Here is a 144179-nt window from a genome sequence, read left to right as displayed (position 1 = left end):
TATCACCAGGAAGCTTAAGAAATAGATTTAATACATACAATATATATTATATAGATTACAATTTGCATTAGAGTAACATCGTTTCTTTGTTATATATAATTTGGCTTGTCTTTGCCCATCATTGTGAGCTCGTTTGAGCAGGGCCCTCCCTACTTAAGTCGAATTGTTATGTTCTATATACTGCTTATTATCTCCTGCTTACCCATTATACAATAATAAAATTATTATTATATTTATATTATATAATTATATTATTTATATAATATATTATATTATTTAATTATATATATTATAAATTATAATTATTTATTTGTATTATTAATAGCAGCAATAGTAGTATTATTATAAAATAATAATAATTAGCAGAATGGAACATTGCATGCATTTTTAACTTCTCAAGCAATTACTATTTATACAAACCGATGCAAACAATTCCATGCTTCCTATGTGCTTTATATATAATCGTTCCAAGAATTAAGTTATTATAAGAAACGTATAGGCGAGTCCTTGGTCATTGTACCTGGAGGCTCAGAAGAAGCCAAAACGTATATATCTAGGGATGTCGGTTCCATTATGCATTGGAAATTAAGATCATATTTCAGCTGTAGATTATGCTAAAAAATTAATCTATATTAGTACAATATGTAAAGTATTATTAGACATAATTAAGATGATTGATTCCCTTTGAGATGCTTTTAGGCCACAACGTAAAAGCAGAATAAGTTATCCCTAATACTTCACTTTTTTTTTTTTATATACATTCACATGAAAAACCAACTTTTCTTGAATTACACCTCTCAGCTACATATACATTGCTACTCTATGTATAATGCTGGAGCTTCGTGTATTATAAAACATTGTGCAGGGGCAAAATGGCAAAAGACGGTGCACCCCCAATGTCTGCACCCCCAGTCTGTTCTCATTGCAAGAATTGGGTCACCAACTTCTACATATGGCCACAGAGGGGTTAATCATATGATACAATCAGGTTTATAGGCAGCATTTTCTACAATACATTACATGTTATATATAGGCATCGCCCGCAGATTCTGTAGCGATACATTACTGGGTCTTCTCCAATCCGGTGTTCAGAATCATCTGATACAGTTAAGATAATAATACGGTCTTTACAATCATGAAATTATACCATACATTGCATTTTCAACATACTGCGATATATATACGGCATTAAGATAAAGTGCATGATATATTATATATATATATATTATATATATATATACACACATGCACGCCACTTGTTTAGTGGTTTACAGCCAATAATAAATATTTAATAACTACATATAAATGTGTTTGTTATATCATGTATCAAGTTCATGAGTGAGATAGGTGCCACTAACACATTCATATGTCCCAGATACATTAGGACTTTTTTTTGTCCAGTTAGCATTTGTTCTGGTAATCAAAATAAGTATAATAAGAATTAAGACGCAAAGGCGCCCCTGCGCAAAAATACCTAACGACCTATAAAATAAAAAATTTTTGCCATATATTAGAACATAAATAAATAAAAACTTAAATATATAAATAAAAAGTAGCATTGGCTGTTTTATATAGTAAAGATCCGGAGGTTTAGCAGAATTACGTATATTTGCTCCATAATGTAAGTGCAAATAAGCACTAATTTCACACGTTTAATAGCAGCCTTTTAGACACAGCTTGCGCAAGAGGGTGCCCAGGATTTTGTGTTATGTCACTGTAAAGATCCTTTTTTTTCTCATGGGACGTAACTTTGGGGACCATGAAGTTACTAAGTCAACCCTGAAACCTTGAACATCTTTTAATTTCACAAAAGAAATAAAAAAAAATGTTTAGTTTTTCGCTCCTTAGTTACATTTTTGTAATGCGTTTACCTTGTGGGGTTGCACGGAGACTTATTACATGGTTTAGTGGACCTCGGAGGGGTTTATTGACCAAACTATGAGTTTGGGTCTGGCTTTTCTTCATGCATAGTGAAGTTGGCAAACTGAAATGTTTAATTCCCCCTCAACTCAACTACAAACTCACAGTTTCATGAATAATCTTTGATTATTTGAATCTGGGGTTTTTTGTTTGTTTTTTTGGAGGATATTAACATGTATTGGTGTACATAAGGAGCGTGTTATATGTCTCGGTAAGAAGCGAATTGCTCATTTATAAAATAATGGAATATAGCGAGTTAACACCGTAGAACACGATGACACGGGTATTAAATCATGCCATTTTTCTCTCCCTGCATAGAGTTTTGTGAAGGGGATTTTCCGATCAGGTGCTCTTTCTCATAAATCAGGCTGTCCAGCAGATCCTCCTGTCTGAAATTGTGGTAGACTTTCAAGAACGCAAGAACCGATATACCCAACCAGGTCAGCCAGGACGCCCATAATCCAAACTACAACAGAGATAAACAGAACAAAGTAGGGTCCATTACGCCACCGATTCCGGAACATGGCTAAGCAACCTCCGGTACATCAGCTATAGCAGCCGATGATCACATCAACTGCTAAAACCGAACACATTTCACATTAATGCACATATACAATAACAATATACATATATATAACCGGCATTTTACCCCAAACACCTGGCTCTCAACCAGGTGCGCGATATTAGATTGAACTTTTACCCCAGTGGGTAAGTGCATCTGTCGGATACTAATACGTAACAATTAGATAAACCTTTGATGTAGCTAAATATTAACTTATAGTTTTCCATACCTCCCAAATGGAGAGCCCCTTTTTGTGACCCAAATCCCACTGCCCCTCTTTCCTCCCCTGATGCCCCTCTTTCCTCCCCTGATGCCCCTTTTTGCTAAGAGCTCAGAATGTTAAGGACAATTAATAAAATACATTTTATGCTCTGCTGTTAATGTAAATGCGCCTGACGTTCCTTCCCCCATGCCTCTGAAATGATATCGACGCACATTCTAGAAATATTCACCGGCTTTGATGAAATTAGAAGACTTGCAGACCTTTCTCGCGCATGCAGGTGTTCTCTGGTGTGCAATTCTTACCGTGCATATCACAGAGGAGGGTTTTATCGCCTATCACCCATTATAACTAAACGCCAATGACTGCTATGCAGAAGAAATTAAAGTCATCTCCAAAGAGAAGTGTTGCAGAGTAGAATTCTCAGAGGACAACTTACAAAATCTATGAATGAAGCACGTGGAAAAAAATCAATGGCGTGTCCTTTACACCTTACATTTGCATTTAAATTGGGAATATGTGATGTAACTGATGAATTTCACAAGGTCAGTACCCCTGTCCATCACTTGTGAAGGACAGAATTTAACATGTTCCAGAATAATGCAGATATGACATTCCTCTAGCTTCCTTAGTGATAAACCAACAAAATAATCACCAATTATTAAAAAAAAATCACTTGAATTCACAGTAATTAGGAATCCGGTTGACTTACTTCTGCAACGGCAAACTGGTCATAAAATGACGAGCTCTCCACGTTGAGTTCAAGATCTCTCTCCTGTAGCTCTTCGCAGCTGGAGGCAAAAACAACTATTAGGGGGCATTATTTGGAATGAATCAATAAACAAATAAAAAAGTCAATCAACAAATACATCAACGAACTGATATTTTTAGAAAGCGGCCTAAATAATACTTGCTTCGGGGTAACTCAATTATTTTTGTAATGCATTCAAACCATAAGGTATTCCGTGACCTGTGACCCGATACCAAGTAACACAACTATAATCTATAAATGGTGATTTTTTTTATATTTTTTTTAGTATTATCGGTCATGTAGAAGTCTGCAGTAGGCAATTCACGGTGCTGCCATACTTTGGTAATGTTTTAAATGGCAGTGAATCTTGAAGGACCCATCGATGACCTGGTTTTGGTTCTAGACCCTCGTCATGGAACCGTGTGGTCTTAATGTATTAGTTTTTGGGACACGAAAAATGATCTTGTGTATTCTCCAAGCCAAGGCTGCTTTGGAAATAACTTCACGGAGGAACGCGTTGATCTTGTAGATGTTCTACTAACCTGTTGTGCATGGTTCCTTTCTCTGTGATTGTGTCGCACCACATGTTAAACCCGACGCTCACTATCGTACTGGCAACAAAGATGACGAAAACCACAAAGGCGCTGATCAGCAGATTCACAAAGGCATAAAAGAAGGAGCTGCAGGAAAAAGAGAAGATAATATAACCCATGTGAGTCTAAACAGCATCAGCACACACTCCGCAGAGCACACGACCGGCATCTACCCGGGATAAGTGGTCTCCAAAGACACCTCCGGTAATTAATAACACCGAGGAGATACGAGAAGACCCGAGATCATCCTTTTTCAGTCTCATTATCCCTGTCAGTTAAAGCCTGTTATTATTTTGTTTCTAATGAGATTCTGAACTATAAATTATAAACGGTCTACTAACGACGCCCCACACCACACGCCCGTTACCAGTCAGTCGGGTAGATGTAATGCAATCAAACTCGCTGGCTCTTTTTATTTGTTGTGATGATGAAGCAGAGGTTTGTATTATAGTAGAGGGCAATCAAAACTTTTGAGATCTAACAGAACTTTTTTTTTATGCAAACTGGCTGAAGCCATCGAGCCTTCCCCATTGGTCAATTGGAATTCGGCCATCACAGAGACGGGGAAAGCGTTGTACGGATCCTGTACATTTCGGCAGAGAAGCTCCAACATTAGTCGTGGTTATCAGTGATCAACATCCTGTGGTACAAATACCCATCACAATACTTCTCTAATGCTGTCAGGATCTACTCAGTGCCTGAATACAATGTGTGATACTCGCTCCTCATATCCTGCTGCAGGGGATACTATGTGTGATACTCGCTCCTCATATCCTGCACCAGGGGATACTATGTGTGATACTCGCTCCTCATATCCTGCTGCAGAGGATACTATGTGTGATACTCGCTCCTCATATCCTGCTGCAGGGGATACTATGTGTGATACTCGCTCCTCATATCCTGCACCAGGGGATACTATGTGTGATACTCGCTCCTCATATCCTGCACCAGGGGATACTATGTGTGATACTCGCTCCTCATATCCTGCTGCAGAGGATACTATGTGTGATACTCGCTCCTCATATCCTGCTGCAGGGGATACTATGTGTGATACTCGCTCCTCATATCCTGCTGCAGGGGATACTATGTGTGATACTCGCTCCTCATATCCTGCTGCAGGGGATACTATGTGTGATACTCACTACGCATATCCTGCTGCAGAGCATACTATGTGTGATACTCACTACGCATATCCTGCTGCAGAGCATACTATGTGTGATACTCGCTCCTCACATACTGCTGCAGAGTATGCTGTGTGCGATACTCGCTCCTCATATACCGCTGCAGAGCATACTATGTGTGATACGCGCTCCTCATATCCTGCTGCAGAGCATACAATGTGCGATACTCACTCCTCATATCCTGCTGCAGGGGATACTATGTGTCATACTCGCTCCTCATATCCTGCTGCAGGGGATACTATGTGTGATACTCGCTCCTCATATCCTGCTGCAGGGGCTACTATGTGTGATACTCGCTACTCATATCCTGCTGCAGAGCATACTATGTGTGATACTCACTCCTCATATCCTGCTGCAGGGGATACTATGTGTGATACTCGCTCCTCATATCCTGCTGCAGAGCATTCAATGCGTGATACTCACTCCTCATATCCTGCTGCAGGGGATACTATGTGTGATACTCGCTCCTCATATCCTGCTGCAGGGGATACTATGTGTGATACTCGCTCCTCATACGCTGCTGCAGGGGATACTATGTGTGATACTCGCTCCTCATATACTGCTGCAGGGGATACTATGTGTGATACTCGCTCCTCATATCCTGCTGCAGGGGATACTATGTGTGATACTCGCTCCTCATATCCTGCTGCAGAGCATACTATGTGTGATACTCGCTCCTCATATACTGCTGCAGGGGATACTATGTGTGATACTCGCTCCTCATATCCTGCTGCAGAGCATACTATGTGAGATACTCGCTCCTCATATACTGCTGCAGGGGATACTATGTGCGATACTCGCTCCTCATATCCTGCTGCAGGGGATACTATGTGTGATACTCGCTCCTCATATCCTGCTGCAGGGGATACTATGTGTGATACTCGCTCCTCATATCCTGCTGCAGGGGATACTGTGTGATACTCGCTCCTCATATCCTGCTGCAGGGGATACTATGTGTGATACTCTCTCCTCATATCCTGCTGCAGGGGATACTATGTGTGATACTCGCTCCTCATATCCTGCTGCAGGGGATACTATGTGCGATACTCACTCCTCATGGCCCTTGCACAGGAAGTACACCGTCCTCCAGGCTTGCAGGGCCGCGACCAGCAGGGAGAGCAGGCCGGTGAAGAGGCTGAAGCTGCAGGCGGACCCGGGCCCCCACTCCTCCACCGTGAAGTGCTCCCTCTCCGCGGTGCCGTTCACACTCAGCCAAACGCCCTCCGTGAACAGCAGGCATTTCCCGAGGAAGTCCGAGCTGTTCTCCGAAAGCGGCACAACGGCGACAAAGCTGAAGAGGAAGGCGAGGAAATAGAGCACGCACTGGGCGAAGAGGAAGCGGCTCAGCGCCATCTTCTAACGGGAGAAGTGGAGGAGAGACGGAGGCTGCGCACTGGAGGGGTCTCCCGGAGGGGGCTTTTAGTAAATAGGGTGGATGAAGCGCCAGCGATATATCAACCCCGACACCTGGCCCCCGTACACCCCGCGGGGCTCTGGGGCATCGGACAGCACCGGATCCCTATCGGCTCCGTGACAGGATGCCGTTCAGCACCACGGACAGCGCCGAATCTACCCCTTCCAATGCAATCTTACAGGAAAGGCTATCCTTTCATTATTAAAAGCATTATTAACTTAATAAAAAAACCCTAATAATCTCATAAAACGCTAATAATCTATCTGAAATACTTTTTAAGTGTTTAACCCTATATGCACCTTTCTTTCTTAACGATTGTTTCTGGAATGCAGTTTACTAGAAAACAATGGCTGTTTACATTAAAAAGTATTATTTGTTATTGTTAGTAATATTATAACGGTATTATATATTGTTGTATGTATTATTAGTATTTTATTATTTATTATTATTTATTGTTTGTAATATTATAACGGTATTATTTATTGTTGTATGTATTATTATATATTATTATTTGTAGCAGTAGTAGTAATATTATTAGCATTATTATTATTATTGTTAGTAATATTATAACGGTATTGTTTTATGTATTATTTATTTATTATTATTATTTGTAGCAGTAGTAGTAATATTATTAGCATTATTATTGCAGGTATTTGCACATTTAAAATGTCACTGCACTTTACTGAGACTTCTCTCTATTGAAATAATTCCGGTGAGTGATATATAAGGGGGATTGTGTTCTTATCCGACGCCATATTCTGTTTCTATGGATAAAAAGTATTTCTGAAACAAAGTGTCAGTAATTTATCCCCCCACACACACACACACATCTGCCCCATCCACCCTGCCAGGGCATCAGGCAGATCTGGCTCCATAAGGGCTTTTCTGCACCCCGGACAGCTCGGCGCTGAACAGCAGGGTCATGGCTAGTAACGCAATCCTGGAGGAACACACTGTATTTTGGTTCATCATCAGGTCAAATTCTGGGCAAATAGTGGTGCAAAATGGGCTTTATCACTATAGCAACCACTGTTATCAGCAGGTGTATTCAATAGACCTCTTTTAGAATATTTATTTATAGGGGCCTTAAATATTTATAGTTATTGGCTGCATTATTACATATATGTGCATGCAGGCTTTGTCTGGTCGTAAAAGGTATTATATTCCGTGTATACTAAGTACTATATATTGCAACAGCCATCCCCTTCAGTCTGGGCGCTTGACTTATTTTGGTCATCCAGAATCTGGTTTTTATTGGCTGGGAGAGAGAGGGTACGCTAAAGCTCTTTTTCTTATTGGCTGGGAGAAAGGGTGCGCGAAAGCGCATTTTCTTATTGGCTGGGAGGAAGGGTGCGATAAAGTTATTTTTCTTATTGGCTTGGAGGAAGGGTGCCCGGCTCACTGTTTTGACAACTATGTATATATACCTCAAGATTGATTGTAACTTTATTAAAAGGGTAGTAGATAAACAGAACAACCTCTCAGGAGAAGTGGTAGATATTCGTGATTCCGAAAAACATTACTTCTCGGTTCTTTTGGAAATGCTGTTTTTATCCTTAAATGTTAATGTTATATTGTGGAATAGAATAGCATTGCTCGCTAACCAGAACCGAAAAGGTTTATCACAGGGGAATTTTTTAATTGATTTATGTTGATCTGCTTGGTCCCGAAAGAGGAGCCGATCATAAAATAATAAGCCAATTATGTATACAAAAAGTTAATGACTGATAGCCCCGGTGCTCTCCCGCTTTCTGGCGCGCTGTAATCACTTATACAGTTTGACAGCATTAGTATTCTCAAGCTGATATTTTCTAGAATAAAATTATTCAGCTGTGTTCAGCTAATTGTTAACAAATTTCATTCCACCGGAAATTGTTAATGAAGTATTAATAAAAATAAAACTCTATTTCCATACCATGCTCAGTTCCAAAAATCATTGTATTTGCATGGATTTATTTTGTGAAATTGTCCTAGTGACATGTTTATACGAAGCCTGATGAAGTATAACCTTACATAACTCAATGGAATGAGAGGGTGGTAGAGGGTGGAACGGCATTGCAGCAGAAGTGGTAGAGGTCAATACAGCGAGGGGATTTAAACATGGGTGGGGTAGGCATGTGGCTCCTGAATCTAAGACAAGACCAACGACTGATAAATGTTTGGCTGGCTGGTTTGTGTTATCTCACAAGCTCTCTATTTAGATAAATATCATGAAAAATGTGTATTTGCTTTTTAATCATCTCCTAAATTAAATCTCATCTCGACGTAATTCCATAGAGCCTGTCCAAGCTTCCTATTAAAGGGAAACTCAACATGGTACAGCACCGCCTTGGCACCGAGCAAGTAAAACAGACCTAAGTTATTAATGTAACATTCAGAGGCGTGCCTAGAGTATTTGTGGGTCTTATTTTTAGCACCCCACTTTAAAATGTAGAAACAACCACATTCTTACTCATGCTCTCACTCTCAGACAGTCTCACACTCACACACTTACCCTCACACTCTCTCACTCACTCACTGCCTCTATAAATGTCTCCCTACTTCCTCTGCCAACCACTTCCATGCCCCCGTCTGCTTTTCTGCAGCTCTGCTTCTTCTCTTGTCTTCTTTTTTCTGTCTTCTTTCTTCTTTCTTCATCCAATTCTCTCCTCCGACTGGAGGAACACGGGAGAAGCTGCCCACGTGGTGCTTGCCGTGGCCCCTTTGCTAAATACCATAGTTATCTATATGAAGACCGGTCTCTTATGAGTGTTTAGTGCTTATGGATCACATGAGATAAGGGTAGGACTAAAAAACATTAAAAGTTATTTTCCCAATTAATCCTTATGGACCCAGAAAAGAATTTCAAACAAAAGACTTCTCCCAGTCTCCCCTTTGTTTGAAGCCAAGAGAGAGGAAGCCTCACTGCAAATAATGGGTTAAATCGAACCATTTCCCAAAGGGACGATTAAAACATTCTTAGCTACCCTTTGGTGTTGGAATGGTTAACCAGACATCAGACTATAAAATATTCACCAAGGAATTCTATATGAATTTTATTAGCTTTTTTTTTATGACAGTTCTCCGTTTTTATTTACACTAAGCAGTATAATTGTCAATGAGGATTGATGGAAAAAGTCTGAAATAGTGATTTACAGAGATTCCCCGGACCCTATTATCAAACCGAATTAACAAAAAGGATTTTAACTCCCGAAATCTTAGAATATAGACAATGGAGATTAATAAAACACAACTTATTAGAATTAAGCAGAGTTACATTTATTTCCACCAAACACACCGGAAACAGTTCTCACCGCTAATATTTTTTATTTTTTTTGTTGTGAATTAATAATCAATAAATCTTTAGATAGAAAAAGTAATAAAAATGGTTAAAATTACCAATAACAGAATTACACCTTTGCTAAAAAAAAAAAAAAAAAAAAAAAAAAAATTAATTAGCAAATTAATAATATTTTATTAGTGTAGGGTTATAAAATAAGCCATTTTATAATAAAATGCAATATTATATTGTGAATATTTGAAATAATAAAATAGAAATGCTGAAAAATTATCGCTAACAACAAAATTCTTTCTAAGGGGAAATAAAATATATGCATTATATTCTATGTGTTTATATAAAGCAAAGGCTGGACTCTGTAGACTAAACAACATTGTGTATCTCTCCTGTTTAAAATACAGCTAGTGGCGATACGGGTTATACAGCGAAATGTATACATCGGCAGAGAAAATAAATTAAATTCTGGAATATTTAGGTACAAAAATGGCTCGCTTAGTTTAAAAAATTTGTATAAACCTGTAAAAAAAATAATCTGATAATTTTAATTACAACCGTTTAACCTTTACAGTCCGAAACCGCTCATAAATAATCAGCAAAAATATGTTTTTGATAAAGCAATTAGAATGGAAATTACCATTGTATTTTTTCAACAAGCAAGGATGGTACGAGGTCTCAGGCTTGAGACCATCATAACCTTCAACCACCACCCCATCTAATTCAACTCTGGACACGGCAAAAAATGAGATTTCAAAACATATCAAAAATAATTTTTATCTCGGTTAATAATCTGGGCCAACATATATCTTTTTTTTTTTTTTTTTTTTTTAATCGGTTTCTTCCATTGTAATGTATGCGACGACTGGAACACAACGTGCCATTGGAACACAGGAGTGATGGGAGTGATAAAGGGCCATTGGAACCCAGGAGTGATGGGAGTGATAAAGGGACATTGGAACACGGGAGTGATGGGAGTGATAAAGGGACATTGGAACACAGGAGTGATGGGAGTGATAAAGGACCATTGGAACACGGGAGTGATGGGAGTGATGAAGGGACATTGGAACACGGGAGTGATGGGAGTGATAAAGGGCCTTTGCAACACAGGAGTGATGGGAGTGATAAAAGGGCCTCTGTACGCCTATGAAGAGATTCCATAAAAAAATCAGCCGTTTCCAGTTATAATAGTCATTTACAACATTAACCCCATTTGTTCTGGATTTCTGACTCATTTCATGCTTTTTTAATGGGCAAAATTTGCTTTTGTCAAAAACAAGGAGATGTCTAGGTGCCCCCAAACTTTTGAACAGTAGTGCACGTCCTTATTAATGTATTAATGACTTGAATATAAGCGCCTTATCAGTCCTACTTGCGCATGTTTTATCTTTGCCGTGGATGATAAATGCAATGCCATCATTCTTTCTTTGGTAGAATCAATTTGTACCAATTGAGAAGCCGCCTCAATCAAACGTCTATAATAGCTGCCATTAATATACATTCCCCGGTGAGCCTCGGCTGTCATACTTAACATGTTTCTTGCGTGGTGTTGTATATAATTCAAGGACATCCACACCGAAACATTCATGTTCAGAACTTTTAGACTTATTTTTAGGTAAATCTTTTTTCCTTTCTTTTTTTTACATTCATTGCCATCTGAGGGTTCAAGAACTTGGTACATTGACAACCATGCAGCCTGTACACAGTGAATAATGCATTATAGTGTACAGCACTACGGAACTTGATGGCGCTATATAAAACAATACATAATAATAATAATATAGGAACAGATAGTACAATTAAAGTTCTTTTTGATCACTAATATAGATCTGTGTGATCAGCATATCTGGGAACATCTGGGCTCCAGCTACCCGGAGCCTTCCCTTGCGGGACGCGGCCAGGACTGCACACTGACGTAGGCGGGCGGTCTCGTGACGCCGGTGTGAGGTCCCGCTGACGATGGTGGGCGGTCCCGCTGACGTTAATGGGAGTTCCCGCTTTAAAGGGAAAAAAAGGGGCGGGGAGCGGGGCGTGTCAAGACCCCGCTCCGCGACCCAGAGGATTCGGGTATGGTGATTGGTGGTGTATTCTGGCCTGGGGCAACTAGGCTTAAGGCTACAAGTCCAGGGGATGGCAGTAAAAATACTGCATCTTGAACAAACCCTCCTTAACAGTCCCAGTTTTTAGGATGTCCTCCTAAACGCCCACCCTACTGGGTTTTGAAGACCTGAACCATGTATAAACATGGTTTATACTTCAATTCTGTTTACTCGGTTGAAATACCGCGAGTATAAACACAGCTTCCTGCGTTATAAGCCACGTTCCTTTCAAAAAATATACAGAAGCCAAATATTTGGACTGGACGGGGAGGATGTGTATACTTTTCATTATGACTGGATCCTAAAAGCGATAGAAGTCCTAATATATAATGAGGATTAGGATGGGTGGAAACATCGCAGAGAAGAAAAAAAAAACGTTTCCGCAATCATTGTGCTATTTTGTGACATGACCACAACATATCCTGTGACATCACAACATGTAAGACAGGTCGCAATATCAGCCGACGGAGTCTTTGCCGTCCCCACATTTGTGGTCATCTTTGCTCTTGCATACATTTCCATAGAATCGAGAAAAAAAAAACTAAAAAAAATCCACCGTATCACTAAAATGGCCTATTATCTGTTTTTGTACACAGTATGTATACAGTATCCTATTTCATTTTGTCATTTTCCACCAAGAATATGTAGCTAATATGTCTTCCTAATCATCCAATTATGACTATGGAGGGTGTTGGGAGATTTGCACCCAATTAATTTATATTTCTGTCATTGACATATTGACACTTAGAATCTATAATTGATATATCGTTAATGTGAGTGCTCTCTTATACTTATTATTAATTATTTATAGAGCACCAGTAGCTTCTATAGCGCTATTACAAAAGGGGGGGGCAGTGAAACTTAAAAATGACATTTAAAAATAAAAAATATAAAAAAAATTGACAATAACGGTAACAAATGTTAAGGCATATTAATGCAGAAGGAGAAGGTGGCCCTGTTCTTGTGAGCTTGCAATCTATTTGACATATAAATAAGGTTCCGGCCAGGAACGAGTGTCCTTGGGTTACCTAGAACACTGGAGATATTTCTTTATTATTTTTTTTTCAATTTTTGCAGCAAATATTTTATAAAGCTGGTTCTGGGGCATGAAATGTAATCCGTTTCTTTGTTACATACAGAATGTTGAAAACCCAGCTTACCGTGTCTTTTTTTTTTTGTTTGCCAAGAGAAATGGATATTTGACAAGGACTTAATACTTTTATTCGACACGTGGAAAGTTTCATAAATATTTCTGACATTATTTAAAACGGGTGGCATTTAAAACGCGCGATATATTATCCAGACATTTCTGTGCCAACACGTGCAAAAGAAACCGTAAACCGACTTTAAGGAAATCAATCATAACAAAAAAAGAAAAAAACAAAAAACAGAATGTGTAATCAGATTTACGATTACGGAATTAAGTAGTGTAATGTAATTGTCTGTTTCATACAGTCGCCTATTTGCATAATATTCTAGGCATTTGATTATTTTCATATTAAAATAAAGTTATTCGCGTTGCTGAGTTGCAAATTGCAATTTCGTCTCCTGGCGGCTAATTCTGAATTATTTTTCTTAGCGCTGAAAAAACAGGTATTGACTGAAATAGTGGCATATAAATTTAAGGGAGAAAAAAAAAAAAAAAGATATTTAGCACACAGCACAAAAATAATATTTTTTTTTTATCACATACAGAAACACCAGTACAGCCTGGCGGAAAACGGGGCACTTCACGTCTAATACAGGTTGAATTGCTCAACCGTTGTCGGTCCTCAAACAGTGTGAATTGGATTATTTCTTCTGGAAATAAAGGATTTTTTAAAATTTCGCATACATTTTATGTGTTGAATAGGCTTCCTGGACTGATCCCCGTCAAAGAATGCATAATGAAGCACATTATAAGTACTTTTATTTTTTTTTACATTTTGGCAAATTCATATTAAAGAACTTACCCTAAGGAGAAGCACTAATGATTGGCTGCTTGAAGTCAACCAAACTAGTGCTATCTGTCTGAGTATACTACATGGGTGCCGGCAGCAGGATTTGTGTTAATCTAAATTTGACTCTCATTCACACTCTCACACTCATTCATGCATTCTCACACTCCCACACTCCCACACTTTCATTCACGTTGTCTCACATCTTTATTCACACGCGCTTATGCTCTCTCTCAATGTCTCCTTACCTATCCGCCGATCACTTCCATGTCCCTGTCTTCTTGCCCCGAGCTTGGTTTCTTCTCTTGCCTCTTCTTGTTCTTCTGACTTCATTCTTCGTCCGCTCTTCCACAAACCAGGCATCCCGAGGCACTTCTCCAAAAGGTAGAAGCCGCTAGGCACACCCTCTTCTCCCCGATTGGAGGAACAGGGGAGAGCTGTCCCCGTCGCTCCGCCCTTTTTGGGCAAAGTACTCCGAGAGGCCAGAATAACGAAGACGGATTTGCGGAGAAAAAGAAGCATATAAATCCAATGCATACAATATAATCTATGGCCTCGCATGGGTAGGTGGCAATACTCTTCATGAAGGACATTTGATTAAATGCCCCATGCGCAACAATGACTTTAACAAGCCATGTCAGAGAAACTGGTGTCTACCCTGTGGTCTGGCTCCATACAAAATAAATGAAACTCAAATACTGCTGGAAGATATCCGCCATGTTTTACCTTATTTTCAGAATAAATTCCCGTTTTGGCATTTCTGTCAATGATATAAAATATTTAGCCCAGGAATCAATACATTTTCATATAAATGAAATATTCAGAACGTGAACGCCTTCTTAGCTAAAACAGCACTTTAAAGAAACGCTAAACTATGACACCTGCTCTTCCGGAAAATAAAACCCCCAAACAAATTCTCTGTAGTATTGGCTGCGGCACCTGCCGGGGTAAACTTTGTATTCGGAGGGCACGGCTTCGAGACCACATCTGCTTTCATGGCTAACAATATAAATTATTCGTACAATCCGGAAAGCTTTCTGGATGTCAGCAAGGCCACATTAATGGGATTTTACACAGCCGCCTAATTCCTAATACACCTGATGCAATGCTTTTTCCCCAGCTGAGACGATGAAACACATGTAGCACACCTTTCATTATTAATTAGTGACGCTGTTTCAAACACGACGCCTTCAAAGCATTGTTGGAAATTAATCGGAACGTACCTGCTCTACCATATTACACCGAAAAGGGCGCGTTATGAGAAATATCGTTTTGTTAATTCAACATAAGGCATCGATCTCGATTTTAGTGTTGGGTTTTCGCGACTTATCGGTGAAGGGTCTTTTAGTTTTATCTCTATTTATAAACCGATATAGAATCTCTCCGGTTACCTCCAGCTTCTGTTCTGAGATATAAGCCAACAAGAAAATTCAAGATTAAAGTCAAGTAGCAACAGCTCATCAAACAAGAACCGGGCTCATTAAGGCCAGCGTCTATCGGATTGCTATGATCACGTAATGTGTGACCGGGCATATCCAGCCTTAGTCTCCACCGGCGACAAATTCTGGTCTTGGATGACTAGGCCGGACCTTAGGGAGGCGGCAGTTCCCATCACAAAACTGGAGATGACCCTCTTGGGCGACTAGGCCTCCTGGGGTGCCACCACCCAATGGTCCAGTAACAGGGAGAGGTCTGATGTCCTTAACCAGCCCATGCACAGGCGTCCATAGACTTTTGTCAAAGGTTCTGATCATCTTTAAGACAATGAGTGCCATGATATGAGGTCATATCCCTGAGACAATGCAGAGTGGGTGGCTGAGGGCGCTGTCCTGGGTTAGGCCCAGGGCAGCGCCAGTGGTAAATGTGTCTGTGGGCCACAGCGGTATTGCAGCCAGTAGGCCGCTGCACATAAACTTGTAACTCCAGCTGGGCTGAATTATTATTTATATTAATTAGTATTATATTATTATTTATATAAATTATTATATTTAATTACAAAAAGCAGCTAGAATATTAAATAATTAAATCCTTTTTTTGCATCCATTTTTCCATTGGATGTTATTGTCAGAATTAACTGTCCTTTTAATGAATGACACTGTTATTTCTTCATCTTTGTCTCCGCTGATGTGTGCACCATTTATTTTAATTATGGCATATGCTTCTGTTTAACCAACCTAAAAAAAAAAATACTTCTATTTTATCAATTTCACTAAATGAAAATTATAATGCTTTAAAATTACTTTTTTTTTTTTTTTTTTTTTTAAGACTGCAATTAGTCACGACATTAGTAAATTGCAAGAAAAAGTGATAAGATAACAAAAAAATACGTTCTCTGCTGACATCATCTAAACTTCAGTATAAAAAAAAGCTATCGTTCTTTCTCTTCCTTTGCTCGTTTTAATAGCGCACAGTGGCCAGTGACTAAATTATAACATTTTATGACTAAAATTATAATTATACCGGAGCACATTTAAAATGCCCAGCAGGGCAAAATAAAAGCTATGTTGAAAAATATAAAATTTTTATGCGGAGCCGTTACATGTGAACGGCAGCCCCGTCTTTCATTAACGTAGATGGTTCTGAAGATTACATTTTCCAATTGACCTTTATTTTTAAACCCCGTAATAAAATATTTGTAAATGTTAACAATACAGTAATTCATTGGTGCCTTTTATGGCTCATTCCCCCAAGCACGGGCTCCGCGCATTGTTGTATTTCAGAATGACAAATCAATACGTTTGTTTGTAATTATATTTAAAAGACTCAGCGGTAAATACACAGAGAGTCCAACGCCAGCTGAATCCACAGCATGCGGTCAACAATAGTCCCGCAAATCAGGGTCTTTCCACCCCAACTGATCTGCAAGAGCTGAATATTTTATAAGTCCCCCTGACTTCAAAAAAGAAAAGAAATATATAAATACAAACAAATGCTTGGACCTCTGTTATACCAAAGTGCTGGAGAACCATAGAAATGACCTTCGATGAAAGCACAGAAGAGGGCAATACACACAACGATATCCAGCCCTGACTCCATGATTGAAGCTCAACCAAAAGAAAAGTATCAGATATTCATATTCCATTAGAAAGGGACCAGACATTTTCCCCAAAACGTGACCTCCATCTCTATAGGTCGATGTTTCTGTGATCTCCTGATTGAATTGGTATTTCCATTGAGGATTAAAAGGGATTCCCTACCGAGATCTAATCAGGATTTTCTTCTTTTATTATTTTAGTTGTGGTGGGCAGGAAGAATGAGCTTTCAGAAGAAAGTTGTAGAGATTAATCACGTTTGGAAATGTTCATCCTTCAGTACGAGCATAACATGAGGCTATCCTAAACATACGACAAGATCAAGGACCAAATAAGGTGAAAGATCTTAAAGTAGGTTGGACAATAGGCCATCAAGTGTGGTTTAACTGAGCAAGTTTGGTCCGGAGCCCACCCATACTCAAGACCCATGTGTACAGCGGATGGATAAGACAGCTCCAGATGAAGCCTTGAGTTGTCATATTTCTCTACAGTTTATTGGTGGCCTTCCATAAACATTACTACTGCGGTTGGTGGCAACACAACAATGGTCCTCTTAAAAGCTCATCCTGAATACCAAATGTTAGATGGATTACTAATTTCTGCATAAATATTGGTGGAATTACATAAAAAGGCCCAAAAGGTTTTATAGTCCGACATCCACGAAGGGAAGCCCAACTTGTCCAACCTAGAGAACCTTGATTGATTATTCTTCACCGCAGCTTCTATTATAACTTAATGCCTAACACTGAGACCCCGGTGACAAAGCCGGAATCTTTTCACGCAAACGACCTAAAATTCAACAGACAGACGGAATAAGACGTTTAGTGCATTTCAATTATAAGCAGTAAGCTCTGGGTTTTTTTTATATGTTGATGATATTTGTGCGTCTTTTAAGAAATGTCTCAGCCAGGTGATTCCCATTTACCCAACATAACAGAACGAAAGAACGATCATAATTTTTACTTAGCTGCGCGACTGATAGAAGACCTAGACTAGGCAATTTTTCAAATATATATATTTTTTTGTAAGAAAATTAATGACGGAATGTGGCTTTTCATTCAATAAGAGGTCAGAAAGAGCCAGAATAACACAAGGCGATTTCACAGCACGAGGGCAATTTCATCACCGCCATACTAATCAGCGCAGAAAACGAAAAGGTATTTTCAATGCCATAAAAAGACCAGCAGGACCTCTTTTATGATTGAAACAGTTTTCACGCTGGCTGGATAAGAGCATTAGGCACGTGAAAAGGTTTTTCCACATAAAATATTGTTTGGAAAAGCTTTATGGCGCACGTTAATTTGATGCACTGGCTCTGTGGTTCTTAAACAGAAATTGGTCAACACTACAATTAATATAGCAAATGCCTGGAAGAGGCAAAGGCTTTTAGAATTTTTTTTTTTTTTTTTTAAGATTATAGGATGTATTTTCCAGGTTATTTAACCAGGTCAGTCCATTTTGACCCGTTACTAGACATTGCATGGGCTTCTAGTTTCCTCCCCGTATGTTCCATGCACGGTAATATCTGATCCAAGGCAAGGAGCGTGTAGGAATCGCTAACTGGGTTAAAGGGAAAGACACAGATGTCCTTAAGCTACTAAAACTGCCAGGTAGTTTCATAAAAGTCACCAGTATGGCCATAAAAAGAACCAGTTTATCCACAAACGTTGTCATCTTAGCATGACCTGCAACAGAGTATTGAATGTTACCAAACCCAACGCCATTGCTTCTTCGTAATAGAATAGAAGCAAAGTCTCCATCGATTTCTTCCCAAGACAATCAGAGAGTTGGCCAACATCTGATCAGATAACGATTCAACGTGCTGCCATCCTTGCTTCCGGGCATGGGGTTATGATGTCATATCTCGGCACTCTTTAAAAATTAACATGGGGCTCCAACTCAACACAGTCCTCCATGGTATTAATGGGCCAGTGGGGGAGATCAGTGATCCCTCTTAAGCAGCATATTGAGCTGCGGCACTATGGGGAACATGAACGCCCGACCCTTCAACCTAGTCTATGCTAGAATATGCTACCTTAGACCACACAATATTCCATAAATAAATACATATATGCACCTATAACTATATAGAGATATATTGTGACAGTGTAAACCCCAGGGAGATGCTTAGTGTGGCATCCAGATCGTAAATATGGGTCCCTGGGGTGGAGCAATTGGAGAGCAGGGTGGGCCAATGCTCCATTTCCCCATTTTGTGGAAATTCCATGCCGGGTTTTCCAGGAGGCAAGAAGTCCACAGGATCCGGTCCAGGATTCCTATGGGGCCGGCATCAGGCACAGGTGCTGGGCATTAAAAACCCCTGGAGCCTGATACTCAGAGAGACTGTTGGGGGAAGAGGAAGTTCCCTGTGCTCCCAGGGCAAGGAGAGGCCCTGAACAAGATCATCCCTGTGCCAAGTGAGGCAATACCTGCCTGGACATTTTGTGTGTTGTCTGGGGGAGGTTTTCCAGAGCCTGGCGTAGCTGGGTCTGGCTGGGAGGTTGAGGTAGTGGGTGATTAGGCTGGTCAGTTTAGACCAGCATAGTTAAGTTAGAGAGGGCTCCAATCGGGAGCTAGGTTTTATTTTTAAGATTTGGTTTTGGGGTTTAAGCGGTTAAAATAAAGTGCTGTTTTGTTCAAAGCTGCCGTTGCTGCCTGACTGATTGCCACAGAGGACTGTGCTTAGGACCCCTAAAAGTGACATGTATGGCCCTCATGCCATAGGGTTTGTCACAATATATAATTTTTTTATTATTATTATTTATTTTAAATACAGTATTTTTCACCAGTACTTCAGGATACGACGTATTTTGCACAAGCAAGATTTTAGTGTCAGAAAGATCCTGATTTTTTTTTTTTTAACCTGCGTCTCCAATTAATTTTAATTTTGCCCAAGTCAATAATATTATGAAGTTTTCCATGCCGCTTCCTTCAGCCATATACCCAGCCATGAATATTAAGTAATTGGTTTAACGTGAATGATGATGTTTGCAAAATAGAAGCTCATGGTGATTCATTAGCTCATCTGAGACAAGAACCGGGATAATTGAATGCCTACCGATGTAGCGCTGCTATTATTTGTTATTTAAAACTCCTAATAACTAACTTACAGTTAATATTTATAAAGCAGGAGTCCAGAGCCATAGCCGTTCTAGAAGCAATGAATATTAAAGTATTAGATCACACGAAACAATCACGTTTGAAGGTTTTAATATGCGGGTTTAGGTAACCGTGTTTACTTACTTGTATTCTGACCCCCAACCCTGTCTTTGTGTCTTTATATATAATCTGCTTTAAAGATTTATGGCCTTTTTTTACAGTCATGCTCAAAATGTAATTAAATTCTCGATTACAATACACAACGCAGGTTATACCTAACTTTGAATTTTTAATTTCACCATATGATGAAAATTACAGTATTGGCCTGAATTAAAACTTTACATATATATATTCATCATAAAACTAAAAAACGAGCCCTGTAATCTGAACATTCACACTTTTTATATAAGTAAGAAGTTTATTTTATTTCTTATTATTTATTTAGAATTGTATGTCATTTTAGACTCTTCACATCCTGAGTCTTCTGTGACGTTGGCGGGGGGGCGGGGGTTTTACTGGTTGTTCGTTGTTTTGGATGGAGTGTAGGGTTTTAAGAGATATTTTCCTGCGTTTCCGAATCAAGCTAGAATATAAATATATAAAACGTAGAATAGGAGTTATGTTCCGATTCAGTTCTATAGTCAGGAAGGTAAAAGTTATACCTGCCTAATCTACTTGTTCTGTAATACAAAGTATCAACTAAACGTGTGTGTGTGTGTGCGTGAGAAGTGTACTTTTAGAGGTTTAACCCCTTAAGGACAATGGGCGGTCCCAAAACCCATTGAAAACAATGCATTTTGAGCCTGTACATGTACGGGCTTTGTCATTAAGGGGTTAATTAATTGCTTCACTGATCCTTTTGAAGAAGGAAAAAATGCCCGCCACTGCCCCTATAATACTCACAATATGTAAAAAAATCCATATTGTTAGACTGCAATGGGTCAAGCACCAATGGATTACTGAAATATTCACACTCTCAATTAACCCTTCTGGGACCAGAGTAACACAGGGTAATTTTTTTTTCTTTTTCTTAACCTCCCTAGTTAAAGCTGCCATCTGCTGTCTAAAAATCCGCATTTCTTTATCCTGTATTTTAAAGTGAGTACTTTAACTTAATTCAGTTGTACTGCGTGTCTTTTCCACCCTACTTCACAAATGACTTCATATTAAGAGTTTAACCGACTGTACTTTCCACGCGCAGTTAAAATATATACAGAAGGAAGTCTGTAATAATGAGAATTAGTCATGTTATTTGTAATTTTAAAGTGCTTGGTATTTTTACAGAAAAAAGTCAATATGCTGCAAATCAGTTTAAATGTAATAATGAAGATGAAGTGGCTGGTGGGTCTCTGTCTCCCTCTAGTGGTAAATAGGTCAATTACACCTTTTAACAGATACATGAGCACCGCACTATAATAGCGCCACTGCCAGTTTATCTCCCCCTTATGCTTTTAAACATCAGAACCTTGCGTCTAGTATTTTCCAGACGATCTTTGCGTTGAAAGATATTTAGATTATACAACTCTCACCCAACATTTATTCACATATAACAATGCATATATAAGGCTTCTTGAATGTTTCTTTATATCATCGTTGATCTTCATCTACAGGCAGGGGGGAAAAAAGCAGACTATGAAACACTGGATTTATTCTAAGGCAAAATTTTAATATTTTTTTATTATAAGCGAGACTATAATTTTGCTGGTTACCATAGTAACCAACACCTGCGTGTACATGAATAAAAAGGTAAAGAATCGCAATTTACTGTATAACGCAAGCACCATTTCATTCAAATTATTATAATAAACAGGACTGACAAATGTATTCCAATGTGCATGATAAAATAATTCAGCGGCATTTGATCAGTAGTTTGGAAAGGAAATGCAAAAAAAAACATTAACCGTTTCCCTTCTGCAGTAAATTCAAAGATACCCAAATGACAGCAGAAAAGTGGATTCAGATTCTAGTTGAAGAGTCATTGTCGAGGACATGAATCCAGTGGCTGAAGGGAGCCATGGTCTTCATTTGATAACACCATGGATTGAACCTCAGGGCTAAAAAGGATGTTGGGACTGATAGTCATTAGCGTGACATGTTTCTGGTTATAAAATAGTTACACAGAGAGTCTGAACAGCTAGGTCAGTTCAGGCAGCAAGTGGAAGCGTTGGCTGGGTTAGTCGATACAGGCCAATGCAACCAGGACGCGAGGCTCCTATCACGGACGCGTAGCGTTATCAGTTTAAAAGCCAAGGGCTTAGGCCGGGGGTCTTAAAGCTGCAAGCTTTAAAAGAAATCTATATCAGAGCAACCAGAAAAAAAGAAAACATAACACCTCGTGACAAAAGATACAAAGTAATAAATGAAAAACTCAAACAAGGCGCTATGCAGGGACATCTTCAGTCGGTTCATTTGATCAATCTTTGAAATCATAAACTCATAAGAAACAGTGATGCGTATTTGAGAACATTTGGTACGCAGATTGAAGGATTGCTTTTTTTCTGATGCGAGTCTTCACCGTGTCATGGGATGTTTTGCCGCCAGTTGTGCGTAAAATGAATAACATAGGGGCGCCAGAACACCTCCCAGAACAATAACATTGTGAAAGAGTATAACATTCCACCGGCACACCTGAGAACTTGCTAAATGAGCGCACCCAGGGGCTCTTGAACTATTAACCCTTTAATAACCCATCATGAAGGTTTTATTTAGCGACTCGCCAAATGTGTTAACCAAACGGCTCTAATATCAGCACTGGCGTAACTACAGGGGTTGCAGCAGTCGCGACTGTGACCGAACCCGTGCCTCTAGGGGATCTGGTGCGACCCCCGCCACCCCTTCTTCTTGTCTCCTCGTACCAGTTCAAAATGGTTTAGAAAGGACCCTTCCCAAACTATTTTGTTGGGGAGACAGACGCATATAGGGGCCAGAGGGAAAGCTGCAGGAGCGGTGAGATATGTACTTGTGTGTGTGTGAGCATGGATGTGTACTTGTCTGTGTGTGTGAATATGGATGTGTAATTTTGTGTGCGTTTGTATTAGCATGAATGTGTAATTGTGTATGTGTGTGAGAGAGCATGGATGTGTAATTGTGTATGTGTGTGAGAGAGCATGGATGTGTAATTGTGTGTTTGTACGAGCATGGATGTGTAATGTATGTGTATGAGCATGGATGTGTGATTGTGTAAGTAAGGTGAGATGGAGTGTGTGTTAGTGAGTATGAGTAAGTGTGTGTAATTTGTGTAAGTGTGTTTACATACGTTGTTTGTTGGAGAGGGGGGGCAAGGGGCAAAGAAGCCACAGACCAGTTGTGTAAGTTGGGGAGCCTGGGGCTGTGGTCAAGATGTAGACACGGTGCTACACGCACATAGCCGCAGGTAAAGCCCCAAATTGTCTTAAAAGAAGTAGACCTGGGCGAGGAGTAGGCATTGTCAGGATTAGACATGCTGATCCGGAAGCCCAGTAATCAGCTATGATGTCTGGAGCTACCGGGTGAAATCTAGAGTACTGTGTTTCGCTGTAATAGGATTGCAACACCCACCATACTTGTGTCTGGTTTGATTTAGTAACATTCTACTTCTCCAACAGTGCCTGTGCTTTACTTAAGCAAAATAAAGTCATTGCCAATTATATATTGAATATACCCCAAAAACAGCACCGTTTCGGATTTTGTCCATTTTTCATTTGTTACACTTTGCCACTTCGTGTTAAAGCCTCAAGTAAGGGTTGTTGATTTTGACCATAAGATAAGTCTTCTCAGTGTGATTAACACTCCAATCAGTCCCGATAAGAATAACGTGAGTAAGTGGACAATCATATCTTAACCTCTTCATTACCATAACTCAAGCAGATTTATTACATCTTCTAAATACATTATTCTCTTGGCCATTAATAAAAACCCCAGTTAAGCCATTTATTCACCTGATCTCTGTTTCGCTGTCTGAAGCAAATAGCTAATTTCTATTGTGATTTGCAGTATTGATTAGACACGTCGATGAGTATTCCCAGGCTGCTATAACGTTATTTAAAAGGAGCTCTAAAACATTTTACTGATTTCAGTAATGATTTAAATAAGAGACTTTTCGGTACTAAAGGGACGGATTCTCCCTTTACGCTCCATACTTAATGCATATGGCACTTTATGTTGTGTAGGTATCTCACACTAGTAAATTCAGCAGGTTCCTAAAGTAGAATTTCAACGTGCAGACTTCCAGTCAACATATCGGGACGCATTCCCTGTAACATTGGTTATTCCCTGTTACGCCAAACAATGATGGATTGCCAGGTGAGGCTCAAGGTCCATCATAAAATACAATATAAATTATATCGTAAATACTGTGATAATAAGCAAACGTTGTTCTGGAACTCATTCTTTGCTCTTTATTTCTACAGGTGTAATACTCACAACTACCTACAGATGGCGCTCAAATACAACCTAGTGGAACTAGGTCCACCTCCATACACACACACATTATATATATATATATACACACACACACATATATATATATATACACACACACACATATATATATATATACACACACACACATATATATATATATACACACATTATATATATATATATATATATATATATATATATATATATATATATATATATATATATTATATATATATATATATATATATATATTATATATTCGAGGGGTCTGACAAATTTGAATTTATAGACTAAGACAAACTGATACGTTAGGTAAAGAGGGCCAAGATTGCATACTCAAAAATAAGTAATTTGCTTATATAGGTTGTTTTTTTTTTTTTTTTTAATAGAAACATGGAAAATAACACATAAAGCATTGTATGCAGAAACACGGTTTCAGAAGCTTAAGATTTTCAGAATTGTGTAAATGGGGGATTTGCAGAGCCTTTTTTCCGTCGTCGTTCATTAATTCCTTTGGTGACGCGTTTCTTGGCTCCTGGCATTTTAAGGGTTAACTATGTATCTGCGCCAGTAATAAGCTGGTGCTTTAGGTGAGTTATACACGTCTTAAAACGAGTCAATCTTTTAAAAACGTATATAATTATACTGAAAAGTGACTCACGGGTAACCAGTTGACACTGGAGACATTTTTGCAAAGTTGAGTCACGTGGTAGCGGATCCCTTCCACGGAATCCTACAAGCAATGAAGAAAAACCAAACACGGGTTGTTTTTTGTCATAATTTTCACTAGTATTAGTTCTTCCCCGGTCACGCGTTTCAAAAATTCCAGCGGAGACGCAGAGCAGAACACGGACAAAACTGCGCATCAGCAAGAATAAAAAAGTCAGATGACAGCCTCAGGAAACCTCAACGAGAAGAGAACTTCATGATACAATCATTGGCAAAACACATCGCGCATCGCCGTTTAACCCCTTAATGACAAAGCCCGTACATGTACGGGCTCAAAATGCATTGTTTTCAGTGGGTTTAGGGACCGCCCATTTTCCTTAAGGGGTTAATAACATGGATTGTTTACAAACACAGAAGTTGATTATTTACCGCGAAATCTTGGTGTTCGTTACCGGAATACGGATCTTCGCTATGAATAATTTAAGATCCGTTTTTCTCGTGAAGCGGTGACCTCATTTCCTTGGGAAGGTGTAAATTTATATGGGAATTCTTCACTCTAATAAAAAAAATTGGCCAAAACGTGCGCAAGGGGCTGCGATTCATCTGTTTGCTAAAATCTGTAAACGAACGCGTCGCCGCATTCATTGGCTGTTACAATCCCCGGCATGCATGTACGAAAAAGAATCCTGAGCTCTATGATTACAACCCTGAAAATCGACTGGACCTGAACGTTTAGGCACGTTGAATCTCACCTGTATGCAGGTACGACTGCCCGAAGCGGAAGGTCACAAAAGCAACCGATTCAGGTCAAAATTAACCAGAGTTAATAACCACCTGCATGGTTGCCTGGCATGGCGACAAAGCCACATGGGCCACTAACACAGCTTCCCCCCCAAAAAAAAATTAAAAAAAAAAAAAAAGCTTAATACTTTTACTTAACAATCTAGACCAGACCCGAACTGCCCAAACAGACTGAGAATCTCCTACATTTCTGAGATGCTTGGCTTAAAAAAGGAGGTTAGAATTCAATGACAGAGAAGAACCATCTGTCACATCTAGTCTGGCCGTTTTCCTGCTGTAAAGACTCAGATCTTAATCGATCGTTCCTCTACCACTTCTAATGGGAGGCTGCTCCATTTATCTACCACCCTCTCAGTAAAATAAAATGTCCTTTCATCACATCTAAACCACTGTAGACCCTTCATTCTACTCCATGTCAAGAGAGGTTCCTGTTACAGTCTACTATCTGGTGGAGGTCCATTATGGACTAGCCTATTCTTGCTTACATGCCAGACTGTAGTTGACCCTTTCAAATACGCAACGTGCAAGCAAATACAGGCAGAGCGCAAGCAGAGAGTGATTATGAATCCAGTCTAATCTTTCTTCCTCATCCAGATACCCTTTCTACCATAATTTAAATGGCGCGAGTTGGAGTTATTTCTGGAGTTTGCTACAAATTGCTAACATTTCAGAAATGACTGAAATGCAGATTATCAACGTGAACCAAGGTCATTCATCTGGAATTTCAAGCACACTTCGAAGCGCACATATTTTACATTAAGGCATCATACAATCAACAAAAGTTCCTTCCATGACCCCCTCTCTTTTCTAGGACCATCACTCCATAACATCGACAAAGATGTCCCTCTTTCTGGTTATTTAAGATGTTTCTGATGTACAATTTTCAGCTTCCAGCAATCTATTAACCCCTTAATGACAAAGCCTGTACATGAACGGGCTCAAAATGCATTGTTTTCAATGGGTTTAGGGACCGCCCATTGTCCTTAAGGGGGTTAAAGCATAAAAACGTTCTTGGAGCCAAATAAAGATATAAAGTAGAAGTTTATAAAGATTTTTTTTTTTGTTTGTCTTCAATAAACTGAGAAAATAAGAATTTTGCAAGATGTATTACTCATTTTGTAAGATGTATTTTACAGGATCTACCGAGAAATTAAACGGTTAACACAGTGTAAACACAATGTTCCATAGAGACCCTACAGCATAGGACTATACGGCAGAATTATTATATTAGAATGAGATGAGCAAGACAGCAATTATGTTTTTAGTTCTGCGTTTTGTTATAGAAATGTTAAATTCAGCATTCATGATATTCTCTTCTAGCACCGTACACAGTAACAACCCCCTAGCGCTGGAAATATTATATTATGCACAATACGGTTTTTTATATTTTTTTAATAATACTTGTTATAAAAATAATAAAATGTTACAGATAAACTGCGGATTTCACTTTTTGCGATGATTCATAGGAAAGATTTGGGCTGTTTGAGTCCGTTCTTGGATTTTTTCCACATAAAATTACAGAAGTGCTTTTGTAAACCTTTGCGGGTCAACAAAACCTGTGTGACGAAAGGGCGTTTCCCAGGGCGCCGAACATAATAACAGAACGGTAACGCATCTATAAAAAGGAGCTCTAAACCCATAAAACAAGTACGGGAGGAAACAGAGAACACGCGGCTTCTTTTTTATCCGGTCCACAGGAATTAGTCTGCCCCAGAGGACTCCGAACGGGTACCAAACATCACTCCGCTTAATCATCAGCCAAGAAAACCCCATGCCTCGAAGTTGCGTTTGGGAAAGTCTCCCAAATAAATAATTTCCTTTTCGAAAATATTTGCTTTGGTGTAATCTAGATATTTTTCTTTTTTCCTGGTGAGGTAAAAATCAGTTATATCGGGACGTGACGCCACGCAAGGCACAGAGAATGAGGTCTTCTGTATCTAGAAGACAGCTTGGGATTGTCCCTCACAGTATTCTCTCTTGCAGCACCCACCGAGTGCCTTGGTCTCCATTTCAAACCCTCCCACAGGACACTTGGTTTGGGTGGGCTTCTAATACTGTGAACACCATTGCATTGTACCAAAAATCAAGGGCAAGTAGGGCTCTCTCCCTAGGCCGCACACTTAGGAGAACCCCATATTGCCATTGATCTCGAGGTCTGAGTGATGCGGAGTGATGTAAAATGATGTCATGCTCCTATTGCTCCTTCTTTTCTGAGACCTGCAGAGACCACAAGCTTTGGAGAGACAGCGAGAGCATCGTTTTCCCCTTCCTAAGGGCAAAGGGTGGGCTCTCAAATCCTCAGAACAGCCCAGGCAAAATGTAACGGTTGCAGGAAAGGCAAGGAGGTCCACTAATGGTACTAAAAGTACAACTAATGATACTGATTAGTGGTTATACAACATAAAAAAGGAAAGAGCAAAACTATCCTCGTGGCCTAAAGAGACACAAAGACACACTAATGAAAGCACCACGTACTTATTAAGCCAGATATAACTTCAGGCAGAGATTATAAAACTAGAAATTCTTTGTGACCTCAGGAAGTATCATGACAAACAACATCTCGGATTCATTCATGTGCACAAATTGCAACAGTTAGTCACAATGTAACAGTCACGGTAACTTCTCCTTATTAAAAAACATAAGTCATGCCACCCGATATGAGGAAATCGCTCAGGGTTACGTTTCCAGGTTGAACCCCGAGTGTCCATGCAAGGTGTGATCCGTGGAAGAGGCACGGATCCCCATCAACCTGCGCCAGGTCGTTCCCACAAGAAACCAGGTTGGAAAGTTAGTGCTGGTACTGGGGCAACAAGATGGGCATGGGGAGAACATGAGGATCTCCAAAAATCACCCAGAATACACCGTGCAGACATATTGGTTTAATAAGACAAGATGAGGAAAGGAATGTAATCAGGTACACTTGATATCAACTAAATCGCAAATGTAAAGGTCCGCATTAGCTCAGTACACATTAAGCTCTCCAGGAGCTTGTAGGGTTAGATTCCCTGCTAGGTACGTGCGAAACACTCAAAGCATTTACTGGGGGCACAGGAGGCAGAAGATTGGACTAAGCCTTAGGGCCACTCACTCTCAAACCCATCTTTAGCAACATCTGGCTACACCATACGATTTCCTTTTGGGCATCTGTTTGTCTTTGGGGCCGAGGACACCTAGAGTACAAATCCAGCACTGGACCTCCATAAAACCATGGAACGTCAGGAGATCCAAAACATCCAAACCAAAGTGGGGAAACTGGAATAATGTGTTGTCGGAGTAGAACGTGGACAGAGCCATCAGCCAGCCGTCTCCACCCTCTGTGTAAGTAGAACATCAAGCGATTCTAGATACGTAAATGTAGTTCATCCTGAGCGCATTTACAGAAACGCTTCCCGAGGCCATGTTACATAGAAACATAGAAAGTGACGGCAAATAAGAACCAGTAGGCCCATCCAGTCTGCCCAACCTCTGAGTACTTTCCTTTAGTACCTGCCCTTATCCTATATCTAGCTTACCTTATGCCTATCCCATGCTTGCTTAAATGACGTTACTGTATTAACATCTACCACTTCTGCCGGAAGGCTATTCCATGCGTCCACTACCCTTTCCGTAAAGTAATATTTTCTGATGTTACCAATAAACCTTTGCCCCTCTAGTTTATGGTTGTGTCCTCTTGTTGTGGTAGTATTTCTTCTCCTTTTAAATAAACTCTCTTCATTTACCTTGTTGATTCCCTTTAAGTATTTAAATGTTTCTATCATTAACCAGTCATATTCATTAGCACAGCACCTGCCCGACTTAACGTAAAGACCCAAGCTACAAGATTAGATGAGGACCAGTTTGTCTACCCAGGCTACATGCAGCCTGATTTGGCCGTTTATTGCCGGGGGCACCGCAGAGTCCATTTCATATTCCATACGCAAAATACGCATGGAGAGAAAGTGTTGCCAACTAACAGCCCGGGGGGTATAAACATAAGCCCTTCCTGAACCAAAGACGCCATATCACGACAATCTCACTGCCTCTCAGACAACGAACGGAAACAATTAGACACAAAAGAATCAAAAGACTTTCTAGCCTCAACAAGTTCTTCAAAATATGCATTAAGATTTAAAAAAAAAAAAAAAAAAAATGCATTTTAAGTTTGAACTCAAATAGCTGGACGGACATCTCCTTTATAATGCACACAGGCGGGCAGGAACACACCAAGGCTTAACACGCAATGTTCCGCCAGACAAGGAGGTGGTGATTTTATATTAAACGCTTAGATTATTAAGGTCCAGGGATGTACAGACTAATACCTCCATGTCTCTGTATTAATACCTCTAGGGATATAATGGCCACTCACCTGCTGATAGCACCGGTCCGCTCAAGGCATTTTCATTTATTATCGGTGTAAAGGGGGTTTGTGAAATGTGGGTTAGGCTGGTATTAGTAAGAAGCAAAAACAAACAAACAAAAAAAAAAAGAAGTGTAGGGATCACCGTAGTTTACATTGTATTCTCTATACTCACTTTTTTACTCAAATATAGGTCTGACTATAAGACTAAGATCCAGATCCCCCGTAGCGCTACAGGGGACCTGGATCCTTCTCTCTGGCAACCTCCGCTGCTGCCAGCGCTTCTGCTGGGGCTTCTATGACGGAGCACCAGCATCACATGACCTTCCCGAAGCCCCAGAAGAAGTGCCGGGCAGAAGCCTTGGTTCTCTACACGCATTGCGCAGATGGCCACCAGCTGCCCCCACTAGACACCAGGGAGTCTGAAGTATGGGAACAAGTCTGGGGATGCATTGGTAAGTCGGGGGCAGAGTGGCATATAGAGGGTATAAGGCATTTCTAGGGGGCAGAGTGGCATATCTGGGGGGCAGATGTGCATAACTAAGGGGCAATTCGGCAAATAAAAGGAAATAAAAACAAAAAATGCATTCATAGTTTTTATTAAACATAAAAAACAGTTTACATGTGAATTAATAATTTACCAGTAAAACTTTTTTTCCTATAGGGTAGTCTTATATTCAGTCCTTTTCTTTTTTTCTAAAAATTAACAATCAAATTTTGGGGGGTCCTTTTATAAAACAGGGTCATCTTATGTCTCTAGATAGTAAGCTCCTTTGAGCAGGGCCCTCCTCACCTGTTGTCTTCTCTGTAAGTCAATTTGTTATGTTACATACTACTTCTTAGGTCCTGTCTACCCACTGTAGAGCGCTACAGAATTTGATGGCGCTACATAAAACAAATAATAGTCGAGCAAATACAGTAATTATATTTTGAATTCCTGATATAAAATCAGAATGGAATGAAACGAAATAAAATAATACCAGGGCTAATGATCGGTGCCTTTATCTTCTTAAGGTCATAAGCAAAACAAGAATAAAAAATTTTTTTTTTTTTTTTTTTTTTTTTTTAACACTGAGGCTCCATACTATTTCAACACAATTGGAATTCATTCTTTACATTGTAACTTTCCATCAGCATTGTGTACCAGGACACGGAACCAGCCTGACAAGATATTATCAGAAGCTGTAAAAAATTTTACTGTCAAACCCTCTTTTATAATATTACAATAGCCGGGGCTATCGGGTAAAGGGAGTCGGTGAGCTTTATTTAATCGTACACAATAGCGCATGTGGTTATCTACAGAAGTGCAAACACACACACACCATCATTGTGGACTCGTTGTCATATATATATATATATATATATATATATATATAATGTGTGTACACGTGTCCCAAGCGAACACACAGTTCTAGGAGAAAAAGGCTTTATTTTCAGTGAATTACCTTAATCAGCATTCTGGCCCTCGTCTAGGACGTTTGTCATCGTGAGGACCCTGTGGCTGGGCTTTGATTATATATCTTGGACATTTAATTGTGATTGTCGTTAGTGTTGTTATATTTTTATCTTGTTGTTAACTACTTTTGTTGTAGTATAGTGGGATATGAATTGTGGTCTATGAACCATGTTGGTCCTCAGGACCATTTGAGATGATCCTCAACAATCTAGGAGGAACATGATACAAACTAGAAGCAAGAAGGCACCAAGGAGGTGTTCCGTTTAGGTCAAACAATTGCATTGTCAAGCCTGTTAAAGAAATAAGCCTTGGATTTATTCTCTCCTCTGACTTTTTCATTTTCTATAGCAACAGCCCAGCAAAAATTACGAAAGAGACACAAAGGGTATCCTGTGCAGGTGTACAAAGAACACATCCTGCATCGAATGTGGGCACCAGCCTTCAGCTTCCTCATCACCTACCAGCCAGCCAGGAAAAGCCGGGGAAAGGTGAGGGAAAAAAGTATGTGACGGAACGTCCAATGTGCACCTGAAACCCTCACTTTGCTGGAGTGTACCCTGCACAAATCATGGAGCATGCCCAGGTTTGGAGCTCAAGCAGCACCTTGGGCTTCATACCCCCTCCGTCTTACGGCCAGAGGACTAAGCTTTCCCTCTCTCACAGGTACTCGCTGGATCGTAGCCAGAAAGGCACATCCTGGATCAATAGTTATGCTTTCTAACCTGTGCGCTGCGGACCGATCACAAATCAGTTCACCGAGAGGTCTCCGAATAAACAACAATGTCATCTCTCCAACCCCCACCAAGCTGTTCGGGAATTCAGTTTACTTTGGATCAAACACCCTCACCTTCCCACTCAAGCTTATCTTGCCCTCCCTAATGGAAAGAGAGAGTGAGAGTAAGAGTGTGGAGGGGGAGCCTTGCCTGGGTTGGTGTGGAGTGGGGCGGATCTCTCTCTCCCCAGGGCTGCTGACATAGCACAGTGATTCATTCACACACCCACACCACATTCCTCAAACTCTGCAGATACTTTGTATTGTGTCACATCACTTGTTGAGCTAAAAGGAAACATTAGCTGGAAGGGACGCTTCTTAAGGAGGACATTAAGGACCTTCAGCTTGGAGACAAGAGGAATGGCTGATCTGGAGACCTCTGGGAATAAATACTGAGTGATTTACAGAATTAAATCCAGTGGAACAGAAGGTAAGGAACGCCGCATGATTATCCCGATGGCCTGGAAAATAATTCTGCACAATCTTATAGCAAACTGTTTGTGAACACAGAGGTGTCAGAAACAAATAAGGGTGTTAACCCCCTGAGCTCCAGATGTTTACTCAATGCATTTTGTTCTGGCACCGATACTCTACTTGACTTTGCCAGGATTCTGTCTCTTATTAAACAAAAAAATAGGATTTTAGGATCTTAGCGGTTTGGCAGGATCAGAAATTGTAAAGGCGTGTATGGTGGAGGATTATGTGTTGGCTTTTCTATTTTCCTTTGATATCGTTACAAGGTTTATAAAAGTACAATAGAAGAGTAGTAGATACATGGAGTTGTTCACTAGCACAGATGGAGAGAAGAATGTTAAATTATGTAATTCACAGCTGCTGACAGCTTCTTTTTTTATTAACTGTGTTATACTGGATTGCTGTAATGTAGCATGGACGGGCCAGGTGGCCTAATGGCTTATTTACTAACTGTAAGGAATGTGGCTCAGGCAGAGGATAATATGGTGAGCGAGATGGAGTGTTGTGTGATAACTCTGGGAACTCATTCTCCAAGAAGCAAAAATTTTTCCAGTTCCGAACAAACCGGCCTGAATTGGCCTGCTAGAAAGGCCGAGGTCACTTTGCTTATCCTCAGTATGTTGGCAGCTTGGCAGATATCTGCACATAGAAGATAAAGGAAATTTCTAATGGCTGCGTCCGGAAAACTCCCAATTCTGCAGCAGGGCATGGTCAGAATAAACATCGCCCTTTGGCATTACCAATTGGCCACCAAGCATTTGCCCGGTGTGTCCTATGGCCAGTCCAGACTTCTTGTTCTCCGAGGGTCAGCCCCCTCGCTATGGTCATCTCATGCCCACTCGGCCTGACTTTCCACATTTACAAATTTAAGCAGTAGGTACTCCATGGTCTGAAGAACAAATAGTTTAAAAGAAAATTATTGAAATGCAGGTTCTAGGGCTACGGTAGGCAGAGTCTAACCCCAATTACCAGCATGGCAGGAAACAGATATATGTTAGTCCTTGTCAAAAGAAAGGTATTGCCCAATATTTAAACGGAATAATCTATTTTTAATAGAAAATAAATTACTTTGTTCATGAGAGTGGACTCTGACCTTACTGACGCCTTCCCTAAAATAATGATAATTCATGAACTGCATTTTTGGAAGCAATGCTTTGTTTATAAGGGGGGTGATGTATTATTATTATTATTAATAATAATAAACAAATTTAAAAAGCTTGGTTTTCACTGCTTTTGCCGTGGTAATAATAATGGAGTCTGAACTGTATACCAAACATTTAATATAATTTATGCTGAATCTGCCACAAATCTCACATTCTATGAAGTGGCTTTTTAAAAGAAAGAACCCCAAAATAGACAGTTTAAATAAATTAATTATACAAGAAAATGTGACTAGTAGATGCTTTTTAATTTCACATTTTTACATCATTTTATTCCAAAGTGGGGGTAAATATATTTTATTAAATTGGGTCTATTCCTTAAAAATATAGACTATTCCCTGGGTGCATATTATTGGGTATTTCCAGAAAACGTTAAGCCTTTCTAAAAACGTTCCCGCTAGAGGAGTCCAGTGAGAGGCACAGAATCTTGGAACCAGGCGTACGTAACGATTCCAAGAGCCAAACTGTTTAATTTGGGAAAGATGAGAAAGTTTTTCCGAGGCGCATCATTCCGTTTCCAGATGTCCAAAACACACATATTACTGGAAAAAGCAAACTCGCTACTTCAACTCTAACTCGAGATCCATGACGGCTGAGGGCCTGAAGCCATAACTCCAACCCCGGCCCTCCTTTAGCTGAAAACACGCATGGACGCCAGGTTGGCCACAAAACAACAATTCCACCAAGCCACCAGCCGTGGACCTCATTCCTGCAGTCAGATGTTTAGGACGATTGCCCCCTGAGCTTTCATCCCGAGGAGCCTTCAGCCATTGCTGGAACTTGGCCCGAACCATAATGTCCCATTAAGGAGCACCGGCCAGGAACATCCCTGTAAGGAATGATGACCTTCTTACAAGGTTTGTTGTTTGGGGAATGTGTGACGCAATATAAGGATTAACAAAGATTGCGCCTATTTTCCATAATCCCACTTCTTATAGCACTAAATTAACAAAGAATGGTTTGAAGCTTGAATACGTGGTAACTTATTTTTCTTTGAATTTTCATAGTTATTCCTCCCCACCCATTCCTTTTCCTCGGCTTTTGTTAACTGTACTTCTTTGCCTGCTAGGACTTTGCTGTGGCTCAGACAGATACAGAGACAGGCTTCCTGCAGAATTAGTCATCATCATAACTGAATAATATCCTCCCTGAGTCATCCGAGAGATTATTTCATGTTACAATCGAATATCTATTTTAAATATACACGGAGGGAAGCACCACTAAACCCCGCTGCCTGGTGGTCCACCAGAAGGTCCATGCAGCTGATGATGTCATAATCTGGAATTCGCTTTAAATCCCAGAGTAAAGCTGAGCTAAGGGGGGGGTCCGTCCTTCACGTGATCACAAAAGCAACAAGTGCGTGGCGTGGGGATGCTAATCCATGAGATTGTGGTCATAATCTACACTTTCCATAGTTTCTGGTCTTCCTGCACATGCCCCTGCTCTTTTTTTTTTTTTTTTTTTGCAAGAGCCTGTAGATATCACTTCCCCACACGCCACAATGTATATATATATTTTACAAGAATGTACAAAAAGGGTACTTCTGGAAGCAGTCCTTAAACCTTGGAAGTGTCATCTATCCATATCGCCCCCTTCTGGTGAGTGGTGGGTACTGCAACATGTAGGAATTTGGGGCAAGAATTTACCCCAGGCCGGTTCTCCACCAGGATCTGCCACCGCATAAACCTACAAGTTCCCCCATGAGGCATTTTTTCCATACAATGGCTGATACCAAGCACAAAAAGAATGCATCCAGGTTCTGGGGCAATTGGGGCATTTGCCTCTTGTACCGAGTTCTTAACCTGCCCCTGCCTGCTACAATATGCACACTTCTCGAGCTACGAAGACGTATCTTCTGCCTCTGTGGACCCGGACTGCTGTAATACATGCAATAAGAATTATTCCGATCCAAAGTGTTTAAAGGGGCAGAATTTTAACCTGTTGTCATGGCAATGATGGCAGGTGGAACCATCATGTTAATGTAACAGCTGCTTTATAGCGTGTACAGCTTGTACCGCGTTTCTGGGTGCGAATTTTGACAACTTGGCAACTCAAATCTGTGCAACTAAATTCCAGAAGGAAAATACTTGACTGGCTTGTAACATTACTTTTTAGAATTCTTTTTTTTTTTTTATGAAAAAGTCTGAATTTGATCAAATTATACAAAACTAACAGAAAAGGGACGCGTTCTATTTAGTCGCTGCCTCGTCACCTGCAGAAAATAGTAAAACACAAAACCCACTAAATTAATCAAATCGAAATATAGAACAAACTTTTATCGGGAATTCACAATTCACTATTGCATTTTCTGTCTTTTTGGTTAATTTTTTTTCTTTTCATTTGGCAACATTTTTATGAAAAAAAAAAAAAAACATCCAACCAGGAAGAGGAAGCCAGGTGCCTGCTGATAATTTTGTTTCAAGCAGATCAGGCTTGTTATTTTTTGTCCAGGGGACAGGGCCTCAAACGACCCACTCCGGTGTTTCATGACCCAACCAACAAAGAATTCATATTAAAATACTTAAAAATTACTTCAAACGTCCTTTTCCCGCAACTCGTAAAAGTAAATACAATTCATCAGTTTTAGGAGAAGCTGCAGCTCTACCCTCTCAGTGGATTTTTTTTTATTGTGCATCTATTGGCCACTTGGAGCAGCCAATCAGCGGCAGCGGCATTCACCAAAAGAAGGTTCCGGTGACTAATACAGGGTGCATTTATCACCGCCGGCAGAACGTTTTGGCAGAAGCCGAAGAAATGTAATTAAGTAGAACAGCAGATGTAAGAGATAATTTAATGTACTTTTCAATCCTGAGTTTGTTCTTCCCGTTGCTAATCACGGCAAGTACTCGTATCTTATACGAAACAGATAAGATACGTCTGCCTACCGAACCGGCCGGACTCGCTGCTCGGCGTCACCGGAATTATCGCTCGTAACATTGTGATCAAAACACAAAAGAATGGACTTTGAAAGAACTGGGTAGACATAAAGGGCAAATCAGCTGGTGGCGAAATGAGGTTATATATAAAAGCCAGTGTAATTTATGGTAACATATATATATAATTTATTATTTGTTTTATATAGAGCCATCATATTCTGTAGCATTGTACAATGGGTGTACACACACACACACTAATTATATATATATATATATATATATATATATAATGTGTACCCATTGTACAGTGCTACGGAATATGGTGGCTCTATATAAAACAAATAAATATATATATATATATATATATATATATATATATAATATGTAGACAGCACAAGCCAAACATGTGGTTAGAAAATGAAGTGTTTGCACATATCCTGGCACGAAGGGCTAGGTGCAGACGTCCAGGTGTTCATTACAGATGAGTAACTGATAATTATTATTTATTTCATTCCGAGTTAACATATTTCTCAAGAGTTTGGCACTCGAAGGATCTAGTCGGTAAATAAAGTCTTTGGCAAACATCCTACAACATACACCTTTAACGCGATCGTATCATACACCCTGCTGACACACCCAAAGCACATAAAAGGTTCTCCGGCTGGAGAACCAAATGGTACATCGTGGAAAAACGCGACGTTACGCATCTACGGAGCCGGCGGTACCCATTCTAAAGCGAGTCCAGGAGCCGGAATTAAAAGTTGATCTGACTATGGGGGGAGTATTTAACCCCTTAAGGACAATGGGCGGTCCCAAAACCCATTGAAAACAATGCATTATGAGCCCGTACATGTACGGGCTTTGTCATTAAGGGGTTAAGAACATGCAAGGTGAAAAACTTGATCAGGTAGTGCGAAGGGTTAAATCTGCCATTCCCGGAGGAGAAGCATTGTTGGTTCTTGCATTAACTGCATCTAGTTCCTTAACCTGAAGGAGCTTCTGCTTAAAACATCACCGTGTCGAACTGGAGGACAATGTCATAGGTAGTCGTCGGTCCTTGAGGACCCAGTCATAGACCTCACCAAAGACCATCAATCCCTAGCTGGTCCCCCCAGGAGATCCCCTTATTATTTACCACAAGACAATATGATAAAGACATGGAGGATTTCTCTAGAAGACTAGAGCGTGATAAGAAATACATATAATATTTATAGAGCCGTTACAAACCATGGTCTTCATGAAAATTGGTTCTTTAAGAGAAGAAAGAGGAGAAGACCATCATAAACCTGAATGTGATATTTTGGCTTTTCCTATTTTTGTAACATTAGTCCTAAACTGTTAAAATGATAAAAAATAAGTATGTTTAACCCCTTGCCAGCCAGGAGGCTAAACAGCACATTGCTATAGAAGGTTGAAAGCTGTACGTAGGAATGTGAATCCCACATAAACATACATGGAGCGCCGTATAGTTGCTGAAGACTTATAAAAACGTACATTATGCAGGGCAGCATTGTTTTCCATCATCATCATCATCATCAAGTCATCACACACGGCGACCATGTTTAAAGTCACGCTTGAAAGTTTAAAAGATTGTCCATATCGTTTCATTGAACGTTCCATCTGGTTCTATTAGTTGCTATGGTAATAAGAACACGTCAAACCTCGAACCCCTCCCCCTTATAAGAAACCTACATGAAAGATCTTATTTTAACTAAGAAAAGGTTAAAATAGGAAACATGGCATTTAAAGTCATGCAGCCCCTTTAAACGTAAATGCGCTGCTGTCCCTTTAACCATGTAGCCCATTCTTTGATAGAGGTGACATTAAAAAAAAGTCAAATATTAGCCAAATAAAGCAAAATCGCTATAAAGTCTATGGTGTGTGATACAAATCTTACCAAAATTAGCAAGCACGACATTAATTAGAACACAGATTTTCATCTAATGGTGTTTGCCGGCTTCCTACAATAAAAGGTATCTTAATAATTTCATTGCGTCGGTCACATGGACACCTGGCTTTGCCCAAATGGGTACAAATTAGGAGAACAATCTGGATTGTTTCAGTTACCTGGACAGCCAGCACTGTCATCTGTAACAAATGTAATTATTGAACTACATGACGTCATAAGGTAAGTTTCCGAGGCTTTAAGAGGTTTCTGAGGAGCCAAGCCATAGCTGTTTCTTTGACGTTGCCCAAGGGGTCAATTCCGAGCAATTCCTGATTTCTGGTGTAAACAAAAGTCTTAAAGACTTCCGTATGAGAAACAAAGATGACTTGTGCACTTAGAGAACTCAAAGTGATTATAAAACAATGGAGCCGGTATTATTAACCAGTTGACTTTACTACCTTCAGGCTATCAGGAGGGTCTCCACTTACTTGGTCTTTACTTTCCCTTTTTGCTCTTGCTGCCTTTGGAATCCAGATTCGTCGTTCTTCAGCGCTGAATATTGATCCCATAAGCACATGATGGTTTAATTGTCACAGGTGGATTGTCCAGAGAGTCTTGAGACCTTGATAGATCCTCCTGGGCTCTTGTGATAAAAAAAAGAGGTCCTTCACTTATGGGCATGTAATACTTGGGTCCCATCCTGATGAACGAAGTTCTGTAGCATGTATTAAAAAGTAAATCCTCTAATGGTCCCAGCAGGGAGGTTTTTTTCTTGGATGTAAGTTGATCCACCAGAAATACTGATTGGGGTTTATTCACTAAGAGGAGAGTTGCCAGCCGATTCTTCATTGTGAAAGGCCAACATTGCCAGGTTTCTACAGCAAGTAAAGCGTTATAATCCATCGTTTCGTTAGTGAGGAGACGTTAAAGAAATCTCACAGATTTCAACGTTGATTCTGACCACAGATGAGAACCATTTGGCCTGTCTAGTCCGCCCAATTTGTTTCTGATGTAAAGACTTAGACCATAATCAGCCCTTAGTCTTTACCCATGCATTATACAGGGCCAGCCACGCTCTTCCTGCAGGAGAACCTCACTGGGGTTAGACCTTCATAACATGTAGTGAAGTCAAGCAGTTGAAACACACCTGTCTCTTTAGTGAATAGACCTCATTAATCCTATCTGTACTCAAAGGAGGAGCCAAAATTCTGTTTCTTGGACCCACTGGGGCGTTTTTCTTATTTATTATTTCAGATATGTTTAGCATGCTTTGAGTCCGCATAGGAGCAAGGAGAGTGCATCTGGTGGCTACCGAGGAAATGTACAAATATTTTTATTAACCCCTTAATGACAAAGTACGTACATGTACGGGCTCAAAATGCATTTTTTCCCAATGGGTTTAGGGACCGCCCATTGCCCTTAAGGGGTTAATATATATTTTAACCCAGCCCAATTAGGGATAGCAGTTTGGTCATTTAAAACAGAACACATGCTCGTTACATGTCAGAAGCAAGCCTTTGCGCATGAGTATTATTAACCCCTTAAGAACAATGGGCGGTCCCTAAACCCATTGAAAACAATGCACTTTGTCATTAAGGGGTTAAAACAATAAAAAATGGTTGATGTTGAATATTATGGGCTAGTTTCCATTAAATGTATAGAATTACCTAATAATTAAGGCAGCCAATCATCACCTTTTTAACTGGGGAAGCTCATGAAAAAAAAACTATATATATTACGGGATTATATTATATTGTATGGTATTGTTCTCTGCATGATGTATTTTTAATAAGGGGAGACGTCTCATCTAATAAAATTGTTAGCGTGATTTAAAGCTAAATGGAGTATTCCAGTAATCCTTCTGCGCTTTATCAAACAACATATCTGTGAAATGATATTAATAATAATAGAATACATTTGTTAATAAATATTTAATTATTATTTAATAATAATAATAAAATAAATAATTTGTAACATGCCAGATGGGTTGGCTCCTATGTTATTCTTTTTTTGTTTTTTTTACACCTCTTTAGGTATAGTTATTGCAAAATTCTTGCAAACAAGGGTTAAACGGAGCGCGTTCTGTAAGAAAAAGAGAGCCAAGAAAAATCAGTCAAAAGACTCATTTGTCCTAAATAATTTAAAGTCTTGGAGTGCCGCCGAGCAGAAGCAGGAAATGCCAAGCCTAAATGTGGAATGCCATATTACAAGGGCTTTCAGTTCTAACACTTTAGTCTTAAATCATTCTTATTATTTAACCCTGTATATTCTCCTGCCGTAACTTCATATTGTGATATATATGAAATTATCATTAATCAAGCAGTTTGGACATTTTCGTTAAAAACCTGTGCGTATATTTTATTTATTTTTTTAATGTTTCCAAGTAAGCCGATATATATGAGACAATGACCACCTCCAGTGAACTGCTGCAATTTGTTTGGCCCTGTACAATGCATAGTTAAACCAGCAAGGTTTCTTCACAGTGCACTGTGTAGGGCCTGTTGAGACCTTCTTGTAGGAGAAACTGGCCAGGGTTGACCCTTCATAGTGCATTGTGAGATGAAACTGCAGCTGCCCTGCAACCTCTCGCGCTTTAGCCCTAAAAAGGTACCGATCTGCATGCAGGAGAAGTAAGCAAACAGGCGTTGGGGGATGCAAGAAGAAATATAAAAGTGGAGAAGATGAGAAGAAAAGAAAGTTAGGTGGGGTGAGGGGGGGGGCAAAAAGTAGAGGTTGGTGTGGTGGGGATATTTCTTCATAGACTCTGGGGGTGGAAGCATCACTTTGGCATTTGAAGGTTAAATGAAGCTTTGCCCTTTGGGAGTAGAAAGTCTAATGCGTCAAGTATCTGTTAGCAGATGTAGAGATCAAGAGACGTTACCCCAGATGGCAACACTTTCTTCTTGTGCTTCATAAGCCCCTATATGAATGTGAAGCTCTCCGCTGACATTAGGATCTAGACTTTGGCCCCCAGAAACCCCAAATCTCCCCTTCTGTGGTATCTGAGGTGTATCAGAGTAGGATGGAAGCAGCCACGATGGACCTTCCAATAAATGAATATGGGGTCCCCAGGAGCTCAGGTCCACTATGTACAGAACTTCAGCACTATAGGCAGCCGCGTAAAGAACCAGCTGGTGAGGAAATGAAATGCACTCGTTATCAAGATGCGTCTTTTGTCCTGCTTTATATAGTCCCCGTATCTCGCGACACACGCTCATTGTAGGATGCTAATCAGGATATCCTTCCTGCCGGGGACGAGAAGACGAAAAACTACGGCAGATGACTAAGCAAAAAACAAAGTTTCTTTGAATATTCTAAAGTTTTCACTCAATTCAGGATTTTTTTTTTTAACCAATTACAAAACTAGAATCTTGAAGCAGATCATTAAAGGGACACTCCGTCCATCATATGCACTTTCATGGACATGATAGCTGAGCGGTCCTCAAACTCACGTGGTGTCCCGTTTACAAATGCATTTGCCAATTCCTCCCCCCTTTTCACTGGAAGCACTTTTCTGACACTGATTGGCTGCTTCACGTAGCCAATCAGTGGCCAGAAATGTAAAGGGGGAGCTGCAGCTTCTCTCTAAAGCAAGCTTTCTTTCTTTCTAATCAAATGTATCAGGAATCAAAAGTTACAGTGAAGAAGGGCTTTATTTTGAAAAAAAAAATATATATATACTGAGATTAGGCAAAGAAAATGTTCAACAAGCTGTATAGTTAAAGGGACAGACACCAAAATTCACCCAAGTATTGCAGATTTAAGGTCATTGGAATAAATCAGCACAGTGTCCCTTTAAGTGTATTGTTCTGGATCACAGTAGGCTTCGTTGTTGGGTTTGACCTTCCTTATTTCTGTCTGCTCCACGAGAAATGACAAAGATAAACAGAGGAATTGTTTGTGGATAGTCCTCCTACTGTTCGGTTGTTTGTGTTCTCGACTGGGATCACAAAAGATGTAAACAGGGGTAAAAGTACAATCTGTGCACAGAGGTTTTGGGGTATTATTCTGGGTTTCTTTCACTCGTATGCGTAAATAATCATTCACTCACTTTTGTTAAACCCCATAGAGATATTAAAAATCATTGCTTTTTGTGTTTTTTTTTTGTTTGTTTGTTTTAGGAAACTGTGCCAAAATGTCTACGAGTAAGGAAGGAGCCCAGAAGAAATGGGCAACTTTGAAGGAGAAACTTAGCCCTCAAAGCCCAGACCAGATAGAGGGTAACCTGGAGAACGCAGACCCTGAGCTGTGCATTCGGCTCTTGCAAATCCCATCCGTTGTAAATTATTCTGCCCTTAAGAAGCGTCTGGAGAGCAGCGATGACAACTGGATGGTGCAGTTCTTGGAGCTCAATGGACTTGACCTTCTACTGGAAGCTTTGGATAGACTTTCCGGAAGGGGGGTTTCGAGGATCGCCGATGCCCTCCTGCAGCTCACCTGCATAAGCTGCGTGCGCACGTTAATGAACTCCACCAAGGGTATCGAATATATTGTTGAAAACGAAGGCTATGTCCGGAAACTTTCTCGAGGTAAGAAATCCATTGGGATCCAAGAGGTGGTCCGTTTTAATACTGTGTTTTCCTGCCCCACGTAGTCGCCCATTAACAAGTAAAAGGGGAGCCAACCTCTCACTGGCACATCTGATATTTCTCTTTGGTACATCCATTGCCTCCCCATTATGTTGAAAAGCCACAAGAATCAAAGAAGCCTCTTTTTCTGCTTTATTATTTTTTGTCGGGCCTAAAACCTCGGCATCCACCTACCAGTACGACCATACCTTCTTCCCTATTACCTTTGTTGTCATGTATGTTATGCATTCGTGGTACTCAATCGTGGGCACAAAGACAGCTAGCAAAGCTATTAAATAGCCTCAGGGTGATGGCGTGAGTGGAGAATGGGTGGGTATTGGGGTGAAATCTATTAAAATTGATGGCTTGGATGGAGAGGGCAAGGATAACGTTAAACCATTTCGATTTCGTCATCCATGGTGCCCACTTTAGGCCCAAATCTGCTGTGAAATCCTGTATCCTTGTTCGTGTTCCAGTGCCACACAGCTTTATTCTTATTTCTTCTCGACATGTGCTGACCTTATTTTTTAACCTTCTTTTTATAGCACTGGACACGTCCAACATTATGGTCAAGAAGCAGGTATTTGAACTGCTTTCCGCGCTCTGCATCTACTCTCCAGAAGGACACGCTTTGGCCTTGGATGCTCTTGAGCACTATAAGGTAAAGAGTTTTATTCCCAATTCCTTTTGGACGTTTGGTTTTTGGTGGTGTGATGGAGTGGTAGGCTATGAGCTGCCTCGTTGGCTCAGAGGAATAACTGGTGGGAGATTGGCATTGGTAATGCATATGGAGGAGTTAAATAAAACATTAGGGGGAAATTGGAGATCCATTGGGTAGAATCTGTGTGACCGGTTGGGGTATGATGACTATCAACGACCAACGAGATGCCAAGAGGTTCTCAAGGTGATGGGCTTGGCAGGTAGGTCTTCTCCTCGGCACCACCTCAGGTCTCCTTCTTCAGGCTGTTCCATGTACAACTGGTCTCCTGCAATCGGAATGTTAAATGGGGTGCTTTCCTCTAAACGATCACCGTGGCTTTGATGTTGGTTGTAGCTTCTCCCTTGGGTTTAGAAACATTCTTTAACAATACATACAACATGCGTAACACAAGAAATGGCACATTGTGTATTGATCGTGTATACGTGCCAGGTGAAGAACGCTCTGCCAATGCCAGTACATGTAGGCCTATACATATCACACACACACACACGTGACCAAGCGGTGTCGTTGGTCATGAAGGTCCTGAAGACCTGCTTCCATTACTGATGATAAATCTTTTTGGTTACTATACATGCTAAAGGTTCATTTTGCATTAACAGGCGGTGAAGAGTCAACAGTACCGATTCAGCGTCATAATGAGCGACCTCTCAACTACAGACAACACTCCCTACATGGTTACCCTGCTGAGTTTCATCAACGCCATTATTTTTGGCACGGAGGAGCTTCGGCTGCGCATGCAGCTCCGGAACGAGTTCATAGGTAATAAGAACTCCTTCGAACAAAAGGGTTTGAGGGGATCCATGGTGTAGAACAACCGTTTTGTTTCCTTCCGCACTTGCTATTAGCCCCAGGTTACTCCAATAGTAATGGTTGCCAAGTGGCCAGTATTTGGCCATCTGGGCCATTTTTTTAAAAGATCAAGTCGGTTGCTGATTGGATACCCAGACAGTCTCTACAGAGAGCCACTGTCACAGTAATAAGGCTGACAGAAGCAATGGAGTCTATTCACTAAAGAGAGAGTTGGCTGGAGAGTTGTGTTTCTTCTACTTCACTGTGACTTCACTATTCATCATGAAGGGTAACCACTCATAGGTTCCTTCAGCTGGAATGGCTGCACTGGCCCTGTATAAGGCATAATGTAATGATTGAGACTGGACAAATCTCCAGGATTTAACTATGCATTATACAGGGCCGGCCGGCCGGCCAGCCGCTTCCTGCAGCAGAAGCTTTTTGGGGAGGAACCTTTTAGAGTCTGAGAGCTGAAAGCCAACTCTCCGTTTAGTGAATGGACCCCGTGTAAGCGCACTCTCAGGGAGCAGGCAGCCTCCCCTCACTCAGGAGATGGGATACAATGCGTCCAAACCTCTGCCCTGTCAGCCACGCGTGTGGTTAACCTCTTCAGTGCTGAATTGAAACTTTCATATGTATGTAATGAAGTGCAAAACAGCCATCTGTATGGTTAACCTCTTCTGTGCTGGAGTGCAAAACTGTGTGTGCTTAGTTAACCCATTCATTGCTGGAGTGCTGTTAACCTAATCAGTGCTGGAGTGCAACATATATCTCTCCGTGCATAGTTAAGGTCTGGATTGTGCGCTTTTGTGCTCATTTTAGGTACAAGAGCCATATGTCTATCCCATGCATGTTTAAATCCCCTCACTGTGAGCCTCTACCTCTTCTACTGGGAGCCTGTTCCACTTATCTACCACCTTCTCAGCATTTTAATAGCAGAAACCTAACCCAAATACATCCCCAAGCTTGCCCCCGATATAGGGGAAGATGTTAAGACCCCCAAATTTTACTTTAGGTCAATCCCTACAACCAATTTGCACAAAGGAAAAAAAAAATATATAAAAAAGAGCTGGATTGTGACATTATCCATGCTCCAGACTTTGCATGCAATGAAACACGTCTGTCCGGATCTTGCAGTTGGTGCTCAAAAAAAATCCAGCCCAGGATTTCCTACAAATTTTTTTCTTCTTTTTCTGCTAAAAACAACAACTGTTTAAGAAATCTGTAATTTGTGGCCGGAGGAGCCGCCCAGTTGGTGCCAATCATTGATTCTTATGGCTTTCCCCACTTCCATCAGAGTAAGTTTTAAAAGTGTTTAATGGAAGATCTCTTTAAAAACCACGCTGTGTTAATTAACCCCTTAAAAGGACAATGGGCGGATCCTAAATCCATTGGAAACAATGCATTTTGAGCCCGTACACGTACGGGCTTTGTCATTAAGGGGTTAAGCGGGGCTTGAAAATAACAACCCTGCAGCGAGTCGCTTTACCGCACGATGTCCTAAAGCGATGCAGGAGAATACAGATGGAGACACGCGGGGGTATTACATACAAAGCCACGCGAACGTAAATTCATATAAACCAAGTGTTCAGAACCGCTGAATGCGTCATTAGTATAGGTAACGTATTAATGTGCGCACCGCATACAGTGTAATTATTATTGTTTTATATAGCGCCATCGTATTCCAAAGCGGTGTACAACGGGTAAACGGGACAGCGAGCGCTTGGTTGGCCCTTGGCTGCGGTTGGGTTGATGGTGCCGTTGTGTATGGCAGACAGCCCTTGAAATGGGATGATGGTGAAAATGCATATTCCGGGGCTGTCCGCCCCCCCCCCAGAACTGTACTCACCTCTTGGATTGATCTGTTTCAGGTCTGCAGCTGCTGGATTTATTAACAAAGTTAAGGTAAGAAGAGCGTCACCCTGTAGCTCGCCGTAGAGCAGGGCATCGCGTTTTATTATTGCTGATTGATTCGTATGGCGGCATTGTATTCGGCAGAGCTTTACGGCGGGGGTTAAATCTCCTAACATGCAATGTAGATACCTGAACTCTTCCCGAGTAGCATGGGTCAGGATCGCTGCTTTGTATCCGCGTTGCGTTCTAGACGGGCTCTGGCCCTCGCGTAGATGGATCCAAGCGGCTTCTGTAGGACCTTGGAGGGGGTGGGGGGGTGCAGGTAATTATTAGATCGTCATCTGTCTCTTTAAGATGTACCTCAAACCCAAATTGCGTTCATAGCTCACCCGGGGATGGCAAGGAGACGATTGCTTACGCGATGCGCCCCTATCCCACCCCTGGGTCGTGATCGCGTGGCGTATGATTGGCTTTTTGTATGTTTGTATAATGCGCTCTAATTTGGAAGATTAGCAAAAGGTGACCTTGCAGGCAGATCTTGAAGTTTGTTGCAGAACCTTCCCAGTTCCACCGGATACTTGAGGAAGCCACGGCTCTCTTCCCAACTCCTGTCTTAGTGAATAAACCCTTTAGAACGGGGACAGGTAGGGGGAAAGCTTTGTTGTTGTTGCAATGGAAACCTTGTTTGGTTTGTTTTGTTTTTTCTAGCGTTCCTAAAATGATCGTGCTCAGGGTATAACCGGCAGTTGAGGTATCCGCTAAATGGGGGTCTATTCACTAAAGGGAGAATTGTCAAGAGGGTTTTCTTGTAGAAGTTGAGCTTCAGCTCTTCACCATACACCCTCTGTAAACTTCTGCCTTTGGCTGGCCCTGTATAATGTGTATTTAAATCAGTGAAGGTCCTTGAAAGTTTCTTTTACCCATTGAATTATACATTGTACAGGGCCCCCTTAGACCTTCTTCCTTGAGAAACTTGCTAGTGCTGGCCTTTTATGAGATAGCGAAGTGAGAGAGTTACAACCACAACTCTACCTTTAGTGAATTTGCCCCCCCCCCTCGATTTCTATGAAAGTGTAAATTGGTGACTTGTCGCGCGTTCCTGACCAGGGACTTGGAGGATGAAGACCTGCTGATCCAGACTATCGTTTTCGAAGAGGCCAAGTTGGAAGATGAAGAGGAGCTCCTTAAGATATATGGAGGGATTGATATGAACAACCATCAGGAGGTCTTCTCCACGCTCTTTAACAAAGTAAGTTACTGGGTGGAAGATGAAATTCGCCTTGAAAAACACAACGCGTGACGTTACGGCCAGGGGAGGCTCGCTTAGTACTGGGACAGCATTTCCTCTTGGGTACGATTAACCCACTCGTGACCTCATACGTGATCACAGCTGCACCCCCCCGACCCACAAAACGTATCTTCCTGTCAATTTAGCGCACATCAGATCGTTGAAGAAAGGGAATTTGATGGATACCAAGGTTAACACCCCACTTAGACTGTAAGCTCTTCAGGGCAATGATTGCACCTGCAGATCTCTAAGTACATCTGTTTGCAATAAAGTACATTTTATTGTATTCTTTGCATAGGGGTTATGTATTAGCAGAACGACTAATATATTCTCCCCCCTTTTTATTGGTCGTTCAGGTTAGTTCTTCGCCGCTCTCCGTACCGTTGCTGTCTATTCTGCAGGGTCTGCTGCATTTAGATGTTTCTCACCCGTCCAGCCCTTTGCTGTGGGAAGCCCTGGAAATCTTGGTGAACAGAAGCGTTCTCCTTGCAGATGACTGTAAGGATTATTGAGATATTTTTATTTCATATTTTTATAGCGTAAAAACCTCCTCATGCAAGAAGTAAATTAGCCATATACTTTATTATCTAAAAATGTTTTTATATGAAATAGGTTACTATATATTTTTTTTTTAATGTATATTTGACGACCTGAAGTATAGGATTTTATGTAGGCATCACTGTATGAGATGTGGTTCTGTTCACTAAACCCCCAAATTACCAGAAGACCGTTCCTCAGCAGGCGATCATCTAATCATAATCCGCTCTGGCATTTAAATCAATCAACCTCTACCCTAAATTGTATGTATTAAGCCTGTTTTATTTATCACCAGTTTGCTTGCGTGTTAGGTTACTTGTTTTATGTTCTTCCTACTGAAGGCAAGGACCATAACCTCGACGAAATCATGGACAGGCTCTTGGCTTCAAGAAAACATCCAAGCAAGCAGAAAGCAGAAAAGCAAGACCGTCAGAGTCTTCAGAAATTAAATAAGAGTATTCAGACTGACAAACCCAAAGATGGCTTTCAGGATGAAGACTTGGAAATTGCATCGCAAAGTCTCCTGACTCCAAAAGACTGCACGACATTGGCCAGTGCAAAACCAGATATGGCTGTAACTGGGTCATCCTTGTCTCCTCCACTGCCACCGCCTCCCCCTTGTCCACCTCTGCCTGGTGTGGGGTTATCGCCTCTTCCCCCACCCCCTCTGCCTGGAAAGGGGAGCGCTCTGCCACCCCCTCCTCCTCCATTGCCAGGGATGGGTGGGTTCCCTCCACCTCCTCCCCCATTGCCTGGGATGGGTGGGTTCCCTCCACCACCTCCTCCTCTGCCAGGGATGGGTGGTTTCCCTCCACCACCTCCTCCTCTGCCAGGGATGGGTGGTTTCCCTCCACCACCTCCTCCTCTGCCAGGGATGGGTGGGTTCCCTCCACCACCTCCTCCTCTGCCAGGGATGGGTGGGTTCCCTCCACCACCTCCTCCTCTGCCAGGGATGGGTGGGTTCCCTCCACCACCTCCTCCTTTGCCAGGGATGGGTGGGTTCCCTCCACCTCCTCCCCCATTGCCCGGGATGGGTAATATTCCACCTCCACCACCAGGAAAGTTCACGGATGAGATTGTGGTTGCCCGTGTTGATTATTCATTGGGTTATTCAAGACAAGCTTGCCTCACAGTCAATAGACCTTCTCTAAAAATGAAGAAACTTAACTGGCAGAAAATTCCGCCGAATGTTGCCAAAGGTATGTCCCTGGCGCATCCACCCAAACGCCAGGATTCGTATGACACTGACAATATTTGTAGCTTCTTCCACAACCTTTAATGATACAGTGTAATTGTAGAATGGTGGAAACTATATTTATCTCCATAAGTACAATACATCCATCTAATAAAATGTAATCTGATTAACGTAGAAGGCCGTGTGAGGAGGCACTAGGCCTATATCGTGAGTTTCCTACCAGGTCACTTACCAGTGAAGTAAACCCAGGCTTGATATGGTATAACTAGAAGACCTTCATCCTTCTTTGAAGAAGCAGGACACTCTGACGAGTAAATGTATTCAGGATATCCATGCATGACCACAGCTGTATTGAATTATTTGTGTCTGGGTTCATGTGTGGAGATGCTAAAAACCTGCTTCTTCTGCCCCGTGTAATGTCTCCTTTGCCTCCAGACAGACATTCCATGTGGGCCTCATCGGGAACCAACGAGGACTCCTTAGAACCCAACTATTCCAGTATCGAGCAACTGTTTTGTCTTCCACAAGCAAAAGCTAAGGAAGAAGCCCCGGTAAAGAAAGCCCCAAAAGAGGTAACTTTTTTTACAGTAAGCTAGAAACCATATCATTGTGTTCTGGATAACGTCCAATCTGTATTAATTGTTGTGTTTTTCTAACAGATTACATTTTTAGATTCCAAGAAAAACCTTAACCTGAACATATTTTTGAAGCAATTTAAGAGGTAACAATCATTTGACGCGAAGCGGTGGCAATGATGGAGCAGAAGCTGTTCTATTTAGGTCATTTCACTTGGACCTTTTGGAAGAAAGTAACCAGTAAATCAAATTGATTGCTGGTGTTCCTTCAGACTTTTGGCACTGATGAATGAATTCAACTGGAAATCAGTGGGACTTCCCGGGGCAAAACAAAAGCTTCTTAAAAAAACTAGTAATTTTCACGTCTCTAACGTGTCTGAGAACGGTTTCACTTCTGAGTTTGTGTTTTTTTTTCCTCTTTCTAGCACCAACGAAGAAATAGTTGCCTTGATTGAGAAGGGAGATCGCTCTAAGTTTGACATTGAGGTTTTGAAACAGTTCCTCAAGCTGCTTCCTGAAAAACACGAAGTAAGGGACATTTTAATCAATTCAGCCTTTTTTCGAGGGTTTTCTAATACTTTTTTTTTTATTATTGTGCTTGGCTATTCTTATACATGATGCCTGTCATCTCTTTTTAAAATGCTCTTGTTCAAGGTGGAGAACTTAAAAGCATTCCAAGAAGATAAGTCCAAATTATCCAACGCAGACCGGTTCTACCTGTGTCTTCTTGGTGTCCCGAGGTGAGACGTCTTATACGTTTGGTGTGTGACCATTAATAACGGCACTGGTTATTTTAAATACCCAACTAGATGTTTATCAGTCAAGGTGCACATTCTGAAAGCCCACGTTTCTGGCTAGTGTTGCCATCCTGAGCTTTATACGATCCATTGCTTGAAACGCCCTACCCGTAATGTGTTTAACACGAAGCTTTCATTTATCGGCAGGTATCAGCTTCGCATTGAATGCATGCTGAATTGCGAAGAAGCCAGTCTTTTGCTTGACATGCTGCGTCCGAAGGCACAGGTCGTCAGAGCAGCATGCGAAGGTAAGCGGCACCGATCTATTGCTTCTCTAACCCGTTCTCTGCACCCGCTACGTTATTGCCGTCATAAGGAAATATTTTCCATATATATATCTATCTGTGTGTGTGTATATAATAAAAGGATATATATATAAATCTCCTTTTAACTATATATAGAGAATGAAACAATAATGCTTTTCATATCCTTTTTCTTCCAGATATCGTTGCCAGCCAGAGGCTTCCTATCTTCTGTCAGCTAGTCCTGAAAGTTGGAAACTTCTTAAATTATGTAGGTATCGTTATAATATATTATATATATTATGTATATATATTATGTATATATATATATATATATATATATATATATATATATATGTATATGTATATATGTATATGTATATATATATATATATATATATATATATATATGTATATGTATATATATGTATATGTATATATATATATATATATATATATATGTATATGTATATATATGTATATATATATATATATATGTATATGTATATATATGTATATGTATATATATATATATATATATATGTATATGTATATATATGTATATGTATATATATATATATATATATATGTATATGTATATATATGTATATGTATATATATATATATATATATATATATATATATATATATATATGTATATATATGTATGTATATATATGTATATATATATATATATATATATATATATATATATATATATATATATATATATATATATATAGCCATATAGCGTGACGGAATCCCAATATTATGCTTCAGACGGGTGCTCTTAAGTAGCGTTTGCTGGGTGCGTGTGGATTTCTTGCTTGTTATGGCCTAGGGGGGGCGACTGGTTCACCTCTTGGGCAATCAAGCCCCCCCCAATGTCCAGCTGCACAATGGGCCGGTTACAGGGGAGATCTTTAAACTCCGCATGTATCTTGATGTGGGATTTCGATAAATGTCTGAAAATGTAATGTTTTTTGCTTCATTTTCTTTTAGGGAAGTCACACTGGAAATGCTAATGGTTTTAAAATAAGCACTTTACTGAAACTGACGGAGACCAAAGCGAATCAAACGCGCATTACGTTACTCCACCACATATTAGAGGTAAGTTTGCTCAATTTCTCTTGTTCTAAAGTATCTTCTCGGGTTGGAAACCTGGGTAAGACGGAGAACTGAATATCTAACATTCTATAGCAAAGTAAAGAACGGGACAGCGCCCATTGTCGGCCTGTTCAGCAAACGCATGAAGATGCAAATTACATTGCCTGCCAAGATATAAGGACTCTGCGAGTCTGTCCTGACTATTTGTCCGAAGAACATCTAAAGTTTTTGATACAGTCAATCCATTCTCGCTGCAGAAACTCTAGTAGCCAGTAGGTGGCGCTATAATCCAGCTATTATGTTCTGCATAAAAGTATCCATTCTTGTTTGTAGATATAATAAAAATGTTTTAATTGTAACAATTTTGGATGAGTGACGACAAACTTATGCAATCTTAATCTCTCCTGCCCACATACTGCCCATGCTCTTGTATAATTTGGTAGGTAGGATAATACTCCTAGAGGGAGCCTAAAACAACCACAAAACCAAGGGTTTGGCAACTAGTCAGCGTTGAGTTCCAGGCAAGCACAGCTGATGGCTGATATTAGATGTACCTGGAGGCAATATTACTCCACTGAGAGGGTTATGGATAAGTGGAACCGCCTTCCAGCAGATGTGGTAGAAGTTTAGTGAGGGAATTTCAGCCTGCATGGCATAGGCATAAGCCTCTCCTGAATATAATGAAAGACAATGGAACAAGAAGGGGTTTTGATGTCTTACAGCAGGTAGAAAATAGTAAGATGAGATTTTGTAATATTCTTACTTTCAACAGTTACATGTGTGGACAGCTGCTTCATTATTGGTTTTAAATATCGCCATCATACACCACAGCGCTGTACAATAGAATGCTCTAACAGTAGTTTTGCTCTATAATTTCAGGAGATAGAAGGCAATCATACAGATTTGCTTCAACTTCCAAATGACCTTGAGAAAGTGTCCTTGGCTGCTGGGTAAATGATCCGTCAATTTTTTTTTTTGCGATCGTTCTGGTTGAATTTTTTAAAGTTGCCAATGTCTCCCCCTGTGAGCGTTCCGTTCTGTGTACCCGCCGATACTTGTGTCCAGAAGCAACCTTTACAATACTCGGCAAACGCTGATTTGTAAATCCGCTTTATGTGCTGAATAATTGACCACGTTTTGGGTGACTTAGTACATTTTGCTCTAGAAAATCATCCCTGTTTCATGGTTCTAAATCCTTAATAACGGGTGTATGGAAATTGTCCAAACCCTACAGCTTACTATCCAAAAAAAACAAATAACATATTATTGAACAAATCTCATCAGCTTCTGCCTCTTGGTTAAGTCTAACACTGCAAAAATGACATTTTACAAGTTTTTACTAGTTTATAAGTATATTCTCTTTCCCTCCAGTATTAACATTGAAAATATATACTCGGAAACGAGCAGCAACTTAAAAAAGCTAAAACGTCTTCAGGGGGACATTTCTGCGTCGCCGAATGATATTAAGGAGCAATATGGAAAACTAGTTCAGGTCAGTTTGGAGTAAGATTGTTCTTCTATGTTTCAAGTAATTTGATTCATTGCCTTATTTTTCTTAATAATGGATGTGAAATTATTTTAGTTTTCAGAATAAGTTATTAATGGAAGCATGGACTTACAGAGAGGATCCTTCATACAGTACAGAACATCAACTAGTTAATTCTGTACATATGCTACCTAGATGGCTTCCGGGGGTTATAACTCGCTAAATACTCATTTTTGTTTCATAATGTGATCTATATAGTTTTTTTATTCTTATTTAAAGGACTGCATTGATTCACTTAACGAATTGGACCAGGAACTCGAAGAAATCTCCCAAAAGAAGAAACAGGTGGCTGAGTATTTATGTGAAGACTCGGACAAATTGTCCCTGGAAGATACCTTCTCGACCATGAAAACCTTCAGGGATCTGTTTCTAAAAGCAAAAAAGGTCCGTAGGGAGCAGCGACGAGATCTAAAATCAATTATGGTGAAAGTGATCTATCATGATCTATTATGCCTAGAGTAATGCTAATACCGGGGGTACACGGGGCAATCCAGACCTCACCATGTCATGCCGAGCTGACCCAAAAACCATGGACCATGGCTGATGAAAGAGGAGGAGGCACTGAAGATGTTCTCGCTCTTCTATCTCATCCAGAATAACTCTGGGTGATTTATTTGGTTTAACGTCTTGTTAGTCCTTCCCTTGATATATATTCCCGCTCAGTCTCGCTCTATTCCCTCGTTGTTTCTTAGGCCATCTTTAATGACCCTGCCGGGCCAACGACTATATGGAGACCTCCAAATGTACCCGCTCCTTTCTACAGTTGCCAAACCCTTGTTGAACGCTCTTGCTCGTCCTCCACTTGCATTATAAGTAATGTGAAATAAAATTGCCTTTGCTTAGGAGAATAAGGACCGGAAAGAGCAAGCGGTTAAAGCCGAAAAACGGAAAAAGCAACTTGAAGAGGAAGAAGCCAAGAGACAAAAAGGCGAAAACGGAAAAATAAGTGAGTTGTATTAATAGAACCATTTATCTTTTGGGAGGGGGTTGAGTCTGTACCACTTAAAGACCATTTGGCACTATGGCATATCACATATTAGCACCGTGCCATCTTCACTCTTTATCTTCTAACATGGGGCAGAGGTACCTAGTTAGCGGCCATCGTTGGTCATCAGCGACATGCTCAGCTACTTAAATACACGTGGAGTACCCCCCCCATGAATGTCTCTTCTTGAAATCTGTGGGTCACATGTATGATTTATATTTGTATCCCGTGGACCGCGGCATGATCTGCCGTTTTTGCCGTCATCCATCCCGGTTTCCCAATGCATTCTCTGTTGTGCTTCCAGTCCGCAAAGGCGTGGTGAAGGTGGAAGAAGGCTGCGTCATCGACGCTTTGCTGGCAGATATCAAAAAAGGATTCCAGCTCCGCAAAACGGCCAAGAGCAAGACTGACGCGGACGCCGGCCAAAAGAACGCGAGCGGCGAGACACATGGTAAAGATCTGAGAGGTTTATGTAAGAGAAGAACTAGATCTCCCTTCCGAATGCAGCTCCCAAGTTCTTCTCTGGCCTTCGACTAAAAAGCTTTATTTCCCGTTCTCCAAAAGGACTTTCCTGCTAACCTGCATGCGGAACTCTGCTGCTTGCTTTTAAGGATGCATGTAATGCGTTCAGCATGCGCCGCGTGATTCGCTTGTCTGCATAACGCCGCTATTCGCTACTAGAAGAAAAATAACCTTAAAAAAAAAAACACTTTATGCCGTCGATCTGAAATGGATTTCGTTGATGCTTAATATGTGAAACGGGATGAGTTTGGTTCACAGAACCGTGTGATACTAACTTTATTTTTTTTGTTTTTTTGCTCAATTTGTTGAAATTAAGGATATTTTTCCCATAAAAGCTGCATTGTTTTTGCTAAACTGTCCATTCTCGCATGCTGTTCCGTTCTATTTATTTTGATCAACTAATATTGTGAATAAACAAGTTTTTTTGGTGTTCTAAACTTTACGTGGAGAATCTCAAATGAATAAATTATAGTTTTTCTCTCCCGCGCAATGGGAATCAACTTTTTAGAATAGGCTAGACTGGCTGTTCTAACATTTCACTAATGAAGCTTGTTTGGTGGTTTTTTTTTTTGGTGGGTTTTGTATGTTTCGAAAGTTCTTTGACTTTAAATGTTGTATCCGGTTCTGTCTTTATCAAGGCAAACCCTTAGAATCGGCGGAAGACCCCAAAAAAGAGACTGATGTGAAAGTCAAAGCGGATCATAGCGGGGAGAGTTGTTCAGATTCTTCAGTTAGGGTTGACGCTCCTAAAAACAGAGAGGAATGCCGACCCGTCCCCAAGTCAACTAGCGCTTTAGATGCTGGAGGAAGTCCTTGTGAGTCTTTCCTAAAAGAAAATACTAGCGTTGAAAGCACCGGCCAACCAGCGTTTATTACGCCTATATCTTTAAATACCTCCACGTGTGTCATAAAGGGTGATCATGTAGAGAACATAAATGTTCCTCATTCCGTTATCAACCAGGAAGATCCAAGTCATTCGAAAGACCCAAAAGATCATAAAAGCTCAAGTGGGATGGACGTTGGTGAACCTGATGGTCAGAAAAATGCAGTTGAAATTGAGGGACAACAAAAAACTACAGATGAAACAGACTATCGGAATGAAAGAAACACCCCCGCGGAATCTGGAGGAACGGACATCCCAGCCCTGGAAAATGCAGCAATTAAAGACCCTTCACCAGCTCCAACAAATCCAACCAATGACCCCCTGACACCATCTTCTGTTGAATGCCGTCCAGTAGAACATGAAAGTGCCTCTGGTCAGGGTGCTGTTCCAGATGTGGACAGTGCCATGGCTGAAGGCCCTGCACCGGTACAGAAGACTTCCTTGAGTGAGACACCAGCTGTTGACGATGCCTTGGTAGAAGGTTCTCCAGCAACTGAAGGACGAGATTTGGCTAAAAGTTCTCTGCCAGCTGAGGAAAGCGTATTAGTTGAAGTGTCTCCGCCAGATGAGGAAAAAGATTTACTGAATAGTTCTTCAAACTCAGCCCTCCGACGCCAACCATCTGATGACCAGAAGGGGAAGAGAAGTTCCGGAAGACACAAAAAGAAGAAAAGACACTCAAAAAGTGGAGAAGGTATTTATTTTTACAACGTCCCCTTCCCCCATTAATAGAAAAAAATAACGGAGTGAGTGTGGGTGTGGGAAAGGAGAATTTGTCTAACAGTCTGTCTGTACAGATCCAGAAGTATGGATCAAAATCTCTTGACACAATTTCAACTCTGAATTAAAGAACAGATATATATTATATATAGTTTTAAAGTAAATCAGACATTTTTACGTAGAGAGAGATGGCAAAGTCTATATATATTTTATTTTTATTTTGCTAAACTAAATGTTTTGTCATAGTTTAACACGAGATAAGGTGTCGCATACCCAATGGGCTATAATAAATGAATCCGATTGGCACAGATTTGCTTCTTAATGATGTATACCAATGTTTTTAGGCTTGAAAAGAAGCCATTCTGTTAAATATATAACATGGACCATACCATCACGGTACATGATTGACAGAGACAGCTGAACAAAAGAACTTTGGTCTGGTTAGGATAAAGTTTCTGACGGGTTTTCCGTCCTGACTACCGGATAGAGAAGTTCTAGCCCGCGTTCTCTCGCTTTTGTCACCCGTATGCAATAAATGTCCGTGGCAGTTTTTTTTTTCTTCGTTATAGTGTTTTCTTTCTCTAAAAACAGAGATTGGAATTGCTCCCGAAACTCATAAAACAAACAGTTGTGTGATACAGTGAGGTATGTAAACCGACCCCAAATAAACGCTAACTAACTTTCAAATCTTTCTCTCCCGCAAAAGACAAAACCAAATGATTTTATTCTCTCCCGGCCTAATCCTGTTCCCAAATCTGCAGCTTTACCCTATGTGTCTTTGCCAAATTCCGACTAAGCCCCCCTCCGTGATTCAGTAGCGCACCAAGCCGTCTGTCCCGCTACCTGTTTACTCCGGGGTGGAACTATTTGTTTGCGCAGCGATACGCTGTTCTAAGGCTCTGGATCCAGCACAGTAGTAGCATGACCTATGTGTATATTTTATTTTTTTTATTTTTTTTGGGGGGGGGAGAAATAACATTTTACGAGGGGGGTGATAGGGCGCCTGAGATCTCCCTTATAACCGACCCATTTACACCGTGTCCGTGGCTCGTTAGTACAGCCTTCATGGTATCTCTTTCTTTGTGCGACCTTTTGTGGTTTGGACATTTATCTCCAGTTTCCCTAAACTTACTACAGGTGCCACCACAGGAAAAGGAAACACACGTTACTTCTTTATTTTAAAATGATTTATAGCATGGATCCTAGCATCCGTGTTCAGGTATCTTACGTGTGATTGGCTGCTTCTTCATCAATTGATTTCAGCGGGAGTTCCACTGAGCATGTGCAAGCAGCACACCCCGGTATGCTCCCTGCTTTCAGCGGAGGCAGCTGGGGGAGGAGTTAAAGGAGACAGAAGAACCCCGATAACGAATAAATGCCTGCCCCGCTCTGCAAACAGTAACATACAACATAGACGCCAACATTTAACATGAAAATAAAATGATATAATGGGCAGGATCTTAAAGGTCCTGTTCCACTAGACCAAACATAACCGGATCTCTCTAGCATTAGGATCAAATAAACCAGACCGGTTCTGTTATAGTTTCCCCTCTAGATGTAATCACACAAAAATGATCCTTTTAACCATTTAGCATTCCCTGTAAAATTATAAACGAGTAACAATATAACATTATTAAAGAATTATTTGGGGGGGTGGGGGTCTCGACATCCGGTGATTTAAATGAATGTTTCTTGTTAAAAGCAGAGTACATGGAACAGCATCTTTTAACACGATGCCCGGTAATAAATAGTTCCACGGCTGAGACTTTATTAACATCAACCTGTAATAAAGAGCCTCCCCGAGTCCCCACGCCAAATGATCACCGCTTTATATGTCTGTGTGTTATTACCCCTATACAATAATGTAATTACCCCTATGCGATAATAATCAGAGGATATATCACATCAAGATCTGAAAGAATAAAATCTATTGAGTATAATTTCAAGTAAGTATGTTATATGTGTGCGTGTGTGGATATATAGAATGTGCGTGTGGACATATGCACTATGCAGCTTGGGGAGATATTGTTTGTTTATTTGTTTCTATAATTGTATATTTTTAATTCTAGGTTATAAACCGAAGGCAAAGAACAAGCAATGAACTCCATGAAACATTCATTCGCTCGGACGTTGTAATCCAGCTTCAGCTTCTTGTACTGTTAATGAATTCACAATATATATTATTTCAAAAGATCAAATGTATAAATGCAGAGATTCGAGGAAATCTGCGTCACCCTCGGTAAAATCTTTATTAATCTCTTTTCCAAAGAAGAGCCGTAATATTCGTAGGCAGGCGGTAGAAGTATATGGCTGTATAATGTATGAAGTCGATGATATGTGTCTATAGATCTATATTTACGTATACAGATGTTCAAGCAAATCTATACGTTGTTAGAAATGGCAGATGCAAATTTCCTTTATGGGTGATTTGCATATAGGGCTGCGTGATTACATCAGATACTACATGAGATTGTTCTCATTTGCTGCTAATCTGCCCCGAAGACTGTTCTGTGCTGTTTGGGGTAAACAATAAGTTGGCCCCAATCACATCTCAGGACAAGTCTGCTTAAATCGACATGAGCTTCATAACTAGAGTTCGTATTTAGGTTTATTAACCCCTTAGTGACAATGCATTGTGAGCCCGTGCATGTACAGGATTTGTCTTGAAGGAGTTAAGCCGGGAGAGCTCGGAGCTGCTTGGTAAACGCACTAAAACAGAACAAAATATGTAACTAAAGCTTGATAGTGACATCATACCTAGTCAGTACGTTTCTATGAGTTTAGAATAGATTTCTCATTTACTTGGATAAGTCAAGATCAGCCCCCCCCCATGTACGTCATACCCCACTGCCCCAATAAGGGGTGTATCTCCCAAGAGTTTTTGGTGCAGCTGAACATCCTTACTCAGGGCCAGACTGGCTCTTATCCTTACTTCAAGGACCAGCCCAAGTTAGCTTCTCCTGCAAGAAGGACTGAGCTGGCCCTGCATAATGCATAGTTAATATGGGCAGACTTTTGAACCCTAGATCATGGAGGGCCAGAGCAGCCCTTCTTTTGGAAGAAGCTCACTGGGGTCAGGCAGATGACCTTAACTCATTCAGCTCTCGGGCAAACACACGGTTTAGCGAATGCACCCCTAAGAGCTGTTGCTAAGTGACATACTATACACATATTGTTCATAAATGCCATAATCTCATACATTCTGTATCCTCTGTATATAATAAAACGATCTGCAATCTATAAAACGATCTGCCATCTCCGCACAGAACAAGCAAATAATCCATCCTGCGTTCCGCTGAATTTCCGCACTGAACGTCCAGGAGATCTTTTCTTTGTAAATTAGGAGCTTTTTTTGGTTTTTTTTGCAAAATGCAGATTACTTTCTTAATAAATTATTTGAAAAACAGTCTGTTTTGTTTTTTTTTAATGATGAATTAATATTACTTACTATTTTTCTACTATATATTTTTTTTTTTACGCCTTATGTCAGCTTTATACCCCACCTGCCGTTTGTCATATAGACTCAACGTCCCCTCATAATAGATTATAAGGGGGAATATATTTAACCCTGGAAACAATAAGTAAAAGGTCATCTAAAAAGAGAATAAATGAGCCGGTTTGTTCTTTTCTACCATCACATCTATGACTCTGACCAGGACGACTCAGGACAGATCCCCATAACTGGGAACTCAGGGTTTGACCTTGAGTCTGAGTGCGAGCCGGGACTCGCCCCGTCTGCCCTGCTCGGGTGTCACTTGGCTCACATGTGGCACTGGGTTTTTGGCCCAGTCTTCTCAGGGTTAAGGGGCAGATTGTCAGAGTCACACAGTCTGGAGCCGACCCCTTCCTATTCTACCCGCTGTGATCATACCCAAGGCTCCCAATTAGTGCTTTTGCTCCCAGTGTGTTATGGTTGATATCCCTGCTTGAATGCAGGTGACTCATTAAGTGTATCTTTATATAATGACAAGTCAAGGTTTCCATGAGCCATATGAGTCACTGCATAGAAGCTCATCGTGAGCTCTAAAAGGGTTAATGTTCCAAGAGGCTCACAGTCAGCTTATTTAGAAAGTTACAGAACACGGCCGGCAACACAAACACACATGGGCAAGAAGCGAAGTAATAATAATAACAACAATTATATTAATAGTAATAATAATAATGTAAATAATAATAAACAATAATAACATTAATAATAATAATAATAATAATTACAGCGATGCCAGAATACAGAGTATCAGTCAGTCACTGAACTGTCCCCAGATGTCACTCTGAGAAATGTCACTGGGTGCTACTGAGGAGCAGAGTGTCACAAAACACGTGCTGAGGGTGATGGGAGTTGGTTGCATTTCAGCAGGTCGGTGCAGACCCCGGATCTATAGGAGGAACCTTGTGCCTGGAAATGAATTAAACAGCAAACATAAAACTTTTACTTATTAATCAAAAAGAGAGTCTGCCAAGAAAGCCAAATCTGAAATTGGGTCACCGTCCGTGGAAGGTCCCCGTGTCCCCCCCCGCCCCCTCCCTCCTGCCCATGTCCCCCTCCCTGCCCCCTGCCCATGTCCCCTCCCTCTGCCCCATTCCCTCCCATCGCCCCCTCCCAGTGCCACCAGTGAGCCGTGTGACACCCGAGCTAGTGATGGGAAGTTCGGATCATTAAAGTGAATCGGATCATTTCGATTCGTTCACTGAAATGATCCGATTCATGATCCGGATCTTCGGATCACTCAGTGTGTCTGCACGGAGTTACTGTTTTCCAGTAACTCCGTGCAGGCACACTAACGATTGGCCCCGCCCCTTTCATTATGAATCCTCCCCCCTGCCTCCAGTGATGTCAATGAAGGCAGAGAGTCGTTCAAAGATTCGGATCTTACAGGGATCCGAATCTTACAGTGATCCGGATCACTGTAAGATCCGGATCATTGTAAGATCCGGATCATTGTAAGATCCGGATCATTGTAAGATCCGGATCTTTGAACGACTCTCTGCCTTCATTGGCATTCTAATCATTCAGAGAATATCACCATACTGTTATCAATAATACATTAATAATCACTGCCCCCAGGATTTACATTCCCCTTTACCTGCAACTGCACCTTAAGCTAACTTTATTAAATTAATTAAATTAACCCTCACCATTAAATTAACCCTAAACACCCCATCAACCATGACTGCCCTAAAATTAACCCTTAACACCCCATCAACATGACTGCCCTAAAATTAACCCTTAACACCCCATCAACCATGACTGCCCCTAAAATTAACCCTTAACACCCCATTAACCATAACTGCCCCCAAATTAACCCTAAACACCCCATTAAGCATAACTGCCCCCAAATTAACCCTAAACACCCCATTAAGCATAACTGCCCCTAAATTAACACTAAAGACCCATTAAGCATAACTGCCCCCAAATTAACCCTAAACACCTCATTAAGCATAACTGCCCCTAAATTAACACTAAAGACCCCATTAAGCATAACTGCCCCTAAATTATCCCTAAACACCCCATTAAGCATAACTGCCCCTAAATTAACACTAAAGACCCCATCAACCATACCAATTTATTAGGTAATTTATCTGGAGTACATGCAATTAATTTAGGGGCAGTTATGCTTAATGGAGTATTTAGGGTTAATTTCAGGGGCCGTTATGGTTAATGGGGTCTTTAGGGTTAATTTCAGGGGCCGTTATGGTTAATGGGATCTTTACGGTTAATTTCAGGGGCAGTTATGGTTGATGGGGTATAAGGGTTAATTTTATGCTGATGACTGAGGGTTAATTTAATTAATTTAATAAAGTTAACTGTAGGTGCAGTTATAGGTAAAGGGGGGCAAACTAAGGGGAATCTAAATCCTGGGGGCAGTGTGAACATTACTAATGTATTTATTTATAAAAGTATGGTATCAGTGATATTCTCTGAATGATTCGAATCTCTGTAAGATTCGGATCCTTGTAAGACCTGGATCCCTGTAAGATTCGAATCATTCGACTCTTCGGATCATTCGACTCTTCGGTTCATTCGACTCTTCGGTTCATTCGACTCTTCGGTTCATTCGACTCTTCGGATCATTCGACTCTTTGAACGACTCTCTGACTCTATGAGTCATCGTTCCTGTGTGAATTAGTGAGCTGTAACCTGACCCCAGAGTGCTCTGCAGATGACTCACAGCTCTAGGATCAGGTTACAGCTGCATGATTCATAGACTGAACCGCTACAAACGAATCGTTCAGTCTAGTGAACCGACTCATCCGGATCACTAAAAAGAACCGGATCAAATGAACGATTCGTTCATGATCCGGACATCACTAACCCGAGCAGGGCAGACGGACCGAGCCCCGTACCGCACTCACACCTCGGGCCATGTCCGGCACCCGAGCCTCCAACGACCGCAGTACCCACCCTGGCGCTGGGGGGCACAAGAGACCCCGGCACGACGTGGGCAACAAGGTGATCGTGGTCCTCGGGGCACAGTGGGGGGATGAAGGCAAAGGCAAAGTGGTCGATCTGCTGGCCACCGACTCGGACATTATCTGCAGATGCCAGGTGGGTCTCCCGGCTGCCATTACCCCCAATGCACCACTGCTGCCCCCCAAACCTACCCCTGTCAGGCATCGGGGGGGGTAAATATAAATGCCCTTATGGTTATCGGTTCATCCCTCTGGCATTTAAGTGGTTAATGTGACATAGCTATGTAACTGAGTGCATTTAAGGTGAATATATATATATAGGTATATATATATATTATTTATACATGCCTTCTAATCTTATTGGCATCTTTTTTATATTTTAGTTTTTTTGTTTTTTGTTTTTTTTTTTACATATTTCAGTATTTTTAGTAACTGCTGCTCCATCACTTCCAGGCTGTCCGGGCACCAAGGGGTTAATTCATTGTCAGTGCCCAGGGGACAGGTAATCCAATCACCACCCCCATCTGGCATTTAAAGGGTTAAAAAAAAGTCTTCCACTTATAACTTGTAAGAAAAGGAATATTTTTTTTACACTAAATTGCTGGAGGTTATATAATATCTGCTTAGAATTCCATCCAGTACTGACCCAATTTCCAGTTTGTTGAACTGGGCTGTACTGGAATGTGGTGTCCCCCCCCCTCCTCCCCCCTCCCAGTCACCAAATCTGCTTAGCAGAAATCAATGGATTCAAACAAATATTTTGGCTAAATATTTTTTATTATTATTATTATTTATTGTTTTATATAGCGCCATTAAATTCCGTAGCGCTGTACAATGAATATAACTATATATATTCTATAGGGACTTCGAGGTACTTTTAGTATTAAATCTGAGGATATCAAATAAGAATAATATTAAATAAAAATATTAATTAAAAATAAATTTAAAAAAAAAAAACTTCCCTGCAATGAAATCAATAACGCTTTATTGGGCAAAAATAGGAAACGTTGTATTGCATAAGATTTCAGGACCATGGAAGTCTCCACAACAAAGCGCAGCCCAGTTAAACAAACTGGAATTTGGGTCAGTGTTGGATGAAATTCTAAGCAGACATTATATAACACCAAGCTGGCTCAAGAAGGCGGTAGATAAATGGAACAGCCTCCCAGCAGAAGAGGTGGAGGCTAATACAGTGAGGGAATTTAAACATGCATGGGGCAGGCATATGGCTCCTGAATCTAAGATGATAGGCAGCTGTTCTCCAGCTGCTGAGAAACAAATCCCACCATTGTCCATCATGGAAGAAGCTATAATGGGGGATATGGGGATAGGTTGCCCGTTGGCTGCTTCAGACGCCACGGGAGTCTTTTCTTTGTTTTTAAGAGACGCTCTATTTTTGGGCTTAAATTGTCTGAATTCTTCTCGGTTTCTCACGGTCAAAAATAAAATCCCGAGGAGTTTGTCTGTCGGAGAGTCTCGGCGATAAGTTACTCGTTCCCCGCGTTGATGCCGATAAGTGGAAACGGTGGCCGTTATTTCCGCGGACGCCTTTATGGGGTTTTATTGGTGAATTTGTTTTTTTTTCTTGGGGTCGCCGGCAGAATTTTTTTTTTATTTTCTGTCTTTCATCCCCGGCTGATGATTTAAGATGCAGAGGAGATTCAGATCTCGCAATTAAACCCAACGCGAAAGGTTCATCAGCTCTAAAAATACGTATCGCTGAGCCGTCGAGATGGTGTAATCAAAGACGGCCAGTGTGATGTAACAGGTGGGGGCCGCACGCGGGCCGAGCTTTAATTCCATGTGGAATGGAGATAGCGCTTCTTGACCTCAGGGCCTTCATAATTATTCCTCCCCGATAAGTTATATCCACAGCTGGAAACTCTGAGGGAGTAACACAGTCACTGCTATTCTACGCGGCTCTGGTCGTATCTCAACTTTTGCTGCCGGTATGTTATGGATGATCTCCCTGCTTGAATGCAGGTGACTCAATTAAGTGTATCTTGGGGGGGGGTAATGGTATCCATGGTGACTGATATTAGAGCCATTTGGTGAATAACTACATAGAGTCTTCATCACGGGCGATTAAAGGGTTAATATTTTGAGGTTTTAGGGTCAGCTCGGTTAGAGAGTACCCCGGTACGTCACATCTTTGTGAAGTTGCTGATAGTTGCTGATTGGTTCAGGCAGCCTGTGTAAAGGAGAGAACCTCAGGGCAGGCGATCGATGGGTTAATTCCGGCCTGACTACGGGTCGTCTGTAATGAATGAATTTACTCGCCACAAGGTTCCCGATATATTACATCTGCAATAAAACGTTACATTTCTCATTTTTTTCTTTTTTGGTTATTTTCTTGTCCATTTCATATATATATCTATAGGTGTAAGTGCTGGGAATCCGACCGAATCTGGAATGTGACAGGTCTGCTTTGTTGGCGATATACCCAGAAGCTATTATTTAAACCAAAAATATTATTTCATTCAAACAAACAATAAACAGCTTCAAACTATTTGCCAAAACAGTAAATATTAATAGCAATCCGTCCGCCTGACTATTCTTGCCACAGATTGGCTGCTATAAGGTAACAAAATTAATTTGTTAACAGGGCCATTAAGCATATATATATACCGTACATATCTATATATATATATGGTGTATAACGGTAAGATGTAGGATTTGGGACCGAATTTAGCAAGTAATTTAATTTGTGATTTTTTGGTTCTTTTCAACGTGTCCGTGTTGTATTTTTTTAGCGCTGAATTCCTTCTGTTCATAAATCAGTGATTATTAGAGGATGGGATTTAAGCAAAGAGAGTCAACGGAGCTTATATAATATCACGGAAAAAAAGTGCAACCTAGCGCATTCCTCAAATTACAAAAAACACACTTTTTGCAGTGATAAGTATTATTAAAGGGACAATTTACTAACCCCCGACTGCAGCGCTAAAGAAGAACGCATGTGAAAGACCCCCGGGAGTTCCTTGATATGCCTTCCTCCTCTTCTTTGGTCTGATGGTTCTTGCCGCCGATTGGCTGCTTGAAGCAGCCAATCAGTGGCAGGAAAATCCTCCCATTGAAATGGAACAGACCCCCGTCCGCAGCGCATTTCAAAGCGTCCTCACGGTCCAAACAATTGGCCGATTATCAGCGCACCTGGATTTCATCAAAGTAGGGTGACCGTATGTCCTCTCTGACCAGGGACCATGTCTGGTATCCCCAAACCTACCAGTGTGGCAGTCGCCAGGCTCGTTGTTTCTATAAGGATAAAGGAACGACCTCATGGGGTATAGAAGCCAAAATGTACATCATGAGTTGGTTCTTTTATATAGAGATAACTCTTCCATTTGGGGTACGGACTGCTCTTATGGATGAATAACTTATAACTTGTGAGCTGCGCATGGACACTTGGTCTACTCAAGCTGAAATTCAACTCAAGGAAAGCTATGGAAGCTTAGGTGTTGATGACCATCACACTGGAGCTCATAACGTTTAAGATGAAACTCCCAACAGGATTTTTTTGGTGGGGTTGGTGGTACAGCTGTGTAGTCAGTAGGGTACCGGGCCCGCCAGGTCAAGTTGCCTAAAGTTTCCCATGGGTGCCATTGCCTTCCAAGTTCTCTCCATGTAGAGGCTGCCATTTTTCAGTCTTTACAGTAATATCTGGCCTCCATACTTACGCAATGACGGTGTCCCGGGCTCAAGATGGCGTCCAGGTCGCATTGGATCATGGGTAGGCGAGTATTGGCGTGAAAGCTTCGAGTGAGTCCAGTTTTAAAATACATTTAAAATCGAGTGTGTGTTACTTACATTGCTTTCTTTAAAAACAAAAGCACTTTGGACAGGACGCCGGGAGTTCCCCTTTAAGAATAGTCAATTTTTCTTCCCCGACCGCATGCCAAGGCTGTGACATGTGATGTCTATTAAAAGCTGGGAACTGCTGGGGTTCTGGTGGAGGCCGGCCCAGCACCATGCGAAACAAAAATACAGTACGAGAAGGTCAGGTTTCACGTTACATGAACCATTATAGAAAGGGAGCTTGAATGCGTCTAGACGTCCCAACATAACAAAACGTTGGCCATAAGAAAAATGTGATCCCAAGCCAACGATACACTATTAACAATGTACGAGATTCTAAATCCGGCTACTTTTCAGTAAAATCCATAAATACCCAATATATACCCAATATATACCCAATATATACCCAATATATAGGAGATTTCTGACCTCCGGGGATCTTGGTGGGTCAGGGCTAGCCCTAGTGGGTTGGTTGACTAGGAGGAACCAAATACCCATCTTCTCCACCAAGAGATCAAAGAAACCAACGGCCCGTTAATCAGATGTGATTCCCCCAGAGAGTATCGTGTTAATGCAGCCCTGTTAGTAGCGCTAAAATAATCCGCCTATATGCTGAGTTAATCCATTCTGGAATACGGCAGTTCCCCTTTACCGACACTAAAAAGCTATATAGGTGACTCTATAGGTGACCATATAGGTGACCAACCATAAAATGTCCATTATGCTTATAGAAAAATCATTCTAACCACATGAAGAATTGTCAAAGAATGGGACAAACAAATATTCTGTTTATAACACGAAATAGTCTTTATATTTTAAAATTGCAAAGTAATTAATACATAGAAATTATTAGGAATTTTTTGGTGTGCAGAAATCTATTTTTAGTTTTAATTTGATTTTAGGTGATAAAATGTTCTCTGCATTAGTCTTAACCACGACGGGATAAAAGCACCGGTTACATTCAGCGCCCGGACAGGCGTTACTAAGGGTTTGATTACTAATTTAAGGTTCCAGGGCTGGCGGCTGTTTATAGAGGCCGGTCAGACGTGCTGAGTAGTGAAAGTAGAGTCATGTTTCTATCCTCCATTCGAAAACAGGCCGGATGATGAAGCATTTTTTCGACTTTAGTCATCTGGCTGTAGAAGGTTCTTGTGATCCGGCTATTATAACATCCGTCATAACTGCGAACCCCTCAGGGCTTGACCCAATGTCAGGGTCACGGGGTAAATGGGCTGATTCTCGGGGGGTCACACAGACTGGAAAGGACTCCTTCATACCCTACTGTCATTTAATAATATCAGTGCATGTCACGGCTGCAATCCCTGCTTGAATACAAATCATTTAACTCACGACATCCTTACCTCCTGACCGGTCATGGTTTTCACAATCATTATTATTATTATTATTAGAACCATGTGGTTCCTTTCATTAGCGAGTCCCTATGATAGAATCTTTGCGCTGGGCTATTAATTGTTTGGTATTTGAAATCCTCCCCAGTCTTACAACGTAGCAATAGCAACATATATGTATTAGAAACCAAACCATTTGTATATCTATCATGGGAGCAGCCATCCTAACTTTCTGTTTTAAGTATCTGTAGGATTATTCCTCCCCCTTAGGCCATCTCTTACCTATTGTTAAGTTAAAGGAAACCTTTGATTGCTTGGGGCAACGTTTGTAAGGGAGATAAGAATTCAGTACACTGTATCGCATATATATAATTTATAATATATATATATATATATTATATTATATAAAAAAAAAGTACAGTTAGTATATTAAGCTATACATATTTTTAATAGAAATTATGCTAAAATATGTAAATGGGGAAAAAAGAAATCTAGTTATAACGACAGCTCTGTGTTCTAGGACCCATGTGTAAGCATGCGTTACGCCAGGCAACACAACTTTTATATGTTTTGTTATATTTTTTTAGGGAGGGAATAATGCCGGACACACAGTGGTTGTAGAAGGCAAAGAATACGACTTCCATCTCCTTCCGAGTGGCATTATCAACTCCAAAGCCATTTCATTTATTGGTAAGTGTATCTTATTATTGATACAATGGATATTAACGTCTTATGGGCAAATAACCTTAAACACAGATATTATCATTAAGTCATGAGGAAAGAATCCAATCCAAACTGAAAATCCCGTAATCCACATCAACATAATTCATTTTAAACAGAAGGTTCTAAAAGCCAGTGTTTTTCTCCATTTTTTTGCACCATAATTAGACAGAAACGTACAATTTGATGGAAAGTAAGAGTTTTTCTATCCATACTTAGCTTTAAAAGTAAGCTGACATAGGAGGCAGTCTGTGGCAGAGCCAGCATTATTTGATCAATTGGGCACCGACCAAGTAACTATGTTACTATGGGCCATTAGTGGGTCATTTGACTAGGTTTGTCCATTGAGCTGAAAGCTGCCAACCCCATCATAGAGCTTCTTCACTTACGTCATTTGTGACCAATAATGGGCTAATTATGTGACCATTGTTACTTGTTATTATGGGATGATTCTAACTGGTCTCCGAATGCGAGCTTGTGATTTGGGTTATAGTGACACCTAGTGGCACGATGAAGAACGTCAAGTTCAAGGAAAACCTTATCTGTCCTCTAAATCCTTGCTAAAGCTGATTATTATTATTATTTATTGTTTTATAAAGCGCCATCAAATTCCGTAGCGCTGTACAATGGGTGGACAGGACATAACAAGTAGTACATGACATAACAGTTTGACTTACAGACACAACAGGTGAGGAGGGCCCTGCTCAAACGAGCTTACACTCACAGTTCCATACAACACTTCAGGCAGAATATCCATTTACTTTTAAGACAAATATCTCTAAAATTATCCCACAGATTTAAATAAAATACAAAAAAATGCAGGCCCATTTAATTTTGGTGAATTTAGTAAACCTGACTTCTAGGTTTGAGAAGAGACGAGGGCTCAGAAGCTCTCGACCCGACCCGAGTCTTGATTTTGGGAGCCATGTAATAAATACTTGCCGTAAGGGCCGATAACTAACCCTTAGCAGGATTTCCCCTTCCGAACCAAAACTCAAAAGAAGACAGACATTGGCCCGGGGTGAGGAAATAAGTCCAAGATGACCATAGTTTGTTAGGAACTATTAAAGCGGTGACTCAGTGTTGGTTAACACCAGCCAAACATGTTTATGAGTCTAATTAATATAATAAATGTAACTCACTCATCGCCTTCAGACTGATTCCTTCGGACTGACCGCCACCGGCTATTGTATTCTTACCTAGTTCTTTGCAAATGATCCTTGTACCTTTTACTTTCTAAGGCCAATGGTTTTCCTAACTGTAGTCAATATATCTATCTATCTATCTATCTATATACATATATATATATATATATATCATACAATGTAGAGATTGAACCCAGTGCCAGGGAAGAAGAAAGTGTGCCGTAGTCTTTAGCGCTTCGTTGAACATTATGTTTTATTACTGTGTAAGCTGAACACGGAGGCTGTTTAGTTAATGGGTTTTTACTGTAAAAAGCCCAGACTTTATCTAGCGTTGGTAAGAAATCTATAACAAAATTGCTATTGCAAAATTCCCTAACCGGCCGTATATCTGTGTTTTCGAGGTGAAAAATTGCAGCCCGCGCATATTTCCCCAGCGCTGGGTTAAGGATTTTTTTTTCTACAGAAGCCACTCTATATGTCTTGTAATTTATAGCCCTTATGGGAATTTAATGCGCGGCTTTACGGAGAACAAATGTATTGCCCTGTTATTTTAAGTACGTAGATTTCAGGAACAGAGCTGTGATCGCTAATGGTTCTTACGACTCGGTAATATAACGTATGACCGTTTCATAGTTCACTAAAGCCGTACCAGACTGTATCAGTTTATTAAATGCCCTTTTTCTCCCTTGTGTTTTTTTTGTGATTCGATGCAGGTAACGGGGTCGTCATTCACCTGCCAGGACTGTTTGAAGAAGCTGAAAAGAATGAAAAGAAAGGTTTGCGGCAATGCTTTTTACGGCTTTTAGATTGTATAAGATTTAAAACCAAGCAAACCACGCATTTCGCAGACTACAGTGCATGATGTATAGTATCTTACTTATTGTGTGTGTGATATATACTAAAGTGTCAAAAAAAGATGGAGAATTGTCTGAAAAAAAGAATATATATATATATATATATATATATATATATATATATATATACACACACACACAAAATATAATATTAAATGTACTAAATATTATATTACATTTTGTATAGTTATATTTTATATGTGTAATATATATATATATATATATATATATATATATATATACACACACACAAAATATTATATATATATATATTATAAAATATAATATATATATATATATAATACATATATATTATATAAAAAATGCTAGCCGATGTTTTAGCTCAGCCAACTTCTCGCTTATGTCTTTCCCAAAAAGACCAACTAGAAGCATAAATGACCTACTTGTTCATCAGTTAAATATATTGGTTTCTGTAGATGACGTTTGGTCCTATTCTTTTTAGGTTTGAAAGACTGGGAGAAAAGGTTAATAATCTCGGACCGAGCTCACATTGGTAAGCGATAACAGTTATTCTACTCTAGTATCTTTGTAGTAGACTTTTCTGTAAATGCCCCCCACAGATACCAGCGACTTCCACTAGGCAAGTCCCAGATGCTGGTGTCCACGGATGGACATTGTCTATCTCTACTAAAACAAGAAGTAGAAGAAGACTTCGAGCACCTGGGCGAATAGTCCCGGAACCAACCCGACTTCACAATTCAGTTTATTGCCACCTTATTTTATTTAACATCCATTTCAAATGCCGAGCCGTGGAATTAATCGCTGAACTCTGCTTACGTCTCCATTTTTATGCTGTCTTCCTACTGTGTAGTTTGCGATTTCCACCAGGCTGTTGACGGTCTCCAAGAAGTACAACGACAAGCACAAGATGGGAAAAAGTAATTATCATTCATCCCCTTCTTGCTGTTAGTAATTTTTTATAGTTTGGGATTTAGTAAAGTTGTATCGTGTGAGTAAGGAGACAGCTGTTATTGTATCTCAATGTTTTATAGACAAAAAAAAAAAATACAGCTGAGTCGGGATTCTAAGCAGAACAATGGATTCGGTGAGAATGGGACTGCATTGGGTACATTCCAGTAGAATTAGAATCATTCGCCATGTCACCAGAAAAATAAATCGTGAGAGACAAACAGAACCAAATAGCTCACTAATTTTTGGTTTTCAGGACAGCTTTTTGGTCATTCCGGTCATTACATGACTATGTTGGGTTTAGCGCATGTTCATGCTGGAAAACTGTCCTAGATACCTCTATGGAACACATAATCCCTAACTGGGTGATAATGGGCATATCCAGCACTGGTACCATGCAGGGGCAGGTGGGACCAGTTTGGGTGGCCTGACCGGTCATATAGGGGTGAAACAAGCTCGTAATTGCTGTGAAAGTGGGCAAGAGCGAACAGAACTTGAGTGGGGAGCGGATGGTGCTGGTCTTCCTACCAGGAGATCAAAGCCTATCCTGTAATCAGAGCCCTTGGGCCAAACCAGTAGCGTTCCCAAGTATTTGCTTTATAGAGCGGAGCAGGTTCCTTATTACAATAGTGAAGAGCGAAAATTAACAACATGAGACAAAAATGAAAGCGGAATACCAGCCGGGGACAAAGATCTCTGAACCATAGCGACGGCCACGGATCTTCCTTCTGTAAGAGAGAACTTGCAGAGCGGTTGATCATTTTGGAATTTGGGGATGCAATGAAAGACATTGTTTCTTATATTTTCAAAAAGGTTGCCAAACATTTATTACATTTTAAAGATACGTTTCGTGAATAGTTACTGTATTTTAATTTATATAAACAGGGAAAAGAAAAAATGTCGGTGCGCTAAGCTAGTCACAGGCTCAAATAATACAAATGTGTAATACGAGGCCTACCAAACAGGTGTAAGCATGCTGCAAAAACAGTGTATTTTTTAATTTATATATACTGGGAACTGCGTTGGATATCATTACTGTTTGGTTCTTACATTATTGTCATAACAAAAAAAAAAAATGTTCTTAAGGACGTATATATAAGAAATGTGTCTGTATGCGTTCATTTTTTTTTATCGACGCCGCAGCATCTACAATATTATATACCGATATTGTCTCTTCTAGCATCGGCACTACAAAGAAAGGGATCGGACCAACGTATTCCTCAAAAGCATCGCGCACGGGTCTCCGTGTTTGTGATCTTCTGGCAGACTTTGACGAGTTCTCCTCCAGGTTGTATTCTTTAAAATGAATACTGCTAATAATTGCGGTGACTTGGGGGTCTTTTTCAATTACGTTTACGTATTTGGTGCTACCCCCTTAGTTGTTTTGGAATCCGGAAGGCTGTGGTTCTCCATCTCTTGTTGAACTAAAACTTCCATTGTTCCTAATCCCTAAATCCAGAAGGTGGTAGGTAAAACCCTACTGAAATAATACAGTGTACATCGTTACCATCTGTCCCCAGAGGCCGCTGTTGATGCCACTACTCGTAGATAATGTTAATGTTCTTATTTACCATTCGGTCAGCTGGAGTTGAAATCTTTGACCTCAGTGCCCCCTAGTGGATGTTCACATAATTACATTTGACAGCCTTTCATGTTTTGATGTAAAGTTCTGTAAAGAAAAATTATAAGAAAACCTTTTATTGTATTTATTTTTTGTTCTAGAAAATATATTCTTTTTAATCCAACAGATTTAAAAACCTGGCTCTTCAGTATCAGTCCATGTTCTCGAATTTGGAAGTAGATGTAGAGGGCCAGTTGAAAAAACTTAAGGTAATATAAATGATTCATATCGCTAAAAGCAAAAACTGTCTAGATTTGGCGTTTTATGTAAAATTTTCTTTATTTCCCATAATACGAGACGATTGTCTTGGAATCCGACCTTTGGCCCAAGTAAAAAGTTGTGGGGTCTGCGCATGAGTCTCTAGCTCTAAATTTCCCCTTTAACTGCATGTTCTCCCAGTCATGCAAAGGGTTAAAACTCTAATTCCATCTGAAGACGAGGCCTCTGGGGTCGCGCAGGCTTATGTATCTTCTTCCATATTTGCCCAATAGAAGGTTTCAACCTCAACTAAGAACCTCCATTTTTATCTCGAGCTCATACCGCTAATTCATTCTCAATACTCAATTCATTCTTTACAATTCCGTTTGATATTTCAGATGTATGCCGAAAAAATACGACCCATGGTGAGGGACGGGGTATATTTCATGTACGAGGCTCTTCACGGCTCCCCCAAAAAGATATTGGTGGAAGGGGCTAATGCTGCTCTACTTGACATTGACTTTGGTTAGTAGAAAAATGAGTGTTCATGCCAACTGTGTCAGTATATGAGGCTCCTACCCCGTATATATATATATATATATATATATACACGCACCGGTATATAATATTTCCCAATGGTCTACAGGAACGTACCCGTTTGTGACATCATCAAACTGCACGGTTGGTGGGGTTTGCACCGGGCTTGGAATCCCCCCACAGAACATAGGAGAAATTTATGGCGTTGTGAAAGCGTACACCACACGAGTGGGCATCGGAGCCTTTCCCACTGAGCAAATAAACGTTGGTATCATAATTACAGAAACATCTTGTTTTGCTTGTCAATATGTCCTCTCCTTGTGAATAGTTAAAGCAAAAAATTTATGTTTTTGTTATATACCTCTTATCCCATACTATTTATCAGCCACCCGCAGGCCGGGTTGCAACTTTACCTATTGCCTGAAATAACCTTTTTTTAGTCCTTAAGGATTGCAAAAAAGCCACAATTTTTGGATATCTCATCTTGAGCTCAGGTGTCTCAACTAAAAACCCATCCATCCACTTGTATCCAGGCTGGAATACACCGAATATCTGGCCTGTTAATAACCTTAGCACCTTTTTTATTTTATTCCAAGTCTTCGAGTTTTGTTATTGTGGATTTCCTCCAAAAATTGTCGATGACAATGTGTTGTTTTGAACCCCTTTCCCAGGAAATCGGTACTGTTCTCCAGACGCGGGGTCATGAATGGGGTGTGACGACGGGCAGGAAGCGCAGATGTGGTTGGCTGGACTTGGTCATTCTCAGATATGCTCACATGATCAACGGCTTCACAGCGTATGTCCTTTACATGGACTTCCTGCGCATCTCTTACCATTTTACATATTTATTAAAATAATATTTGTTTATTTTTACAGATTGGCTCTGACAAAACTGGATATTTTGGATGCTTTGGATGAGATTAAAGTGGGTGTTGCGTACAAACTTAATGGGAAAAGAATTCCTTACTTTCCGGGTTGGTATCCTATATAAGCTGTGGTTTTTGTGAAACCCCATTTTTAAATGCCGGTGTTTATTATTATGTATTATTATTTATTGTTTTATAGGGCGCCATCAAATTCCGTAGCGCTGTACAATGGGTAGACATAACAAGTAGCATGTAGTATGTAACAAGTAGTATGTAACATAACAATATGAAGTACAGAAACAACAGGTGAGGAGGGCCCGGCTCAAAGAAGCTTACAATCAAGGGGGTTTATTGTTGCAGTGATTAGTAAATAGTTAAAGTTTAAAGATTGCGCAATCAAAGTGCTATCAGAGGGGAACTGCACATTTAACGTTATATTTTGGAGACCTCTAAATATTTGTAGGGTGTTTCATTACCATGGAACATGTATGTGCCAAACGCGATGATATGCTAACATCACTTTATTTAGATTTATACATTCTGTCACACAGCAAATCAAGAGATTTTACAGAAAGTAGAAGTTGAGTATGAAGTCATGCCCGGCTGGAAAAGCGATACCACTGGTGCCAGGAAATTCGATGATTTGCCAGCAAAAGCCCAAAATTACATCCGATTCATAGAGAACCACATTGGAGTCCCTGGTAAGCTTGAAAAGAAATGGGATTTCCTGGGGAAAAGTTGTGTATATATATATTTTATTATTATTTATTTATTTATTTACGGAGGGCATTTTAAAAGGCAAATATTTCTTCTACATAGCGTAGAAGAGTTAAATTGTATCTTATATAGAATGTATATCATTAAACAATGTAATCTGTAACACTTTCTTTCCGTTTGCAGTTAAATGGATTGGAGTTGGAAAATCAAGAGAATCCATGATTGAACTCTTCTAGACGATAAAATCATATTTCTACCATTGTCGATATCCCCGCTGATACCAGAAACCCGAAAATAAGTCCTTTCCAGAACGTGTTTAGTGAGCTGGGTTCATCTTCTGCGAGATTGCTTTCCAACGTTGTTAGAATTTGTGTTACAGTTAATGAGACCCTGGAATAAATAAAATACTTTTGGTTTGAAATGAAAATATTTATTTCTGTTAAACGTTTGTGCATCTTGGGTAAAAAAAAAAAAGCTAGAAATATCTGTTACTAAGAACACCACTTGGAATGGGTATATTTAGGGTATTCCAGGGCGAATGTCTTATTTATTGATTACTAATACGTGTGGAACTAGTGAAAACAATTAGGTAACAACAGGATGTGTACTGAAATATGAGAAAACCTGTAAAAAAAACCATTGGCGTTCTATAAATCCATAAATGAATAATGGCAATAAAAGGAGGGGGGGGGAGTACAAATAGTAGCAATTACATATGGATTGTGGTATGTGGGTATTATCGCTTAGAAACCCTACACTTTATACACTAGAAATACACATTAAAACAGTTTACCGTTCCCATGTTTTCTCATCTGTTTTTTGGTTCATTATTTGTCCCGTACCCACTTTCAGTGTCTGAAAAAAATGAAAACAATCATTTTTTTATATTGATGGTAAAAAAAAGGGATTGTTTCTGTCAGTGAGAATTACCAGAAAAGCACAGGAACTATCACTAGATTTAATGTAAACTCATATTATCGTAGTTTAAGCAAATAAAAAAATATATTTTATGCATTAATACATCTTAGCCTTAAATATGTATTTTTAATTAAAAACATGCCCTTTAATGACTACCAAATTATAGGCTGGTATGCGTGCAAGATTCCCCCACAATGGCAGGATGTTTTGAGAAAACTAGGGATTGGCCTAGGAATCTGTGAAAGTTTCCCGGTATCTGTTACAAAGGTATCAATGACACGTTGTTTTTTCCCCCTGCTAATTCCATCATTCATTACCGGAGCGAATGAATGATGAATGAAAATAATAATAATAAAAGAATTATAGTATGGGGATAAAAAGCTCAATGTAGAAGCTATGAGAGAAGGTCTTACTGTTGAGCCGTGTCGATGTGGAATGGTGACGGCTTCCTGACACAGTTTCCTAGATACGGTAAATAAAGGCTCAAAAAAAAAAAAAAAGCCCAGAAAGCCATGAAAGGGTGCAGCAGGCCCTGCGGGGATTCTGGGAATGAATCGATTGTTTTGAAATCTGCAAGGCACCTCGTAAAATAAAGCAGAGTTGTTTATAGTTTATAATAAAACAAACAAAACAAAGCTAGCAGACCTTTAATCTTCGTGGTCATTGTTATATTACAAGGAGCATACTTCCCAAGTGTCCCTGTTTGGGAGATCCAATTCCCCTTTCCTCTGCCAGATCCCCCTATTTTGTTTTTAGGGTGTCACGGGGCTCAACAGCCCAAAAAGTCACAATAATGCGTATAGAGACAGCAGGCAATGTTAATAAATTACGTTACTCTTTTATTAATATATATTTTTGCCCCAATCTCATGGTGAAGGGGCAGATTTTCGGGGTCACACAGACTTTAGGTGACTCTGTCCTATTATACGCTGCGATTACATATATAAGACTTCCAATTCATGCTTTTGCTGCCAGTATGTTATGGTTGATATCCCCGCTTGAATGCAGGTGACTCAATTAAGTGTATCTTTAAATAATGACAAGCCAATTTCCATGGGAACCAGTATTAAGGAGTTATTTGGTAACACATTTGACTAGATTGTAAGCTCCTAAGAGCCGGGCCCTCTTCTACTTTTCTACCAGCTTATATTATTTTACTGACTCTATTGTAACAGCGCTACGGAATCTGCTGGGGCTATATTAATAAATGTAATGTCATTTGGGAAGCCGCTACATAGAATCTACAGGATGGGCTATTAAAGGGTCTCAGGGACCACGTTATGGGGGTCTCTGCAGAGCGCACAGCCCACCTTTTGGCACACACTGCAGGCAAAGATCAGCGCCATGCTTGTGCAGCTGGACTTTCGGAGAATAATGTGATTTATTTACACAATTTACTTCTAATTAAACTAATTTCTGCCCTTTTACACCCAAAATGATTGTTAATTCACACACTCATACATTCTTAGATTTTAAAAACGTTCACAAGGGGAGAGAGGTTGTGGAAAGTTTTGAGCCCCGTACAGAGACTGACTCTCCTAAAGAGGTATGCTGCAGGGATGCATATATACGGCCTCCCCGGTTAAATACAACGTCACACATCTACTGCGTCACAGTTTCTACTTCTATCATTAAAATTTTATGTCTCTGAGGTAAGCGGCTAGCGTGGCTGCACTGTTTAGTTTCCTTTTCCTCTCCTAATAAACGCTGCGGGAAAGCCAATCAGCAGCCCCGTGCTTTTCTCAGCGCTTACGATTGAACGAGCTTGTGTCGCGACTTGTGATTGGGCGGTCCATTGCCGCTGCTGGTTATTGGGCAGCGGAAACCTTTCTGCTTTAAAAGGAAAGACGTGGGGGCTTGAGCGCATGCGTTGTGCGCAGTGCTTGTATTTGGCGCGTTTCCTGTTCCTGCGGTGCCAATTCTTCCCATTGCAAGATGCCCAAGCGCTCCTACCCGTTTGACGGGGTCTGCCCGCTGCAGCTCAAGACGCATGTAGGCCAGAAGGAGCTGTCCCAGGGCGTGCTGGGGGAACAGTACAAGCGGGAGATCTTCGGTGAGGCTGCTCTAAATGCCCAGAGGGTCCTGGCATCCCCCGTTTTAGGGCACCCCTATGCCCCCCCCTCATTGTGTATACCAGGGAAGTGGGTCTAGTCATTTAACGGTCTCTGTTTATCTCCCCTCGTATTCTTGCTTTAGAATATTCTCAGGGGTGTCGTCTTATTCTGTAGCCATTTAAATACGAAGAAACTTTGTTCTATGGATTCCTGAGTTAGATCTTAAAAGCTCTTTCCTTCTGCTGCCAGATCCCTGGGATCTACTAAGAAACAGCTGTCTCTTTCATTGGGTGATAAAGGATCTCCTCCATTCGCATACTTTACTCCAGGTGTATGCATTAAATCAAAGTATAATGGCTTATATGTTACTTAGAGGTGGGCATGTGTTTCTCGTGGCGGCTAAGCTGTAGCTAGTGTGTTATTAAACATGCATGATCCTTGTATGTTGCATGTCCCGTGTGCGTTATATGGATAATCTTATGTATTTTTTCCCTTTGGCTTTAGAGAGGACTAAGAAGCTGCTGTTCAGTGGTGCCAAAGCCGTCATGGGAAGCCTTGGCAATCAAAGCGAGAAGGAACGAGAAGACGGTGCTGCGCATGAACTGCTAACAGGACAGACTATTATTGGGCAAGATGGAAAACTGCACAGAAGTGCCCAAAAACGTATGCAGTGTTAACCCTTTTGTGCACCTTGTATGGCATCTGCTGTATAGAAAAAAAAACTTGGTGTAGTTGGCACTGTAAACCTCAGATCTGAACTCGTTAGGCTGGGTTTCCTTCACTCAACACTCACGGGTGGCTTAGATTAACGACAGGTTAGTTTCGCTACGGCTGACCCCGTTGCACTTGTTTTCTAGGGGTGGTCACCAACACTCCTACTGTCAGGCTAGTGGTCTAGTTGTCAGACTAGTGGTCTTGGGTGTGCATGCATCCCTCTCAATCACCATTAAGCACGGGTGTATGTTGGTTAAGATTTCTAAATCGGTGTAGGTACCACCACAGGTAGATATCCCAACTTAATCTTAAATGAATGCATAACCCATCTACCCAATACCAGCACTTCCAGGAGGTGCCAAAGAGCTAATTACATAGTGGGCTATAGCTGCATTAAGGGCGTCTGCTTGATGGATTAAATTGCCAATTAATAAACTCACAGGGGTGTGTGATGAACGGGCCTCCTGCCACAGAGAAGTGAGGCATAGTACCGTTCAAAGGTTTGGGGTCACTTCGCTGCTTTCATGGAAAACAAGGACATTTCTGGCTGTAGGGTTTTCTATAGATTAAATAAGGCTTTTAAACTTGGATCAACGAATACAACGTGCCATTGGAACGTCTTTGAATATGTTCCATTAAAAATCAACAGTTTCCAGCTACAATAGTAATTTACATCATTAACCCCGTCAGCACTGGATTTCTGATCCATTTCATGTTTTCTTTCAAAAACCAGATTTCTAAGTGACCCCAAGCTTTTGAACAGTCTGTATATAGAAGTTTTTTTTTTTTTTTTTTTTTTTTTTATGATGAGCGACTGTAACTCTTGCACAAATCTTTCCCTAACAGCACTAACTGTTGGTGCCGCCAAAGCATGCGCGTTCTGCGTGCGATCTGTTGGTGAGAAGGAAGCGTGCTCACAATGCGAACGGTCCGTTTGCAAGAGTTGCAGCACTTCTTGCAGTTGCTGTGCTGCAGTCATGTGCTCCTTCTGTACAGTGCTGATGTAAGTATCTGCAAATAACAGCTATATTTACTGGGTTTACTATAACCGAGGGTTTATTTTCCCTCGGTTACGGTCACCGCGGGTCTGACATCTTTTCTATACGTAGATAGTTGCGTGTGATTTGTAAAGTACAGCTGCCATCCCACTAACTGAAATGTTTTGTTTCCTTGTTTCAGTGATGGTGACCCCACGGAACAGGTTTTCTGCTCTGCCTGTTCTGTGTTTGAAGTGTAAATAACTGTAATAAAGCATGTTAAAAATGTACTTTTATATTCTAATCCCAGATGTAATGTTTATATTTGTATGACTTTTTTATATGTAATAAATGAAATAAAATTCTAAACTTTAAATTGCTGAATCTTCATTATTACTATCATGACCGGTTTTAATATTTTTATTCATGAATCCACCATAGTAATTAGTAAACGGTGAATTAAATCCATGCTAGCAATGGAATGCATCCATTTTTATAATGTGAATATCTTACGGATGTCCTAACTGACGTGTGCCGCTTATGTCTTTGGGTTTGTATGTTCCTGATGGAGTACATGCATGTGACTTGTCATATAAACATGTGCCTTTCTGGCTGCGCACTAGAATTAGTACATGACCCGCGCATGGCTGTTGAAGACTATGCGGTCGGGTTTGACCACTAGAGGGCGACCTGCCTGAATCCGGAAGGGTGTACACAGACAACTTTTTTCCAGGGCAGAAGCAAAAAACCATTCCGCTCTTAAACTACTCGATTAATGCGCAGTTATCACTTATGGAACGACTTAATTATAAGAAAAGTTAAGTCTCTTGGGGAAACGGCTCTGTTCATACAAATCTGTACGTGACAAAGTGGTGGAGTGCTTAAATATTGTGAATGGTGGAAAAAGTGCCTAGAAAAGCCAAAAAGCGTCACCGGACTACTACATTTTCTTTTGCCTTTTGGGCCTGCCTTAAAGCAACATGTCACTACCCCGTCCCCCCCCCACAAAAAAAGGGAACCGTTAACATCTTCATGGGTGGCGAGAGTCTAACATGTGCGGGCAACCTGCCTCCTCACACAAAAATGCAAATCTTATAGGGATCTGATTCAACTGCGGCCAACAAATCAACTATAAATCAATTGACATATGTGTGCTCTGATACAAAAACACGTTCTGGTTGTGAGGGCAAAATAAAAAAGGTGCCGTTCCAAGCTCCAGCCTAGGGTCTGGCACTATATAAAGAAAAAAAAATCCCCCTATAAGTTTGTGTTGACCAATGCATAAAAACAAAGTTGCACACGGGGATTAGCTGATGGAAGGTTTTTCTCTAATGGCACAAAACAAAAACTCAAGATGCTTCAAAGTACCGACTCACTAACGTAGCGATTTACCTGTTCATGGCTTAGCTAGCTTTGTGTTAATTTGCGCTGTTTTTGGGGCAGTTGCATATTAGCCATTTGTAAGTATTTTACTGTTATTTTAGCCCAATCTATTAGACAAACACTGACTCTTAAGCATTCTGCCTGTAATAAAGGACAGAATGGCTTGGTCTTAACCACCCATCCCGACACTCCGACTAATGGAAGTCTGGAGGAGTGGACTTCATTAGCATTGCCATAAAGTATCAGCTTTCATTAATGTGGTGCTTGAGCCGGGAAAGTCACCCAAAACATCACATGGCTGGCAACAAAATCTCCAGGTCAGCAGATAAAACCATGTGTTGAGAAAGCTTAACTCCACTTTCGCAATTCATTTATTACAAGCAGCCATTGTTTTGCTTTCATTCGGCAATTATGGCAGTTGTATTAGTGGTATGTGGTTTAACATTGTTAGGGATCTTATCCTCCACCACAGCCCCAAAAAAGTGTGGCGTTTCTGTCATTCTCTGACGAGCCGGCGCATCAAATGCGGTTTCTAACATGGATATAATTGAAATCATTTATGAGAATATTAGTGACTTCTTGCCACAAGCCTGTTGGTCAAATATAACCTGTACGAAAGCTTGCAGCTGCTGTGGAATTACCACAACAGCTGCCTGGAATCACGAGAGAAGAAGATCAACAACAGCTGAAGATACATCCTTTGGCATCCAAATGTCTTCTCTTTTTGGTTTATCACCTGATGTAGAGAACATCAGTTCTGTCCCTCTAGTTTTAAACGTTCCCCTATCTTGTGAACAAACCAAGCAACCTACAAACCTTGCAGCGATCATCCATGGAACCATGATTGATGTTGCTTCTGGTGTCCAAGGAACCTCCGTCCTCATTCCAAGTCCTTTTTAAATGTTTGCGCTCTTGGAGATGTTTGTATAGAATCCTTCGCTCCTACCAAAGCCTTCGATGACGAAGCTGATGGGAGAGGCCAATTCACTTTCCAAATGGACACCAACCGAGACGACTTGATCTCAATTCTATGAAGAACCAAACTGTTTAGTCTGTATTGGGATAACAGCATGTAAAGTGTTGGGTTAACAAAGATGGCACCCATGTCCTCAGGGGTCCTGTTTACACAACAACTTATTGGGAGTGTAAGAGCACAAAAGTGGCCTTCAAAAAGAAATTACCATAAGAAAAACCATGAGGGTACTGAGATTTGTAATGGGGGGGGGTCATCATTTGCATATAGGTGCTACCACAACCAGACTCATTTGGTTACCAAGGTTAAGTGCCCCCCCCCGATGTTTTCTGTAACCAAGTAAGTCGTCCACATAATTAATCATGGAACCTTTATAGACATTGTGACAAGAGGAAAACTACTTTCGCTCCGTGCCCTTTTCTCGTACTATTTATAGCGACTCGGAGGTCTTTTTTTTAATTGGCAAAGTTTTGCGACATCTCTCCGTTCACCCCAAAACAAATATGAATACAAATTGCAGTTACACACAGCGGCAACCCCGCCATTTCCTTCAAATCCAAAACAACAATAATTATAATAAAAGTTAATGATCTTTGCTTATTTTCTTCTTCTCCTCTTAATGGATTTTAACTTAACTGTTTGCAACATCTGGTTCGCCGGCAAATTCCGCTCTCATTCGGCACTAGAGCGCTTTCCACCAAATCTAGACTACCCTCATCCATAAAAAACTCCTACTATATAGCGCTGGGGTTAGGAATCATCTTATGTTTTATTATCTAATTGCCTATTTATCTATCTTAACTACCAAAGACAGAAGTTTCCAGATACAATTCTTTTTTTTTTTCTTTTAAATTATACCTCTCAGATGTTCCTTAACCCCCTTCCGAACCAATCCGTATCGTTAGTCTCTTCAGCTGAACTTGTCACTTTTTTTGGACCCCGCCGTCAAAGAGTTCTGCGACTTCTTGAGTCATATAGCGCCGTCGTATTCTGTAGCGCGGTACAACGGGCAAAGAGGACATATCAAGTACTGCAAAACAACGATTTGGACTTAAAAGAAGCAAAAAGTAAGGAGGGCCCGTCTCAAACGGGATTACATGTTAAGATATCTAGTAGGGTGAGAAGATGGAATGTGGAGTGGCACCTGAGTCCACCTTAGGATGTCTATTACCCCCACTATTCTTTGGCTGACCCCCAACATGGGCTTAGAAGTCCTACTGACGCTGTGCCCACCATCTCGGTGCCATAGGGAGGTGTTTAGGTTTCCTACGCTGCCTCGGGCATAGGGCCCCGTTCATCGGGTTATTTCATTGGCAGGTATTGGCACAATTTCCGGGGCCCCAATGTGTTTTACCGCATGTGGGTTACATCATGCGTCGTTTAGTTATTAGCGTTAGAAAATCAAGCTTTTATCTCATTTAACTCCGCCCCTTGCTGCCTCTACGGAAAGCAGGAAGCATTCGTAGGTACACTTCTTGCACATGCTCAGTAGCTCCAAGTAGCTTCTCTCATTGACTAGAATGGGAATAACAGCCTTAAGCGAGTTGCATGCTCTGATGGACTCCAATTTCCTTTTTAACATGAAAACAGAGCAGAGAGTTTATTTAATAAAGGGTGTTTTGCATTTCCATTGTCAAAATATCCGTTCTCATGAAAACCCTAGAAAGTGTGTTTGGCGTAGTGAGTTCTCAAATGATCGGAGAGAGAGAGTAGGCTTCAGATGGGTAAAGTGTGAGCGTGTGACGATGCACGTCTCTACAGCAGAGAAGAGTGTATAGATGTATAGTGAGTGTATAGATGTATAGTGAGTGTGAGTGTATAGATGTATAGTGAGTGTGAGTGTATAGATGTATAGTGAGTGTATAGATGTATAGGTGTATAGTGAGTGTATAGGTGTATAGCTGTATAGTGAGTGTATAGATGTATAGTGAGTGTGAGTGTATAGATGTATAGTGAGTGTGAGTATATAGATGTATAGTGAGTGTGAGTATATAGATGTATAGTGAGTGTGAGTATATAGATGTATAGTGAGTGTATAGATGTTCAGCTGTAGAACTGCCAAATGATTTGGTGTTTATCAAACACGTGGTCATCGATCTAAAGGGGGATGCATTACCCCCACATCAAGTCACCATAACAGGGGCAATAATAAAGACCATGAAAGCCACTTTTACGGTTCTTATAGAGGCCGTTATCTGTCCCTGTGACTCCTCTGTTACTCTGAGTACTTTTACATTCATTCTTCCAAATTAAAAAAAAAAATAGAAAAAATTAAAAAAGCATTAACCTGATGTAGAATCTGCAGCTGCCGTCCTTCCGCGGTCTGACGGTTCTTGCCATTAATGGGTTGCTTGAAGCATGAATGTGGGGGTCCGTACGAGGACACCATTGTCCCTGGCAAGGTTTGTGAAGGTCTATAGAACATCATTAAATTGTCCATAGGCCCCATAAGCAATGTTGGTGCCAACCCTGGGTCTGAGCCCCTTCACCCAGAGTCCTCTAAGCCACCACAGAAGCTGACTGGTAAGCGTTTCACGTGCAGGCGGTTGTGTTCTGACGAAGATATCTCCTGCAAGCAAAATAGCCGGGGGTGGGTGGGGGGAGACAAATGCATATGGATGATACTGCAGAATATCCCCATACATTTGCAGGGGGCACCATAAAAAAGTAAGGGGGCCGCACAGCCATCAAATGTATTTAAGTACATACAATGGCTGCAGTGTCGCTTGGAATCTCGCCATAGAACCCAAGAGTCTAATGGTGTCTTCGAAGTATCACATGAATTACTTGGTTATGAATTGTTTTTTCTTACATAAAAGAAAATATCAACATTAAAGCAAAACCATGTTTACTTGAAAACACCAATACACGGTTTCATTGGTTTCCATATTTTGGTAAAGTATTTTTTTTTCTTCAGATATTTTTTGTACGTAACATTTATGATACATCGGTAGATATTGCACAGGACTAAATTTGGTTCTTTGATGCAAAATATTATATGGCGGTCAAATCTAGCAAAAAATAAATGCCACTGTCGGAGCCACGGAAAACGGCACGTTAAATAGAAGTTGTACATTTTCTATAGCCGATGTCCGCGTCTCTAGAGCCCAAGGCATGCAACTGTGTATTTTTATTACAAGTAATCCAATAACCCTGAACTTAACTCCTTAAGGCCAATGAGTTGTCCTTAAACCCATTAAAAACAATGCATTGTGAGCCCGTACATGTACGGTCTTTGTCATGGAGGGGTTAAACCCCTCCGTCAGTTACCATAATATGCCAACGTACAAGTGCAAGGAGGTGCAGAACATGCATCTCTTTTACAGGGGTCACACCCCAAAATGTCCAAATCCTTTTCTTGCTCTCCTTTCTCGCTTCATCCGTATTGCCGCATCCATCGGTCAAAAACCTTCTTAGGGGGGCCCTGAAAATTGGTCAGATACAGTGTCTTTTGTGTATACCGCTATGACCCCCATTGCATCCTAATCCGGGGACATAGAAGGAACTATTGAAATATAAAAGTGAATCATTTAAAATTGCTTTGCTCATAAATCAAGCACCCGGCCAGTAAAATACTTGTTGGGGGGGTAACTCCATGGGGTGACTGAGGGTACCCGGCACGAGGGCCATATATCAGAAGCATAAATGAAATCACAGGGCCGTAACTAGGGCTCTTGGCACCTGGGACAGGATCTAAGGTCTCGTCCAACTATGATGTCATACCAGTTTCAGGAAGCACTGAAAGGGGGCAATGCTTACCTTGCGGTACCAAGCACGCCTTCTCCAGCAATGGCGAGTTGAAGGGCACTTCCCAACACGCAACGTGGCAGAACATGCCGGCATTAGGTGTATTTAATATAGTGGCCGCCGAGTGTGTTTATACGCATTCCAATGACCGGTTCCCGTTAGCGGACGACTACTAAGTGTTCTGAAATAAAAGGTGCGAAAGGAATACGGAATATACGAGCGAAGCGCCAATTAAATAAAAAAAAACGCATCAAAATCATTTTGTTTGGTTTGCTTTTAATTTCTGCACGTTCTCATAACGTATATGCAACTTTTTTTTGGGCTACATCAATGAACAAAAAAAAATAAAAAGCATATCACCTAAACTTTTATTTTTATCATTAAACATAAAAATATAAAAAAAAAACAAAAATGTGAAAAAAATTGTGACAAAAGTGCACACCACGATTCTAATTTTGGGTATATGTAGTGTTGCTTTTTGGGGGGTTTGTTCACTAATTGGTCATTTATATAAGCGAGGGAAGTATCTCACTTCACTGCTTTCACTATGCATTATGAAAGGCCAACCTTTGGGGGGGGTTCCTCCAGCCTTGCATAAGGCATAGGTAACAGAGTGAGATTTCACCCGATGTTTTTAGGTCTCGCCTAACTGTATAAACATCAGCCACCCAATTGCCACATATCTAACCATGGAGCGGAACGCTTTACAGTCCTTGTGGGCTTCATTCATTCGCTAGTACATGATATCGTATGAAGACATTACTGGTCAAAGGACCACAAGGGAGCAAATTCTAGAGCTTGGTGCTCTAGAACGCCCTAATATCCGCTCCCTCGCCCGTCAAGAGCTTCACCCACAAGGTAGACTCTGGGTGGCTTGGCCACACCGAGGACAGTGCAGTAGTTATATTGAAAAAACCCTATACATTTCGCTTTTTTTTTTTTTTTTTGCTCTAAATAGTTAACAAGTGCCTTATAAATACAGAAACTGTATTTTTACGTAATTTTCTAACTATTAGGTCATTTATTTATTCATTTTTAAGTATTACTACCGCAAGAGTAGTTCAGAGATCAGCAAACTTGAAATATCTGGGCCTTCAAAAAAAAAAAAAAAAAATCTCCTTTGCCACGAAAGCCAGCGTAACGGGTGCTTTGGCGGCAAAACCAAACGGTCAGGAACAAAAGTAGAAGCGTGAAGACTTTGCAAGGAACGTGTTCACTCTACTAAACCCCGCTAATCTGATATGTATTGTCTCTTCTACAGCAAGAAAAATAAAAACCCCCGAAAAGGTTCTTGCTCGATTCTCCACCTCATTGAGGCTATTAATGCTGGTCTCGTCGGTGTTCATTCTTTACCCATAAAGTGACGTTTTTTCGCTGTTATAAAAAGTGCCTCTTAAGTACTCAAAAAAACGTGTTCATTATTGCACTAATCTACTAAAAACCTTGTAAAATCTCCTAGCTGCGCCCCCGATCGCCCACAGTTTGAATCTTCAGCGCTATTAAATAAATAAAACGTTGGTGATGGTACAGGGTGACCAGGGTGGTGAGAAGATATCGACTTTATTTTCAAACAAGATATGCTCAATCCATTTATTTTTGTTCACCTGACAGCTGTTGAGCACATTCTCAAAAAAAAAAAAAAAGAAAAAAGAAAAATAAACCCCAAAAAACCCCCATAAACTGTGTGGAATCCCCATCACAACGCATCAACGCATAGAAACGTATGTATAGAAATACATACATTTAACAACGGTGACTTTTTTCTTTTTTTTTTTTTTTGTTTCTTTGCAAATGTGAAATGTGAGAACTGGTTTACAGACTTTTTTTTTGTTTGTTTGTTTGTTTGTTTTTGTTTTCTCTCCAGACATTCTTCTAACTCCTTTCCTTATCGGTCATACAAACATAGTTTGTAATTGTTAGGGTTGTAGAAGGTCCTGTACAAAGTCCGACGAAATTAGTGCCCAAATATGAAGTCTGTGTCGCAATGGAAAAAAAAAATAAAAAAGGAAAAAATAAAAATAAAAAAGGAAAAAAAAATAAAGATAAAAAATGCAAAATAAACTAAGCGTTTCCGCTAGCAGAGTATGAAAACTGAGGGAAATGCGGTCTTCTCTCGTTGTCCACAAATTCCAGATTATCATCTAAAAAAATAAAATAAAACGGTTATTAACGGGGTCTTTTAAACCATTCCACTAAAAAGTACTATCTGTATATAAAAAGGTTTATATAAAAAAATATCCATCCCGAACAGATGGAAATGAATTTACGTTTTAGGTTGCTTGTTGCGTCTTAAGCTGCGCTAAAACGCTCTTGGTAGTGAAATGACAACGAGGGAGGCCAGAGGTTCGAGGTCCATTAAAGAATTTGACGTCAGGGGGTAGATGAATGGAGGCCGAGGTCATTCGAGATACGTCTGATTTTCAGTGAATGTAAAAAATCTTTGTTTTTTTTTTTTAAACCTGGAAACTATGGGGCTCGGCTGTGTTGCCCCCATGACCAGGGCAGGAAAGAGGGGGCTTGTAGGAGAACGGGAACACCAACCCCTATTCTAAATTATTTGGTTATTTTATCCCAATGGGCCAAATTAAAAAGGGACACAAATGTGTTTGAGACATAAAGTGAGGGTGCATAAAAATAGGGATGAGAGAACCAAGACGTACAGAGGGGTTTATTCACGGCGGAGTGTTTTCGGGACAGTCGTGTTTCAGCTCCTTGACTTCACTATCTTTTATGAAGGAGAAACCCCAGAAAGCTTGGCTGGTCCTGTCTAATGTATAGTTAAATCAGCATCTCCTTACCAATTATATTATGCATTCTACAGGGCCAGCTCAGGCCTTCTTGCCGGAGAAGCCTTCTAGTGTTGGCTCTCCGTAGCAAACAGTGAAGTAAGCAAGCTGAAAACACAAGTCTCCTAAAACCTCTAAGATCCAACCGTTTTAGGTGAGATATCTACCTTGGTCAGGTGGAGTTATAGTGATCATCTGTGCTGTGAATTCTTCATCGAAATACCTCGTGTCTGTCTCCGACGTAACTTGTGGCTTGAAAGGTGGAACCAGCTGAAACGATAACAAAAAAAACGTGAGGATCGCGCCGTCGCATCTTAAGCCTGAATTCGGTATCAAGCCAGCAGCTGCTTTCGTGACACCGAACCTGGCGCTTGAAAGGTAAACAAAATAAAATCTCTGTTGTGTAAATCTATTTTAAACGGTTGATCGGTTTCAGATATTATCACGAATAACAAAAGCTAGGCCGTTACCTTCTTCTCGTATACATCTTGCCATTCGATTCCGGCAAAGAATTTGTGTTGCATGATTTCTTTTGCGTCATCCGGTCCACCGCCTAACCTGTTTGCGTAAGACAAGGAGAGGATGCATATCATGTAATCGCCTTCACGTTGGGCAGGTGATCATGTAACTTTGCAGATATCTGAGTGGCATCTGATGGTCTTCACTTTACACTCCAACGCAACCACCAAGAGTAGGGCTTTCACAGCACGCGAGGCTTTTCAACCCAAAATTAACGCAATTAAAGGCTTTTGAATACCTGACGTTTAATAAGATTCTATTCCACCTCAGTATATATAATGATCTCCAAAGTTTTCTGGATCTTCTCAGACAAGTGCAGGTCTATCAGAGAGTCCTCCTGACCAAGCCAGATGAGAAGACTCTGGTAGCTTTCTCTCTTAGTGAACCAGGTAGTCCTTCTCTGTAATAGTTAACGTCTTACCTGCTTTTATATCTTCTCTACGGCGGCTTCCCTGCAAGGAACCCACATTCAAGCTACAAATGATCTGCTTTAGTATTTCTTAACTCTTTGTGTGGCAGCACCAACAATTAATGTGTTTCAGCAGTTAGGCAACAGTTCCCCCAAAACCATGATAACCACGTTAAATCATAAAATCATCATTTTTGGTAATTTATCAAGCAGCAAATAACTATATATGTAGTCATTCACCAGCCAGCACCACCAAGATACCTCACAGAACAGTGAAATCAGATACTTTATGGTGACCGCAGCCATCGATCGAATGTCTAGATTTTTGCCCACCTCTGTTTGGGGTCTTTCTTCAGCAAACCGGAGAGCAGAGACTTTGCTTCTGGTAATAAAGTGCGTGGGAACCTAATCTCCTCCATGAGAATGAGTTCAAAGAGTTTTTCGTGGTCCTGGTTATAGAAGGGCAGACGCCCGCACATCATCTCGTACATGACTACTCCCAAGCCCCACCAGTCAACCGCTCGGCCGTAATCATTGTCCTCTAGCACCTAGAAGACAAAAAAAAGACAAACATGTTTCTAGTTTACATTTTATGCTTTGAAATAATTCATTGTGCTCCCATTTTTATATATAGATATATATAGATAGATGTTTCCATTATTATATAGATTTTTAAATACTTTAACACGGTTGGACAATAAACATAAAAAAAAGGAATGATTGGTCTCAATATTCAATGTCTGCTTACAGCTTTAAAGGTGCAGTTCCATCTACTCTGCTGAACACTTCTGTAACTAAATGTAGCAGTTGAAGTATCTTTTCTGGAAGCCCAAACCCTTCCCAATAAGAATTATTTAATCCACTAACATTTTATGTCATTCAGAATTTTTCTGGGAATGCTTCATTTGAACGGATTTTTTTTTTTTTAAATATTGTATTTATTTATACAATTATAGATATTCGAAGGTATATTTGCTTAACATGATAAAGAACAACATGACCCTTTATAGAGGCGGCAGCCGTTCATTTATAGGAGTGCTGTATTCTAAACACCCACAAGGTGGAGCAAAATATTCTCCTCGCCCCCAAACTAAGAAAAAATACCCCCCAGTATCGCCTGCCATGTCTGCTCATTAAAGAGGAAAACAAGTCCTTTGCTTTAGTCGCACACTCTGAATATCAGTGAAAAAAATCCATACATCTATAATAATGCGCCCAAACGGCTATCCTGTCATAAATGTGCGCTCCCGCAATGCAGAAGACCTTGTGATGGTAGACAGGGACGTGAGAGGGTTGTTTTGGGGAAAATGGGGCAAAAAAGAAAGGATGACTTTTGTTCCCGTGTTTGTTTCAGGCGAATACTCGTAGACGTCCTTCGGTATTTTTCCTCCGACTACAGTTTGTTAAAACGTTTACAAAAGTGCAACAAGCAGGACGAAGGTTCACGAGTAATCTGTATATTTTTTGGGTTACTGTGCCTTTAAGACAATTGTGTACCATCTCCTATAACTCCGCAGCTCTATACAATGTTTCTATGGACAGTGACTCTGTCCCGTGCCACAAGACCCCCCCCCAAAAAAAAAACTTGTGTATATGCTTTACAAGCTGTGGGGGTACAGCTGGACTCTCGTAAGAGTAACTTCTCTGGATCATCAATATTCCAACGTGGGATTTCACAAAAAACTTCTTGGGTATAAAACGGATTATATTGGTTCTAAAAGGAATACTGGTGTTTCTCTCAGTTTTAAGTGTCGCTGTCCCTTTAAGCACCTGTCCTACCAGCCTCCCGTGCCAGATATCTCGGTGGAAAGCCCGAGAGCCTCCTCCTTGGGGCCATAAATCGGATTTTATTCTTCGGCGCTGGCTCCATAACTCATCAAGGACCATATCTCTGTTCCAGATGAACAGGACGCTAACAAGCCTCTCTTCCTACTTACCTCTGGTCCCCCGTCTTAGCACTGTTCTCTGTTAATCGGAAGATTTTATATATTGCATATGGCAGTTTATATCTTCCCACATGTTCCTGCTGTACCGCCAGTCTCCGCTGATAAGAGCTTGAGAGCATTATGGTCCATTAATTCTATTACAAGATTGTTAATGGCTCCTAAATCCACATTACTGTACTAAACATGTCTAATGATCACTAGTTTCTGTTAGTTATCGTTATTCGTGCTCAACCGATACATCTCTTCAACGGATCCCTCGACGGGAGTTTAAACAAAACAACAAAAAAAAATCTGGATGAATTACAAGAAAAAATACACAAAAAAACACAATTGTGTATTATATTAAAATTTCCTTCTTGTTAGGTTTATAGCAAATTGCCTTTAAATTGAGTTTGAACCGGGGGTTTAAAAAATATTAAAATAAAAATAAAATCCGTAGCCGTCCTGCTGTAGAAATCCAGAAGCCGACAGGTATTGGATTACCCCGCACAGGTCTATTTACAGAAACTCCTGCGGTATGATTCACACCAAGCGACAGCTGGTTCTACAGCTGCGACGTATATGTGGAAGACCAACACAGCTGCTTGCCTGCCAGGCTTCCAGGAGCCGGCCTCATCTTTTATCAGAAAGCCAGGGTCCCCGCTCTGTGTAAGAGATTATTTGACAACACGGGGCTAGCGTAACCATAAAAAGAAAAGGAAAGGCCGCACCGATCTTGATGCAGCCGCGTCCTATCGCAACAAACATGGCCGGCCCCCTCTGGCACAAACGCGGTTTATCGGAAAAATGAAATTAAAGCGTTTGGGTAAAAATAAAACTAGGCTATTATACAGATTACCGGGCTCGGCTGTTATTTAAGACTAAAACGTGTGTATCGTTCACAACATTCACAAAATAAAAAAGGTGTGTTTTTTTTTTTGGTTTTTATCATTTTTTTATGTATTTTTTTATTGCCGGTGGTCACACCTAGGATTGACCCGGAGTCTCTGGGCCAGTTTATATATTTTGTTTCTAGCCAGAGGTGTGGTGTGTGTGGCCACGCCCACTCCTCTCCCCGGCTAAAGGTTGTATGGGGATAGCCCTGCCATTCAGTGGCAGACCCCGCCCCTTCTGCAAGCCACTCCCCCCCAAAGAAGAGAGCTCCGTGGTAATTTCCACTATGCTAGTGATACACAAGGCTAAGGATAGACACAAGGATCCATATGAGACAACGTTAGCCAGTTAGTGATACATTCTATCCCGTTACCATTCCAGAGAGCAAATGCTTTGTCTAAGAGGTACGGTAACTTTTAGTGGGTTTTAGGTTGTTTGTTTATTTAACCCCCTTAAGGACAACGGGTTGTCCTTAAGCCCATTCTAAACAATGCATGGTGTCATGAAGGGGTTAAATAAATGAAGGAAGTGCTCAAACCCAGAACAGTCCACAAGAATCTCAGTAAAGCAGGGAAAGCCCGCATCTTTATGAATGAAACCTGCTTGCGTCTCGGAGCAATTAACGGCAAACTAACCGCTAGGGTCCGGTGAATGGATATTCCTTTTATCGGCCCATTGCTGTTTGGATTACCTTTTTGTCCTGAAATGATTACAATGAACCAATACGCCTGTATCCCTACAATAAAGTTTCAAAATTAAAGCATGTCCACATACCACACTTTTTAAAAAAAAATTATTTTACTTTCAAAGCCCCTCTTAAAACGCAAATAGGAAGCGACATGAGCGCGGAAAAATCCTCTTAAAGCTATTATTTATCGTAGGACCCGGCATTTCAGGTTGGAAGGGACGGCGGCTCTATCGAGGGCTCGCGATGTTTTGTTACAATATGCCGGCCACCGGCAGATCATTTTCCGCACCAAAGTCAGACGCGAAAAACGTGCCCGAGACCATCAATCCTCAGAGAACAACTCCCGACAGCTGTAGGATGGAATTTACAAGAGACGGCACAACAGCTGTACCCGCTACAATCGCGGACACATCAAAGCGGACAGACTCCCAGAACCGCAGCCTCGTGCAGCACATTTAAACCAGAACGGGGAAACAACCCAACGAACAACTGCATAAACACCAAACAACACGCCTGGTCAGGGATACATGGAGCGGAAGATCAACCACAAAGTACCTGTCCCGTTTATAAACAGATTATTATTAATGTTTTATATAGTGCCACCATATTCCGTAGCGCTGTACAATATATCTAATAAAGACAAAGGGTTTTTTTTTTCTGGAAAAAGCTACATTCCATAGTAATATTAAAAATCATAGGTTTTATTGCTCAAGCGAGGTGGCAATGTAATTTGGACTAAATATTCAGCAATTCGGGGGAGCAGTTATTTTTTTATGGAAAATGCATATTCTATGGATATTTGAAGTCTTTGTTGACCCCAGAGGAGTATTTTAACTACGTATCAAATATATACTGAATTAAAGAAAATACCCACTATAATTAATTGACCCAGTACTGTACGCAAACCTTAAGGTTTTTTTTATGCTTTGCATTTTTCTTAATTAAGTCATAAATATCCTTAAGAGGTTTTTTTTCGCACAAGACCGAAGAATAACTTTATGATTATTTATTTATTTTACAGGTTTTGCAATTATCTTGGTGTGTCTGATATTCTTAGAAAAATCCGGTGCCCGTATCATATAATAGAGATATTCAATTAGATAATTACGATCTTTCACAATTTCTTTTTTTTTGCAATTTTATTTTAATTTATAATTTTTTTTTTTTTTACATTTCTCAAAATTTTACATTTTTTTTTATATAAAGAAATATAACATACCTCAGGGGCGAGGTATTCTGGGGTGCCACAGAAAGTCTTCATCGTTGCCCCGTCTTTTATACCTTCTTTGCAGAGGCCAAAGTCTGTTATTTTTATATGCCCGTCTTTGTCCAGCATGAGATTTTCCAACTGGGGAGGAAGAAAAAATAAATAAAAAAAATAAAAATAAATAATAATAAAAAAATATTAAAAAAAAAATAAATTTAAATCTTGTTATTTATAGCACAGGGCAAAATAAATAAATGGCTGCTTGACAAGCGGTTAGTAGGGACATTTGTGTTCCAAACACCTCTAATTTAAGCAGATGTGTTACTCCCACCCCTTCAATCATACATCTGTCGGCCGAGCATAACCTCAGATTACCCACTCGCACGCGGTAAAAAGGGTTTTAAATACACGGAGGAAAGCAAGCTCCCTAGCAAGATCCACGCTACATAAAATAAAAAAAAAAAAAGGGAAAAAAGGCTTATTTATATGGTGTGATAGGTAAACGCAGCAAGTCCTCCAGCTTCCCGTACAGTTACTGGTTTTGTCCCATACTGTTTTGCAAACAGCCAGGCACTGTGAGCACAAAATATTGGCTGTAGACGTTGCGTTACTTGCCAAGAAAAAGAACAGAGGTCAGCCTTAAAGAAACAGTCCGTTGGTGGAAGCTCTAAAGGTTCGGCAAACCCACCGCAGAGCTGACTACGTTGTTTTATTTTATTTATGTCTACGTGAAGTTCTCATTCCTACAAGCACAATGACTCTAAACCAAACCAACGATTACGACCGGGTTTTACTTTCTTCACGAATAAACTGCTCTGTTATGGTCTCAGTTCTATTTAGACCTTCGTGAATACGCCATCGACCCATCGTGTTGAGTGGGGAAACTACACATTAATGCCATTAATGGCAAGACTGTAAAATATTATTTATTAAATTAAAATAATAATAATCTTAAGAAAAAATATAATTAACAAAGTCATTTTATGCTCTGTGGAAGAGGAAAGATTATAAATAATAATAATAATAATAATAAAAGTTCTAGATGCATTGCAGGTCCTTTAAATACTTGGTTGGAAGGTCAGCTTAGAACTGTTCTAGATAACTCTAGCCAGAGCTTCTTGAGACCTTGCTTACCTTTAAGTCTCTGTAAACTACATTTTTTTCCGAGTGAAGGTAATCTAACGCAGAAACTATCTCTGCCCCATAAAACCGGGCTCGATCTTCAGAAAATATGCGTTCTCTTGATAGATGGAAGAATAACTGAAAAGAAAGAAAAAAAATAGTACCGGATCAGTCCCACTTTAAGCTCAATCTGTTACACACAATAGCAAAAGGCAGACGTCAGCCCAAAACATAAGAACCTCCCCATCGGGTTTGTTAAATTACAAGAAAGTACTACTAATACTACTAATAAAAATAAATAATAATAATTCTTTCTGTATCATTTAGTGATTCTGGTTTCGGGGATTAAGTCACACGGCGATATACTTTAGTGAAGGGCTGCGAGGGAAACCAAGGTCACAAAAATCCTTAGTTTCACTCAGAAGAAAGCGTTTGATTCTTCGGGATGGTACGTCATTTATAAAGGGAGGCACAAACGTCATTATTTTGGTTTAACGGCCATGGCACGGAGAGAGAGTTCAACTTTTGAAATTAATGTTTTCAGCAACGTCAGCAGAAATGATTCTCAACTGGTTTTACAGGACAGGTTTAAACGATAATAAATCTGTAGAAGGCCCGGAAAACTTTATAAAATACCGTTGAGCTCTTCTGAAGAAGCCAAAGGAATCTTTTCAAGGTCCGCAACATATTAAGGAAGCAGCTTGCGTTTTAGAAGCGGCTTTCGCGGGGCAACAGGGACTGCCTGGTCTCCGACAGCTTGCTCTACGGCAGCTTGGTTTCAGACCAGGTACGGTAGAGGGGATTTTAACTAGATCTCCTCTACCGCAAGTAAGCGGGAGCAAGCGATCCTCACTGCAAGGGCAGCGAGAGGCCAGGTCGCTCTTGCGCATCCAGCCTCAGATGACCATCTGGCGCACTGCCGCTGCCGAGCAGCTGTCGGACGGCCACAGAAAACAAGTTGTGTCTCAGTATGGATATCTCTTCTTCTGAAAGTCCCAAGAAGATATGTATCTATATGTTAAATATACATTTACAGCAAGCATGGCTTCTCCTTAAATTCTGATCAATGCACTTGGCACGCGTTCATACCAGTACCGACTTTTAGGTACGCAAAAAATGGCTTCCCCACTCTGCTCACCAAATATTGCCCCAAAACTTTGTTAACAATGTTCGGTGAAAGCTAAAGTGCTTCGGAACATAGAGAAAGAGAGAGAGAGAGTGCGTTTTTGGGGACGAGGAGGATTTGCTGAACATGGATTGTTAAAAGGTCAGCAAAGTCTCAAGGGCATTGCTAGACAATGAAGAGCTTACCCGTCATATCTCTGAAACGAAACCTCGCGGCTGCCAAACAGCTGAGACGGACCAACTGCGCTCGTAAATGTAACTGCTTACAGTTACCTCCTCGATCAGGACAAGCAGAACCCAATACCGAGGGCACAAAGGAAATCGGAACATGTCTGCCCCTCACAGGTAACCTGAAAGTCACCGGTGTCGCACAGAACTCTACAGCATAGCCATTTTACGCACAGTCATCTCCAACGTCTAGCAAGAGGGTTCTGGGTTTACCATCCCTTTAAAACAATAACCGCATCACGACTAAAGCAGAACGTTCCGGTATTTACCTCTCCTCCGTTTGCATATTCCATAACAAAGCATAAGCGATCGTGTGTCTGGAAGGAATATTTTAATGCCTGTAAGCAAACAAGAAAAGTCAGCGCTCAAACGCAAATATCCACCGCAAATGTACCTCTTCACAAGTTAAGAGTTTTCCAAACACTCTCAGACACGTCACATTCTACTACGCCATTTAAACCTTTTTGTCTTTTTTTTTTTTTTTTTTTTATTCATTCCCAAGGTTTCCACGGAAGAGGCGATTAGTGGGGAGCTTCATTAAGTAAATATATAACCGCAGAGGAAAGAAGTACTCTGAGACACACTTCAGATACAATGTAACATAAAAATGGCACTTAATCCTGAGTACCTTTAAAAACATGGCCTTACATGACTTCATGTACTTTTGGGAGTGCTGCGGATCGGATGAATACTCCAATCACTCGAGCGAAGGAATTACCAGCAAGCGCAAGAAGGGGAGAGAGCTTGGCATACGGAACAGGTATTACCGGACGGCGTATTCATACTTCATAACCTGACCGTATAAATGGGAGGGGATAGGGGAATCTGGGATTCGGTGTTCCCAGACACTATATATTTCATTTTTTTTTTTTTTTTTTACCCTCACTGGACAAGACGAGGGGTGAGAGCTTACGGTAATTTAAATGGACCATTAACAAAAAGAGCATGTTACATGTTAACGTAAAGCGCCATTAAACTGTTCACTCTTTATGAAAAGTAAGGTTTGCACAACCATTATTTTAAGTGAAAAAAAAAGAAAAACGGCCATTAATTACCCTGCTGCAGATCACTTCTTGCTGTCTGCTCCCTCTCTCCAACGGTACAGGTGCTGGCCGCGTCCGTAACCCATTGCTGGAGACAAGGATCCGGCAACGCGTTATGGACACCGCCGCCACCTGTACTTACGATAACGATTGCGCAAACTTCAGGTTTTTATGTAAATAAGGTTTGCTTAAAATTTTTCTCAAGGGTGGACAACAAAAAAAAGTTTAATTCTTCTTTAAAATCAAAAAGGAGAGATTAGCCAAGGATGTCTTAAAAAGACTGGAAGCATTTTATACCAAACATGTGGATCAGCACTTACGGTTAGGAAAGGATGCCTAGAGTTCTGTAAGACGCGGTTTTCGGTAAGCGTGTGCGCTACTTCATCCTGACATAAACAAGACACGATAAAAAGTCAAATCAAGCAGGACATGGACTGGCCGCTAATAACGGCCACCGTTCCTCTTTTAGAGAGTTGGAAGAGCTGGACACTCGATAATACCGTTCTCCGTTGGTGTGCGAAGGATGGAAGTTGGCTGGACTCACCTTTGCAACGATGACTTCTTTTTTTAAAATTTTCATAGCGTAGTATCTTCCCGTTGCTTTCTCCTTCACTAAAATGACTTTGCCGAAGGTGCCCTTCCCCAAGAGCTTCAAATATTCAAACTCGTTCATAGTCTGTGAATATCAAAGATAATAAAATAAAAAAAGAATAAAACATAAGTGATTTCTGACGAATACGGTAATTTTAGATCTCACCGGTTATCAGATAGCAAGAGAGGGGTCTTTTTCTCCATCTATACCCGCAGGTCTCAAGGTTTGGTACTGGCAATTTTTGTTTATTGTCAATATTCATTGTATTGTTACATTTCACCTATTTTAATAGCAGTTTCTGTACCGTGAAGACAATCGCCTGCTACAACTGTAAACTAGAAAGTAAAATTCTCATCATAGTCATCACTATATATCATAAAGAAACTCAAGTCATGTCATCTTTTAGAGACTCATAAAGCCCATATCTATTATCTCGGCTTTATCGAGGGGGAACACGCTTATGGTCAGACCCTGAGAACCTCTGAGCAAGCTGCAGCGTCGTTTGGTGGTCTATTTTAATCGAACAGAAAGGTTTGAGCCGCAGAAGTGTTGGGTACAAACGTACACCACAAGGCATTAGTATTAATGTGAAATCACCGAGGCCAATAGTCACGCGTCGCGACATCTAACACGAGCGGACGCATAAAACACATTAAGTAAAAGTATGCTCTGTCACACATGTAGCCGATGAAGGCTACCACACTTTGAAAGGCAGTAACTGATTAGCTAGAAATCCATGGATGGAGTTATGGAAAAGCAGTTATCTACAGCCTATACAGCACTTGTAGAACCGCACAGTCCATTGGGTCCATTGGGTTCCAGTCCTACGCCGACCGGAGGGTCGCCCCGCAGAACGTGAAAGAGGTAACCCAAGCCTGAACTGGACGATCCAGCCGTGGATATGGAGACGCCAAGGAACGGCTTGGCAACTGGAACCTTCCAACAGTTGTTTGACTAACGCGGCAGCTGTCGTAGCCCACCTGCTGTTATTGACTCCAACCTCTGGCTGACTGAGGGTGTTTTAGTCAAATTACAGTTGCTGGTAGGCAGTTGCCCAGCTGCTTTATGGGCAAACCCATGAAAGCCTTTTTTGTATCCACATAACAACAGCGCGATGGATAAGCCAGGCGCATACTGGTTTTTCTACAAAATGGCTAATGACTTCGCTGCAGCGATTGCCAGAAAATCCAAGCTGCGTTTTGGTGAGCCAACACATGCTATACAAACATCACAAGACTAATAATTTTCAAGTTACAAAAAAATGCCATTCCTAACATGTGCTGAAAACCGCACGCATCCAACAAAAGAATTAGCAAGACAAAATTCCCTAATTACAGAGGACGACGTGAAATTTGTTATAAACAATTTAAATATCCTCAAACAACCGAGGCCCAGATGGCATCCCAATAAGATATTCTTAAAAGAAAAAAAAAGAAGCTCTTAGCTCGCATATGGCAAGTATTGCTAATGAAACGCGACAGGGTACACCTTTTCTTAGACAGATAGATTATATATATATATTGTGATATATATATATATATAGTTTGAAACGCCCTGGCTTTAACAAAGCCAGTCCTGATGCCTAAGTTTGTGAAGTCATGGTGGTCCTACACTTACAAACAAAACCAAACTCTTCCCAGATGACAGTATAACATGTAATCATGGCAAGAAACGGGACTTGGGGGATACGTGTTCAGCTGTTCTTCATCCCGCTCCGTAGCTGTTGAACGCAGGACGGTACGAGATCAGCGCATGTCTCGACGCTCCTTTGGGAGTCCGCTCTACTAGCGAGATGCCGTCGACGTCAATAACTAATATGGCAAAACCACCCAAGGGTCAAGTAGGAAGGAGATCTGGAGCATTGAAGGCATCAACCTTCCTTTCTGTTAGATCATATCCGATACATTCCCCGACCCTTCCAATCACAACAGCGCAATGCATCGCACAATAATGTATCGCATTATCTATGAGAAGAAGTACAGTGTTGCAAACCATAACCATTTGGAGAATATTTCCACATTTTATCGCCCTGTGATCTTCAGGAGAAATGTTTGAGTTTATTTTTTCCGCACTGGGGGGTTCCCACATAGGCCGAATAAAACAAAATACTCGGCGGCTTTTCTTTCACATTCTGTATTAGTATTGGCTTTAAACTTACTACTTTGTGTTTTGGTTTAGTAAAAGTAACATCCATTTCCTCCGCTCCAGAATTATCACTCGGGGAACCAGACCTAAATTCCATCATTTCTTCTTCCTGTTTTTTAAGGCTGTCTGCTACTGCTTGGATGGCTTTTATCCATTCTTCTCTGAAAGAAAGAAAAAAATCATGCACGGCTAGGTTAATGGATCAGCACAGGCTTCCGACCGAGCATCCAAGGGATGGCAAGCAGATATAAGGCAGAACGTCTCTCTGACCATAACTTTGGCTTCCCCCGCGATGGACACAAATGGGTAGAGTGCTACCCATCAAAGTAATACATGAGGGTCATGTATGTGAGCGTGTTAAAGATAGGAACTAAGTTTCTTTAAGCCACTTAATGATACTTAAGTACTTCATTCTTGCACCTCATTTATCCCAGCCTTTGCCAAATTATACGCCTCTCCTTACACAAAAATGAATTAGTCACATTCTACATACACTTCGAAGGGACTTTATCAAATCCTATGACTGTCTACACGTTTAAAACACCCAACGTATTTTTTGGGACAGACTTGTTGATGACTTTAATAGAGACAAATATTTTTTGGGGGAAAGAAAGGAAATAAAATATTTTTTAAAAATCAGATCATGGCTTTGACCGTATCCTCCGGCGACCATCTAGTCCGGATCTCATCTGTCTTTTTTTTGAGATGGCAGCAGACTGTACGGCCATGGCGGCTACCGCCGAAACGTGGTACTCAACAGCTGGATCACGAGACAGACAGTGTACACGGCGCACGCCAGGAGGCAAATGCTAAATATGAATGAAACATACCGCTCCTCGGGAGAATCCACATGAAACGTTCGTTCAATTACTGTGGTCCACTGGAGGCATCGGATGATAAATGTGTTTGCTTTTGGTCGTTCTGTCTTCATGAGTTGACATTCTAGACGAAGGGGGGAAAAAAAAAAGAGGGATGGATCGTAACCGTCCTGAGACTAATCATTTGTCTTTATTTTACCCAGCACATGCAGTAGTAATCAGCTGAAAAATTTGCAAAAATGTATCTTTAAAGACAATTCAGTATATTGATGAATCAAGCTGCCACCATGCGCAAAACCAGAACCCTTCTTCTATGTATATTACAAGCATGATTTTCACATGTTAGGGCCACAATGTTTAATGTAGAATATTTCCTCATTATGACTAGCAAGGGTTAGGGAAATAAGCTTTTTGAAAGTGGGCAGCAGAACAGCCGCCGTTTAATAAGTGAGATCTAGGAACCATCCCTTAAAATAAGAAACCATGTCTGACAGCAGAAAAGAATCAATTGGCCATCTAGTTTGCCCTTTTTTCCCCGTCTATTTAAGACGCTCGGGCTAATCCTCTTTACAGATTAAACAAGCAAGTCTGAGCTTTTTAGGTGGACACGGAAAGGTCTCAAAAAGAAGATGTCAATTTCAAAGTCCATTTAAAGGTACAGCATCCACCAAAGTCAAACAAGGAGCAGGTGCTGCTAAAACCTCCCAGACTTGGCCCAAACCGTGACATTATTTAAACATAAATTGGTAAAAATAACGTGTCTGTATAAAAAGGAGACGTAGGCGAATATCATGGACTCCTGTGTCACAGAACATGATCAGAGATCCAGTTTAAATGGAGATGAGGTCCCTTTAAGAATGGGGCTACGGGTTCCGTTCCACCTCTCCTCTCTACTCAAAAACTCCTGTAAGTACTTCAGATGTTCTGCGGTATTTATTTTGCTGAAAACCTGGCAATTCCCAGCCAGTTATCTGAAAATATGTACAATATGGCTTTCCTTTATTTAATCAGCTCACATCCGGCTAATAAAAGCAAGTCAAACCCGGAGTATAAAATCTATTTGACACATGCTTTCCGAGTGAATAAATAAATGGAATCGCTTCCTACATTGTTGATGTTGCAGCCAAAAAAAAAAAAGAAAAAAAGAAAAAAAAAGGTTTAAACCGGGGCTATAGGTATTTGGGATGACTGATAGGCTGCAGACACTCTGGGAACGATCTTGAGTCTGGAAGCTAAAGAATAGAAGGAAAGCCCAAGAGGAAAGAGCTTTTCGCTAGACTACGAAATGGTAAAAAGTTAGTAGTGGTTTTTTTTTTTGTTTTTTTTTTTTTTTTTAAAGTCTATATGGAAACCCACTGGGTTGCGGATTGAAAATATTTAATTTTCTACAGTAAAAGTAAGCGCGAGGAAATTAGGCAGAGCCGTCAGTCATCTCGTTGTTGTTCTAAGAGTCCTGTTAAAGCAATCGATGTATTCTCTTTTATGTAGAGGGATCCTTCATGCGCATACAACTAGTTAGTAAGCAGAGAGACATCCATGCGCTGCCTGCCTTTGTAGACAGCTTGAAGCGGCCGGTCTTTGGCTGTCGTTGCAATCCCATTCTCATTAGAACCCCTGGAAATCTCACGGGAACCGGCGCTGGCCGTTATTACGCATGCCTACACACTATCGCGCAGGAGATCACACACATCGCCTGCAATGCAAACAGCTCGGAGGGGGGGGGGGCAGGGAAAGCGTAAGCGCGTGGAGGGGATCCTGCTGGAAATTTTAATGTGCCTACGACGGCCGAAGAGTCACTTTAAGGTCTCAGTGACTGAGCCTAAACAACATTCAGCAGGGGGCCCATCATCATCGTCCTGGCCTTGTATTCAAATAAGCGGTTATACCCGGACCACGTGATTTGCATAAAAGCCCTCATGACATAAACTACGCTGGATTAGAAAGTTTTCCCCCCCTGCCCCCAGCTACCCTAGTTTGAAGATTAATAGGTACAAATACACCACCGTTTCCGAAACGGCGGACGTTCAGGTGACTCGGGGAAGCAAAAGTGGTGGCTAAGAATTATTTAAATAAGGGTCAAATATGTGCAACAGTTACATGTTTTAAACATTCTTTTATATAAAAAGGGTGCGTTATATAGTACAGTACAGACTAAAGTATTTATAGTATAGTTAGATTTCCCTTCAGTCAACTTTTCTCACCACATTGTTTTCTATTTCCTTCCCATCAAGACTGTAGAACTGCAAGATGCAATTACGTTTTCTTACAAGCATGACGGGACCACACAAAAAAAAGCCAGGTTTTAGACTCAATCAACTGGAATAAATGTTAAGAGCCATTTTTTAAGGATGATTACTAAGCTTATTTGTCCACATTTATAAAGAGGAACTCCACGGCACGGAATTAAAAGTGGAGCAATCAGCAGGTATAGTTCATGGGTTTCCATGGCGTTTGGTCCATATTTAGAACATTGCCCTATTATTGCCCTTTCCAAACATTGAATATTTAATCTTGAATGAATTTTGCCTACAGTCTGCGTTTCTACAGTGAAGAGTTCATGCCTTAAAGGAAGTCTACAACAAGGATACTTTTTTTTAAAGGAAGGGTGCAGAACATAAGAAAGTCAATGTATAGATCAAGCCAAGCTTTATTACTCTAATATCAAAGCAACATATAGACCAAAACACGACAACAAGCTAGAATATGCAATAAACACGAGCGAGGTATGGATTCAGATACAAAAATACTTACTGGCTACGGAAAAATTGTTCAGAGGAGTTTCTAATTGGTCAACATCTTGGGGGCGTTCTTTGTACCCAATGAAAGTACCGTCGGACTTGAGGAGGAAGTAGCGAGGCCTCCATGTCTTTATGTATTCACCTAAATAGAAGACAGAGTAAATGAAACACTTCTACGTATTGTCAAAACGTTCTTCGGACAACTTTAGAAAGTTTGAATAAATGTAAACCAGAGATTTCAAGCGGATTACTTCCTGGCAGAAGATTACATAATGGACAGTCAATGGATTCCCAATAGGTAGCCAATTGCTTTCTAATACCAACCCCAACCAGCTCTACTGGAAGGCTATTCCACGAGTACCACAATAAATAAATAAATGAATAAATGAATGAATGAATGAATGAATCCCAAATTGTCTTTTGTATGAAAGTGGTGAATTATAAAACCATAAACATGTCATCTTGGAAACCAACATATTTTGAGATTTGTGTCTATATTATGTATATTTGCAAATATCTTTTTATTTTCCCCTATAGTGCATGGAGAAGGGCAGTAAGCGTTCAAAACGTCTTATTTCATGGTTTTTGCTCTATACGATTGGCACAGTTTGTAAGTAAGGTGCTGCAATCCCAAAGTTATTCTCCATAGAACAACAACAACATATGTATTGGAGAACTTTGTGTCTCCAGTGAGAAAGAACATCACTCTCAGTGACGAGCCAGGTACCTACGTTAACTCAGAGCACAGCCACAAACAATTACCGTTACAGACACATCGTGACTGATTTACTGATTCACGCACACACACGGCATTCATAAACACAGTAACAGGCAGAGCCAGTCTCCCAACACACACAGTGGGTGCTGCCGTCACCTTCGCCAGACCAGGTGGAGGTTAAGGGATTCCCGGCACATAGACCCAACATGCCACGGACCAATCAGAAGCACACTATTACCCCTTCACGAAGGAAATGTAATTAGCATTGTATGACATAAAGGTGTTAAATATAAAGAGCAACACCTGTTTCCTACAGTAACTTCCCCACTTTTACTCAGAAATGAGTTCAAAAACTACACCCGGCATTATCCAGAGCCAATATGGCCCTTCTTCTAGGGTTGACCCTTCACGTGTGCAATGAAGTTGGAAATTGGAGCAGCCAATCAGCGGCCCAGAAAGTGCCCCATAAAAAGTGAATGGGAGCGACTTGCCCAAATGTGCACGCGAGTCTGAATACGGCCTGCGGCGTTCACCAAGCCAGCACTTGAGCCGAACACCTCCTCTATACCTCCAGCACGAAAAATAGCTGGGGGGTGGGCAAAGGCATATGGAGGGATTCTTCCGACAGGGACACAACAGAGGCTTAAAGGGACCCCACAGGTATCATATACATTAAATCTTATATGGTGGCTGGAGTGTCCTTTAAATCTCCCCACCGCTCACCTGCACAATCACAGTTTAGTGAATAAGCCTGTAAGGTAAGGAGAGGGGCGCCCAGAAATGCCTTTTTTTTAGTTCATTAAAACTCTATGATGTACACAGAACACATTCGGAATACATAGATAGCTCTGCGGGTACAAAATGTACTTATTTTAATGAACATAAACAATCACAAGGTAGACACGTCAACTTTGCGCTCGCTGAAATGTTTCAGAATTAAGCTTGAAACTACCGTCAGATGGAAGACGCCGTAACCCGACAGAGAGAAGTCCAACTGCTTCCCGTACAGAGATAAATAATACACTTTTAAGTTGTGCAACATCTGATCCTTTAAGCGCACAACACAATGCAAGATCCGAAGCAGATGTCCCATGCATTATTTCTGCCGTTGTCATTTTTCACAGTGACATACGGAGAACTTTTTTCATTTACATTTTGCAAAGCAAGTACTTTATACAAAACTATAGGCAATTTACTAATCTGCACAACAGATTTAACAGTCAAGAACGAAAACTCATTTGGAAGATTCCAGGGGAAGAAAAATGATTCATTAACGTTCCAAAAAAAAAAAAAAAAAACTTAAAACGGAGTTTAAGTAACTTGATAATGTCAACCGTTTGGGGTTGGATTGGATCGTTCCAGCCCATGAACAGACTTTAAAGGAATTCATACGCTCACAAAAACCCTATTTGCCATAAAACGATGTTGTATTCTGTGGTGCTTGCTGCCTCGTCACATTGGAAATGGCTGCCTCGATATATTTGTGATAATAGCTTTACGGAGGAAATACAGAGGGATGGAGGCTCGTGTACAACGCAGGCAGAGTCCAGCAAGTGTCCTGTTTGGTTGGAGATTGGAATTTCAATATAATCTCCACTGGAGGATCATGGGAAATAAAGGAAAATCTGCATGGAATGGCATGGTTTTCTCTTCTGTGGATATGATGTCATAGCTAGAAATGTCAAAGGGACACTCCATCTTCCATGTTAATAGGGTAGTTCAGTCACCTTATATTTTAACTATTGTTTGCATGCTATTACAGGAATACAGGATCCTCTCTCCATGTGTTTGCTTGTTTAGCCCCCCCCCCAGTTATTTGCCTTCTGGGAGATGTGCGCATGCGCAGATTCTCATCGCCTTCTATCTCCTGCACTGATTGGTTGGAGATTTCCATCGGAAATGTGCTCAGAAAACGCTCCCACGGAATTGGATGGGACTGCTTACCTGCCAATGATTGGCTACAAACGGAGCTGCAGAGAGCGTTGTACACTGGAGCACAGTTTAGTGTGTGTGTGTGTGTGTGTGTGTGTGTGTGTGTGTGTGTGCGGGTGTGTGCATGAGTGCGCGTGTGAGAATGTATATAAAAAGGTACTTAGTAAGTGTTTTAATATGCATTCTTTCCTTAATAACCACTAATGGATGGGGAGGCTGTTTGGGGCAGTAGGCTGTCCTTTTAATTACATAAAAGCTGAATACTAAAAAACACAATAACATGTGGCAGATCGATTTCATTAATGGATTCAATCATTGTTATGTTCTGGACGACACAGTTCCGCTTTTAAGATGTATGGTAAGGCCAGCAAGTCCAGTGTTAAAATCTAAAATGCAGGTTAAATAATAACGTATACTTTGGAAGGCATCTCTAAAACTGCTAACGCGAAGGAGTTAGGAACAATTATAGAATACAGAAGTAGAAACAGTGCACAATGCCAGTCAGCAGCTGCAAAGGCCAGCAAGATATCGGCATGTATAAAAACAGGCTATTGACTCACGGGAGGAGGCTACCATCTTGCCTCTTTATAAGTCAATGGTAAGACCTAACCTTGTATACGCGGTTCAACTATTAAGGGTTGAACTTGATGGACATACGTCTTTTTTCAACCTACAAAAAACCTTTAAAAACAGAAATTATGGGGTCACCTACTGCACTCAGAATAATGAAATGGAAATGATACACCTTGTATTTTCTTTTCCCAAATGGCCACTATCAGGTTTCCTTATTTTGCAAATAATATTTAGATTAAGCCGTATCGGTGCTGAACTGACAACTTCGGGTGTTTTCATTAAGGTCTTTCTGAATGTAAAAAGTTATAAGAGCAAAAGTATTTTTTTCGCAAATAAATCTGATTAAAAACAAACCAACAAGAAACGAGTCTCGTGGTGGTACTAAAGCATTTATTTAATCTCTTGTCTCTGACTTAAGGGTCTTATTCAAAGAGAAGAGAAGGGGGGGGAGTAGCCTTGGACAGAAAGACTTTCACAATGGACAGGACACAGATTATAGACATGAAAACCTTTGAGAACAAGCCTCCCTTTGTTGTGTCTGATCCTATTTTCCCTTCAGTTATCTTTTAGTATCCTTCCTGTAGGAGTATCAAATTTAAACAGTTTGGGGTTTATGTTTCTCTACACGCTGCTCTGTGTTGCACTTTATAGATTAAAATTTCCATCTATATGTGAAAAAAGAAAGACCTCATGCAATTAATGGGGAAAAAGGTCTGCTCTAGTAGTTCTGCGTTACTTAATATAAAGTAAAAGTCCAATTTGTCTCAGCGATTCCTCGACCATCAGACGGAGCTAACAATGCCGTAGAATTTAATAATTTATTACAGGCTTATCAATAGCTTTATTGTTTTAGCCTACTGAAAAGGCAAAAAGGACGGTTAGGCCTTCTAGAACATGTGCGCTAATGTTGGCTCTATACAAAACACACCCTTTATAAGCAAATGTCACAAGGGGAGCGGACATGAGATTATTATTTATTTTTTTGTTATTTTTTTTATTATTTTATTAGTATTATAATAATAATAAAAAATAAATAATATAAAAAAAAATATGAAACTTGTGAGACACGGCTGCCCTCTTGGCACATGAAAAGTTAATCCTACTGAGAATTTAACAAGAATGCACCCCCCCACACACACACCCTCCCCACAACAATGCCTTTCTGAATCGGGAGCTGTCTGCCCCTGATAGAGTACCTAACGCAAGAAACAGCTGCCACTCCTTGGGAAGCTCACTGGGTAAGTGGAGTATAACGAGGACAGAGCGCCCGCTGAACAAAAGAATATCCATCTTTATTTACCAACTGCTTCATGTTTGTTGTTACAGCAAGTCATTTTAACCCTCAAAGTGCCAGAAGGGTGTGTAGCAAAGTTGCCCCAGTCTAAGAGGGGGGAAAAAATACTTTATAAAATAAAAAAAAAATACAAATATTTACAAAAAAAATACAAGTGATTTGGAAATACCAAAAAAAGTATTATTGTACTATGAATAAAGAAAACTCAAACAATAGGACCCCTGTAGAATATGGATTTGCTATTGGCAAGCTTTGGGCCCCCTCTTATTTTCACATTGAAGAGCCTCTGCCTAATTAACGTATTCCTTTGGTGGAAAGCGCTGTGAAGTTGAAGCTATTGTATTGCAAATCACAGAGCGCTCTAAGAATATTTTGATAATGGAAAGCGAGTACAATGAAAATACCTATTAAAAAAAGTTGTGGATTCCTTAATTGTGCATTACAAGAAAAGATTTGTTTTGTTGTTTTTTCTTTTTTTTTTTCTTTTCCCAAATCAAGAATCCAGAGCTTGAAACCTGCCGTGTCATCACAAAATAATTTCTTCACGAACAAAGAGTTATCCTTACATGAACCCAGATAAAGATACAAGACAGACTGATAAAATATATAAATATATATAAATAATATATAAATATAATAAAAATATCATGGAAAAAATTAGCCATTGAACTGTGTAAATAAGATGTATGCTTTGCTAATTATAAATGATTTTTTTTTTAAAATGATAACAGAATATGTGCAGGAATTAAGTTTCCATTCTCGTCCCTTTACCTCCACTCGATGGAATAGCTTAATAAATCTGTAAGGTTTATCTATGACATCACAAAAGCTAAGAACTAAATGCAATGTCATAAACTTTGCTCATGTGTTGCTTAACTTTGGCAAAGCCAAAAGGAAGTACGAGGATTTCCCCGTTCTTACACATGTTAACCGTTGTTAAATCTCAATCGTCCTAAAGGAAATATCTCGAAGGCAGTTTTAAAACTATAATTAGTCTTGTAAAGCGATACATAGTGGCGCAAGTTGGACAGAATACCATCCAGAATTTTAGAACATCCACCGCTGTTCTGAAGTTATACAAAGTTTCTCATAAAATAAAAAAGTTATTAAAACTTACTGGTCATCACTGTGACAAAATTCCCTGTTCTTTACAAAATTAGAACTTTGATCAACTTGATTCTTTTAGTAAATGAGAGAGGAAAAAAAACCCGAAAATAATTGGAGAAAAAAAGTTGATATGTAAATTTGGATCCTTAGGCTGTAATATTTCTAGACAAGTTCCCTTGAACCCTATTAATCAATCGCTGCCACGGGGCAATGTATTTAATGATTAAAAATAAAAAATAAATAAAAAGGTGCTTAATTTAATATTTTTCTATTGCTCTATACAAAAGATGGCTTTGTGTTCGAAAGAATAATAATAAAAAAAAAAATCCAGTTGCCAGACAAATGAGAGATTTCTGTATTATGGGATTTGGGGAGCTTGGGAAAAAAATTCTATGCAAATGTATTTCCCAATATGCACACCAAGAGACAAGGACCTCTGGCCTGCTTGTCTATTCACTGCGGTGCAGAAGGGGGCCAGCCCTTTGTTATTTTTTTTTTCCCCCTGGATACTCTCTGGATGTGTTCTCAGCCTTTGCCTCCAGCATACAGCTGCGGACGCTTTGGTTGTGCTCTGAATCTCAATGAGCCGGCTTAGACTGCAGTCAAGGGTGCTTCCCAATGGGGAGGTCAAACCTGAGTCAGCAGACTGTCTGCACCAGACTGACGCTCCACAGCTTATCCCGGCTCTTTCCTTTCACAGACCATATAAGGCATTACGCTGTCACAACAAGCTTATTCAGCGCTGGGCAAATCCGCTCCCCCATTTCATTCTTGCGCATTTTCCATGCAGCTGGATGGTCGTACATTACATCTCGGGGCTCCTTGCAGCAGCATGCATGACAATGATTGACACTGCTGGCAACAGGTTAAGAAAAATGCTTCTGCATGAAGTAGTTCGCTGGCTATTCTACATTTGTACCGTTTCTCACGCTCAGACAAAGCTACAATATCCGGCACCTGCTTCATTATCATATCTTCTGAACAGGTTTTTTTTTTTTTTTTTTTTTTTTTTTAAACTTAATGAGGCTGATGCTGGAAGCGCAGACTACAATTTGCCAAAAGGATGGAGAGGGGAAAAAAAAAATAAAAAATAAACAAACACTTAAAACTTACTGGCCATGAACATCACTTTAGAAGTGACAAAATTCCAAAAAATAAAAAAAAAAAATAATTATTTTTTTTAATAATTAGAAATTCTAACAAAATTAAAAACAAAAAATTTAAAAAGTTAGTTTTAGAAAAAAATAATGAAATGTATTTACTTAGTTGCAATTTTAAAAATAAATCAACACAAATCTTTAATAATAATATATTTGTTCGAGCCCTAGAAATATTTAGTCTAACTTTAGCTTGACGTTTTATGGGGGAAAAAACATTTAGAAACAGATGTAAAAAATATTAAACAAAAAGAAATGGTAATTCTGTCAAATATTTAACTTTAATTTACTGCCACGAGGACAGGAGTTTAACAACCATGAACTATTTAACTGAGAATACATTTTTATTATTTTTTTTAAATAGTATTTGTTTCTTTACATCGCACAACCTGTTACTCTGAGACAAAGGGTGTCCGTTTCATTATTTATTGATTTATATAGCGCCACCACATTCTGAAGCGCTGTACAATGGGAATTAAACCAAAACCCCAAAACGCATATCGATAGTTCACAAATCACTTCCAGAGAAAAGGGTTAGTATGAAGAGTATCTGACTGGGGCAAAATGGTTACTAGAAGAGGGGTAGGTAACATCTGGTACCCTCATAATTTACATTTTGCCTAAAGACATACAGAAGGGTGAGAGTCGTGGGAATAGTAGTTTACAACAGCTTAAGTACCTTATATATAAAAAGGAGCAGTTATAGAAACACAAAATTCTTAAAATACTGGAAAAATCAGTTTATAATTAGAATTTGGAAGTTCTTATTGGAAATTCAAGTTTTCAGAGATAGACATTTGCCTTCATGCTATTGCTCCATTGCAGTCATCGGATGAGCCATAAGTGTGAGTGAGTGTATGTATATTATTTAGATACAATATATAAAAGTATATAAAAAGTACATAAACATTTGGGGTCACTGAGCTGTTTTCACTGACATTTCTGGCTGTAACATAATTTCAAAAGTTTTTTAGCCTTTTAAAGTTAAACTTGGATCGGCGAACACAACGTGCCATTGAAACACAGGAGTGATGAGAGTGATAAAGGAGTGATGGGAGTAATAAAGAGCCATTGGAACACAGGAGTGATGGGAGTGATAAAGGGCCATTGGAACACAGGAGTGATGGGAGTGATAAAGAGCCACTGGAACAAAAAAGTGATGGGAGTGATAAAGGAGTGATGGGAGTGATAAAGGGCCATTGGAACACATGAGTGATGGGAGTGATAAAGGGCCATTGGAACCCAGGAGTGATGGGAGTGATAAAAGGCCATTGGAACACAGGAGTGATGGGAGTGATAAAGGGCCACTGGAACAAAGGAGTGATGGGAGTGATAAAGGGCCATTGGAACACAGGAGTGATGGGAGTGATAAAGGGCCACTGGAACAAAGGAGTGATGGGAGTGATAAAGGGCCATTGGAACACAGGAGTGATGGGAGTGATAAAGGGCCACTGGAACAAAGGAGTGATGGGAGTGATGAAGGTCCTCTGTACACCTATGAAGAGATCCCACTAAAAATAGCTATTTCCAGCTACAATAGTCGTTTATGACATTAACAATAATATATATTTTTATTGAGTTATAAAATCCCATATCCTGAAGTGCTGTAAACGGGTAAACAGGACATAACAAACACAAAGTGGTGCATCGCCTATGAAATGTCACTTAAGGAAACTAATACACACACACACACACACACACACACACACACTACTGCCCAGCACAATGCTTGTATGGGGTCTTATTATCACACGCTGACAGCGAGCTTGTGTATTTAAATGAAATGCACAGACCATGAGAAACATATCTGCAGAAACGTCCCAGACAAAGACTCGTCCTCCGGAACGACCATTTTTCATGGTCCCTCATTAGGCTAAATAGATTCAGTCTCTCTCTCTTTTTTTCTTCTTCATTCTGCGATGTCTTTGTTCATCGTCTGGCTCTGTAATAAGCAATAGGGGTTTGGGTGTTTTACACCTCCGCCAAAAGGCATATTCTTTCTGAACTGTGTCTAGGGCTTAGAAAAAAAATCCCAAAACATTCTTTGCGTATTTAACAAAAAAAAAAAAAGAAAAGAAACACTCGGGCTGCTCTATAGCTGGGAGGTCGTTCAATGCAGTTGCGGCAAACAGACTTCAATCGGCCCCGATCGAGCGTAAAAGCAGTTGTTACAGGGAGGTGACAAAGAGTTTAGGCTCTGCTGCAGCGTCTGCATGCGCTTGAAAAATAGATATTCCAACAGAGTTTAGCTTTGTTCTTGTATATATTTTTTTAATAATTTTTTTCCCTTCTTCTTTACTGCATTCTGCCTGAAGAGATACTAACTTGGAAATTACCTTTAGGAACAAAGACAAGTTACAAACAAACACGCGCAGTTATACAGAAAGATACAGAAAGCCCACATCATATGGATATTTCGGGCCATGTATACTAAATCAGGCTTTGGTATTAGCATGAGTGTCCGTGAGGTTCACTAAGCTCAAGAGCATCCCAGCTGTTAGATCGGCCCCTTGGACGACTTCCAATTATCTTAAAAAGCTACAAACATCCTACAAACATACGGGAACCTTGCTTTTCCTCTTGTTATGGACACCAGAGGTAGTTTCATAGATCAAGATTTTTTACGGAAGTTCCACATTTATAATCCCAAGTTTACGCATCTGTTTCGGAGAAGGGCACTTAATCTTAAACATTATCAATTTTGAAACCTAATTACTTTGCGTCTGCTTCGGTAACACTGGCCTTGTCTATCCTCCGCAGTGGACATGGTGTGTGGCTCATTCAGTCTTCATCGACCTTGTTTTTATTTATTTCGAGGCGTTTCGGTTTAAAGGGTCGACCGTCTTGCCACGGTCCGAGAAATAATCAATTTAAAAATGTCAGGTATTCCCACGGCCGCGCGGGTGAATTCTAATCAGCATGCGAAAGGCCTGCTTTTATCGAAGCCTAGTCAAGCCAGGCCTAACTTGCAGCTGTCTCACAAAACAAAGAATACAGATGAGGAACCTCTAAAAAAAAAGGACAGTGACCCATTAAACACGGGCATTTCAAAGAGCGTCTTCCTCCAAGCAAGATGCTTTAATAGCCGCCCCTAAAACTGATATTGACGCATTAGGTATCTTAACGATGTCGACAGCGCAGTTGGTGAGCCTACGACTTCCTGTTAACATTAATGAGGTCACACATTCCAACAGGAAGTATAGTTACCGATAGAAACACATGAGAATATTTAGAGGGGCACCCCAGAACAGGTTAACACAGAAGCACAGAATTCTACAGCCGATGAGACCCCTTCGGCCAGTCTCGCCTGCCCGTATATTCCTGATGTAAAGATTCAGGATAGCTCTATGCCTATCGCATGCTTGTTTAAATCCCCTGACTTTTTTGGCCACTAACTGCTTCTGCTGGAAGTCTGTTCCACTTATCTACCACCCTCTCTGTAAAGCTTAATCACATCTAAGCCTCTGACTTCCTAGTTTAGATTATTGCACCTCAATTACACAATACGGACAGATATTTCATTCTGAAAGATTCTGAAAGTTTCATTCTGAAAAGTAAATAAAAACCAAAAAATCTTGGGAAGGTCAAAAAATGAGGCAACCAACAATATTCATACTGGACTTTACCAAGAATTAAAAACTTTTTTGTTCTTATATATATAATAATCACATATCCGGCGGCGCTGTGCAGTTTCGCAGGCTGATCAACAAGTTGACGTCCGGCGGAACGTTAAGAGATAAACATGTAACGAGGGTTGGAATTTGGCACGCTGGCGGAGGTTTTGGCACCAGTCGATAACGGGGAGAGATCGTTGACTGCACTCCAGACTGTCTGTGCCACGGGCTTTCTGAGATAAATACCTCCAGCGATTCAAGGAAAGATACAAGACGGCAAAAGCGCATCCATCCCTTCCAAACAACAGCTGGCCCTTTATCCGTCGAGCGGTCTATAAAGGCAAAGACAGACTATTTCAAGGTCAACATGGCTGCTCGAGAACTTACGCCAAGTCTCACACCTGTTCGGACTGCACTCTACTAAACACTCATTACTTCCCACATACACAAAAAGCGACAGATTGCGCATGGTGTTTAACGTGGATGGATAGATGGATAGCAGCGTTGTTTCTGCTCCCGATTCTCTGCTCATTTTCTACGTATGCTATTGATTTAGCAGAAGAGAACCGGGGCAAGTGGCAGTTATTGCAGCTGCCACGCTTGTGTTTCACCCTTAATGCATGTATGTATGTATGTATGTATGTATGTATGTATATACACACAAATATGTATGCACATGCACACACACTATTGTTCAAAAGTTTGGGGTCACTTAGGAATGTCCTTGTTCTTGAAAGGAAAAATAAATTTGTCCATAAAAAAAATTAAATGGATCAGAAATCCAGCGCAGATGGGGTTAATGTTGTAGCTTACTATTGTAACTGGAAACGGCTGATTTTTAATGGAATCTCTTCATAGGCGTACAGAGGCCCTTAATCACTCCCATCACTCCTGTGCTCCAATAGCCCTTTATCACTCCTGTGTTCCAATGGCCGTTTATCACTCCCATCACTCCCGTGTTCAAATGGCCCTTTATCACTCCCATCAGTCCCATGTTCCAATGGCCCTTTATCACTCCCATCGCTCCTGTGTTCCAATGGCCCTTTATCACTCCTGTGTTCCAACGGCCCTTTATCACTCCCATCACTCCCGTGTTCCAATGGCCCTTTATCACTCCCATCACTCCCATGTTCCAATGGCACGCATTCGCTGATCCAATGGGCGGTCCCGAAACCCATTGAAAACAATGCATTTTGAGCCCGTACATGTAGGGGTTAAAGGATAATTGATTGTTAGAAAACCCTTTTTTTTGCGATTATGTTACAGCCAGAAATTTCCTTGAAAACAGCTGAGTACTGAGAACTTTTGAACTGTAGCGTACATATAAATATCGCAAACAGTTTAGCAATTTCCATAATATCTTAATATTATTATTAGACTAAAAGGGCTTCAACTAGATGGTTTTGAAGTTTTACTTTACTGAGAGGGTGGTAGATAAGTAGAACAGCCTCCCAGTAGAGGTGGTAGAGTGTAATACAGTGAGGGAATTTAAACATACATGGGAAAGGCATATGGCTCCCGAAGACGAGACCAACGACTAATTGAGGTTTGAGTCCTTACAACCAGAAAAACGGACAGACTATACGGGGGCAGAATGGGTTCGATCTGCCGTCAAGTTCTATGTTTCTATTGCAGGGGGTTTTCATTTGCATATATGCTAATTTACCGAGTATGATTGGCAGGGATGCAGAATTCTTCAATTTCAGGTTGCCAAGCAACAGCAGAGATGCTGTAAAAAGCCACCAAAATACATTTATTTTAATTGAAACTCACACGGCCAGAGCCTTCAACACATCAATGAACAAACCTGAGAGAGTAAAACAGGCTTCCTGATAGGATAACATCAATGGCTGCGGGGTAACTTATCTTATCTGCCCCCAGCTTTCCTGGCCTCATGTGTGGTCTGGGTGTAGGGACTCACATCATGTACTGTGCAAACGGTGAGGAAGGAGGGCATTACTCTCTGTCCCTCACATAATAATAATAATAATAATAATAATAACTCTCAATAATCAAACTACTGGGGTGAGGGAAGGGGGGTAAAATGATTTATTTAGAAAGTGTTTTACCTCATGAGCAAAAGGATTTTATAAAGTAAAATCTTTTTTCAAGTACCTCTCAAGACTATAGAGAAGGGTTCAAGAACTTCCAATTCTTTAATACATTGTAATTCGGTTAATTCTTTTTTATTGGCCAATCTCCAGTGAAACTAAAAACGTAACCCAGCACCGAGTCACCCACGACAATCATCGGTACAGCGCATGAATGTAAGTTGGAGCTCATTTGTGCGCTCCAAATCCCGCTATTACATTAATTTTACCCACAAGTTACGCGCATTTAAAAGAACTAAGTTCTCTCTTTTGATTTTGTTGTTATATTTTATTCTGACAATATTATCATAAATGTTACATTAAAAAAAAAAAAAAAAAACTGTGTAGGAAATTCAAGTGCCTAATGGATAATATTTTATGTTAAAAATAATTAGAAAAAAGTTAAACAAAAAAAAAAATAGGAAAAAAAATATTTTTCTTCCATGCTTTATTAATTTAGGAAAGTTCTTTGGGATCAAAGCACCCATTAAAAAAATATACATTTTTTTGTCCATATAGTTTAGCAAAAAAAAAAACCCAGAATATACTAAAAAACATTAAACCTATAAGGTTTTAAAAATTCTCTTTAGAATTATGATGCAAAACTTTGGAAACATATCATGTCCATTACATTTTTATGATCAGTTTTCTACAGTGTGATTTAAGTTTATTTTTTTTATTTTTTTTTAAATGGGATAAAAGACACAATTTCTGTCCTTTTTTTTTCTGTCTCCAGAAATTTTGAAAAAACAAAAAATTCCTTTAAGTATTATTATTGTTTTTTTTTTTTTTTTTTTTTTTTATTCCCAAAGCTCGATAAAAGAATTAGTGTTAAACAAGCGGCACAGTGCCAAAAGCTATGCCAAAATTCCCAGTTGCAGAACAAGCTGTTTTTACACACCAAAGTAACCACACAGCAGGCCTGCAGAGACTCGAGACAGCTGACGGAGATGACTGTCGCTGTCCCTTCATTGTACTCCCATCCATCCAAATACCAACATCTGCTGCGCTACAATTTACTTTTTACACAACATTTAGCAAAACTGTGGCTCTGAAAGCAACATCATTAAGGAACTATCAACAAATAAATCGCAAAGTCCCGAACGACAATTGTAAAACTAAATTGTAGTTTGTCTTGCATATGTTGAGCTTTGCTTCAGATCCAGACAGCCCTCGGAACGATAAGACTTTGAAAGCCGTTTTTCGTTTAATAGCGGAGATGCTGGGACTCCATCAGAAAACGTTACTCGTAAGACTGAACCATAACAGTAAAAATGACGATTGTGATGACACCGAGTTTATCTGCGAGGGAAAAACATATGTTTTCGACGTACTTTGGATGTATTATCGATCTACATCAAGCGTACTAAACAAACAAAAAAAGAAAAGATAACATATTCAGAAATTAAAAAATGGTTGACTTTAGTTACTCATGCGGGTTGTCTAAGAACAATGGTTGCAGTTCTTGCATGTATTTTTAGAATTTTGACTCTCTCTTCTGTACGTTGACCCAACATTTCCAAAATCCTCAGCTTTGATCACTTTGATTTAAGGGCAAAAGTTACTGGATTTAGAAGACGCTCTAGCTCGTCATTCTACTTCAACAGTGGAAATCTACCATAAGAGTTCCTTCACTTGTAGAACATCAAAGCTCATCCGTACAACCAAACTGAAATCCCAACACCAAGAAGAACTAGAAAGCACCTATGGGCTGCGGTAAAGGTTCTCCTAGAACAGGGGTGTCCAACCTGCGGCCCTCCAGCTGTTGCAGGACTACATCTCCCATAATGCTCCCTTCAGCTAAGGGGCTGGCTGAAGAGTATGGGAGATGTAGTCCTGCAGCATCTGGAGGGCCGCAGGTTGGACACCCGTGTCCTAGAAGAAACAATGTTTGTTGGTCTTGTTGGTAACATTTGTGGCCTTCAAGCGTTACCCTTACACTGTAAAAGTTAACATTTATAATTGCCAAACTTATTTAAATCAGAGCTAAGTCAACTATTTTCCATGAAATATGGTCGTGATAAAAAAATAATATAGAAAAAGATATAATAGTTTTATAGGGTGCCAAAGAGGGAGAGAGGGGTTGTACCATTCAGGCTATGAGTTCTGGCGATCCAGCACCCCCTGCCCAAAAAAGTGAATTAATTAGGAGTTGTATTGCTATTCAAGACTAAACAATACAACCCCCCACCCTGCACCATTGTTTTTTATTGCACACAAATGATAGCATGCCTTTTTTTCCTGAGACTTTTCTCATGTTTTTTTCTTCCCCGACTACTTCTACTAAACCAGGAAACGTACATTCATGGGCGGGCTGCGCATGTGCTGTTGGACATGCCAATTTAGACGAGAAATAAAGCATGCCCACTGCAAAATAAAAGAATGATGTCAGGACTAAAGTTCCCCTATACCTTTGAATATTAATTATTCAGAACTCGGCAATGGGGAACATGTGCGGACCTGAATCTATGGTAAAAAATAGCAACAGCTAAACTGTGACTCTATTTAAAGTATTCTTGTAATAAATGGTGACAATACCTGAAATGTCAAAAATATTTTGGAAATGACTCAATTAAATTCACCTTCCGAGCTCATAGTATATCATACTAAGAGGTTCATTCTACAAAGAAAAAGAAACAACGGGCCGTAACTTGTGGGTGGCATTTTTAATGTGAGATGCCTCTGTGTAAGTGGGTGGTCTTTCAAGTGGGTGATTGGAACAACTGGCAAGCCTGGGTGTAAGTAAAGCAACATATATTGCAGGATCTATAACATCAGATCCTTTTAATCCTGTACGCAAAAATACTAAAAATTAGTATTTTTGAAAACATAAACAAATGTTTGATTACGTATGGAGAAAGTTGGTATTGCAGTTCAAAAAGATGTTGCAGCTACTGGTCTACCAGCGCTCAAAAACATTAATATCCTAAAAATGGTTCTAGTAGTATATGTACATATTTGATAAGCTATACATCAAGCGCTGATGGTATTGGGTTTAAAAACCAAAATAAAATCCATAAAACTAAATTTATGAATAAAGACATGCCCACCTCCACAGTACATGACATTGCTAGATTCACCTTGTCTTTGCATTTATTAAACAATAGTGCTGGACGATGACATCACAGAGCGTCGGGTTATAATGTCTATTCTATACATTTAAAATATATACAGTATATCTATCATTTTATCCCAGAATATGCATTGACAGGAGTCTAAGCATTCTGAGCGGTGGGATTGTTTTTTTTTTTGTTTTTTTTTTAATCTAACTTGTTTTCGAACTGGTAAAACACGCCTCGTGTCCTGCATGCTGCTAGGAAATGTTGCTATGGCAAAAAAAGAAGCTGTAACAAGATAACAGATAGCATGAGGGAAGGCTATCATGATAAACATTTTCTTAGAAGTGGTTCATTGGAAATTCCTGGACCTTTAACACATGTTTTCTGGCTAAAATTGTGAAATAGAAAAGTAAAAAATAAAAAAAATGATGCTATATATAAAACAAATTGAATCCAGCAGTGTGTGTGTGTGTGTGTATATATACACACACATATAACAACAATCATCTGTTCCTTAGCATGTCTGAAAATCAGGTACATCCAACCTCAGATGAACATTACACCCTGTCATGATTTATTCAACAAAAATAAAGTAAAAATGGAGAAGCCATGTGTGAAAAACTAAGTACACCCTTACTGCTTCCATATGAATTAAGATGCTAAGTAGCTGACAGGTGCTGCTAATCAAATGTATCAAATGCCCTTGATTAATTCATCATCATCAGCAAGTTTGACCAACTCTATCAAAGCTAAAGTTTTAGCCGTTTGTTGATCTGGAGCCTTCATAATGCCAAAGAGGAAAGACATCAGCAATGATCTTAGAGAAGCAATTGTTGCTGCCCATCGATCTGGGAAGGGATATAAGGGCTTTTCTAAACAAATTAAGTCCATCATTCTACATTGAGAAAAGATTATTCGAAAGTGGAAAACATTCACCTCAAGGTCAGACCGTACAACGCGCAGAGAAACTGCAAAAAAAACCCAAGAGTTACACCTCAGACTCTACGGGCCTCAGTTGGCATGTTAAAGTTCATGACTTCGTTTGGAAGGGTTACCAGGAGAAAGCCTCTTCTCTCTAAAAAGAACATGGCAGCACGGCTAACGTTTGCAAAGCTGCATCTTAACAAACCCCAAGACATCTGGAACAAGGTCCTATGGACAGACGAGACCAAAGTGGAGATGTTTGGCTATAATGCACATACCAAGTGTCAAGCATGGTGGTGGAGGGGTGACAATTTGGACTTGTTTTGCAGCCAGTCAAATGTGAGGTTGTCTGTCCAACAGCTAAAGCTTGGCCAAAATTGGGTCATGCAATAGGACATTGATCCCAAGCACACCAGCAAGTTTACAACAGAATGGCTGGAAAAGAATCAAAGGTATTGCAATGGCCCAGTCCAGTCCTCAACCGGATTGAAATGCTGTGGTGGGGCCTGAAGAGAGCTGTGCATAAACAAATGCCTGCAAATCTCAATTTACCGAACCTTGTAGAAGAGTGGGCCAGAATTCCCCCAAAAACAATGTGAGAGACTGATAAAGTCACACAGAAAATATTACTTCTGGTTATTGCTGCTAATGGTGGTTCTACTGAATCTTCTCCATTTTGGCTTTATTTTTGTTGGATAAATTATGACATGGTGCGATATGTCATATGTTGTTGGTCATCTGAGGTTGTATTTACCTAAATTTTCAGACCTGTTAAGGAACAGATGATTGTTATTATGTCCTGATATGTAAAGACATAGAATTCAAAGAGGGCCAACTTTCACAACTTTCTTCTATATTTCTGTATAGCTTTTAGTTTTGGAAAGCACCTTGGGCTTCAACTCTAACTGGCAAGTACATCTAATAGCGCTCTATAAAATTATTTACCTAATGTATCGATTCGTCTGTCAGTTCTAGTTTTGTCAGAACCTTTGAATGTACGAAGCGCTGCAGAAATTGTGAAAGATAGTAATAATTTCCCCATATTTGATTTATGATATTACTATGCCGAGTGGATTTTCAAATCTAGAATGCCTAAAACTGTTGGACGTGCTCCCATTTCAAAAAGACGAGACGCAAGGTAAATTTCTAACGTTCGTTGCGTTTAATAGTAATCAGTAGCATTAGCAACCTGTGCTGAATGGTTAAAATATCAATATTGGGGGTATTGGACAATACATACAAGGATAACGCTTATACAGAACCCACTGATTCGTGTGTGGCACGTATTTATTCAGATCTATAGGGGCTCACATTAACATCTTTACAGTATGTCAAGAAGAAAGTCTTTATTGCAGAACACACATGCAATTATATATATATATATATATATATATATATATATTATATATATATATATATATATATATATATATATATATATATATATATTATATATATATATATTATATATATACTACCCACTGACAGAATGAATAAAGAAAAAGGGACCACACCGTGCAAAAGGCCCCGCTGCAAACTGTGCCAACATATATGCGCAGACAACATAGCCACCCACAACAGCAAGACCTACAGTATTAAAGGATCATATACCTGCACAGCTAGCAATGTAGTGTATATGATACAATGCACTAAAAGTGACCTAGGATGCTACATTGGAGAAACCAGCCAGCAATTAAATGGCAGAATGAACATGCACAGACATTCCATTACACACCACAAGGAAAATTCCTACCGCACCCCTGTGGGACACCACTTCACCCAAAATGACCATTCTATCAAGCACCTAATAATCAAAGTACTGAAAGGGGACTTCCGTAATACCAAAGAAAGACAAACATTTGAAGTCAGAATGATTCAACTATTCAACAGCAAGAATAGAGGACTCAATGCCGATTTGGGTTTCCTGTCCCACTACACAGGTTTTACATAACCCCCCCACCTGCTATATGTACTGTAGTTTTAAGTGCACCATGTTCATCTATATGTACCTGTATATATGATAACATGTGTAGACATATACATTCCCATCCCTATATTCATCACTGCATTCCTATTCCCTGTATGTGAGCACTAGCATCTTATGGTTTTTTTTTGTTTGTTTTTTTTTTGTTTTGTCAATTTATCTTCAGCAGTACTAAAAAACCCCCTCAAAATTCCCCACATTTATGACCCTCTGGAGGGACACATACTTTTACAACATCTCACCCTTCCTTATCAGATCTGGGTAGTAAGCCCCCCCCCCTGCCACACAACTTTGAATTCTGTGTGTCGTTTTGCTCAGAAATGTTTTAGACTTGAGAAAGGGAGAAGAGCTCCCGAAAGCTTGTCATTCCAAAATTCTGTTAGTCCAATAAAAAAGGTATTATCCCAAGATACTTATTCCATCTGTTATTTGATATATACACACACACACATACATATATATACACATACATACACTTTTTAAACTTTTAGGTACTTTTAAGCGGTGTATTTGTCACTATTCTTAAAGCTGCCATGCCACTAGGATAATTAATCGCTCTCAGTTACACAAATAAACCTTATCAGATCTATCATTGTATTCTCTCATCTGAAGGTTTCATCAGATCCCCTCAGTTTCTATGGCAACAGCCTATCAATGCTTGCGTTTGTGTCACATTAAAATTAAGTGTTTCCAGCTAAAAATGTAAACATGCCATATTTCATTAAATAATTATTTCTAGGAAGGGCTTGGGCATTCAACAGTACCAGGAACAATGTTTCGAATGTTGCTTTTGGTTACAAAACAACAAACATAGAACCATAGAATTTGATGGCACGGTTCGGCTCACCTCTTCTGCCCATTTTTCCTGATATAAGGCATTCAAACCAGTATCAGTCCTTGGTAAGGTCCCATTAGTGAGGATAACTGGCTATCTCATGCATGTTAAAATTCATTCACTGTATTTGCCTCCATTACTTCTGCTGGGAGACTGTTCCATTCATCTACTACTCTCTCAAGAAAGTAAAACTTCCTTACATTACGTCTAAGCCCTCTAAGTTTTATTCTATGACCTCTTTGCTTCTCCTTGGAAATAAAACTTGCCTCCTGTTTATTGTTAACTTTGACAAGTTCGGCTAATCAGCACATATCTCCCCGGTTCTTATAGGAAATACACAATCTACGGCTGCAGCAGAGAAGCAAACCGGGCGTCATGGGAGTTGTATATCTACAGGAGAGCTTCTTATTGGCCGCCGCTGCTCCGGAGTCACTTCATTAAGACACTCCAAGCTGAAGAGCAGGAACAGAAGCCATTGACGAGTAAAAGAATGCGAAGTACTATAAAGTTTCATGAATGAGACAAGACTTCATTCTCAAATACATTTTCTATTGTAAATATTACACCAAAAAAAAGTGAACTTTTTCATTTTACAAACTTCCTAGAACCCTAAAAGGCACTTAATTCTAAACGTCCGATCCTTAATAATAATAATAATAATAAATAATAATAATAATAAAAATATATATTATACGCTGAGATTAAAACTATAAGGGGGTTATAAAGTAATAACAAAATTCCAGATAATTAAAAGCACACTCATTTAGTCAGTTATGATTATTAGATTATTATTTAATGTTTTATATAGCGCCATGAGATCAGTTATATACACTGTGCGGCACAGCACAATATGTGAGCGCCCCACGAACATTATTATACTTAAGACAAATTTGGAAACTTCACTGCTCAAACACGATCACCCTGTAACCCCATCTCAGCAAGCACTGCCATAATATTTAATGTATTAATAATTCAATTTTATAATAATTTAATTCTATGAATAATCTTTGGACAAAGAACGTCTAGAAGAACATCTAAAAAAACAAATATACATAAATAAATAATAAGAAAATGGGGAAGAAGAATTACAAATATCAGGTACATTCCTGAAACTCAAAAGAAAGCATTGCTTAATAATAGTATCTGTCATCCGCCTGCCGTCAGCCAGCGGGGGCAGGGAGCATGGGAAGTGTGAGGTTAGTTCAACTTCCCCATCTCGATTCTGTGAAAATTCTACGAATATGGTCCTCAAAATGCAAAACGCACAAACCCACCGGATGTCCCCCTTCTCCAGCACAAAACGTAAGCGCAGGCTGGAGGAAGGACTGAACGATAAACACAAGCGTGTTCCTTCAGTCTGCTTACAGAGACGGAAAAAAGCTGTGAGCGAGCGCGAAATGCGTAGATTCCCTTCATGTCATCAATTAAGCTTTTGTCGAGCGCTTGCATTCTCGGATCCCAAAATAAAGACCTAATAAATAACTAATGAGGTTTTATTTTACTGGTAGATAAATGGAAGAGCTTCCCATCAGAAGTGGTAGAGGCTGATAGAGCGAGGGGATTTCAACATGCATGTGGCAGGCAAACGGCTCCTGAATCTAAGACGAGACCAACGACCGATTAAGGTCTGAGTCTTTACCGCAGGAATAGCAGGCAGACTAGACGGGGGCCGAATGGGGCCGATCTGTCATTAAATTCTGTTTCTATGTTAAGGCCAAGCTAATGGCATTTACAAGAATCCAGTTTTTGGTTTCATTTCCTTAGAACGGGGACCATGAGCTCCAACAAACATCTAACCCAAAAGAGGCGGCTTTGTACCAACAGCGTAAGGAAATAGATCCCATTGTGTAAACATTTATCACCGAGCTGCAGGACCTGCCGCCGAGCCTCTCAGTACGGCAGCCGGCCGCCGATCCTCCTAAGGCTTTTCTTTGACCTTGAGGTCAGTGGTTCCTGCTCCACCAAATTCATACTAACAGTGACCTCTGACCCTCCTGCTATAGAGTTGGCCCAGATCGAATACCTCCCCGCTTTCCTAATTGCCAGCTATTACCTATGTATTTTTTTTTTATATTTTTACATCAACTTCAACCCAAGAAGGAGGTTATCCCTGTCTTTTAGGTTGCTGCTCCGCTTTGGAGGAAACCGATTGGCTCTGGCAGTCTTACACGCAGGAGCCAGAACTGTGACGGCATTCAGACAGGGAAGACATTTCTCCTTCGCAGGTCTTGGCATTAAATCATATCTCTGCCCGGGCAAAATATCAGCACGATGGTAAATCAGAGATCTCTGTAACAATAAAGCCAATGAAATCGACACTGAGAAAGTTCAGCCACCGATTCAAGCAGAAGACGAGGATCTCCAGCATTAACGGTTACGCCGGCTCACGGAGCCCACGCGGGGCGAGCAGAATTGGGACACAAAAGGTATGGCCTTCAAAAACACAAGAAGCGACCTCCTCCACTATAAATGGTGAGCCCCGGGGTCAGGCAGCCATTCAGCAGAGAAACCCCAGACAGACGCGTTATAATCGTTTGGTCTCGTTAAAAGCGCACCAAAAATAAGCCGCACTACACCGTAGCAATCAACGAGGGTCAGTCGCCCGACGCGTTTCATCTTTACAACTTAAAACGTAGGAACGATGGGGAGGATCTCTCTTTCACCGAGACAGCCTGGGTCTCTCGCCAAAGCGGTGCCTTCATTTTATTTATTTTACCACGACGGCGTCTTTAGAGTCATTGTAAGCGTCTCCTAATCGCTTTTCCACATCCCCTGCAGAGGCTTTCTGGTTGAGACTCTCTACGGAGCCGCTAAACTCTGGCACCTTCGGCTCGATGGCGAGTTATCCGGATTAGAACGCTAGAATATCACTGCAGTGGTGTAGCCGGCAGCAACTACCGGTATAATGAATAAGCCATGTATGTTACGCCACGTGAACAGTATCGGTGAATAATATGTAAGTTATATGATAACATATCATTATTCGAGGAGATGCTCTGCTGGAATCCGATTACTTAGAGGGGCAGGAATAAATCGAAGAAGTGACGATTACAGAACACAGATGATAGCGTGTTCCTTATTGCCTGGAGCGATTTCGCAGCACAGGTTAGCATGGAATTTATCACACATCCCCCCACTGGTTATAAGCCATACTTTTAGGTTGGAGTTCATATATCTCACACACACGATGGGGGTAACGGCTAAAAAACGGATTCTGGCACAAAGTTTGAAAACAGTGCTTATCACCACGGCAACCGACGGAACGGTGTGATCAGCAAGAACACTCTGCTGGTTACTATGGTAACAAGGAAACTTTTCAATCTTTGCACCAGAATCAGTTTTTAGAGCCTGCTCTCGCCTCCCTTTTTTTTTCGACAAACCAGCTATGGCTCATGGCAGGGTTGTAACTACTTACTAACTAATAAAAAAAAAACACAAAATATCCCAACAGAATTCACAATATAAGAGAAAACGCCATGAATGCTGAACACAACATCACGGAACACCGAATCAAACAAAATCAACTAAATTTCCCGAGTCAACACAGGCAGTCACGACACGGATCTTGTGAGCGTGGAAACATACAGAATTATTTATGAGAACATACATAAGGACACTTCTGGTGCAAAGTTTAGAAAGTGATCTTATCTCTATGGCAACAAACTGTTCTGGTGGACCAGCATCACAACCAGGTTGCCATGGCGATTGTAACTCACTTAAATTAAATCAACAGACTTTCACGAAAATGTGTTCCGTATGAGACAAGTAAATGCATAACTTTTTTACGTTTATACACAAATGAATACGATGTAATAATATGTTAATAATAAGCTTTAATTACTTTATAATTGGAACCAATATCGAAGGGACTGTTTGATTATTTCCCAAAACAGGATGTGGATTTCTAGGACAAAAATGTGCTTCAGGAGAAGCCAAAATTGATTATTTTCCCCCCAAAAAAATGTTTTAAACGCTAAGAGTTCCTACCTCGTTTGTGAAGCCACCCCTCCTTCACAATCGCTACTTCATTCATAATGACGGCGACGTGTCTTCACCACCAGTTGACTCGCGGACGTTCTTTTCAAAGCTATGTGTATATATCTAAAAAAAAGGAAATGAAGAACAGCGTTTTCATTCAATATTCAAAACAATAACAAAGACAAACGCGAAATTTTTCTTCGAAACATTTCTTTCACTTAACAGACCGGATTTCTGCACTGAAGACCCCTGACTTTCATTGACCCGAGGCATCGCGACACCTCGCCGTTTTCGCAAATACTTTATCCAAGCACTGTTCTTTTTTCCCCCAACAGTTGTCTATACCCCATATGTTCCCCGTTCTACAGCGCTGCGGAATACGATGGTGCAATATAAATAAAAAAAATAATAGGTACTCTCGTAACGGGAAATCATAAGAAGGCGAAGAACGTGAGATCTAAAAAAAAAAATCGACGTACTTGTTAGAATTGACATGTAATTCATTAAAATTTAAAAAAAACGCAAGCAAATATCGCACACAAAGCGTCGGGTTTCTTATGTCTCCGGATATATGGCATGCGAGGCTCCCTTATAGCAATTAGAGTCGACAATGCCCTAATGTTTTAGGGTCTGGATGATCTAAACCATGATAAGGGGTCATGTGCATTTCCAAGGCCGACAATCCAACCGGCTGTCACCTAAAGAAGTGTCTATCCTCATGCGTTCAGAATCGACGACATCATAACCTTACAGAAAATAACCTGACCTATAGATGAAATAAAATCAAAGGTCCAAAGAAGAAGGGCTGAGCTGGTGCCGTAGGATGCGTAGCTGAATTGACGGCCAATTGAGGTCTTCTTGGAGGAGACACGTCAACGGGGCTCGTCTTACTTAATGGCTACTAAAAGTTTGTGACGTTAACCTGTAAGCCTCTCTTTAACAAACGCACCCATGTGCGCTCCATTACCACGCGGCGTCTCTATGCTTCATAACTTCTTTTTTCCGTCACAGCGATCTCCAATGTCGAATGCCGCATACCTGACGTTATTAGCTTTTGTTTCCTAAGTACCCGCTGGCCCTGTCAGAAGCAACCCCAGGTGTACACGAACTCCGGTAACACTGATTTAATGAGCTCGACAGCAGCTGACATTCTTTTGTTATGAAAAATATTACAAAACGGAATCTTAACAGAAAAGCTAATACACGCGGAGGCACTTTTAATGCCGTAACGCTGATGTGGGGGCAAAATGACACAATAAATTTTAAACAATAAATACAACAACACAGACCAAGTTCATAGTGTAGAACCGCTTGGGCAACACGACGAGGATTATGACAAAGAGACCTTTAATACTTTTTTTTTTTTTTTTTTTTTTTTTTACTTTCGGGGTCGAGTGAAGCACCCCCTGATTGCTTCACTCCCCCATGTAATAGACAGCCACCCGGCTCCGTTACTAGTATCTTGGCGGACTTTTTAACATCAATGAACGTCGGCCTGGAGCGCTGGGTATCTGCACGTGTGAACAAGCACTTAACGCTCCATCAAAGAGGCATAGAAAAGTTGGGGCAAGAGCCTCTGTAAATTGACCCTCTGTATAAAAATCCAGCCTCATCACCCAGCCCCCCGAGGGGGGTTCTAAAGCAGGGAACCCAACAGCACAGTTTGCTGGGGGATCTCCACATCAACACAGGTAGCTTGATGGCATTTAGGGATAATTCACTAAAGGGAGAGAGTTGTGGTTTCAGCTCCCTCACAACTTATTATGAAGGGCCAACACTGGCAAGTTTCTTTAGCAAAAGGGGCTGAACTGGCCCTGTTTAATGTGGAATTTAGTAGATGAGGAGTCTGAAGAATTCTCACTGCTTTAACTATACATTATACAGGACCGGTCAAGATGTTCCTACTGGGACAGCTCGTTGGAGATGGACTTTCGTGACATATAGGGAAGTCAAGGACTCTTCTGCAGACTCTCCCTTTAGTCAGAAGCCTGGATACTTCTGTGGATATCCCGGAAAGAGAAGCGGCCTTAAGGAGCAGAGTTGGGGAACCAACTCAGCAGAGACATCTACCAAGGTCAACAACAGACTTGCAACCGAGCAGGTTCTACACAAATTGGAATGGAAACATAACCGGACACAGGAAAACCAGAAACGCTGTGGAAAGTCACTAAAATACGCTGAATATTGGCCTGGCTTATCCGCGTTTGGATACCGAGCCAAGAGTAAAATACGATGAGCGAGGGTTTTACGGCCTTGTCTACACTGAACGTTAAAAACACGTCCAAAATCCATGAGTGTGCCAACGTTAATTAATAAGAAATTAATAAGGGACCAAAGTGTCAGGGGCTATTTACTAAAGGCAATGACCATGAAGGAGTACGTTCACCATTAACTATCTTTTCTCAAAGGCCCCGCCATCCTACGTTCCGGCAAACGATCATTAGCTCGTTATTGCATCGACTTTTCGTTTCGCGTTCACTCTCACCAAACCAATCACTTCCTTTGGTGTTATGACCTCATTGCTTTAAATTTATTTTGGTGCGGGTCGACTTATCATGGAGAGATTGGCGAGTCAGAGCGTGGCGTGACGACCTGTCCCGTTATAAACCCTTTTGGGATACGGCGCAACGTCCAGTACCAGATACCTTCTAAGGCAACGTATATACCATTACTTTTATTGTTCTTGGAAATATTTTAAAGAATAAAAAAACACCGATCAAAAAAGAAAAATCAACTTTATTCCACAGAAAAAGATTCACCGGTCATTCTTCCCATTAACTGTACAGGGGTCTTACACCCAGGACCCCCAAGGCTGTAGAAATTAACATTTTTTTTTTACCCCGAGGTCACTAAAATTCAGGCTTGCAAGGATGACAGGACAGGGCTGAATATTCTACAAACTGAGCTCGCGAGGCTTGAACGTCTAACAAAACAAGAGGGGGAAGTGAAATTATTCGGTGTCTCAATAACTTGTAAATAAACACATTTTAGTCTTCCAGTGGCCGCCGTTTTGGCCATTGGTTTATAGCGGTTTTTGATATAGTCGAGAAGTATACTTTCTTACGGCAGAAAGGTAGGTTGGTCGACTATTATGAACGGGGCAAATCCAGGGAGCTTCTCCTGCAAAAAAGGGGGGGGTAAGTTGACAGTTCATGGTTAAACCATTGGGGCAATCGCTCTAGAGCCAGTGGAATATCCATTTTCCGTAGCGTGCGTTACATACAAAAGAAATATATAAATGACAGCTGGAACAACCTGCAATTACGCGTTCTGTTTTCAGTTTGAATGAAAAGTTATGACGGTTACAGCTATTAAGTCAAAGCAAATTCAGAGAGCATATTTAATCTTCTATTTTAACCGAGTAAATACTTGTCAGATTAGTCACTCCTTACTTCACTACGTTCTGTTTTTAGGCCTGAAGGAAGAAAAAGGAAAGTTTCAAGGACAGCTCAAAAAAATAAAAGTTGAGAGATGAGAAAAAAAAAAATGGAATTAAAGGAAAATTTGAATTAATTTGTGCAGGAAAAGAATTAAACCTGTTGAAACGCTAAGAGAATGTTTAAGAAATAGAAACGGGCATATTTGAGTGTATTGATACACTCTGCCTTTTTATTATCGTTTATTTGTATAGCGCTAACATCCCCGCAGCGCTTCTTACAGTCCCAAATTGTAAGGATCTGAGAAAACTAGAAATGATAGACTAAGACGAACCTATACGTTGGGTAAAGGGGGGCTTCGCTTGCGTGCTTACAGCCTTCATAATATTAAAGGGTTAATTCTCACGAGGAATTCCATTGCCATCAGAAGACCTAATGGTCACCAGCACAGTGGACTTCCTATAGGAAATAACCCCCCCCATCTTATATGTGATGTACATGTAATGTACATCCTCTACCAACCAATACGTTTTAAGAAGTTTTTCGGTTTCCATGGTAACAGCCTGCCTGCTTTTGTGTCACATGGCAAATAAATGTTTCCGGTGCATCATTTCTATTGATTGGTAATATTTATTTCTAGGAAGGATCTCGGCATCCAGCATTACTAAGAATCATAGAAACCGGTTACAAAAGTGCTAAATTCAGTAAGTAGAACAGCAGCTTGTGCTCATGATCCATTCCTCACACACAAAAAAATAAAATAATAATTCTTATAGAATTTACAATCGGGACAACGCTAATTACGAGTCAACTTTTGCAGACTTAATAACCCAACATGTCAGCCTTAATTTAGTTTGACTTCTCACCCCTGTCATGCATGTAATAAAATAAATAATTTAAATAAAATAAAGAAAAAAAAATAGCGGGTGCATCTGAACACTGTATTAGAAACACATCATGTGTTCAATACCCACAGGTAACCTACGAGTTAAATGCAGCACTTGGTTGCCATAGGAACACGCCAAATACCACACACTTTTTTTTCCCCCCACCTCTTTGTCTTATTTTTATTTTATTTTTTATTCCCAAATTTATGTTCTTTTTGGGATTCTCCTATGTTCTTAGCATCCTGGGTACCAGGTGCAACACTACCCTGCAGCCGGTGACTCGGTCACAACGCGGCTGTCACTACGGAGCCAACGCAGCCGCACTCATTAAAGCGTGCAGGAAGTGGGCATTTTTTTTATTATTATATAGAGGAAGGGGGATTAAGGTGGAGCATAATAGCATTTTATCTACACACAAAAAATAAAAAATATACAATTACTACAAATATAAGCTTATTTTTTCCCCCCTCATTATATCCAGCATATATAAATATCCAACGACGGAAAATAAATATATATATATATATATATATATATATATATATATATATATATATATATATATATATATATTTATTTCTCCCCATAACACTGGGGATAAATAAAATATTTAAGCATGTGTCTGCCACGGTCCTCCTGTCACTAGCAGGAAAGATTAACGGGATCTACACGTTATCCTGATGTTTTGGAGCCGGAAGAAAAATAATAAACACGGCAACTAATGTAGCTATAAATATATACAGATTTGTAAATAAATTCTTGAGATGTTGCAAAATAGAACACTGTTATTTCCCCGCTGATCAGCTGCGGGTTTCAGCCACAGCCCTTCCCTGGAAAGGAGTAAAAGCCAGAATGAATGTACCCTGCATGACACAGAGGAGGCTGCGGATACCCAACGGGTGCATGCGGAGCGCATGGACGAGGAGGGATGCTGCTTCTGTGACATGCATGCATGCAGGGATGGGATGGATTGTGTCTGCGCATCATTAAATGCATCCCCCCTCCCCTGCAATGCATTAACAGCAGGGCTTGTTCATTTTGCACTCTTTTCCCCCCATAGCTGATACAGTTTGGCCCAATTTTTGTGGTAGAGCAGGGGGAATGTGCATTGCAAGCCCCCCCATAATCCAATATAGGGTGTGAGGGCTGGATCAGGGGGTGCATGTCTGACCCCCCCACAGGGGAGGTGGAGGTGATGATAAAATAAGAAGGTTGGGGTGGGGTTGGGGTTCACTTACATGTATTCAAGAGGTAAAAGTGAGCTGAGCCTGGAGGAGGAGGAGAGCAGTCACAGGGGCTTGAGGCCTACTGGTGGATTGCAGCCAGATGAAGCCTAAACCATCACCGAGGGGAGCAGGAGAGGGAAGGGAGAGGAAAAGAAGGAAGGAGGGAGGGGGAGGAGGAAAGGAGAGCAGACAGAGAGGGAGAGAGGGGGAGAGGGAGAGAGGGGGAGAGGGTGGGAGGAGGAGGAAGGATAGGGCTGCTGTTGCTTGTAGCCTTTGCAGATTCAGCCCATTGATTGCATGGAGGGATGGGAGGATCCGGTGGCTGCTGCTGCTGCTGCTGCTGCTGTTGCTGTTGCTGTAGTATGGTAGTAGTAGTAGTAGTAGTCACCTTGCTGTCACTCTGGGCTGCTGCTTGCCTCCGATCTGCCGTCTTCTTCCTCCTCCTCCTTCAGCCCTGGATCATCCTCTCCGGGAGTTGGATGAGCTGCTCTGCGGCCGTCTCTTCCTCCCCTGGCTGCACAGTGTATGATGCCTCTTCCTCCCCTGGCTGCACACTCTGCGATCCTCCTCCTGCCTCCTCTTCCTTTCTCCAGCCTCCTCTCTGTCTATGTGTCTCCCTCTGTGCCTCTCCTCTACGGATCGCCGCTGGGTCCTACCGCCCGCGGCTTCCCCGCTCAGCGAGGAAGGGAGGAGTCACGTGGGTGACTGCCAGGCAGCCAGGTGAGCTTTAACCCCTGCGCTGCAGCACAAGCTCCCAATCGTAAGAATTATTATTACTATACACTTTACTTAATGCGCCTAGATTGCTGGCCATGCATTAAATAGCCATTGTACAGCGCTGTGGAATATGATGGCGCTATAGAAAACAATAATTCATCAATTACACCAAAGCAAAATCCCATGCATGTCTATACTCTATACCTGGAAACTTAATAAATGAGGTGACCCTGAGATATTAACCCTTTAATAGCCCATAATGAAGATTCTATGCAGCGACAAGTCAAATGTGTTGCCCGAATGGCTTAACAACAGTCCTCATGGAAAACTTGGCTTGTCATTCTTTAACTTACTTGAGTCACCTGAATTCAAGCAGGGATCTCAACCATAACATACTGGCAGACAAAAGCACCACCTGAGAGTCTTCTATATGATCACGGCGGTGTAGAATACTCGGTGACCCTGAGAATCTGCCACGTAATCCGGAGATTAGGGCAAATATTATAAAACTCGGGGTCGAGGTGTGTATATATGGAGCCAAGTCCGATAGTCCTCACCAACCACGCAAACTTTGCTTTTACAGATGTAAATAAATCTTATATACACAGGATTTACGAATCCAACGTGCCCACCACGGGTTATCTTTAAAACAGATTTAAAAAAAGAGAATTAAAATTAAATGTATTAAAGTAGATTAGATTCCTGTGCATTACATGCATACATCGATCCCCTATAGAAAAGGTCTATAGGGAATTAATGCAAAGATCCACAACGTCGTGATACATCATTCTTAAAAATATGCTGTAAATGCAATTAAATCATTAGCCACCTAATCCATTAAATTCCAATATACATACAGCTCGTGATAAAACATATCCGCACACGCGTGTGCACCGCACATTACATACACAGCATAAGACATACACAAATCACCATCCCTGATCTATAAAATAAAATAAAAAAACCCCCATTTAACGACTCGCCTTCATGTAAAGTTGATGGCTTTTGTAGTCCTCACCCCACCTTTCAACGCTTCACACTCCAATAGGTATTGCTGGCTGCTTCTAAGCCACGCCTCCAAACTTTTGATGTCATCGAGACGGCCTCTTGCATAGTAGCCGCATGCCTTGGGCACACTTAAAGTGGTATTTGTTTCAAAGTGACAATGCTCTGTGTTGTTATGGGGATCCTGCCCCTAAAGGGTAACGTGACGCAAATAGATTTACTGTCGGATGACAGCCTTGAAGTTGCCAGAAAAGTATTTAAACAACTAAAGGGACGCTCCGGCTGCGTGGTCCCTTTAAATTTTGTATTGTAATTTCCCCCTTTGCAAATGCATGGACCCTGCGCCTGACCCCCAGCTATTTACCCATCTCCAGGCGCGTGAAATGTTTGCCCCCAGTGAGCATGCGCATTAGACGCTCCCATTGATACTCACCGAGTACTTTAATACCCGTTCTTCTTGGTTGACCTGGTTGAGAAATCCTTAGGGGATGGTTTATGTGGATAATCCTATATATACCACTATATATGACTACTATATATGACGTACCTGGTATGTAAGGTAAAGGGGAAGAAATCACGTTTTAGCGTTAAAAACAATAAATTACATTATATTATTTACAAAGCACATCGGTTTCCATGGCGCTATTACATGTTATTATTATGGGGGGGCAGTGGAAATGAACAATCACTTTAAAGTTGACAATAATATTAACACCCATTGAGTCATACTAATACCAAAGGAGAAGAGAGCCTTGTTCTTATGAGCTTACAATCTATCCGGAGGTTCTGTTATTATTATTATTATTATTATTATTATTATTATGTCATTTATAGTTACATCTGACATCACACCTTCCTCCGCTAAAGGCATGGCCAGGGCATTTCATGTCATTTTTTAATCCTTCAGTTAGGATTCCATTGAAATTGTTCCGTCTGCCTAAACAGGAAGTTGTAACTCACTTCCTGTACTCTACCTGCATTGTTGGAGCCAACTCTGCATTCAAACACACAGGAAGTGACAGCGCTCTTCCCTAAAATTACATGGTGAGGATGATACTGCCACCAATGCAGTCCTATATAACTTCTTAGTTAGTTATGGGCTGGGGTAACAGGTCTAGGGGGTACAAAACCCGGGGGGGCAGATTCCCATCTTGGCTACACAATGGACGTGTTTTACAGGAGATCTTTGGTCTCCCAGACCGCCCTATTTACGCTAGGAAGGCTGTGCGCACAGCGCACAGGATATGACATCACTTCCTGGCACTCCATTTCTTAAAGGCGCATGGCGTCTTTTATTGTGCTTGGGACGTTGACCACATAGGGGTAGTTGTCCTAGATTGGGTGGCCCCAAAGGTAGATACATCACTGGGGTAACTATTCATATTCCCACATATCTCTAGCTTTGTGTACATAGATTTTTATTTATTTGTCTATGTGCGAATGGCATGTTAATAACCAACGCAACACTTCAGACACCCCCCCTCCGCTATTTAATTATATTGTTTTAATTAAAATGTTGAAAAATGTGTGATTATTTTCTTTTTTTGAATAGTGTTTCCCCCCCAAGGCATCAGATGCTTAACACAAACGCTCGATTTCACCACCTTCTATTGAACGTTGCTTAATAAACCACCAGGAAGTCAGAGACAACCGAAGGGCGCGTGTTTATACCAAAAACATGACAAATTCATGGAACCAGTCACATTGCTGCGCTATCCGCAAGCATGTTTTGTACGTGAATACATAGTGCTTTCTTAAACGAGACGTATCCCATTAAATAAATCTTAAAGGAACAATATTATGTCATCGCGTGAAACATAGAATGTAACGGTCTTTCACGTATGTTTTGTTTCGATTTTGTTCCTTTAAACATGTCTCTTGTACCACGTCTTCTTCAGATCCGCTTAATGGGACATCTGACGTCAAGAAAAAGCTAAAGCATATTCGACCACAATTTACGCCATCTTTAATATCAAATATGATAAATACTTTTTATATGAAGAACGACATCGTTCAAGCTTTATTAATCGTATTTTCCCTGGTTGTGATGTCACTGAGTGACAAAAAAGTCATCTAGGACAGTTGTTAGCTCTTTACGCTTGGTAGTATAGCTGTAGGTTTGATCGTGGCTCTTAGGAACACGTAGACATGGAATACCAAGACTGTTTGAACTGATGAGTCCTCTTCGGAAACAAGAATTGGTCCAGGACCACTTGGAGAATGGGGGATAAAGTCAAATGAAGTCCGTAAGAATCTTTGGGGAAATGGAAGTCGAAAAAGAAGCCTTGTCAAGAATATTTGGGATTTGTTTTGAAATGTTCATACATATATATATATATATATATATATATATATGGAAACTTTTCAACTGTGCCTTGAAGGCTTGGGGGTTGCAGCTAATTAAAGGGCCATGTTTTGGATTTCCACATGGGGAAGTGGGGAGTTTTTTTTGTGTCGTCTCTGGATCTGCCGACTTCCTGGATTTGTCACTTCCTCTTCTTACTTGCCTCTCTTAAGGGGTACCACACCGCTAACTACATAGAAATAGATGGGTACTAGTTTGGAAGAACACCAAAAGTTCAATTTCATACATGGGAGCTCCACCTTATGAGGTTATGGCTTGCTATACAAAGTGGGCTATCCATTGGTACATATGAGACAAGATTTTACATTTAAAAAATATGTCCTAGAAATGTTTTTTTTTCCCAATAAATGCTTCAATTGGATGTTTTCCTTATTGGCAACTCTTACTTTAAATTAAGAAGTCATTTCATTATTTTCCCTGAAATGCATTAACGTATTTTTTTCTTCCTGGAGGATCTAGGAGGCATCATGAGTGGATCCACAGCCGAGCAGAAGTCAGGTTACTATCACGTCTTCCGCATCCCTAAGTCGTATAACTTGCATCGTGAGTCAGACGTTATCAGCGCGCGAGTAAACTTGGCGCAACCTGGTGTTGAGTAAATAAACACACTTGGGCAATATAGATCTAGAAAACCGCTATCAATCATTTATGGGATTCCAACCTCTACCATATGACCGACGCAAATGTAAACCAATATTTAACCATCTGTATACATGTAGCACTTCCCATTCATAGAATCTTATGCTGTTGAGCTTTTTTTTTTATCATGTTCTCTGAAAAGAAGACCTTCCCCCCATTGAAGACCAGTCTCCATAAAAATGGCACCCATGTTGGAGGACTTTCGGTTCCAGCACTGTTCAAGGGAATCTCCACCGCGCTGCCTCAACAGATCCCGGCAGAGGAAGTCACAGCGAAGTAGGTTAAACAATACTTGCGGAGGCAAAGTAAAGCAGAATTTTAGTTCCTTTTAACCCCACGAGTGCCGGAAAATCCTACGAACAATACTGTGACTCACTAGGAAGCTACCTGTTAGCCAAGAGGACATTACGAACGGGGAAGAACAATCAAAAAGTCAAACTTACTAGTAAAGAGGAAGAGAACGGGCAGGTGTAACAATCGTTACTGAGCCTGTTGGTGCATGTCGTATGTCAACAAGGAAAGCCAGTATTAACAATTCCAAAGGCTTGTGCACAGAAGGGGCATGGCTAACGTTCTTATTCATACGGTACGACACAACAGACGGCACTGATTAATGTTTGTGAACTCAGAGGACACAGTTCAAATGCCTTTAAAAGTTCAGTTCTAGATATGAAATAACTGTAGTTATGCACTTAAATGTCATTTGATGGAGGACACATATTTTCCTCATTCACCATATAAGTGGAGTATACAGTATACAGACAAGAACATGGTTTTATCTAGTTTTGGTCCCGTGAACTCACTCTATCTGCGGAGCTGGAGGCGGCCGTTATTGGCATGTGATGTTTTGGGTGACTTTCCCGGCTTAGACTCCACTGTGAGGTGATGCTTTTAGGCAATGATAATAATAATAATAATAAGTCTGTCCCTCCATAGACTTTCATTAGACAGAGTGTCCGGCTGGGTGATTGAAAATGAGCCATTCTATTATTTCCCGCAGGCAGTATGATAGGAAGTCGGGGGGGGGGTTGTCTAGTAGATTGGGCTCTGGTAAAAATGAAAAAAATATCTAATGGCAAACTTTGTTCCCGTGGATAATGCCGTGACTCTGACATTTAACTGGTTAGTTACCCCCTTTTTGGTGCCGGTGGCATAGCTGTGTAGTCAGTAGGGTACCTAGCATTGCATACCTGCTTGGTTTTAGCTGAGGTTTTCCATGGGCGTCCTTGCTGCCTTGTTGCCATTTCTTTGGTCTACACGGTGCTCTAGCGTCGCCTCTCCCAGTCCCACCATGGACCAGGGCAGTAACCTCCTCCTAGGACATCAGATGCCCCGGGGGCAATTTGCTGCATTTCCCGCAGTACGTGGCTCCAGTATGGGACGCAGAATGCCATTTGTGACCAGCGATGCCAGACGTTCCTTGCGTGAAGCCACGTATTGCCAAAATTAAGGCTGCTATTTCCAGCCTTTTCAGAAATACGCAGCCTCCATACTTGCATGATGACATCATCGCTGCAGGAGGGTTCAAGGTCTCAAGGGAAAAGGCTTGAGAATGCCATAGGATACTTAAATACATGCAAAAAAAAAACCTATCCGTTACCCATTACCCAATAGTGCGGGTACATGAAAACAATATAAAATGCCTATTAATTTATACTATACCAAAAAATAACCAAACATGAGATGTATATAAACGTCTTCTAAGAATAACGGCCCAATGTATGCCTGTTTACTGTACACAAGTTATATATTACAGCAAAGCTGGTGGAACTGCATCTCACAGTCCTGCTATCACTTGTATAGCACTCGTCACAACAAAAAATGTTTCTTTTAATAAAAAAAACAAATGTTTTGCAACAATTGCCAATTTAATACCGGTTCCTCCCAGCGATACATATCGCAAGCACACCTGTCCCTCTGGGCCTTATATATATATAAAAAGCAAAGGTTGACTTGGTGGTGGCCACATTGTTTTAGTTTTGTAGGTGGCGGTTTTTAATTCTTTGCCCCCATATTATAATTTTCTGGTTGGTTAATTTACCCTCTCTTGCAAACAAGAAAGAAATATAAGCTTTAATATAGATATGGAGGAGAACCAAACTACCAAGGGGTAAGCATCAGGCTGAGCATCGGATCCATGCTCTCCACCATCCATGGGAACTTCCCAGGACAGGGTATCTGGAGCTCTCCCTCATCTGTGGGAGTGGCTTCATGACGGGGTAGGGCTATCTGACTGTAGGCAGGGCTAGAACCTGTGTAAGGCGGGGCTAGCCACTCATAGGGGCTGGGTTTGGCAGCAAAAGTCCTTAGTAGGAGGGAAAGTGGGCGGAGAGTGGGCGTTACCAAACGCTGCTTCCACCGGCTGGAGAAAGAGGAAAAGTGGCCCAAAGACCCGGGGAAGCAGCGTATCACCTGGAGACTCTGCATCGTACCCAAATCCGGGTTATGTATTGACGCAACATTTGAGCAGCTTTTCTAAGCAGTGTGACAGAGACAAGAGAACAAACATCCTTAAATATAAAAAGTAAACAATATTAAAAACTATGATTTTATATAATCTAACATTTATATTGACTACATGCAGCCCTGGATGGCCCATAAGGCATGACCTTGAACTCCATTTTCTGAGGGTTTAATTATATCTATGTAGAAGAGGGGGGCCCTGTCTGCAATAGTGGTTGGCCCTTTAAGCCTCTAGATGTGTCGGGTATAACATGTAGACATTGCGGGTCTTTGCATTGTTTCCATTTATTTCCGGTATGCCAAATGTTCATCATGCCAAGAATAGCTGGATGAAAGCCCTCCTCCCTTAACCAGTCATTCTAAGATGGTTTATTGTGTGTTGACCAACAACATCAGAGAAGTGAAAGAGAAAGAGCCAGTGGGTAGAAAGAGAACAATGCGTTGTGTCGTTAGGCTGCGTGACCTTCAGTAATTTATAGCCCGTCCTTTTATTTTATTTAAAGCTTTAAGATTCCTTTCCGTCAGCTCTTAACAAGAAAAAGGAAATGCTTTATTATTGCTATTTTTTCGAATGGCTATTGTTGTTTGGAATTATTGAGCTTTTGTAGTAGGCTGGGACTTTACTTAAATAAAAGAAGTGGCAATTGTTTTTTTTATACAAAAATACAACGAATCTAATTTTCAGATCCATCCGTTGTACCGGGGCACAGCCAAGATGGAAATAAATCCATATTGAGGAACATACCCCACACCAAAAAAACCCTGACATTATCCATAAAGTATATCTTCCAACATCACCTATTAGGAAAGCGGACCCCTCTTACCCCTAGAAATACCCTCTAGGCACAACCCTCACATACCCTGGAGACACTCTTTCTTGGCAAAGCCTTTCTTCTTTCCTTCTTCCGCCATCTCATCACACTTCATGGATCCCTCCAGGTTCCTTCTGCCCCTGGCTCATCGTACTCCACACTCGCATGTGACATTGCTTCCTGGCGCATAGTTTGCAAGACAAAGACCATGGACGAGGAAGACCTGCCACACTGCCGGACCGATCAGGGAATCAACTCACTGCTTCGTGGGATGGAGCCCAGAAGTAGGGACTGCTCTCCATGAATTGGGACAGTTATAAGGTATGCACATGTATTAAGGTTGATCATTTGTCCATGGAAAATAGTGTCCTCAAAGCCAGGGCTGCAACTTCCATTGGGTGGAGCGGTGCCTGACGGTGCCCACCATGCTGAAAATGCGTAAGAGCCATGTATATCCAGCAGACAGCCGCATGCATGTCATTTCATCGGCCGCTAGCCTTAAAGTACCAGAGATCATTTTAATCCCATTCTGGCCCTGATTCCCCCTAAAGCAAATTTGCAGAATTTGATGTCATATTTTTGGGAAGGAATCAAAAACGCCACGACGTGCACCTTATTTTTGATTACTTCGGGGAAAAATATGCAAGGGAGGATTATCCCGGATTTCCTTGCTGCTTATTTAATTTACTACATGCACAAGTTAGCCTTCTTATATGACTGTCACATGATCAGATCCCAGCCGCATGTGAAGGATTACACATAACTGCTGCTCACTTTAACAGGCGAGGCACTGCTTTCCAACGCGGTTCACAAGCTCTGACGCTGACAGTATGGGAGATTAAAAAAAAAACAAGGAAGTCGCATTATTTGGAAATATCATTTCCTTGAGATGATATAACATTTTGACACAATCATAACATTTTTAGTTATTTATTTTTATTATTTTAAAACAGATTTTTATTAATTTTTGGGTGAGGCTCATACTGTACTTTTTTTTTTTTGCACTGCAACTGGTTTGGCCCTTTGGAGTTAAACAAACCAAAATCTGGCAAAATTCAGCAAATGCATTTCTTAAAATGATCATTTTCAAAAATGAAATGAATCTTCCATGACCAAGCGATAGTCTAGTTGGCTGCAGGAAAACACTCATGAGATCCTACATTCCTAAAAAAAATAAAGCAAATAATAATAGTAATAATAATAATAATAATAATATAATGCTTTCGGGCAGCTGCATATTAGCCAATTGTATGATTTCTCCATCTGCTACCTAAGCCCCAATCTACTAGAGAAACGCTGTGGCTCCGTATCACACTGCCTGTAGTAAACATTGGAATGGCTCAGTTTTAATCACCCACTGGGACACTTTAAGTAATATACGTCTATGGAGGGGCAGACTTCATAAGCATTGCCATACATAATCAGCCCAGTGTGGTGTTTGAGCATAAAAGTCACCCAAAATATCATGATTGACAACAATGGCGGCCTCCGGGTCTGCAGATACAGGGAGTTTATTGGAACAAATAGAGATAAGCCCATTTCTTTTGTCAGCACTGGGGGGGGGGGTATTCCTGTATACAGCACTGGGGGGGTTACATTACTGTATACAGCACTGGGGCTATTACTGTATACAGTGCTGGGGGGTACATTACTGTATAGAGCGCTGGGGGGATTTTACTGTATACAGAGCTGGGGGGTTATAGTACTGTATACAGCACTGGGGGTTATTACTGTATACAGCGATGGGGGGTTATATTACTGTATATAGAGCTGGGGGGATTTTACTGTATACAGCGATGGGGGGTTATATTACTGTATATAGCGCTGGGGTATTAGTGTATACAGAGCTGGGATATATTTTTCTATGAAACTTTCCTTTTAAGTTGCTCCCCATTTCTCTCCTACAGCTGTCCTAAAAACGTGGCAAGTAAGCATTATACCTATCTGTACGAGGTTCAGTGGGGATCTGCTTCCGTGGGGACTGCTAGGCATACTTAATAAAGCAGCAACTGATGGGAGGTGGTGCGTGACAGA

At 40.6% G+C, this 144179-nt stretch overlaps 5 protein-coding genes across 7 annotated transcripts; 3 read left to right on the top strand and 2 right to left on the bottom strand.

The window, feature by feature from the left end:
• Nucleotides 1-1853: 1853 nt before the first annotated feature.
• Nucleotides 1854-6678, bottom strand: TMEM179 (transmembrane protein 179). Its single transcript, XM_053475129.1, has 4 exons — nt 6279-6678; nt 3996-4133; nt 3415-3493; nt 1854-2386 (listed from the first exon to the last, which is right to left on the bottom strand). The coding sequence occupies exons 1-4, from the start codon at nt 6578-6580 to the stop codon at nt 2207-2209; spliced, it is 699 nt and encodes a 232-aa protein (XP_053331104.1). The 5' UTR covers nt 6581-6678; the 3' UTR covers nt 1854-2206.
• A 26073-nt stretch (nt 6679-32751) lies between these two features.
• On the top strand, nt 32752-59494 carry INF2 (inverted formin 2). Of its 3 annotated transcripts, XM_053475004.1 has the most exons (23): nt 32762-32944; nt 43034-43441; nt 44026-44141; nt 44801-44960; nt 46862-46895; nt 47952-48093; nt 48489-48630; nt 49011-49868; nt 50300-50436; nt 50524-50585; nt 50865-50967; nt 51094-51179; nt 51384-51484; nt 51679-51749; nt 52481-52588; nt 53465-53535; nt 53957-54077; nt 54351-54515; nt 54975-55077; nt 55421-55567; nt 56277-57215; nt 57833-57886; nt 59311-59494. In XM_053475004.1, exons 2-22 carry the CDS (start codon nt 43048-43050, stop codon nt 57883-57885), a joined length of 4113 nt encoding a protein of 1370 aa, XP_053330979.1. In that variant the 5' UTR covers nt 32762-32944; nt 43034-43047; the 3' UTR covers nt 57886; nt 59311-59494. The 3 variants fall into 3 exon arrangements, with proteins under 3 accessions (XP_053330981.1, XP_053330979.1, XP_053330980.1); XM_053475005.1 differs by lacking the exon at nt 57833-57886 and having other exon boundaries at nt 59311-59447; XM_053475006.1 differs by lacking the exons at nt 47952-48093; nt 48489-48630; nt 49011-49868; ... (13 more) ...; nt 57833-57886; nt 59311-59494 and having other exon boundaries at nt 32752-32944; nt 46862-46899.
• A 4065-nt stretch (nt 59495-63559) lies between these two features.
• ADSS1 (adenylosuccinate synthase 1) lies at nt 63560-76811 on the top strand. The gene is made up of 13 exons (XM_053474499.1): nt 63560-63788; nt 69384-69486; nt 71375-71437; nt 71979-72029; nt 72348-72414; nt 73626-73733; nt 74194-74275; nt 74663-74789; nt 74911-75065; nt 75473-75597; nt 75678-75775; nt 76219-76368; nt 76568-76811. The coding sequence occupies exons 1-13, from the start codon at nt 63606-63608 to the stop codon at nt 76618-76620; spliced, it is 1365 nt and encodes a 454-aa protein (XP_053330474.1). The 5' UTR covers nt 63560-63605; the 3' UTR covers nt 76621-76811.
• Nucleotides 76812-79182: 2371 nt separating this feature from the next.
• Nucleotides 79183-81423, top strand: SIVA1 (SIVA1 apoptosis inducing factor). Its single transcript, XM_053474828.1, has 4 exons — nt 79183-79355; nt 79861-80019; nt 80917-81073; nt 81250-81423. The coding sequence occupies exons 1-4, from the start codon at nt 79238-79240 to the stop codon at nt 81305-81307; spliced, it is 492 nt and encodes a 163-aa protein (XP_053330803.1). The 5' UTR covers nt 79183-79237; the 3' UTR covers nt 81308-81423.
• A 7268-nt stretch (nt 81424-88691) lies between these two features.
• Nucleotides 88692-134766, bottom strand: AKT1 (AKT serine/threonine kinase 1). The gene is made up of 14 exons (XM_053475581.1): nt 134157-134766; nt 128664-128777; nt 105403-105531; nt 102664-102775; nt 101847-101994; nt 99641-99772; nt 99417-99482; nt 98323-98391; nt 96713-96838; nt 95591-95719; nt 91198-91412; nt 90407-90494; nt 90104-90206; nt 88692-89291 (listed from the first exon to the last, which is right to left on the bottom strand). Exons 2-14 carry the CDS (start codon nt 128707-128709, stop codon nt 89212-89214), a joined length of 1443 nt encoding a protein of 480 aa, XP_053331556.1. The 5' UTR covers nt 128710-128777; nt 134157-134766; the 3' UTR covers nt 88692-89211.
• Between the last annotated feature and the right edge of the window lie 9413 nt (nt 134767-144179).

This window comes from Spea bombifrons, chromosome 9, assembly GCF_027358695.1.
Source record: "Spea bombifrons isolate aSpeBom1 chromosome 9, aSpeBom1.2.pri, whole genome shotgun sequence".
Lineage (NCBI taxonomy): Eukaryota > Metazoa > Chordata > Amphibia > Anura > Pelobatidae > Spea > Spea bombifrons.
Note: the sequence above shows the minus strand (reverse complement) of the source record. Positions and strands in the feature narration are given on the sequence as shown.

Excerpts from the sequence above, each read along its gene's own strand:
- TMEM179 (XM_053475129.1), bottom strand. The coding sequence starts at position 6,580 with ATGGCGCTGAGCCGCTTCCTCTTCGCCCAGTGCGTGCTCTATTTCCTC. Across the intron at positions 3,494-3,995 it reads AAAGGAACCATGCACAACAG|CTGCGAAGAGCTACAGGAGA; the intron begins GTTAGTAGAACA and ends TTTTGCCTCCAG. Across the intron at positions 2,387-3,414 it reads ACCAGTTTGCCGTTGCAGAA|TTTGGATTATGGGCGTCCTG; the intron begins GTAAGTCAACCG and ends TCTCTGTTGTAG.
- INF2 (XM_053475004.1), top strand. The coding sequence starts at position 43,048 with ATGTCTACGAGTAAGGAAGGAGCCCAGAAGAAATGGGCAACTTTGAAG. Across the intron at positions 46,896-47,951 it reads GATTTATTAACAAAGTTAAG|GGACTTGGAGGATGAAGACC; the intron begins GTAAGAAGAGCG and ends GTTCCTGACCAG. Across the intron at positions 54,078-54,350 it reads AATATGGAAAACTAGTTCAG|GACTGCATTGATTCACTTAA; the intron begins GTCAGTTTGGAG and ends TCTTATTTAAAG.
- ADSS1 (XM_053474499.1), top strand. The coding sequence starts at position 63,606 with ATGTCCGGCACCCGAGCCTCCAACGACCGCAGTACCCACCCTGGCGCT. Across the intron at positions 74,790-74,910 it reads TCTACTTGACATTGACTTTG|GAACGTACCCGTTTGTGACA; the intron begins GTTAGTAGAAAA and ends AATGGTCTACAG. Across the intron at positions 75,066-75,472 it reads TTCCCACTGAGCAAATAAAC|GAAATCGGTACTGTTCTCCA; the intron begins GTTGGTATCATA and ends CCCCTTTCCCAG.
- AKT1 (XM_053475581.1), bottom strand. The coding sequence starts at position 128,709 with ATGAATGAAGTAGCGATTGTGAAGGAGGGGTGGCTTCACAAACGAG. Across the intron at positions 96,839-98,322 it reads AATATGCAAACGGAGGAGAG|TTATTCTTCCATCTATCAAG; the intron begins GTAAATACCGGA and ends CTTTCTTTTCAG. Across the intron at positions 89,292-90,103 it reads TATAACTCCACCTGACCAAG|ATGATAATCTGGAATTTGTG; the intron begins GTAGATATCTCA and ends TTATTTTTTTAG.
- SIVA1 (XM_053474828.1), top strand. The coding sequence starts at position 79,238 with ATGCCCAAGCGCTCCTACCCGTTTGACGGGGTCTGCCCGCTGCAGCTC. Across the intron at positions 79,356-79,860 it reads GTACAAGCGGGAGATCTTCG|AGAGGACTAAGAAGCTGCTG; the intron begins GTGAGGCTGCTC and ends CTTTGGCTTTAG. Across the intron at positions 81,074-81,249 it reads TCCTTCTGTACAGTGCTGAT|TGATGGTGACCCCACGGAAC; the intron begins GTAAGTATCTGC and ends TCCTTGTTTCAG.